Source organism: Marmota monax, unplaced genomic scaffold, assembly GCF_021218885.2.
Source record: "Marmota monax isolate L192 unplaced genomic scaffold, Marmota_monax_Labrador192_F-V1.1 WCK01_AAM20220418_F8-fsc00115, whole genome shotgun sequence".
Lineage (NCBI taxonomy): Eukaryota > Metazoa > Chordata > Mammalia > Rodentia > Sciuridae > Marmota > Marmota monax.
The window spans coordinates 3800452-3944630 of record NW_026694419.1 but is presented as its reverse complement, the minus strand read 5'-3'; positions in this window follow the sequence as shown (position 1 = coordinate 3944630).

The following is a 144179-nucleotide window of genomic DNA, read 5'->3' as shown; positions in this document are numbered from 1 at the left end:
TAAGAAAGATGGTATAGAATACAGGCTATATTGAATGAATCAATAAGGAAATAGAAATTTTGAAAAAGAACCAAACAAATCTTGGAAATGAAAGACATAATAAATCAAATAAAACTGTTAAGTTGAAAGTCTGACCAATATAGTAGACCAGGCTGAAGGCAGAATCTGAGATCTGGAAGACAAAGTTCCCAGACTAGAATATTCAGACACTACAACAATAATGTAACCATCAACAGAATATACAAAAACTCTTGGAGAACATGAACAGACCAAAATGTAAGAATCACTGGAATTGTGGAGGACTGTGAGATGTAGGCTAATGGAAATAGATAAACTCTTCAGAGAAATAATAACAGAAAAATTTCAAAATTATCAAAATGAGATGAATATCCAGATACAGGATACATTCCGAACCCCAAATAGACAAGATGAAAAAAAGCCTCTCAGTGACATATTACAATTGAAATGTTTAGTGACTTGGGAGGCTGAGGCAGGAGGATCACAAGTTCAAAGCCAGCGTCAGTAAAAGCGAGGTGCTAAGCAACTCAGTGAGACCCTGTCTCTAAAATACAAAATAGGCCTGGGGATGTGGCTCAGTGGTTGAGTGCCCCTGAGCTCAATCCCAGGTACCCCCTACCAATAAATAAATAAATAAATAAAATGCTTAACATACAAACAAGGATAGAATTTTAAAAGCCTAAAGAGGAAAACTTCAGATCACATTTAGAGTCAAGTCAATCAGAATCAATTCTAATTTCACAGCACAAATTTTACAAGCCAAGATGGCTTAGAATGAGGTGTTCCAAGTCCTGACAGAAAATAACTCTCAACCAAGACTGCTATATCCAGCAGTCTGAATAAACAAGACTGCTATAGTCAATATCAAAAGTGAAATAAAAGCCTTCCAAGATAAGCAGAAACTAAAAGAATTCATGACCACTAAGCTGGCACTACAGAACTTTCTTGAAGAAATACTCCACTTAGAAGAAAAAACAGAGCTCATAAATGGATAAATCTCATTTCAAGTGCAGCCAAGAAAATGAGAAACAGGACTAAATTAATCATAATAAATAAATCAAAATGGCAAGAATTAATAAACATCTCTATAATAACATTGAATGTAAATGTTCTCAAATCTCTAATTAAAAGATATAGGCTGGAAAAATGAATTAAAAATCAAGATCCAATTATATGTTATTTTCAAAAGACATGCCTCACAGGTAAAGACAACCACAGGCTGAAAGTAGAAGGATGAAAATTGATATACCATGAAAATGGAGTCCCCAAACAAAAAGGAATAGCTACTGTCATACATGACAAAGCAGATTTCACACCAAAACTAATCAGAAGAGACAAAGAAGGTCACTTCACTTCATATTGATAAAGGGAAAAAATCCAACAACAAAATATAACAATAATAAATAATCTGTGCCCCAAATGTAGGTGCAACTAATTACATAAAAAGCACACTATTTAAATTGAAGCCTCAGAGAGACCCCAGTAAAATAACATTGGGCGATTTCAACATACATCTGTCACCATTAGATAGGTCATCCAGACATAAACTCAGTAAAGAATCTTTGGACATAAAAATATTATAAATCAAATAGGTATAACAGATATCTATAGAATTTTTCATTCAAAAGAGCTGAATACCCTTTCTTCTCAGTGGCTTATGGAACCTTCTTCAAAATAGGCCATATTTTATGACCCAAAGTAACTCTTGCCAAATACAAAATAAAATGATGTAATTTCTTGAATCTTATCAGATCATAATGGAATGAAATTGGATACCCACATGACAAAAACTTTACAGAAAATATATACAACCTGGAGATTAAACAATATGCATGGAAATTGAATGATGAATGGGTGATAGAAGAAATCAAGAGAGAAATTTGAAAGTTCTTAGACTCAAATGAGAGTAATGACACAACATAGAAGAACTTCTGGGACACTATGAAGGCAGTTTTAAGAGCAAAGTATATAGTATGAGTGCCTACATAATAAAATCAGAAAGATCCCCGCAAAGAAGCTAATCATGCATGTCAAGACACTTGAAAAAGAAGAACAAAGCCATTTCAAAACCAGTAAAAGGAAGGAAACAATTAAGATCAGAGCTAAAATTAATGAATTTATGGATAAAAAAGGTTGGTGAAACAAGAGTTGTGTCTTTAAAAGATAAACAAGATTGATAAGTCCTTAACCAAACGAAAAACAGGAAAAACCAAATTAATAAAATTAGGATAAAAAGCAGAAATTACTGTAGACATCACAGAAATCTAGCAAATCATGGGGGACTATTTTGAAAACTTATACTCCAATAAATTGGAAAACCTAGAAGAAATGGATACATTTCTAAACAAATACAATCTGCCGAAATCAAATCAAGAGAACATAGAGAACCTAACCAGACCAATAACTTATACTGAAATATGAGCAGTAATAAAAAGCCTTCCAACAAAGAAAAGCCCAGGACCATGTGGATTCTCAGCTGAATTCTACCAAATCTTTAAAGATGAACTAATGTTAATACTCCTCAAATTGTTCCATTAAATAGATAGGAATGGAACACTTCCAAATTTATTCTGTGAAGCCATTATTATATTCATACTCAAACTGGATTAGGGTGCAGCAAGAAAACTACAGACCAATATACTAACCCTGAATAACTCAGATGCAAAAATACTTAATAAAATATCATCAAATCATACTCAACAACATATTAAGAAGATTGTGCACCACACCAAATTGGTTTTATTCAGTTGCAAAATTAACATACAAAAATCAATTGCTATATAAAAACAAAAAAATCTGCTGAGAAAGGAAGAAAACAATTCTATTCACAATATCCTTAAATGATGCAAAGATGTTTTAATATATGCAAATCAATAAATATTTCATCACATAAATAGAATTAGGACAAAAATTACATAGTCATCTCAATAGATTCAGAGAAGGCCTTCAACAAAATTCAGTACCCATTCATGATAAAAACATGAAGAAACAGGAATAGAAGGAACACACCTCAACATTATAAAGGCTCTATATGAAAAACTCAAATTCAGTTTCAGAGTAAATGGGGAAAATTTAAAGCATTTCCTTTAAAATCTGGGACAATACAAAGATGTTTACTCTGACTATTCCTATTTAATAGAACACTAGAAAATTCTAGCCAGGGGCTGGGGATACAGTTCAGTTGGTCGAGTGCCCTGGGTTCAATCCCCAGCACCATCACCAAAAAAAAAAAAAAGAAAAGAAAAGAAAAAAATCTAACCAGAGCAATTAGGCAAGAGAAGGAAATAAAAGGACAAAAGAGAAAAGGAAGAAATCAAATCAAAAAAAATCCACCAAAAAACTGCTAGAGCTTAATAAACAAATTTGGCAAAGTACTAGGTTGAAAAATTAACATACAAAAATCAATTGCTATATAACAACAAAAAATCTTCTGAGAAAGAAAGGAAGAAAACAATTATATTCACAATATCCTCAAAAGAAAGAAAAGAAAGCTAGAAATGAATCTAACCAAGGAAGTGAAAGACCTCTATAATGACAGCTATGAAGCATAGAAGAAATAAATTGAAGACAACCTTAAAATATGGAAAGCCCTCACATGTTCATGGATAGGCAGAATAAATAGTATTAAAATGACCATAGTAGCAAAAGAAATGTATAGATTTAATGCCGACCCCACCAAAATGTCAATAACATTCTTCACATAACTAGAAAAAAAACAGTTCAAAAATTCATTTGGAAGGATAAAAACTCAGAATAGCCAAAGCAACTTTAATCATAAAAGCATTGCTGCCTGCATCAAAATATCTGACTTTAAATCATACTTCAGAGAAATAGTAACATAAACTACATGGAACTGGCATAAAAACAGACACAGAGACCAATGGCACAGACTAAAAGACACTGAGATAAACCCACATGTCTGCAACCACCTGATGCTTGACAAGATGTGAAAAACACACATTGGAGAAAAGAAAACTTTTTCAACAAATGGTTCTGCCTCAAAAGATGAGGGATGGAACCCAGCTATACCACTCCTTGGTTTCTATCCTGAGGAATTAACGTCATTTTACTACAAGAATACCCATATTTATAGCAGCACAATTCACAATAGACAAACTATGGAACCAACATATGTGTCCTCCAATGGTTCCATAAATAGAAGATTGAAACTAGACTCTCATCTCTCACTCTGTACAAAAATCAGCTCAAAATGGATAAAAGACCTAGGAAATAGAACAAATATGCAACTTCAACATTCCAAATATAGGCACAGGCAATGAGTCTTTCAACAGGTCCTCTAAAGTTCAGGAGATGATGCTAAGAATTAATAATTGGGAAAACATCAAATTAAAAAACTTCTGCACAATAAAGGAAACAATAAAAGATCTGAAGAGAGAACATATAGAATGGGAGAAAATTTTTGCTAGTTACTCTCCTTACAGAGGACTAATATGTAGAATAAATAATGACCTTAAAAATATTTATACCAAAAAATCAAATAACCAAATTACTAAATGGGCAATAAATTAAAGACATTTCTCCAAGAAATACAAATTTCCAACAAATACATAAAAAAGGTAAACATCTTTAGCTATTAGGGAAATGTAAATCAAAACTACATGGAGTCTGATGTGGTGGCGAATGCCTGTAATCCCATCAGCTCAGGAGACTGAGGCAGGAGGATTGCAAGTTCAAAGCTAGACTCAGCAAAAGCGAGGCACTAAGCAACTCAGTGAGACCCTGTCTCTAAATAAAATACAAAATAGGGCTGGGAATGTGGCTTAGTGGTCGAGTGCCCCTGAGTTCAATCCCTGGTACCAAACAAACAAACAAACAAACAAACAAAATGGAGATCACATCTCACACCAGTCAGAATGGCAGTCATCACGAATACAAATAATAATAAATGCTAGAGAGAATGTAGAGAAAAAGGAACACTTTTACCCTATTGGTGGGACTGTAAATAAGTACAACAACTATGAAAATCAGTGTGGAGATCCTCAAAAGAGGAGGCATGAAACCCAACTTTAACGCTCCTTGTAATGTCTATCCTGCTGAATTAAAAATAATCTTACTACAAGAATACCCATGTTTATAGCAGCACAATTCACAACAGACAAACTATGGGACCAGTATAGGTGTCCACCCATGCATGAATGGATAAAGAAAATATGGTACATACATACAATATAATTTTATTTAGCCATAAAGGAGAACAAAATTATGTCATTTGCAGGACAATTTGATGAAACTAGAGACCATCATGTTAAGTGAAATAAGTCAAATTCAGAATATCAGGAGTCAGATGTTTTCTGTCAAATACAGAAGCTAGAGATGAAAAAGGAAAAGAAAGGTCAGGTTGAATCTCCTAAAAATCAGAAGGAGATCAGTAGAGGAATGGCACCAAGGGGGAAGCAGGAAATAGAACAGGAGGAAACTCTGGGGAGTGCTGTTGACCAAATTATAGTGTTATATTGTGTGCATGTATGAACATGTAACAAATCCCATCAACATGTACAACTATAACGCACCAACAAAAAAATGTACAAAAAAGTTTGCATGGCATAACTAATTCTTCTTAAATTTTGTTATGCTTATAATTGTCACTGTACTTTTTAAAATGCAGATCTGATTTAGAAAGTCTGGGCTGGGTTCCGAGAGTTCATATTTCTCACAGCTTCCAGGTTGAGTTCATGACTGACTCTAGAACAGTTTGTGCAGCAAGGACTAAAATAATGGAAATTCATGTCGTTTCTACATTCCATCTCTCAACAAGTCAGAAAAAAAGAAACAGAAAAAAAGAATAAAAGGGATAAGAGAGATTAAAAAAGAATAGGATACAGGATTTTTGTGAGAGTGCTTCTGTCCAGAGTCATTTAAATAATGCCATGGAATCATTCATCCAAAACAGAATGTGGATCACCTACTTCTAATCTAATTTATATTCCACTTCTATATAAATATAATTCTTAATTGTCATTATTGAGTGAGCTATAAAGTACCTCCTTGGTACTCAGAAGTGTGGCTAATATGTAACCAACTGACACAATGATGTTGCAATGTAATGACCAAGACTTTATCTTTTATATAATGTATAACAGGTATCAGCAAACTCATTAAAGAATCATAGGAAATCTAGCTAGGCATGGTGGCACAAATCTGTAATCCCAGCAGTTTGGGAGGCTGAGGCAGGAGGATGGCAAGTTCAAAGCCAGCCTCAGCAAAAGCAAGGCACTAAGCAGCTCAGTGAGACTCTGTCTCTAAATAAAATACAGAATAGGGCTGAGGATGTGGCTCAGTGGTCAAGTGTCCTGGAGTTCAATCCCCAGCATCCCCCTACCCCCAAAATAAAATAATGTGTAAGAAATCTTAGATTCTGTTGCCAAAAAGCACAATCGAGGATATTGTATAGATACTGACATAAGTATTTAAAACATGATCATTAAAAAATGATCACAGTTTGTTTAAAATAGAAGAAAACAAACAACAACAACAAAACAGGTGATTTACTGACCACTGATATATCCTGTCCTATTTCGTACAGATAAAATCTAACATAACTTTATGTATCACCTTGACCTATCACAGTGGTTCATGTTAGTCATAAGAGAACATACAGTGGGTCCAAGACTGAAGTATCAATTGGAATTGGAACCCAGGCCTCCAAGTAAAAGGCAGAAGGCCCCATTTGGAGGTAATGGCACAAAAGGTGTTCCACTGGAGCTGAGATTGGAACAATCCAGGGCTGCAAGACTTGGAGGCAGCACACCATGGAGGTGGCTCTGCCAAAGCAGTAAGAAAAAACCTCCAGTTTAGCATGAGGCCTTTGCTTGTAAATCTCTCAGCACAGCACCTTGAACACAGTAAATGTTAAATAAATGTTAGTTAATACATTTTTATTACTAGTATCTTGTTTCAGGGAAGCAGCCTGAACTCTGGGTGGAAATAGGTATAACTTGTAGGAATTATGACTTTTTCACAATAGTAATAAAAAAGTAAACACAACCAGAAGGAAGGGCTTTCTTAGGGAACCAATTGCCCAGTCAAACTGGTTTTCAGTAATTCTATAGCCTTGTCTATGTAAGTCATTTCACTGTCTGCAATCAAATAGCTTTTATCCTCTGCCATGCTTCAATAAAGCCAGTTTGTTGCATTTAAAGTGTGCATAGATCAGAAAATGTTTTCCTGTGGGCAATTAACCACTAACTGAACCAAGAATAATTGAAGGTCATATTTCAAAGGCACTTTAAGTGCTCAAAAAAATGGTACCCATGTCCCCACTTGGTTACTCTGTTTATGAAAGGAAACATGAAAACCTTAGAGATTTTAGTAATTATTTCTGTTTAGACTTCTTGCTGTGTGCAGATATCACCGTCAGTCAGTCAGCATATGCAGGAGTTTGACTGCACCCAGGGTCGGGTATGGGTTTCACCCTTGCTGCCTGAAGCTAGGCTTGTACAGCACACTGCCCACACCCTCCATTCCAGCTCAATCCTTTCTGGTGACTGTTCATGGGACTCTGCTGGGGGAAGAAGGCAGAGAGGCAGCATTGGTTCCAACACTTTGTACATAAAAGATGAACAATATGCCAGGTGTAGTAACACATGTCTGTAATCCCAGCAGCTTGGGAGGCTGAAGCAGGAGGATCTTGAGTTGAAAGCCAGCCTCAGCAACTTACCAAGGCCCTAAGCAACTGGATGAGACCCTATCTCTAAATGAAATACAAAAGAGGTTGGGGATGTGACTCAGTGGTTGAATGCCTCTGAATTCAATCCCTGGTATCAAAAAATTAAATAAAAAAGAACAATATGCCTTTTGTGTATAAGATAAACCAAAAGATAATTGAAATGCAAAGTTGAAGAGATTCTCTACCCAGTGGCTCAATCAAGTCTAACTCCTTTCTTTGTTTTAGGAAGCTTTGGAAGAATGAATGGATGTGAGGAGCTGAAAATGGTGCACGCTCCACAAGCTGGATTTTATTTTAAATGCACATTGGTAAGAGGTTAATATTATCCTATAATGAAAAATAATACTATCTTCTAATTATATGAATATCAATCTAAGTATAGAAAGAGACTCAAATTTCATCAATTATTGATTTAAATTTTAGCAACATTTAGGTGATTGTCGACACAAAGTGTAGGTAACTGAACAAAAAAATTGGGTAGAGGAGAAGACACTGAATAGAGGCAGAAAAAAAGAATAAAGCATCATTTTGCAGAAAACAAAAGGAATAATAAAGCATCATTTTACAATTGTTTAAAACCACCTGTTTTACTATTTTTTTTTTATACCGGGGATTGAACCCAGGGGCAGTTAACAACCGAGCCACAATCCCAGCCATTTTTTTTTTTTTAAGAGACAAGTTCTCACTGAGTTCCTTAGCACCTTACTAAATTGCTGAGGTTTGCTTTGAACTTATGATCCTCCTGCCTCAGCCTCTGCAGCCACTGGGTTTATAGGCATGTGCCACCACGCCCAGCCAACTATAATATTTAGAGGAGCAATCTGCTACATTAGATGTATATTCTTTATATTATCTGTATTATCTGACCTTAGTTTTTATGTTCCATAAAATAGTAAATTTATGTACTAAAAGGAGACTATAGCCTTATGATGTAGACACAGATTACCTTTGCTTGAATAATTTATATTTGCCTTTTTTTCTTCCCAGTGCAAGAATTCTTTCATTAATAATGTTGGAGATATGTATAATGCAAAATTAATGTTTTCATACTCTGATTTTGAGGTCTCTTCTGTTAGAAAAATTAATCTCTATACAATTTCTGTAGATATCACTGAATATCTGCTTTATTCTCAATGTGCTATGAACTATAGAAGAAAATTAGCATGCTGCCCCCAATTTTCTCCTGTTATGCTGTGGATTTGGTACCGAGACAGAGTCAAAGAGAAACGGTTTTGTAAAGTTCACCTAAATTTTTCCAGTTTCTTCTAGGAAGGTGAGGTCTATACAAGTACTTGTCTGTGTCCAGGGATAGAGATGGAGAAAAGGAAAAATTCAAAAGTGGGACAGTCAGGCTAGTAATGATAGCAAAACTTAAGCCCTATCACATTTCCATACTGTATTCTATTTACCTTTGTGTATTTTATTTAATTGGTTGAGACTAAAGATAGAACCACATATTTTTCTTTTTCCTTCATCACTTCTTACAGTTTTATAAATACAGACTAGTTAACTGCAGCCAAGTTGAGAGAAAAGAAACTGATTTAGACTTTAGGAAGAATATCAATTTTAAAATGTGCATTCCACTCTTCATATTTCATATTTCTCACTTTCCTTGTGTTTGGCATACATTTTAGGTGGACAAAGGTTCATGTACACCTCAAATATTTGCCTTAATTGTCAAATGTTTCTAGAAATAAGATGCATAATTGGTTTTGCATGATATTATGAATATTTTCACAGCAGCAATTTTTACAAAGTAGAGCAGTGAATTATTTTAGAGATTTTTCAATCAAATGTTTCCAGAATAAGTGGAGCCCCTGCTGCCAGAGCCACAGGATGACTGCCTCTAGCCCAGCAGCCTTGCCTGTGGCTTATGAAGGAAGCTTCTGGAATGTTTCCTAAGGGGCTGGCACAAATAAGCTCAGGCTCTTTCTACTCTGTTGTGATGGGCTGTGCCCAGCAAGAAGGTATTGCACATGTGTTCAACTGACTGTGGGCAAATTAAGGAAATGCATTTCCTCCAGGGAAAGAGCTGGAGGTGTGAGAGAAACAGGCAGGTGCAGACATTCAGGGGAGGGAAGGGTAGTAGGCTGAAATGGGAGAGGCTCATGGCAGGCACTGGATTCTCCATCTCCGGAATCTGATAGCTGTTTATGACTCAGGTGTCTTTTGAGTCGTGTCAATGCTATCTGCATTGACACGACTCAAAAACTGCATGTGCTTGATATAATTTATGGTTTCATCCTTGTTTTGAAATACTTAATATGAAAATTCAACTTGATTGGAAATTTATTCATAGTTTCACTGGAAATATAATTATATTTCTTTTTTTAAGTAAGTTACATTTCTTAAGGATAATTTTAACCATCATAAAATTTTAAAGGGTTATAAAAATGTCTTGAAATCTTTATTGCCTACTTGTGAAAATAGTGTTTGGCCTTAACAGTGAAAATCAAGCATTTAAATATCATCATTAAAAGTTATTCAAGAGGAATTGTTTGTGGGTGAAAATTCAGGTTTCTTATTAACATTTATGAAAATAGTTTTTGAAATCAGACATTTAGTATTTGATGTCTTCCCTTATTCTGTGATTTTATCTTGTAATTTTAAGACATAAAGAAATTGTAATAACTGCTTTCCCAAATCTCATACTTTTCCTTGTTCCCTTAGTGTTCTATACAAATCTTGCATTTATCTGTGGCAGCAGGCTGTCAAAAGGGTTTGAAAAAACTTCTTTAAAGGCTCAGTGAGTAAGCAATCAACAGTGAGCCAGAGGCCCTGAGCTACCAATAGTAACCTTCAAAATGCAGCTAATTACACTTCCCTGAAACATGATTGCCTATGGAGAAAGCCCATATCTAAACTCTGAGCCAATAAGTATGATTCTTACCTCATGAGTTCTCTGCTCTGGGTTTCTCACAATACAATGCAGTCGGATCCTAGGACTTTCAAAGCCTCAGTTTCTGTACTGCAATTTCTTTTTCTGTCCTGATCATCTAAAGACTTGACATTATGATATTTTCTATCTGCATCTGTATCCTTTCAATAAACAAAGTAGTAGAAAAACAAACCTAGATTTTAACCTTTCTTTTCTAAATTATTGATAAAACAGTGGCTTAAAAATCGGGGTACCACTTACACAAATATTACTTTATTTAAATCTAGATTGTCAGCCTTCTGCTATAGTTTGGATCTCAATGTCCCACAAAGAAGACATCAGCTTTCATGGAGACTTTTAGTCTGACTGGGCCACTGTCTAGGAGTAAGATACAATATATTCAGACACTGCTTTTTGTTTTTAAACATATATGAAGTTTTTAATTTAGTTTCTTTGATCTTGCTGTTACCCTGGACTTTCCAGTATTTATAAAGTAATTCTGTGATTTTCCTAGTATCTTTCATGAAGTATAATGTGTATCTCCTGTGCTGTTCCTAGTACTATGTAACTATCTCATTTTAAAAACTCATCTGATAGTATACTCTTTCTTATTTTATAATTCATATTATAAACTTAATCTTCTAAATTTTTATCAGTTCATTATTGCCAGTATGTTCCTACAGAGAGAATGGGCTCAAGACATCAGTAGTACAAAAATTAAACTCATTTATTTTTCTACTGTGAATTGGCTTGTTGGTTCTGTCAATCAGGGCTTGTCCACACATCTGGATGGAATGGCAGGTCAGCTGCAGACTTGCTTGTCTGAGATGGCCTCAGTTCTCTTGGCCATAGTAAATTGACCCCCTCTGTAGTTTCTGATCTGCTCAGCAACTGCTGGCTTATTGTCATGGAAGAAACAGAAGCTGAGAGAGAGGAAGCCCTCACTGTCTCTTGACATGTAGGCTCAGAATTGGCACTCACTTTTATTTGGCTCTCTTAGCTGAAGCAGTTCCAAACAAAGGCCCAAAAAGGGATGTGGAAAGAGATTCTGATTCTTAGTGGGAGAACCTGAAAAAACTCAATGCAAAAGGCATGTATATATTCTGTTACCTTTCCTATCCTCTACCATCCCCCCTCCCTCCCCTCCCATCTTCTCTCTCTACCCCATCCACTGTAATTCATTTCTCTCCTTGTTTACAACAGTTACTAATAGGGCATTATGTAAAAATGTGGATGTGTAACTGATGTGATTCTGCAATCTGTATTTGGGGTAAAATTGGGAGTTCATAACCAACTTGAATCTAATGTATGAAATATGATATGTCAAGAGCTTTATAATGTTTTGAACAACCAATAAAAAAAAAGGCATGTACATAAGGAAGAATGAAGAATCAAGATACTTTTAAAATTACTAAACTGTAATTTTAAATGCTAAACTGTTTTTGTTTTTTTATGTTCTTTATTTTGTGTTCTCTCTTCTCTGCAGAGGAAAGAAATTAAAAATTTCCTGGCTTTTGAAAATGAAAAGTTTTCCTTATTGTTTCTACCATCAAATCTTTTAGTTCTAAACGTAATTCTCTTATTTGCTGTTTTTAGATATACATGACAGTATAGAGTATTTTTAAAAATTTTTGATTTGTTATATATGACAACAGAATGCATTACAATTCATATTACGCATATAGAGCACAATTTTTCATATCTCTGGTTGTACACAAAATAGAGTCACATCCTTCCTGTCTTCATACATGTACTTAGGGTAATTATGACCACCATCTTTCCTACCACTATGCCCCCTCCTTTCCCCTCCCTCCCCTTTTCCCCTTTGCCCTATCTAGAGTTCATTTAACCCCCCTGCCCCCGACACACATAGCATATTATGGATCACCATCCTTAAATCAGAGAAATCATTCAGCATTTGTTTTTTGGGGTTGGCTAATTTCACTTAGCATTATCTTCTCCAGTTTCATCCATTTACCTGCAAATGCCATGATTTTATTCTCTTTTAAGGCTGAATAATATTCCTTTTGTGTATATATAACAAAAATCCTTTATCCATTCGTCTACTGAAGGGCATTTAGGTTGGTTCCACAGTTTAGCTATTGTGAATTATGCTGCTATAAACATTGATGTGGCTGTGTCCCTGTAGTATGCTGTTTTTAAGTCCTTTGGGTATAGACTGAGGAGTGGGATAGCTGTGTCAAATGGTGGTTCCATTCCCAGTTTTCTAAGGATTCTCCATACTGCTTTCCATTTTGGCTGTAACAATTTGAAGTCCCACCAGCAATGTATGTGTGTATCTTTTTTCCCACATCCTCACCAACACTTATTGTTGCTTGTATTCTTAATAGCTGCCATTCTGACTGGAATGAGATGAAATCTTAGAGTAGTTTTGATTTGCATTTCTCTAATTTCTAGTGATGTGAACATTTTTTCCTATATTTGTTGATTGATTGTGTATCCTTTTCTGACAAGTGTTTGTTCAGTTCCTTGGCCCTTTATTGATTGGGTTATTTGTTTTTCTGGTGTCAAGATTTTTGAGTTCTTTATATATTCTAGAGATTATTGCTCTATCTGATATGTGTATGGTAAGAATTTGTTCCCAGTTAGTAGGCTCTCTATTCACCTCACTGCTTTTTTATTTTGCAGAGAAGAAGATTTTGAGTTTGAATTCATCCCATTTATTGATTCTTGATATTAGTTCTTATGCTATCTATGCTAAGCCCCAGGCCAACAACATTCTAAATGAAGAAAAATTGAAAGAATTCCCTCTAAAAACTGGAACAAAACAGGGATGCCCTCTTTCACCACTTCTGCTTAACATAGTTCTTGAAACACTGGCCAGAGCAATTAGACGAAAGAAATTAAAGGGATACAGATAGGTAAAGAAGAATTCAATTTAGCATTATTTACCAGCAATATGATTCTATACCTAGAAGACCCAAAAAGTTCTACAAGAAAACTTCTAGAACTAGTAAATGCATTCAGCAAAGTAGCAGGATACAAAATCAACACCCATAAATCAAAGGCATTTCTGTATATCAGCGACAAATCCTCTGAAAAGGAAAACTACCCTATTTACAATACCATAAATAAAAGCCCTGGGAATCAACTTAACAAAAGAGGTGAAAGATCTCTACAACAAAATTATAGAATGTTAAAGAAAGAAATTAAGATCTTAGAAGATGAAAAGATCTACCTTGTTCTTGGATAGGCAGAATTAATATGTTATAATATGTAATAATTAGTATGGTCAAATGACCGTACTACCAAAGGCACTATACAGATTTAATGCAATTCCAATCAAAATCCCAATAACATTCCTCCTAGAAATAGAAAAAGTAGTCATGAAATTCATCTGGAAAAATAAGAGACCCAGAATACCTGAAACAACCCTTAGAAAAAGAGTGAAACAGGTGGCATCACTATACCAGAACTTATACTATTCTACCATCAATTTTTAAGGCAAATTTAGAATTAATGTGAACTCACTGCTACTTTCTGGCCTGATGTCCTTGGAGGTTAGTCTATATAAAAATTATTGATGTAGTGTGAATTATGGGAGTGGGAATTGGTAACAAGGAAGCTGTTACAGGAATCATGTTTTTAATGTTTCAAATGGTATATCATTATATAGGTGAGCAATATGGAAACTTTCAAAAATATAAATGGACAAAAGAAGAAAGTCAAAAACTACTCTTTCAGACACACCAATGTTTATAGTGGCATAACTCACAATAGCAAAGTTATAGAATCAGTCAGGTGCCCTTCGATAGATGAATGGATTAAGATATCATGGTATATATACACAATGGAGTTCTATTTAGCCATAAAGAAGAATAAAATTGTGGCATTTGCTGGTAAATGTATAGAAAGGGAGAACATCATGCTAAGTACAATAAGCCAGACTCAACAAATAAAAGGTTGAATCTTTTCTCTCACCTGCAGAAGCTACACCAAAGTAAGAGGAAAGAAGGTTTGGGGGAATATTATTGGATAGAGAGATGATCAGGGAGCAGAAGAAAATTGAGGGAGAAAAGGCACAGGAAATTTAGCATGATTTTGACATAATTAAGTATAAATTATGTTTAAGCATGTATAAATATATACCACATCAAATTACACCTTTATGTATATCTATACAGTACCAATTAAAATAAATAGATAAATAAGTGGAAGAAAGATTAGTAGAATAGAGGATGGGGAATAGAGGTAGGGAGGTACAGTAGGGAAAGAGGAGATGATAGGAACTGAAAAGGATAAAATTAAATTTCATGTGTATATGACTAAGTCAAAATGAACCCTACTATTATGTATAATTACAATGCACTAATAAAAGCATAAAAGCCCAGTGTTTATAATCACTCTTAATATATTATCACTATTAACATTTTAGAGTTAGTTTTATCAGGTTAATGTGCCTGTGTGTGGTATCTGTTTGTAGTTAATGAGGGAAAAAGATAGTTTTCATTACATGAAATTTAAATTTTATAATATAATGACAAGTAACTTTATTGTTTTATTAAATATCATAAATATCTTTGCATAATATCATATACTATTTTATTACACTCTTATTAACTATACATTAGATATATAATAATATATTTAACCAATCTCCACTTTCAGGATGCTTAAAATGCATCCAATACTTTAAGTACATTCGATAGTCAAACTTTGCAAATATCCCTAATTAAGTTTTTTAAGAAATCACTATATGTGAAAATTTTAGTACAAGAATTAACACAAAATATATCTAAGACTTAAATGTAAGACCTGGGATTGTAAAATTACTAGAAGGAGCACAGGAGAAAAGCTACATAAAATGAAATAAAACTAGACAAGTAAGACTGCATGAAATTACAGATCTTCTGCAAAGCAAAAGAAACAACAGTGAGAGATGAACCACAGATCTAGAGAAAATATTTGCAAGATATATTTCATAAAAGGCTTATATTCAGAATATGTAAGGAATTCAAAATACTCAATAGTAAGACAACCCTATTTTATTTTTTTAATATTTATTTATTTAGGTGTAGATGGACACAATACAATGCCTTTATTTTTATGTGGTGCTGAGGATCAAACCTGGGTCCCTCCAGTACTAGGGGAGAGCTCTACAGCTGAGACACAATCCCAGCCCCAATAACCCTATTTTTGAAAAAAATGGGTAAAAGACTTGAATAGACTTTTTCCAAAAGAAGACTTACAAATGACCAATGGATACATGAAAAAATTCTCAACATCACTAATCATCATAGAAATGCAAATTTAAGCCAAAATGAGGAATCATCTCATACCTGCTTCACTGATATTATCAAAAAGATGAAAGAACCAGGGGCAGGGGCTTTGCCTGTAATCTCAGAGTTTTGGAGATTGTGGCAGAAGGCTGTTCACATCAATGCATTTGTATTTGTGTGATTTATTAAATGATCAACTAATAAATTTATATATTTTTGTTGTTTCAATCTGGGATGTCCCTCAAAGGCTCATATGTTGAAGGTTTGTTCTTCAATGCAGAATGTCCAGAGGTGGAGTTTTTGAATCATGAGGGTTTTAACCTCATCAATGGATTAATCCATCTGGTGGATAAATAATTTGAATGGACTATCAGGAGGTGGTAGAAACTGCAGGAGGTGGGAACTAATTGTTATGGTTTGGATGTGAGGTGTCCTCCCAAAGCTCACATGTGAGACAATGCAAGAAGGTTCAGAGGAGAAATGACTGGGTTGTAAGAACCTTACCCCCAATGAATTAATACCCTGATAGGGATTAACTGAGTCGTAACTGAAGGTGGGAAGGGTGTGGCTGGAGGAGGGGCATTGTGGGCATGTCTTTGTATATATTTTGTACCAGGCAAGTACAGTCTCTCTCTCTCTCTCTGCTTTCTGATCATCATGTGAGCCTCTTCCCTCTGCCACACTCTTCCACCATTTTGTTCTGCCTCACTTGGAGCCCTGATGAACGGAGCTGGGATTCTATGAACTAAGACCTCTGAAACCATGAGCCCCCAAATAAATTTTTCTTCTCCTAAAATTGTTCTGGTCCGATCTTTTAGTCACAGCAGTGAAAAAGCTAATGAAAGCACTGATTAAAGGAGGTAGGTCAGTGGGAGTGTGCCCTGAAATTACCTTTTTTCCCCAGCTCCTTTCTTTCTTTCTTCCCCCTCTCCCTACCCCCACCCTTTCTCAACCATGAGCTGAGCATCTTCTTTACATTCTCCTTTTGCCATGATGTTCTGTATTGTATCAAGCCCAAATTAATGGAACCAGCCTGAATATGGGCTGAAACCTCTGGAACCATGAACCAAAAGAAATTTTTCCCCCTTTAAATTATTCTTGTCAGGGATTTTTTTCACAGTGATGAAAAGGATGATTAATACATATATCTGTCAAAATAAAGATCTTGGCTGATCTTAACACAGAAGAATAAGTAGCGAATTTACACACCTATATCTCATTGTTTATATTACTGTAAACTTTTTTATTCTAGGTATGATTAAAAAGTCATATATTGCTCATTTATAGTTGCAGAGGTCTTTAGACCATGAAAATAGGAATGAAGAATAGGGAATAAGGCAATAGGTAAACACAATGAAGAATAGGGAATAGAATTGGTAGTTTTGCCTGCATGTGGTAATAATATAAAATTTAACCCATATCCATGCAAAAGCAAGCAAATGTTTTAAATGAATTATTATAATCAGATATCATGGTGTGTCTAGGTCATTGAGAGGAAGCAAAAAGCAAGATGTTCTCTCATAATGCATGTTAAAACAGTAGTATTTACAATTTTTGAGGCTAATTTTCAAAGTTTTATTATATTATATAGCTAATAGCAAAGACCCATCTGTTGAAAGATGGAGTTTAATTTGAGAGAAAGAAACTCTGATAAGAAATTAAAATTAAAAGTTCTATTTGCTAGAAAATGACATTATTAAGTATTATATAAATCTGCTTCACCTTGTAAATACTTCTTTACATGATCTTTTATGATTGAAACCCCAAACTAATACCATATCTTTCCTTTGTCTTGTTGGAAAATAACTACAACTGATTTCCTTAACTTTTGAAAGGTAATATTATTTCAGAATCAAATAGTCAGATCCTCAAGTCTAAATCCTGCACTAGAAATTTCATAAAGATTCATAATATGAAAAATAAACTAAATTAGAAGAACAAATTATGTGCAGAAAAATTATATTATACCCAATTGCAATGCAAATTGCAATTTTAAAAGCTAATTCAGTAAAAAATTATTCTTTAAAAAAAGTACTAATGTTCTCACAGACATGATTTAAGCATCCATATAAGTTATTTTGGTCTAAATTTTCTAGTAATTAAAATATTAAAAACTACAACTTAATCTAATATTAATGTACTGAGAAACCTTTAGGTACAGTAAAAAAATGTGAAAACATAAGCTAAATACAGATATATAACATCTTGAAGAAAAAATATCTGCATAAGGATAAGAAGAGAGAAAAGAGTTTTTTTTTCAGGCAAAATATTGATTACTCAAGATTGCAGTAATATCTTATTGAGTTCCTACATTAGGGGCTTGTTTAGTCCAATATACTAACAAATATTGGACATAATGGGTCCCTGATAGTAGCCCATCTCAGGTGGCTTGCTTTGGCCCTAGAGTTCATAAGATGGGGTTACGAAGCATACAGTAGAATAAAAATGGGAAGTGATATTTTAACAGATCTGAAAATCTCAAATTATTTTTTTTTTGCTGCACTAAAATCCTTTACACTTCACTATTGAGAACTTAAATAATCTATGCCTTGGTTGAAAATATTACAAATATCCAATATACTCTGCATTCTTGAGCCAAGCAACATTAACTGGCTACGTCTTAATTCTGTAGAAATAAGAAGAATCAGTGTTCACATACTCCCGTTAATGTCTCTACATCAGCTGTCCTGGAAAATTATTTTTCTGCAGTAAGCCACAATAATCTAACTTAATACCTCTTTATCTGGGTGGTCCCAAGCATGAGTTTGTTAAGGACTGTGATCATAAATTAAGATTCCCTGCAGGCTGCTTGCTGACCCTTGATGGGTGGTCATGCATCTAGGCACTGAGTTTTACACATAGCTATTTTTTGGTCATAAGGTAAACAATTGGCTTATGTTAGTGTATATGACTTCTCCCTCACGTGTTTTATGTAATTTGTCCCTCTCAAGCATCATTAAATATTTATAGTCTTTTATAGGTCAAGCTTGTTTCACTCAATTGCCACCATATATGTTGTTGTTATTGTTGTTTAGAATGTAGATAATTTAATCCTCAAAATTGGTTTCTTTATCACTATGATCAGAATATCTGGCTTTCAATAAAATATTTCAGGCAAACCTTGATTTTTCATTTTACAAAGTTAGAATGAGTTTCCCTACAAAGAACAGATTTAGATACCGAAAATCTGTATGCCTAGAGTGAACATTATATGGTTTCACATAATCCCTGGCAAAAGTATGAAAACAGAGAATTCTATCCACTTTACTGAAAGAACAGAAAAACATTTTCTCTCTTTTTTAAAAAATAGGTCATGAATTCATTGAGGTTTTCAATTTAGCTTTATTTGAACATATTTATTTAATGTGGCTTTCATATAAATGTATATGAATACATTTCTCCATTCCCTGCTAATTTGGGGAAAATCATACTATATATTATACATGAAACCTTTCGATACATTGAAATATTTCCTTTAGATTTTAAGTCTTTCTTTTGTTTTCTTCTTGTAATGCTTGGATCAAGATTTTTGTATTAGTATGAAGGTCCAGATGATTCCCCTTGGTTGCATGACTGAATGGGGTGGGGGGACAGTCATCTGTTTGCATATTTCTAATTGAGACTTTCTGAAAGTAAAAGAGGACACAACCATGATCCAGGATGAAAGTCATGAACTAAGGCTATCTCAAGAAAATGTGAACTTACGGCAGTTCTTCTCAAGCACTACCTCTGTAAAGATGAGTAATTTTCCTCCAGATGAAACTGAAGTGTGACATATACAAGAATAGAGCATGTCTTTTCAGATGGAATCCTCATGCAGTTATAGGCAAGAAAATAGACCAATATAGGCTCAAGAACATTTGTCTAATATTCTTCTTTAACTCCATTTTCATGGGCACTAGAGTCATTAACATAAGTAGACTGAATATTGAAATCTAATTTCTTAAAGGTTTTAGATAAGTAAAGGTTAATATTTATTTTCTCAGTATTTTCTAGTCCAAACTTTCAAAGGCCAATTGTGAAGGTTAAGATTTACAACTAAGTTAATAATAAAAACTATTTTTAAAGTATGCCTAAAGTTATATTTGTAAAAACACTGGCAATTTACATAAAATAGGATCAATGTTTACATGTAATATTCAAGTTGTTAACTCAAAAGAAAACTCACATAATTAGATCATAGATTACCTCATTTGCAGTGACAAAAATCATACTAGATTTACCTATCTCTCAATACCAACTCAGTTAATGCTATAGTCTAGTGGTTGACTTTTAAGAATAAACACTAAATTTTGTACAGTTTTGCTTTTAAAACTTTAGGACAACCATGCATGGTGATACATGCCTGCAGCCTTCTAGATTCTTTGGAGGCTGAGTCAGGAGAATCACAAGTTCAAGGCCAGCTTGGGCAACTTAGAAAGACTTTGCATCATTATTAAAAAAATATAAAGGGCAAGGTATATAGCTCATTGGTGGAGTTCGATGGATTCAATTCCCAGTACCATAAAACAATAATAATCAATCAATCAATCATGAAATTAAAACTTCATTAAAAAACTGGACATCTTTTTTATGAATTATATCATTTCTATATTCTGACTCTTTTTTTCTTAAATTTAAGATTATGGTTGCCAACTATGGTTGTTATATCCAGCAAAGCTATCTTTCAGAATTAAATATAAATTAAAAACCTACCAAGATAAACAGAAACTAAAAGAATTCATGACTAGTGTTTTACTCAGCTTTTGTTGCTACTGTGACAAAAAGATCTGACGTGAACAATTTTAGAGAAGGAAAAATGTATTCACAGAAGTCTCAAACCATAGAGGGCCAACTCCATTTCTCTGGCCTGAAGGGGGTGCAGAACATCATGGCAAACAGGGATGGAAGAAGAAAGCAGCTCAGGACATGGCAAACAGGAAAAAGAAAGAGAGCACCAATCACCAGGGATAAAATATATATTTCTAAAGCATACTTTTCTGTGATCTATCTCCTCTAGCCACACCCTGCCTATGGATAGTTACCCCCCAGATAATCTATACATGTGGATTAATGCACTGATTAGGTTTAGGCTTTCAAGATTTACAACTAAATTAATACCAAGAACTATTTTTAAAGTATGCCTAAATTTATATTTGTAAAAACACTGACAATTTACATAAAATAGCATCAATGTGTCCATGTAATATTCAAGTTGTTAATTCAAAAGAAAACTCACATAATTAGATCATAGATTACCCAATGATTTCAAAACTAAACTTTCTTGAATTATCTTACATTTAAGTATTCAGGGGACACTTCATATCTAAATCAAAACTAGTACTAAATTAGCACTACAAAAATACTTAATAAATACTACATGCAGAAGAACTGAAAAACAAACATCAGCACCAGCTAATGGTTGGATCTCAATAGGTGACTACAACATAACTTTGTCACCAATAAATTGGTCATCCAGACATAAACTAAGTAAACATTTTTCAAACCCCAAAATACTGTTAATCAAATGGACCTAGCAAACATCTACAAAATACTTCATTCCTCAACAACTGAATTCACATTTCAACAGCTACATGAAGAATCTTCTTCAAAATAGACCATATTTTATAACAAAAAGTAAGTCTTAGCAAATAGAAAAAAAATAAAATAAACAGATAATTCCTTATATCCTATCAGATCATAAAGGAATGAAATTAGAAATCAGCAGCAAGGTAAAAACCAGAAACTCTTTTCACACCTGAAAACTAAATAATACATTTTTAAATAAGGAATGGATCAGAAAAGAAATGAGAAAAAATTTTAAATTCTTAAAAACAAATGAGAAAATAAATACAGCATATTAAAATCTCTAGGACAATATGAAGGCAATTCTAAGAAGAATGTTTAGCACATTGAATGCTTGCATTAAAAAAATCTCAAATAATTGTCTAATGTTATATAGCCCTAGGAAAGAAAGAACTAATTCCAGAATTATAAGATGCCAGGGGATAATAAAGATTAAAACCAAAATTGATGAAATTAAAACTAAAAAAATACAAAGCATCAAAGTAACAAAGAGATGATTATATAAAAAGTAAACAAGGTTTATGAATCTAATACAAAGAGAAAACCCAAATCAACAAAATGAATGATGAAACAGGAGATACACAACAAACAGTTCTGAAATCCAGAGGAGCATTATGAAATTGTTTGAAAATTTATATTTCAAAAAACAAAAAATCTAGAAGATATTGACAAATATATAGACATATGACTTAGCCAAATCAAACCGAAAAGATATAGAAAACATAAACAGACTGATAAAAATCAATAAAATTGAATCAATAATTAAGCCTTTTAATAAAGAAAAGCCCAGAAACAAAGAGATTTTCAGTTAAGCTCTGCCAAACTTCTAAAGAAGAACAAATGTCAAACATTCTCAAATTAGCATATAAAGTACAAAGGAAGGTAATTCTCCTAAATCCAATCTATGAAGTCAATATTACCTGAATCCCCAAACCAGATAAAGACAAAATGAAGAAAGAAAAGAATATATCAATATCCCTGATGATCACAGATACAAAAATACTTAATAAAGTGTTACAAATTCATTTCAAAACACATTAAAGGAGATTGTCTACCATGATCAAATTGGTTTTATTAAAGGGATGTAAGGTTGGTTCAACTTACACAAATCAATAAATGTAATTCACCACATAAACAGAATTAAGGACAAAAATCATATGATCATTTCAATACATTCAGAAAGGACCTTCAACAAAATTTAGCATTCATTCATGATTAAAACATTGAAGAAACTAGGGATATAGGGAACTTACTTCAACATTATAAAGGTTACATAGAACAAACCCCAAACCAACATCATTTAGAATGGAGAAGAACTAACAAACATTTCCTCCCAAATCAGAACAAAACAATAATACCTACTCATGGCTCCTATTCAGTATAGTTCTTGAAGCTATAGCCAAAACAATCAGGCAAAGAAGGAAATTAAAAGATACAAATAGGAAAAGAAGAAGTCAAATTATCTATATTCTCTGATGACATAATATTATACTTGTAAATTCAAAAATAACCAAAACACTTCTAGAGCTGATAACTAAATTCAGCAAAGCATCAGGGTACAAGATCAACATACAAAAATTAACGATTCTCTTGTACTCCAGTAATGAATTTGCTAAGAAAGAAATCAGAAAATCATCTCTGTTCACAATAGTTTTGAGAAAACAACAACAACAACAACAACATTGAAATGAACTTACAAGGAGGCAAAAGTCCTCTAAAATGAAAATTATATAATACTGAAGAAAAAAAGAATTGAAGAAGACCTCAGAAATTGAAAGACCTCCCATGTTTATGGATAGGCAGAATTAATATTGTCAAAATGGACATGTTACCAAAAGTGATATGCAGTTTCAATGCAATTCCCATCAAAATACCAGTGATGTTTTTCATAGAACTAGAAAAAAAGGCCTACAATTTATATGTAAGAATTAAAAAAAAAAAAAAAAACAGAATGGCCTAAGCAAAGAGTAATGCTAGTTGCATCACAATACCTGATCTCAAATTGTACTACAGAGTAACTAAAACAATATAGTATTGGCATAAAACAGACATAAAGACCAATGAAATAGAATAGAAGACACATAGACACAAACACACATAAATACAGTCATCTGATCCTTGATAAAGCTACCTAAATCCTACATTGGAGAAAGATAGCCTTTTAACAATTGGTGCTGAAAACTGGATATCTATATGTAAAAAAAATGAAACCAGATACCTATTTCTCATCCTGCATAAAAATATATTCAAAATATACCAAAGACCTAAGAATTAGAGTAGAGATACTGCCACTACTAGAAGAAAACACAGGGTCAGCATTCCAGCATATTGGCAGAGGCACCAACTTGCTTAATAAGACTCCTAGAGCTCAAAAAATAATGCCCAGAATCAATCAATGGGATGACTTCAAATTTAAAAGCTTCTGGACAGCAGAGGAAACAGCACAGTGAAGATAATACATATAGAATGGGAGAAAATCTTTGCCAATTACTTTACTTATGGGAAATTAATATCCATAATATATAAAGAACTCAGTTTTGCAAGTTCAAAGCCAGCCTCAGCAACTTAGTGAGACCCTGTTTCAACGTTATATATATATATATATATATATATATATATATATATATATATAAAGGGCTGGAGATGTGGCTCAGGATTGAGCACCCCTGGGTTCAATTCTTGGTACCAAAAAAAAAAAAATGCAGGGGGTTCTGGGGGAGGGAGAAGGGGAGAAGGAATGGAAAAGAGGAGAAGGGACTGGAAATGAAATTGACCAAACTATGCTGTATGCATGTGAACATATTACAATGAATTCCACTTTTATTATAAATATAGTGTACCAATTAAAAAATAAATTAATAGAAGGAAAACCAATAGAGTAGAGGGAGGTGGGGAACAATGTGGTAGTGCTAGGGATTGAAGTGAAACAAATTATGTTATATGCATTTATATGTATGTCACAGTGAATCCCATAAGTACATATAACTATGATGCATCAATAAAAATATTTTTTAAAAATTGAAAATATATTGTTTTAATTTTTAAACATTTTAATTTTATTAATGCATATTAATTATATAGAATAATAGGTTTCTTTGTGGTATATATGTACATGCATACAGCATACTTTGATCATAACCTCCCATTTATTGATGTCTTCTTTCCCTTTCCCTGAACTACTTTCTCTTTTCCACAAAACCACCATAATCACCAAAGATATGAGAATTCATCTATTCTTCACTTTGTGGCCATGCTTTTAATCAATGGTGTGACTTAAACAGTTTTCCTGAAATTCACATAGCTATTAAACTTCTGACATGACAACCACAAGAATGCTAAGTTATACTCCATTTATGTGTAATATGTCAAGATACATCTACTGCCATGTATAACTAAAAAAAAAAAAACTGATATGGCTGAGGTCCTTAGACATCTATTATATCAGAGGTAACTATCCCAGGTATTAAGTTAGGGCTTTCATTTAGATGTTTAGTTCCATTGTGCCTCCCTCAACCCTTTTATATTAAAATTTTATCTTAGTTCAGGAAGAATTTATGCAGGGAAGGAAGTAGAATTCCTCACTGCCTGGGTATCAGTGAATAGTATCTCTTTCTCCAGCTTTTCAGTGCCCATTTCCTAATGAATTGACTTGGTAAAAGATCAGGTGAAGAATTTATGTGATTCTTCCCAGAAATTATTTTAAAAGCATTTCAAGTATAAGATCTAGTAGTGTCATAGAATATATATGTCAACCATATTCATGAACTTCACTTGGAAAACTGGTTTCAGTGAAAGTAGAGTACCTGAGGCATTATTATTCCTGTCTTAACTGACATACTTTTATTCACTGAGGAGCAGAGGAAACAAAAAGGGATTTACTTTTGGGATTTAATTCTAAATTATAAGAAAGAATTGAATGATGATGTGGATTTGACAGAAACCTAAGGGAAAAGTAACAGATTTTATTAGTTTCTAAGTAATCTAGAATGAAAATAGTCATGGGCGTACAGTTAAAGTTTAAGAGGAAAAATTAAAGCTATAAACTATAACAAATGAGTCAAAAGCCACTATTTTTCAAAAGAATAATATGCTCTAAAATGAAATCACAAAAAATTATGAGAGGGGATAAATAAATAAGCCAATATATCTACACAGAGAGTTGGTTTATGACCTTTTGTTTTAAAAGACTATGTAGCTATGGTCATATCACCATGGATAAAAGTGAAATAAAAGTATATTACAAACCCTAAAAAACAGGTCAAGAAGGCTAAGGCGTAGCCTTATGAGAAACAATAAAGAGAATGAAAAATTCTACTTTAGGTGTGTTACAGCAAGAAAATGTGCAAGTAAGAGACAAAATACCATTTGGATTAATTGCAGATGAGAGAGGAAACAATATTGAAGGAATGTTTCTTATATAGCTAATACTCACCTGAGAAAACATGTAATCTTGATAGAAAAAAACATCCTACAAATATGTTATTACAGTCTCATTTTACATGGAGGGCCTGATATTAAGAGATGACAGACAATTTGCTGAAGTTATATGACTAGTAAATTAGTTATTGGAATCATATCTTCCTAACTCCAAAAGTAACAGAAACTTGTAATATCAACACCTAATATACTTTCATGTTCATTACCAGGGAGAAAGATCTTGAAACCAAATTAAAATTTTTTTACTAAAAATAACACTAAATTTTATATATTTACATATAAAAGACAATAAACTAATATTTTGAATAACTGGTAGCTCAAATGAAATTGCACCCAAAGCTATTGAAAGAAATTAGTGTTCTGTAGATATATATATATATATATATATATATATATATATATATATATATATATATCTGTTGTAAATTTATCACATTTGATTCTGTTAGCTGCTAGGAAGAAACTTTTAGGGGTAAGTTTCTATACTTATAGAGGAAAAAAACTGCTCCTTTAAATTACTGTTAGTATTCCTTAAAGTTTTTGTTTGTTTGTTTTAGATAAGGCTCCCCAGAGAAAACAAAAAGGAACCAGCCAAAATTGCTGAATCACTCTAAGTTACTCTTCCAGGTGACTTAAACTTAGTTCATTATGATCTTGTTATTAACAATTCCAAATTCTCCACCAAATAAGGTGTTCATGTCCACCATTTTTGAACATGCTATGCATACAACAGCAAGAACTCCAACTGAGCATACCCAGGAATGTGCTTTTCTCTACATGTGTCTACATGTGGTGACAAGTCTTTCTAATATGAATGGGGCATGAGTTTCTTTCATAAAAATTTCTCATTTCTTTGTTGGGGAGATTGTGCTTTGGTAATTTATTCAGATTGCTCTTCTTACTTGCTGCAGGTAATAAACCTTGCTTTACTCTTATCTCTTAGTTGTGTTTTTTTGGCTTTGTACTCACTAAGGGGTGAACCCAATGTGTGTAGTTATAATTCCTTTTGCAGAGTTTATTATCTGCAAAGGGAGTTCACCATACAGCCAGTGAAAAACACAGTGCTGGTTCATTTAAGTGGTTCTCAAGTAATATGTATGTGTATTTATTCTACATTAGAGCCTGTTTTAGTCAGCTTTTTCACTATTGCTACTGAAAGACCTACCAGAACAACTGTAGAGGAGAAAACGTTTATGTGGGGGATTATAGTTTCAGAGGTCTCAGTCCATAAGTGGCTGGTTCCATTCCTTAGAGCTCAAGATGAGCAAGGATATCATGGTGCAAGAGTAAGGCAAAGATAAGCAGCCCACATGATGATCAGGCAGTAGAGAGAGAGGTCTCCACTGGCCCGATACAAATATATGCTTCAAAGCCATGACCCTAATTTCTACCTCCTCCAGCCACACCCTACCACTTCATTTACCACTCAGTTCTTCCCTGGGAAGTAAGACAGATATGGGCTCACCCGCTTCTTAAACTTTCAACACATTGAAGTACAGCAAGGAGCCAAATAAAGTGCTAAAGTTCCTACTGTTTAGCAGATACATACACACCTACAGTTCAACTGCATTTTAAAAGGGAAGTAATATAGATGGGATTGTGGTGTACATAAGCAGAACCTAAAGCAGACATCAGGTGTTAGCTGGACAGAGATCTTTCCTGTAATTAAAAAAGATGTTCTTGTCAATCTTATTCTGCAGAGATATTACCACTTCCCATGTGCAACTTTCTGCAGTGCTTACTCTGCTACGCCAAGTTCCACTAATTGCAAGGCCATCTCCCAAGCACAACTGCAGGCCAAGAGATAGAACATACTCTATCGAACCTCAAGAGTGGCAATTTTTTGGAATTCGAGTAATGGTAGAAAAAAAATTCTAATGAATTTCTGCCTTTTATATCCCTTTATGCTTTTGCTGAATAGGCTCAGGGACTCCCAATCAAGATGAGTCTGTTTTCTTTCAAAAAGAAAACAGATTTTTGTTATATTTGGATAGTGTAAAATAACCAAATGCAGATAATTTAAAATGCACTTGCCTGAAAAGTGTGTCTCCAAGGGTCTTTGAGTTCACAGCTTGGAGAATGTCAGCAGCAAAATAAATCAATGAAAGCCTCAGGCCACTGGAAAGTTTTCTCAAAAACTATAAATAACAAATTACATACAGAAAAATGCAAAACTCTTAAGCTCTATGAAATTTTAGTCATTGGTATAAACACCACTCATATCCAGAAGTAAAATGTTACTATAGCCCCAATTACTCTCTGTTTCTCCTTCCAGTCAATACCAGCATCTCTAAAAGGGAACCAATATTTCAATTTCTATCATAATAGATTGGTTTCATATGTTCTTGTTCTTCATATACATGAGATTGTGCAGGATGTGGTATTTTCTTTGGAGGTTTTTAATCTTTTTTGGCTAAGCACCATATTTTTTTTTTACTTAACTTCTGTTTTGCATATACCAGTAACTAATTATTATCTTTTATTCAGGTATTATTTCATTGCATAAATATAGAACAATTTTTTTAAAAAATCTATTTTCTAGTTCATGGACATTTGAGTTGCTTTCAACGTGTAACTATTCATGAATAAAGCTGCTATGAATATTATAGTATTGTACAACTTTTTGTTTGTTCTATAATAAAGGGACATACTTAAAAGTAAAATTGCTGGGGTGTAAGTAAGGAATGTGTATAATATTATTGGAAATTTTGAGCAGAGGAGTGACATAATCTGTCATTTTAAAAAGGCTATCAAATTGGAAATAGAACATATGGGGGTAAGAATGGAAACACAGAGATTGACTAGGGGGTTCTATGGAGATCCAGCAGATGATTATGATGTCCTTTATGGGACTGGATCAGATTCTAAACATATTTTGAAGGCAGAGAAAATAGGACTGCTGAATTCATTGAATGTGGGTAACAAGAGAAAAGAGAATTTACAGATAACCCTGAGGATTTGGCCTAGGTATGTAGTTACTATCAACTAAAACCATGATGGAGAGAGCAGGGTGTTTGGGGAAGAAGCACGCAGTAGGCCTTAGTAAAAGTTGAATTTTATGTATTAATTAGACATCCAAGTGGTGGTGTTGGGTAGACAGTTGGAAATAAAAATCTGGATTTCAGTAAAAAAGTCTGAGCCAGAAAAAAAATGTGGAAATTGTTAGCAAAAAGTTGGTAGATGAAGTCAAAGGACTAAATGAGATTTCCAAGGGTGTGAGTGTAGATAGAGAACAGATCACAACTAAGGACCGAGCATTAGACACTCCAAAATTAAGAGGATGAGCAGAAAAGAAAGAAGCAGCAAGAAAACTGAAGGAGAGATTCGAACCAAGGAAGGATTCAAATCAAGACAACTGAAAAGGCTTCAGTAAGATTAAGTGGGGGACTGGGTGAAGTGCTTTTGATAATTAAAATTAGTTGAGCGCTGAGGATCCTCTGTGGAGTTAAGTCACATTGGTAAGTCATTTGTGATCATCGCTAAAACAGTAGGGTTTATTTTCTAAAAAGGGGTACAATTTCATTTCTAAAGTAGAATTTCCTTCAGATAATTTTATTATGAAACGTAAGGGATTTCAATGAACATCATTCAACCAGTGGAGATATTAAGTCAAACCTTTTGTGATTCACACCTAATGTTGTCAGTTATTACAATATTGATTATATTTGAACATGATAAAATTAAGGCATAGGGATGACAAGTTATTATCTCAAGTTACAACATCTGGGAAATGCTGGCCAAAGATTTTCCACCATCTGGCTCCAGGGTTCATGCTCTAAAGCACTGTACTCTGATTTTACAGAAGGTCAAATTTGAATATTTGACTGGGCCTCAAAGATTCAAAAGATAAGAAATTTCAAAATGCAATTCTTGGCAGAATTTCATAGGACATATTAGATTGCTGACATCAGGCTCCTAAAGTGAGATTATTATCAGGAGTATGTAAAAGAGTCAAAAGAAAGAGGAGTTTTCAAAGGTAGATTTCTTTGGAGACAGTCCAGAACCTAAAGCTTGCACACTTACCACTTAGCTCCAAACCCTGTGAATAGAGCATACAAGGTGGACATATTTCACATTTCCAAAGGACCCAGTGCCTGATGTGCACAAAGAAAGCAAAGCCAACTGCAAGCAACCATGAGGACGATCTTCAATGCTTCTGCCAGCCAGGCAGTGGGGAGGAACCCCAGTGAGACTGTTAGACTCACACATTTCTTAAAAGTGATGCTTCTTAGGAGACCGGTCAGCTAGAGCAAGGGGGAGGGGGGCTGAGCTTAGCTTTTCTGAAGAGTACTCCAAGTGCCCAGCAAAGTTTCTGATGCTGCCCAAAGAGCCAGACCACACAGATGGTAAGTATGAGGGATTAAATAGTACACAGGGCAAACTATGCCCCGAAAAAAAAAAAAAAAGAGGAGTGAAGAAGTTATTAGCATGTAAATTCCATTTTCTTCCTGGTTCCAGACCACTGTTCTGTCAGGGGTTGAGAGACATCTGTCAGGAAGATGTCCAGCACGTTTTCCAGGTAGGAAACACAAAGCTTGGACCAGGCTGGTAAAGCTCCCACCACCTTTACTTGCTTTTCTTCCTTCCTCAAAATCACTTCTCTTTTATTCCTTGCTTTTGCTGTCTTGGGAATGAATCTACCTACAAAATCTTAGTTAGAAGTTTTGCCTTGGCCTGTTTTCTATGGAAAGTATGTCATGGCAGCATTGCTTTAAAACTTTCAAAGACTTTACCAGACCTTTCCTGGGAGAAGGGGGTACCAGTGTGGAATATTCAAAACTTCATTTACCTGTACCTCCAAAGCAACATGGAATGATCAGCAGTAAAGCTGACAATTTGATCCCTACTTGTCCATCTTCTGTGTTTCTCTCTCAACTGATCTCAAACGCAACAGGAAAAAGCCTACCTAGAAATAGACATTCTCAAACACCAACAACATAGGAAATTTCTCTCCCTGCTCTTAACCTTTAAATGACTGTCTGCAACTGTTACTCTATGTAAAATTGTTACATGAATTAAGGTCTAGCTGATCCCCCATGATTGGCCAATCAAATCGAGAGGCAAAGTGTTGAGGCAAGGAGGAAAACTTAATTTGGAATGAATGAGATCATACTTCCTCTATTAATCACCTACTAGGAACTCCTGGCAATTAATGCAAAACATCCTTCCTCAGTAGCTACAAACTTTGGCAATGAATGAAAATAATCCTAATGCTTGCTTTCAAAATCTATTCTATGTTGCACCCCAATGTTTTAGCATACACACACACATACATACACACACATGCATGTGTGTATAACACTGTACTCACTACATTAAAAAGTTATGTGTGTATATACAGGACATATATATGTCATTTCTTATTACATCATTTGTAAGCTACCTAAAATAAAATCAGCAGCCCTTAGACTTGCATGATTTCCTCACAATGTATTGTATAGTATATTGAATTTAGTGTGTAGTTACTAAACTAAATCAAAATGCTTGTCTTCCTTCAGAAAACCAAGTTACTTTTTAAAAATGAAATGACCTTTAATATGTTAAGAGTCATTTATGAAGAAATGAAACAATTGAGACAAAAAAGAAAGATGAAGACAATGGATAATAGATATTCTCTATCAAAAAGAAAAAAATCTCTTTTAACTAAAAAACAAAAACAAAAACTTTTTAACTGAAATTTGTAAGTGAACTGGAACTAAAACCTTTGAGGAATGATGCTTAAGTAAAAGGTAGGGCTTGTTAAAATAACTACAACTCTGCATGGTTCCAGTCACTGAATTTTATCTTTGCAATTACAGTTAGTTTTCTTTAGGTCATAGAGGAGGGTCCAGATTTAAAGGATACAGAGGAGCAACAGAGCTTACAACCTGTGGTCCTATAATTGCTCTTGGTATTAGGTGTTCTTAGTAAATGAAGTTTTAAGAAATGCAATGCATGCTATTAGAAGGGCGTGCAATTGTGTGGAATGGATCAAGCAATCAAATTTCCCTGGTGTGTTATGTGTGTGTATTGTTTTACTATATAGAGATGAAATGACATTTTTCTACATTTTCTTGTTTTTCCTATAGAATGACTGTATGAACAACAGTGCAACAGAGTAATAGAAAGTGCCAATTCATCATAGTGTGGTATTTGTTTCTAGTATACAATCAAATAATTCTCTTAGAAACAAAAAGAACTCCTATTTAGAGCCATAACTCTCTACCAAGCATTGACCAAAGGGTACGTACACAGAGTCCACCCGCACACAGTCATGAAATCCTCAAAACAAATATATGTCCATTTTATAGACAGGAGACTGACACAAGTTAAGAGATTCACACTCATGTATACAGCTGCCATGTATCAGAGCCAGGGTTCATATCAGGTGCTCCGTCTGTAATGTTCCTGCTATTTATTCATATTTAGCTTAAAATATTTTTAACATATTTTTTTTAGATGTCAATAGACCTTTATTTTATTTACTTATATGCAGTGCTGAGAACTGAACCCAGGGCCTCACATGTACAGCCAAGCACTCTGCCACTGAGTCACAACCCCAGTCCCTAAAATCATTCTTTAATCTTGTATCCTTACAGTCATGTCTCTAAATATTCTGAAGGCAAAGGTGATATTAGGTTTGCCATGAAATATAAAATAATTTAAGCTCATTGATGCTTAGAGACATTTAAACCTTTCAAATAGCAGATTCAGATTCTACCATTACAACACAATCTAATCCTGAAATTGCCAACGTATATGCACCTTGTTGCTCAGCAAACTTGGAATATATCCTGAGAAAAATTATCTATATCTTTCCATTATGCTAGTCAAAACATTGTTTATGTTAGCAAATAGTTATAAAGGTCTCGGTATCCAATAATAAGAAAAATGACTAAATAAATTTAATCAATAGTTATATCATGGAATACTAGAAAGCCATTATAAATATCTTGCAAAGAGTACTTATTTAAATGTGGAAATTTGCATGATACATTGCACAGCGTAAAAATAACAATAGCTGCAATAGACTAGATGCTTATGTCTCCCCAAATTCGTATGTTGAAATTCTAACTCTAAATATCCTGGTATTAGAAAATGGGACTTTCAGGAAGAGATTAGGTCATAAGGATGTAGCATCATGAAAGGCATTTGTTCCCTTATAGAGAAATACAGAGAGCTTTCTTATACTTTTTCTTCTCTGTGTAACAAGGAGAGAAGGGCCATCTGCAACCTGGATAGGCACACCTACCATAAGCCTGTTATGCTAGCTCTTCCATCTTGTCGTTTGAGTGTTCCCATCTATAAGAATACATTTCTGTTGTTCATGAGTCACCCAGTCTACTACTTTGTAACAGCTAATAAAATAGCTGCTGTAGTAATAAATAGCATTACAGTATTTTCCTTCTTTTGTTATGTATGAAAGAGTATGATGTGTGTGCCTGTACAAAACACACAAACACACATGAAGAGAGAATCCTGAAATACATCCTCTAAAATATTCCAAATTATTTATCTCCTAATGGATGCATGTGGGTTATTTCAATTTCCTTCTCAAAAATATCAAATGTTCTAATTTTTATAATTTTTATAAGGTGTATTTATTATTGTTGAAATCAGAAAAACAAGAATTAAGAAGTAAAAGAAAAATTTGTATCTTTATATAAATATGTATTTCCTAAGGAAGGATTAATTAGCAATGCTATATGCAAGTCTGTATAACCCCAAAGTAATTCATCATAGTAAAAGATTCTGAAAGTGCATGTCAGAAGACCTGTGGGTACTTCCTGTTCTGGTACTTACTCATTCTCTTCATTTAACCACAATTGAGGCAACTTTCAGAGGAGGCTGATGTTCTTATTAAATATGAATGCTTTACTTGTGGTACAGCAAATCTTTATAAAACTACACTTGACAATTAATAGTCCAAAGGGTCAATAGGAGCTTGCTTTCATGTGGTTGCTATGATTTCTACAGCAAAGGACTGACTCCATCATACTTCTTCCATGACATGGATTAGCATCTGTTTTTAATTTTTCCTTAAACCAGACTTTTATCTCCCAATCTGTTCATCACTCATTTCAAATGTTTTGACTGTGTCCTTAAATATGTTACCATTTTAAAACATGGGATCTATTGTGTATAGCTGTGGTCTTAAATTTATATAGAGTATACTGTGGGTTATGTTCTGGCTTATTAATTTTTAAGTGTTTCTAAGACATATCCATATTCTACAATTGCTGCATCATGTCCTATTTACTCCTTTTGCCTTCCATTCTCCTCCCCATAGAAACACCGAGAAAAACATCTGACATATTAACAAAGAGTGCTGAGGCAGTTTCTCTGAGATTTTAATCCAGGAGTGGGATTTCTGGATCTGAGGATACACACATATTTATTTCACAGAATCCTGTCAAATTTTTTTTTCTAGAATAACTGTGCCAGTTTATGCTCTAAACAAGAATTGCTAATTTTAAGAAGTTGCAACTGTTTTTCATTCATGTAGAGCAGAGGAGATTATTTTTCACAAAATCTTTGGAAAAACATTGTAATGTGTCCTTTCAGCTAATTTAATGGGCATATAACTAGTATGTAAGGGAAAAATGGAGATAAAGAAGAACTAAATTGCTGTGCCTGGTAATGGTAAAGTTTGTCATTTTATCAAGGGAACTTTTAGTGCATGATGAAATTTTTAGAAAAAATTACTAGACATTATTTAATATAGACAAAGACTATTCTACTTCAGAGAATTATAATGTATATGTTCTTGGTGTTTGTGTGTGAATTATTCTCTCAGGTGGAAAAAAATATAGACTAGAGACAGAATGTTTTTATTCTCCAATAATACAGATAAAAACATTGCTGAACTAAAAATGCCAAAAACCATAAGAGAAATTCTGCCAAGCTTCTCATTTTACTGTCAGTCTATGTAGATTTACACTAACTATGGACATGTACCTCTATCACTCCTGTGTGATTCTTTTGCTCAAGGATTGTTCTGTTGGGGACAGAAGATTTCATTTTTGGATAGAACAATGAAAGGATGTGTGGCCTTTATGCATTGCCCATTTTTTAAAATAGCAAAGTTGCAAGTAATAGAAATCTCAACCCAAGTGTTCCTAAAAAACACAGTTATATGGATGTTAGCACATGCACCAGAGAAACCAGGATGTGGGTTTTGCTAACTTAATTAAAAATCCAAACAAATGTTTTTATCTTTATTTTCCATAAGGAATATTGTTCTACAAGTGGTAAAAGTTGACAATTGCATCCTTAGCATTTATATTCTCTGAGATTCCAGGTTCAAATAAAGAAGAATGAGATTCTTTATCAAAACTCATTTTATGAGGCTAGTATTATCCTGATACCAAAATCAGGCAGAAACAAATCAAAGAAAAAAAATTTCGGACCAATATCCCTGGTGAACATAGATGCAAAAATTCTCAATAAAGTTCTGGCAAATCTCATACAAAAACATGTTAAAAATATAGTGAACCATTATTCCAGGGATGTGAGGTTGGTTCAACATCCAGAAATCAATAAACATAATTCATTACATCAATAGACTTAAAGACAAAAATCATATGATTGTATCATTTGATGCAGAGAAAGCATTTGACAAAATATAACATCCTTTCATGTTCAAAACACTAGAAAAACTAGGGATAGTAGGAACATACCTCAACATCATAAAAACTATCTATGCTAAACTCAAGACCAACATCATTCTAAACAGAGAAAACTTGGAAGCATTCCCTTTAAAAACTGGAACAAGACAGGGATACTCTCTTTTACCACTTTTATTTAACATAGTCCTTGAAACTCTAACCAGACCAATTAGACAGACAAAAGAAATTAAAGAGATACAAATAGGAAAAGAAAAACTCAAATCATTATTTGCTGATGACATGATTCTATACTTAGAGGATCCAAAAACTCCACCAGCAAACTTCTAAAATTAATTAATGAATTCAGCAAAGTAGTGGGATATAAAATCAATACCCATAAATCAAATGCATTTGTATATGTCAGTGATGAATTCTCTGAAAGAGAAATTACAAAAACTACCCCATTCACATAGCCTCAAAAAATACTTTGGAGTCAAATTAACAATAGAGGTGAAAGATCTCTACAATGAAAACTACAGAAAACTAAAAAAGGAATTGAAGAAGATCTTAGAAGATGGAAAGATATCCAATGCTCTTGGACAGGCAGAGTCAATATTGTCAAAATGGCCATACTACCAAAAACAATATACAGATTCAATGCAATTCCAATTGAAATCTCAATGTCATTCCTTATAGAAATAGAAAAAGCAATCATGAAATTCATTTGGATAAATAAGAGACCCCAAATAACGGAAGCAATCCTTACCAAGAAGAGTGAAGCAGGAGGCCTCACAATACCAGACTATACTAAACTATACTACAAATCTATATTTTTAAAAATGGCATGGTATTGGCACCAAAACAGACTGGCAGACCAATGGTACAGAATAGAGGACACAGAGATTAACCTACAAAATTACAATTATCTCATACTAGAAAAAGGTGCCAAAAACATACATTGGAGAAATGATAGTCTCTTCAACAAATGGTGCTGGGAAAACTGGAAAGCCATATGCAGCAGAATGAAAATAAACCCCTATCTCTCACCATGCACAAAATTCAACTCAAAGTGGATCAAGGACCTAGGAATTAGACCAGAGACTGTGCATCTAATAGGGGAAAAAGTAGGCCCAAATCTTCATCACGTTGGATTAGGCCTTTACTTCCTTAACAAGAAAGTGCAAGAAATAAAATCAAGAATCAATAAATGGTATGGATTCAAACTAAAAAGCTTCTCCTCATCAAAAGAAACTGTCAATGAGGTGAACAGAGAGCCTATATTTTGGGAGCAAATTTTTGCCACAGGCACATCAGATAGAGCAATAATCTCCAGGATATATAAAGAACTCAAAAAATTTAACCCAAGAAAAACAACTCAATCAATAAATGGGCTAAGGAGCTGAAAAGACACTTCTCAAAAGAAGATATAAAATTAATCAACAAATATATAAAAAAATGTTGAACATTTCTAGCAATTAGAGAAATGCAAATCAAAACTACTCTAAGATTTCATCTCACTTTAGTTAGAATGGCGTTATCAAGAATACAAACAACAATAGTGCTGATGAGGATGTGTGGGAAAAGGCACACTTACATTGCTGGTGGGACTGCAAATTGGTGAAGCCAATCTGGAAAGGAATATGGAAATTCCTTAGAAAACTTGGAATGGAACCGTTTGACCCAGCTATCCCTCTCCTCTGTCTACACCCAAAAGACTTAAAAATAGCATACTATAGTGATGCAGCCACATCAATGTTTATAGCAGTACAATTCACAATAGCCAAGTTGTGGAATCAACCTAGATGCCCTTCAATAGATGAATGCATAAAGAAACTGTGGTATATATACACAATGGAATTTTACTCAGCAATAAAAGAATAAAATCAAAACATCTGCAGGTAAATGGATGAAGTTAGGAATATCATGCTAATCAAAGTAAGCCAATCCCAAAAAAACAAAGGCCAAATGTTCTCTCTGATAAGTGAATGCTGATCCATAATGGGAAAAATGGAGGAACTGTGATTGGGCAAAGGGGTGGGAGGGAAGGGGGTATGGAGGCAGAAAAGATGGTGAAATGAGATGGATATCATTACTCTAGGTACTTGTATGACTACACACATGGTGCGATACTATATTGTGTACAACCAGAGAAATGAAAAGTTGTGGTGCAAGTGTGGACAATAAATCAAAATGCATTCTGCTGTCATATATACCTAATTAGAATAAATAAATAAAATTTTAAAAAATTTTAGCAAGTGTCTCATTTTATCTTATGGGATCTACTTGGGCCACAGATTCATTCTTAACTCAGTTATATATCCCTGGTACTGTAACATTTTTGTTTGCAAGACTAATCAGAGATTATGCCAGTTTCTGATGCAAAGCATCAAAATCATCTGACATATTTTAGCTAAAAATGGGAAGGGTCATTACCTGACACCAAAATATAATCTGTGTATTATATGCACAAATACCAAATAATAAACACAATAAAATTCTAACACATCTTCATTCTCTCAATAACATTTTTCCAGTCCTTTTTCTGCTTCTTCACATATGAAGACATCAAATGGATGTTCTAGGGAGTGCCATGTACATTCTTGAAGACAAAGGTTCACAGCTTATACCCTGGACTCACATTTAGAGATATTACATTTGAAGAACTTGTCAATGAAAGATTTTCTGCCAGAGAATGTTTATGTCTCAATACTCTGGCCTCTTTTACTCTTTATCTTGGACATTATCTTAGAGCTAAAAGATCCTCAGTATACAATATTGATTAACCAAATTATGAAGTAAAATCACAAGTCTTTTCTATATGTTTTCCCAAAGAAGCTACTGTATTCACAGAAGCAAAAAGGATAATGTTCTGATTATCCCATTTAAATGGTGAATCACTAGAAGGAAAATTGCTTATTTTCCACACAAATACACAGCCAGAAAGTATCAACTGGCCATCAAAAACACTTCACATGTATCACATTATACTTTCTGCTTTGAGAAAAGAAATTCTTTGCTTAAGGCCAAAAGAAAAACATACAATCTCTCTCTGTCTTTCCACACAGTTGGCCCATAAAATACATTGCTTTTATAGTATTTGGTACTAAAACAATCTAAACTGGGAAGGAAATCAAACTACTATATTTTCACCTTACAAATAGAAAGCATTTTTAGACAACATAATCCAGAATACTCAAATTACAGATCCTGGTTAATAAGCAACTGTTAAGTTGATTATTTTTCTATGTTTCTTAGAGGAACATTTGAATTGAATAGGAGTTTATGCCCTTTGAAAATTGTTACTGCCATAGAATAATGAAAAACTACTTATTGTTTTTTCTAAATACTGATTTAATTAATTCCTACTTGTAAATACCTCTCTAAGACATGGCTCCTTATTAGGCAATAGAATTAGCACATGGGGTCATCTCTAACATTGAGCCTGGGAGCAAGTTTTAAAGGAGGAAAGTGAATAAATCATTGCTTGAAAGCTTAAGAAGTCCTAGGCATGGTGGAAGACATTTGCATATAGTGTCTCATATTAGGTATGATTAATCCATATTTTGCAAGTGAGGAAACTGAATTTCAGACAGTGACACCAAAGCAGAGTAGAATGATTTGTATTATGCATAAATTGATTAAATGTGTGAATTAATCAGTCAATGATAAAAGCTGTCCAAGTATATGATGGGTAATAGGGAAAAGAGGCAGAAAATTAAAATGTATTTAGCACATAATGATGTGGCAGATATGGTACAAGTGATTTACATATAGATTCTTTTTAAATATTAAATTGTGTGGGTAGATCTTAAGATAATGGAGATAATAAATCAGCAAAATAACTGGCACATAATGACTTCAATAAGAGATTATCATTTTTGTTATTCTTATTTCCATCTTACAGAAGAGGAAACAGGTTCACACAGCTATATAAATTCCTTGGGGTCACAAGGAGCCATTAAGTGGTAGAATTTGCCCATTTAATTCTAAAGCCCACATAATTTCAAGTGTACTGAGTGAAACAGAAATGTTAAATTTAAAACATTTGATGCAATGGACTGAAAAATACCTATTATTCTAGCATAGTTTACAGCCAGCCTATATGAAAATTTAATATATGGCAGTTCCCATAATTTACTTTATGCTAGGAATTACTTTATGTCATGTACTACCATGTTCTTCAAAAATTCTATACCATTTGAGCATCATTAAAATCATGTTTACAAATGAAGAAACCAAGGGTAGAGGAGAGGCTTGTGCAAGGTCACAAAATGAGGCTTGACCTGGAAGAGAGTCTCATTACAGTGGCCAATGTTTTTAATTCCACATTACCTTATACTAAAATGCATCATCTTCCAGCTCAGGAATTACATCCAAAGTATAACCAGTTGTATCATCTTTAATCCTGTCACTGTGCCTTGATGTTCCTTTATTAGATTAGCTTAGTGTCTTGATGCCTGGAATAATTTGGCTGAGTAGTCATTTCACAAACACTTATTTACTATTCATTTCAAAAATAAGTGAAGCAGGCATTGATCTCATGGAACCCACTTCAGGAGAGCATTTTACCCAGTTGCAAAGATGGAAGCAGAAGGAAAAATGCCATGCTCTATGTCAACTGAGACAAAAAAAAAAAAAATAGATGTCATGACTCCTTATCTCTTCCCCACTTGCTCATGTGATCTTCTGGAATATGAATGTTTGGCAGCTTCTATGTTTTGTTTTTGTGTGTGTGTTTATAAAAGCTATAGCACAATGATGCATAGAAAGTACTATATGAACAAGTAGAAAGTTGGGCTCTAGTCCTGTCTTTTGCTCCTATAGGTCAAGCTCTGTGATCTTGACCTCTCAGAGTACCAAAGTTTTTATTTGCAAATTTGAGTCCCCGATATCTGTCCACCTCACAGATTTATTTTTAAAATAAATTGCATCAAGTATGTTAAGGCATACACATGTAAGGAATTATTTTAAGGTGCAGAAGAAAAGATAAAATGAAAATTCAGAGTGACTAGAGCAAGACATGGAAGACCACAGAAAGTAGGTCTGGGCATAAATTGAAGCTCTACTTATCTGTGAGAAATAAATATTGACATATTATTCCAGGCAAAATAGTCTCATTTGTAAGTCTCTGCATTTCACCACAGAAAATACATTTATTTGCCCCAAATAATTTCTATGAGTTTTAGAAACTAAAGCTTGTGAAAGATTATTTAATGAATTAATAATCCAGACCCAAGTATCTTGGAAGTCTCTCTTTTTTTATTAGTTGCTCAAGACCATACAATGATCTTGACATATCATACATTTGATTCAAATAGGGTATAAATTCTCATTTTTCCACGTGTACAGATTGCAGGATTACGTTGGTTATATATCCATGTGTATACACACAGCAATCCTAGTGTCAGTTGTATTCTGCTGCCCTCCCTATCCTCCCTCCCCTCCCCTCCCCTCCCATCACTATAGAGGTAAAATTTTCTGAAATTAACTAGATATTGGATAATTTTTCCCATTCTTTTTTCTTTTTTAATTTATTTTTTATTTATATATGACAGCAGAATGCATTATGTTTCTTATTACACATATAGAGCACATTTTTTCTTATCTCTAGTTGTACACATAGTATATTCAAACCAATTCATGTCTTCATACCTGTACTTTGAATAATAAAGATCATCACATTCCACCATCATTAATAACCCCATGTCCCCTCCCTTCCCCTCCCTTCCTCCCCAATCCCTCTGCCTTATCTAGAGTTCACCTATTCCTCCCATGCTCCCTCTCCCCATTCCAAGGATGCAAAGTTGGGTCAACATACGGAAATCAATAAATGTAATTCATCACATCAATAGATTCAAAGATAAGAATCATATGATCATTTCAATAGATGCAGAAAAAGCATGTGACAAAATACAGCACCCCTTCATGTTCAAAACACTAGAAAAACTAGAGATAACAAGAACATATCTGAACATTGTAGAGGCTATTTATGCTAAGCCGCAGGCCAACATACTTCTAAATGGAGAAAAAATGAAGGCATTTATTCCCTCTAAAAACTGGAACAAGACAGGGATGCCCTCTTTCACTATTTCTATTTAATATAATACTGACCAGAGCAATTAGACAGACAAAAGAAATTAAAGGGATACACATAGGAAAAGAGGAACTCAAACTGGTACTATTTGCTTATGATATGATTCCATACCTGGAAGACCCTAAAAGTTCCACCAGAAAACTTCTAGAATTAGTTAATGAATTCAGCAAAGTAGCAGAATATAAAATCAACACCCATAAACTGAAGGAATTTCTGTATATCAGTGGCAAATCCTCATAAAGGGAAACGAGGAAAACTACCCCATTCTCAATAGCCTCAAAAAAAAAAAAAAAAAGACTTTGGAATCAACTTAACAAAAGAGGTGAAAGATCTATATAAAGAAAATTACAAAACCCTAAAGAAAGAAATTGAAGACCTTAGAAGATAGAAAGGTCTACCTTCCTATTATTTAAAAAAAATTTATATATATATATATATATATATATATATATATATATATATAGAGAGAGAGAGAGAGAGAGAGAGGGGAGAGAGAGGGGGGGAGAGAGAGAGAGAGAGAGGGGAAACATGAAACATGTGGGTATTGGCCATGTTAATGGCCAAAAATTTAAGAAGAAACATAAAATTTGCAAACCTCAAGTAATCCATCAAAATATCTATTATTACTGTGGGGATTTTAACATATACTCACAAATTTTGTGATACTTTGCCTTCTAGGAGGTTGAGTTTAATTTCTCTATCCTTGTGTTTAGACTGGACTTTGTAAGTCACTTCTTGGGAATTGCACACAAAAAGGGAAAGGCAATAACTTTATAGCAGAGAAGCCTGACAAACCCATTTTGATTATATGACCAAAGTTGGTGACATATATTTATAACATATACTTCTGATTGAAGGTAAAAGGAACATTGCTAATGTGGTTGTATTCCTCAAGATCCATAGTTTTGCCTAATCATGAAAACCCATTATATAAACCCAAATTGATAGACAGTCTGCGAAATATCTGACCATTGCTCTTTAATGGTGAAAGAGAAAGAAACTGTCTCATAGATTGGAAGGAATAAAGAGATATGAAAATGTGGAATTTTAAGTTGAAAGAGAAAAAAAAATGGAAAAACTGGAGAAATTTAAATTAAGTCTGTTGTTTAGTTAGTATCCTTACGCAAGCATTAATGTCTTAGTTTTATCATTGTGCCATGCTTATATAAGATGTTGAGATTAGGGAAAGCTGATGTAATTACATAAAGGGATTCCTTGTTGCAACTTTGTAGCCAAAAATCATGTGAAGTACAAAGTTAAAAAAAAAATGAACCAGAATAATTCAGAATTAAACATTTGTTGCTGTTGATAATATAGAATGCTGCTTATAATCTCTAGGCATGTGGGCTTCCCAACTTTAAACCTCTGCAAAGGTTAAACTAGCCATTTCCTCTGTGCTTCCTATGAACTTCTCAATTCTAGAACAAATGAAAATAAGAAGCTTGGTTTGCATGATCAATGTTTCATTTCAAACTCAAACATTGTATTAAATCATGGCTCTTCCCAAAATGAGAAATGAAGAGCACCATGCCTGCAGAGTTCTCATCACAAGAGAAACTTTAGAAATAGAAAAGTTGTCTTCCTCTGACGGCAGATATAAAACCTTCCTACTTTTAAGTTCACCAAAAAGATGACACCAGAAGAAGAAATGGATAGTTTTTGCTAATGAATTATACATGAAAATTTGGGTTCTAAATTTGGAACTCTAAATCATACTGAATTAAAAATTATTCATCAAATGGAACTAAAGACACAAGATATCATTTGAAGTATGTGGCAAGCAACTCTAAAGAGCAATGAGATCCAAGTTGATATTAAAGTATTTCTGACTAAGTTATATTTTAAGTGACATTATTTTGAGAAAAATTGCTTAAAAAAAGAGAAAAGTAAGTTTAAGTTACACTGTGACTGTGTAATCCTATTATAGTTCATCCTTCCCAATGATAGCAACTAAATTACTGGGAGACAAAACAAAAATACAGAGAATTCTATAAAATATATAAAAGTGGATAGATAATAAAGCACTCATAAGTTGGTGGAGTAATATGCCTGGTGGTGCCTGTTGGAGTTTTATTTTGCTTTTATGGATTTTCCTTGAGGGTAGACTTCAGTTGCTCCAATGACTAAAATAGAATACCCATGTTTCTAGACAAAAGACTGGGAAAGAATGGCAGAGAAACCATTGAGGTATCCTTAAAAAAGAGAGGAATCCTGTATGTTAATCTGTACAAATATAAGCTTGACTTTATGATACAGATTGAAGTAGAAACAAGAAATATAGAAAAGGCTGGAATAAGAAGTTTGAATCACCACTTACAGAAGGTGATATAGGATTTACACTGTGTATGTATTTTTTGTTTGATTGACAGCAAAATCAAAAACATCTCCAGTACATTGTAATAGAACTCAGGGGCTGCACAAACAATTACAATATCCGCATCTAGTCCAAAACTACTTGGTAAACAAAGAACCAGGAAAACGTAACCACCTACCAAAAGAAAAGGCAATCAACAAACTGACTTTATACAACAGAGGTAACCTACATGTTGGACACTATAAAGCAGCTATTAAATTTTTCATCATAAGGTAATAGAAAATAAACTGCAAATAAATGGAAGTGTAGGAATTCTTAGCAGAGAGATACAAACTATGAAAAGTAACAAATGGAAATTTTAAACTTGAAGACTATATTATTTTAAATAAAAAACTCATTGAATTGCCTCCATAAAACAGAAGGTGGATAACAAGAACTGTAGATTAAGACAGCATAAAATATTCAACTTGAGAAACATTGAGAAGAAATTCTACAATATAATTAGCACTGTCTCGAGAATCTGTGGGGGGAAAATATGTGTGTGTGTGTGTGTGTGTAGTCTAACACACATCTTTGAAGCCCCTGAAAGAGAACACTCTTTGAAGATACAATAGATAAAATTTTCCCAAGTTTGGTGAAACAAATAAATTTAAAAACCATACAGTGTAAATTCAAAGAAGACCCTGACTAGATTACACAACTAAACTGCTAAAAAAATAAATAAAATTAAAAAAAGATAAAGATAACTATCTTGAAAGTTCATTGTATTTAGGGGAGCCAGAACTTGAGTAAAAGTTTATTTCTTATCAAAATCCATAGAGCTCAGAAAAATAAAGACATTCTCTGAGGAAAGGAAACCAAATGAAAGCATTTATTAATAGGTATGTTATGAAACAAAGTCTAAGCGCAGTTCTTCAAGCTGAAAATAACAAATACCAGAGGGAAATTTGGAGCGTTAGGAATAAAGCAAACTTAAGAGAAATGCTGAACAGCTAGATAAATACAAAATACATGTTTAAAATGCAGGTTTTATTATTATTAAAATATGGTATGTCCAAAATATCAGGAATTGACTGCCACTGAAAATACAGTTTCCTACTCCCAGGTTCCAAGAGGAGCAGACACTCCTGCCCACAAAAGGACACTTGGAGAAGGTGGAAGTGTCAGGACTATTCAGGAAACAGGAGGGAAAGAAAAATATTGTCAAGAGACTATTGCAGTTTTCTTGGGAAGCAATAGGCTTGGCACAACAAGCAGGCTAAGCAGGTGCCGATGAACCAGTCTGAATAACATCCATGAGCTGGGGGTTTTAGAGTCTGTCCCAATATTCTGAGACCAGGTCCTAGGATGATTAAGGTTAGGAGGGCAGTGGCTCTGTGACAGCCTAATAAAGGTGATGGTGGATGCAAGAGCTTTTTTGGATTGATTGGTTGGTTTTATGAAGGGTGCAACTTGCAGGCAAGTTATTTACTATCTTGAGGAAGTGGCTGGCCCTGGGAGGGGTAGTTTCCTTAGGGTTAGTAAGGCTCCAGACACCAAAACATCAGAATAAAAAGATAGGATTGATGTTATAATCCATATTGTGTTGAGAACCAAAATTATAATGTTGTGGGGTAGAACTTCATTCTGTTATGTGTTATGTAATACACATAACAATCACAGCATATAGGTCACTAATGGAGGGATACTGAAAAGATGTATATGACTGCAAGGTTCCTACATTTTATAGGAGATGGTACAACTCTTATATAAATTTTGAAAATTCAAATACGTTATGTAATCTGAAGGGCAATCATTAAAAATATAATATAAATAGATATTTTAGAAAATCAAATAATAAAACTAATTTTTTTTAAAAAAATCTGTCAATCAGAAAGAAAAAGAGAAAGGAAGATAGATAATAAAAAACACAGTGGAAGTCTAGGAATGTAGTTCAGTGATAGAGCACTTGCCTATCATACACAAGATCCTGGATTTCATCCCAAACACTGCGAAAACAAAACAAAAGAAATAAACAAAAACAGATGGAATCAGAAGGAAGCAAATAGAAGATGGCAGATCTAAATCAAACCATGTTAATAACAATCTTAAAAGCTAATGGTTTGGATCATGGGCCAAATTCAGCCTACTGCCTATTTTTGTAAATCAATTTGGAACACAAACATTCTTATTCATTTTTGTATTATCTATAGTAAATATTGTTTACACGATTACTTCTACCCTGAAGCTACAAACATTGTTGATCAAAACTAAGGAAGACTCAAATGAACAGATAAATACCACGTCTGTAGACTGGAAAACAGTATTGTTAAAATTGTAATTCTCTTCAAATTTATACATCTAATAAATGCAATTCCAATTTTGCACCAATTTGACATTTGGAAATGCAAAAGAGCTAGAATAACTAAAGCAAATTATTTAAAAAAACAGTGAATTATCATAAAGATACAGCAGTCAAGAGAGCTTGATGTTCATAAAAAGTTTGACATATAAATAAATGGAACAGAATAGATAGTCTAGAAGTAGACTCACACATATATATTCAATGAATTTTCAATGATGGTTCTAAGACAATCCAATGGAAAAAGGAAATTTTTTTTACATATTGTGCTATACTGGTAGAATAACTATATGAGAAAATAAATTACATATCCTTACTTCATGCCATAAACATATATATAGTAAAAGGGAATCATAGGTCTAAGGGTAAAGTATGAAACTAGAAAGATAGAGGAAAACAGAAATAACTTTTGCAGTTTGGAAATAAGCAAATATGTCTTGTTTAGAAAACAAAAAATTATGTAGCATAAAAGAAATAAAAATTGATGAATTGGGCTTCATCAATTCACATACTTTGCTCCAGGAAAAATACTACAAACTAGAAGAAAAATCTGTGACACATACATCAGACAGTAACATTTTATCACAAACACAATGAACACTTACAACTTAATAAGATGATAATCCAAATTTTTTAAATATTTGATGATATATTTCATGAAAGAATATATGCACATTTTAATAAACATATGAAAAGCTTCTCAATATTATAAGTCATCAGGGATTTGTAAATCTAAAACCAGAATGAGCTGCTACTGCAAAACTAGTAGAATTCTTAAAATTCTAATTAAAAAATAAAATCTGATAACACCAAGGGTCAATCAGAATGCAAAACAATCATCATTTTCATAGACTGCAGAAAGAATGCAAAATGCTAAGGGACTCTAGATAATGATTCAGTGATTTCTTATAAATTGAAACATAATTTTACCATATGACCCATCACCTACTTTTATAAATTAACCTAAGAGCACTGAAAGTATTGGCATTAACAAAGATTTGTACATAAATATCCACAGCAGCTTTATTTGTAATTATCAAGAATCAGAATCAAACTATACATCCATTAACAAGTGAATTAGGAAATAAGTTGTGTCATATTTATACAATGGGGTGCTACTCAGCAATAAAATGGGGAGAGAATAATTGATATGCACAACAATGTGGATGACTTTCCAAATAATTATAAGTTAAAAAAAGCATGCAAAAAAGGATATCTACTATGTGAAGCCATTTTTGAAAAAATGTTTTGAAAATAAAAATAACCCAACAGTAATGAAAAGTAGATTGATGATTGAGTGAAGATGGCAATGGACAGAAGAGTGGATTGCAATAGGAGGTAGGAAACTTTTGGGGACAAAGGAAATGTTCATTACCCTGATTAGGGTGATGGTTTCAAAGCCTGAAACATGTCAAAACTGATCAAATTGCATACTGAATGGTCAAAACTGGTCAAATTGTGTACTGAATGGGTATTAAATATTAAATGTATTAAATGTTAATTATTTCTCAATAAAGTTACCAAAAGAAAATAGAAGTGCAAAAGGAAAATTACTTTTCAGTATGAAATTGTCCCAGAGTGATACTTCTTCTGTTGCCTTCCAGAAATCTGCCAAGCTCAATGTGGTTTAACAACTTTCAACTCCAGACAATTGCTGATGGTGGAAAGCACTTTCTTTTGGTAGCCAGGAATAGCCGGAAGGATATAAAACACCTTTCTTCTTTGCTTCAATTGTCACTGCTTCATACAATTCTATACCCAGACCATCAGTTTCTTCCTCAAAACCTACAAACAAACACATGCTACGCCTATGATGAAGAAAAATACTCAACACCAACATAGTAACAACCTCCACCAAAATGATTTGGATTTTTGCTTTCAGATTATATTTGTTTTTCATCTACTGTTCTTGAAATTTCTAACATAATAAATCCATTTTGTTTAAAAAGTAAACGGTTCAGGATAATCATCCTGCATCACCAGATTTTCTTCCTCCTGCTGAAGTTATATTAACCTTGAAAAACTAGTGCTGAAAGGCAGTGAGTTATTATATGAACAATTTAGTGTCAGCTCAGTTCCCTGTACTTGGGGCTTCACTTAATTAGATCAGATTTGGGTTGATGGAAACATTTATCTTGAACCACTAATCCAAACTGTACCAAAACAAAATGAATCATTTGTCTATAAAATCATCACTTTCAAGAGACAAATTTTGTTAATTAGGTAGAAAATTACTTGGTGTGAAGGATAAAAGTCACTTCTGCTTTTATTGTATTTACTCTGATAATAAACAGAAAGTTTCTGTACTTAATGTTTATTCACTCCCTGGCAACTTTTCTAAGTACCAAAAAATGATTGTATTTAAAGTGCCAAAGGTTTCCTGGCAGTAGAAGTCAAATACTTCCAGTAAAGATGTTATATAACTTAGTATTTAGAGTAATTACACATCACTGGGGATAACTTTCCTAATTTTGGAGCAGCAATGACTCAAAGATTATTGTGTCCAGCCACCTTATTTCCTAGGTGAATTAACTGCAGCCCAGGTAGCTAGCAACATGACCAAGTTGATAAACTAAGCCATTTGTTTTATTCTTGTCTTTATTCAATTTTATAATCTCTTACTCCAGCACTTGATTTAATGCATTATTAAATAAATGAATTCTATCATGCCATAAAAAGGCAAAATGACATATTTTTAAGATGTGATGTTTGTGTTTTGACTGTCCCAAGGAATAGATATATAATAGAGGTATATAATAGGTAACTGAGAATCAGTGTCCTGCATGTAGGCTACACTTGCTGTGACCTTTGACTAATGGTATGCAACAGAGTGTGGAGACGTGTGAAACTGGGAGGAAAGAAGTATGAGCATATATCTTTCTTTTAGGCAGCCTACAGAGATATTTTCATCACGAAAATAATAGATAACACATCAGAATAATGCATAGCAAAACCACAATGAGATGCCACTTCATACCCACTAAGACGGCTGTCATCAAAAAGAGATGAGGATGTGGAAGACTTGAAATCCTCTTAAGTTGCTTTTAAGCATGTAATATGGCACTTACACTTTTGAAGACAGAGTTTCCCAAAAGGTTAAACACACACAGTTACTATATGATCCAACAATACCATATCTCAATATATACTCAAGAGAAATTAAAACATATGTCCTTGAACACTTGTAAATAAGTGTACATAGGAGTGTTGTTCATAATAGCCCCAAACTGAAAATCAACTGAGGAGTGGATTAATAAATACAGTATATACCTATACAATAAAATATTCTTTGTCAGTAGAAGGAAATGAACTGTTGTCACATGATGCAGTAAGGGTAAACCTTGAAAATATTGTGCTACATGAAACAAGTTGATCACAAATCACCATTAATTGTATTACTCCATTTGTTTGAAATATCCAGGATAGGAAAGAACAAAATCAGTAAGAAGATTAGTAAGCAATTACCTAACTAATAGGGGCACAGGCAGTGCATAGAGAATGGGAAATGACTAGGTGTACAGTTTCTTTTTGAAGTTGTGAAACTACTTCAAAATTTATATGATGATTTTTTGAAACTCCATGAAACTATTCAAAACTATTGAATTGTGTACTGTGAATGGGTAAATTGTATATGAGTTACATGTTAATAAGTTAATATTTTTTTAAAAAAAACATAGCCAGTGTTTCATGGAGATTGTTTATACTATAATGGAGAATGACAAGTTTCTAGTTGTTTTTGGCAAAAAGAGGACTAGTTATGATTTGAAAATAGTTGGAAATGAATGTCCACCTGAAGTGAATGGAAAGTGTGAGTTCAGCCACAGACAATTCTTTGGGATAATTTTCTATGGAAGGTTTATTAACTTTCCACAACTGTGACAAAATACCTCAGATAAATAACTAATAAGGAGGAAAGGTATAGTTTGTCTCATGATTGCAAAAGTTTCAGTTCATGGTTGGTTGGGCCATGATGAGGCAAAACATCATGGTGTAAGCATCTGGCATAGGAAATTGCTCATTTCATGGCAGACAGGAAGCAAAAAGAGACAGGAAGGGGCTGAAGTCCTGGTGTCCCCTACAAGAACATGCTCACAGTGACCTAACTTCCTCTAATTGGACCCCACCTCCTAAAGGTCTCACCATCTCCCAATAGCACCACAGTGTGCAGCCAAGCCATTAAGATATTGGTCTTCCAGGAACACTTTCAAGGATTCAGGATAATGGAGATTTAGATAACAAAAGAAATTGAGAGAAATCAAGTTATAGCTAAAAGTCAGGGTATAGGTTTTGTTTACTTTAAGATAAGAAAATTAAATCATGTCTCTATACCCTTATGAATAATCCCAGAAAAATAAATAAATTCAGAATCTGAGAGGGAGTTATAATTTCATACATACCAGAATGAACAAATCAGCATAACATTGAATAAAGTGAAGAGAGAGAGTGGGAGGGGGGATTAACCTCTGATAGGAGAAAAACTTTTTCCATTTTAAACGTAATTTGAGGGACTGCAAAAAAAATGTGGATTCATGTTCAGATAGATTAATAGATTCGCTGATATGAAGGATTTTCATTAAAAAGTAGGCTAGCCAGGCGCAGTGGTGCAGTGGCACATGCCTGTAATAGCAGCAGGAGACTGAGATAGGAGGACCATGAGTTTAAAGCCAGCCTCAGCAAAAGCGAGGTGCTAAGCAACTCACTGAGACCTTGTCTCTTATAAAATATAAAATAGGACCAGAGATGTGGCTCAGTGATTGAGTGCCCTTGAGTTCAATCCCTGGTACTCCCCCATCCAAAATATATATAGGCTAGGGGTATTTACATAAGGATGGAAAAGTGAAAAGCATTTCAGAGGGAAGGCATGTAAAATACCCATTTTGAAAAATTAGAACACTCAGGAAATATGTTCTGCCTTATTGAGTTAAAATTGCAATCATCAGCACAGTTGTGAAAATTTTTTCAATGATGGATGTTTCACCACTACAATGTGCGTTGGTGGTAAGTAAATATTTGGGTTCAAACACATTTGGGGACCTTTGCAAATGCTTTCACATTGGAGGAATCAAAGATCAAACAAATATGATATTTTGTAATGACAGTTTTGGACCATGGAAGGTAGGAAGGAAAATAAGACAGTTACATTATCAACACTGGAACAGTTATAGAGTCAATAGAAGTCTCAAAGAGAAAAAAAATTGTTTTGGGTTGATGTAGAGTCATTTAAGAAAATTAGATGAAAATACTTTAGGTGGTATGTTCAAAGAGTAGTATGTTTTTTTAAAAAGATTTTTGGGAACCTGAGATATTATAGGTTGTAAGTTGAGGGTATCACCATGAAAAAAATGTGGCTGCAGTGAAGTGGATAAGAAAGGTCAGAGGTAGAAGTCAAGAATGTGAAAGAATAAGGTGTTCAGTGATCATCCACATAGAAATTTAAGTCACAAAAGCTGATGAACAAATGGTGGGGCAGATGGGTGGGGAGTAAGTCAGCTTTTAAAATCTCCAGGGAATAAAGGGAGAATAACATGTGAAATTACCCGATGTCACATGCTGCAGTGAATCTCCATCTTTTGAAGATGGAAGAAGGAGAAATCATCTTAGAGTGGCCACAGAAAACTAAAGGAATTCTTGCTTGTCTCTGAGGTCTGCCTAGAACCATCTTCATTTCCAGAAAGAATAGACAAAAAGTTTGAGGAAAGTATGCAATGAGCCATTAAGTAATTTGGATTTAAGATTTTGAGTGATGAGCAATGATCTGGACTCAGACTTTTGGACTCAATAAATGAGAGAAGCATGATGCTCTTGTTCTTAGCTCACAGCAGGAAAAATTTCAGAATTTTCTTGAAAGTCATGGGCATGCTCTTCCTTCTTTACTCCTGCAGTTTACAGTGTTAATGCTGAGAAAAATTAAATCTAAAGTCTAAATAATATTAGACGATGTTATAAGCAAAGTTTAAATAAAATTTTCCAAATTATTTGTAAGTCTTTTGGTCAGATTCAGCAGTTTAATCCGGTTGCATCATGAGTATTAAGAATTTTCATTTAAATTACATGATGCTTCAAACTTAAGTTTCGATATCAGATATCCTTTGCTCTATGAATAAGAATTTTACTTCTTATTTTTAAAATTGCATTATGGGATATCTGCATAAAAATAAATTGTACTGTTATGAGTTAGTGTCCTCTCCTTCTCAGTCTTCTCTTTCCCTTTTATTTTGTCCTCATGCACCCCCCACTTCCTCTTCTTCTTGGAACATTAATCTAGTAATCATCTATCAGCAACTTGAAAGATTGGTATTTTTTTTCTTTAAAACTCTGATATTTCTTTTTTAAAAAATATTTATTTTTTTTAGCTGTAGTTGGATGCAATACCTTTATTTTATTTATTTATTTTTATGTGGTGCTGAGGATCGAACCCAGGGCCTCACATGTGCTAGACGAGCACTCTACTGCTGAGCCACAACTGCAGCCCGAAAAATCTAATATTTCTCTCTGACAGTTTTCCTAAAGCCACATACTTAAACTGGCAAATGTATTTATATCAAAGGATCACATTAAATTATTTTTCTGTTAATAATTAAGAATATTGTTAAGTAACAATCTTCACTAGCAACTACATTCTGGAAAGTTTTTCATAGGCTTTTGATGACTTAAGGTTACGTATAGCCAATTTGACTTGAAAAATGTGAATTTTATATAGAGAACAATAGTGGGAGTCAAGATAACATGTATGAGTTAAATACAGAAATAAGGTATCTTTGGGGCTGAATGGTATAGCTGAGTGATAGAATATTCTTGCTTAGCATCCACAAGGCTCTGGTTTCAATGTCCAGCACCATAAAAAGAGATCTAAAAATAACTTATCTTTTTGGATTAATTACCTAAAACTATGCTAGCATTGGGGGCAGACAGCAGAAGACTTATCATGAAGCTGAACCTTTGAAACAGTGTTCTGGTCAATGAGCAGAGAGCTTCCTGAAAGCCATCACTTACATCTGTCTCCTGATCCTAATTATAGCTGGCATAGCTTGGCATCTGAAATATTGAGAGCGAAGTTACTTACAATAGAAGAAAAAGTATTGGGATTGGTTTTCTCTGAGGGGAGGAAAAAAATAAAATTTTATAAACTCATATTGATTATCTGGAAGATAGATGAACAGAATTTACCACTTAATTGAAAACATATTTTTAAAAGATTTCCAAAGTTTTGGCCAGAGAATTAATTATATTATTCTTTATGGTAGGGGAATATTATTCACCTAAATCCAAAGAAGTTTGAATAAACTGCTTATTTTTTCTCTTTTATTGTGAATACCTCTACTTGTTTGCTCTAGACTATTCTGTTTTTCTGTACTTTATGTACAAGCTGTGATGGAATTATTAGATATGAATATTGATACTGGGTTTTATATTTCTCTTTTAGCTTTCTAAATTATCAGTCTACATTTTTATATGGTTGATGCTTAGTAAATATGATTTACTCCTAAAGCAATTTGAATTTGGAATTTTTTAACATATCTTAGAGCTAGTTGTTATATACGATCAATTCAATACTTATATATATTTACCAGAATCTTTCTACTGGTTACAACAGGGATCAAGTTACATGAGGTCTTATTTTTAGGACCCTTTCATTCTTTTCAGGAATAAAAACACGTATTAGACAAACAAAAACTATTATTTCTGATCATGATACATATGAGAAAAGAAACAGGGTGATGGGAGTAATCACTGTACATTATGAATAAGTCAAGAGGGGCCTCTTGTAAGGAGTCATAATTGAGTAGCTGTTTGGATGAAGTAGAATAAGTCATGAAACTTTGTTGGATAAGAGTAGTCTAGGCATGTGAACAGCACATGCCAGTTCAAAATCAGGAATGAGCTGGACATGTTCAAGGAATGGAAGGTGGCTTCTTGGCCAAATTATTATGAACAAGAAATATAATGATAGAAAATGAGGTCACAGATCTGGGTAAATACATGGTCACATAGAGTACTGGGGATTTGAGATTTTGTTCAGTTTGTGATATGAAACCCTTGCACCACTGTTTGTGTTCTGAGCAGGAGAATGGCATAATCTATTTGTATTTTAAATATGTCACTCTAATTTTTGCTTGGAAAACAGATTGTGGACAGAGTGGGAAACATGGGGGGCCAAAGAGTAATCTATTGCACTATATACTAGGCAAGATGTGATAACTTGGGTTGGAATCATAACTGAGGCAGGAGGCAGTGGGTAGCAGACCTGAAGTAAACATGGGGAAATTAATACTGGTAGGATTTTCACATTGATTGAAAGGCAGTATAAATAGAAAGAGAGGAATCAAGCTTGACTCTGGGTGTTAAGCCTAATGAAATAGATTAAAAAAGAAGTTTTTGCTAAAAAATAAGAGAATGGTAATCCAAAAAGGATCAATTTACCATTGAAAGCAATTTGGTCAACATTAGCCAGTAGTCACATTGTTTGGGACATATTTAGTCAGTACATTTTGGGGATCACCTAAAGTTTTAGATCAAGTATTATGTTGGCCAGTTGACAGAGAAATAAAGCATTGTTAAGCTCAATTCACCCATAATTCATATGTTAGTCTTAGACTGTTATATCTTTCTAAAGATTGAGATCCCTAGCTCTGGTTTACATAAAAGATAGAAATGAAAACAGTGTAACTTTAATCTTCTAACATAACTTCCTTAAAATGTCTTAGCTGACCACTTATTCTCTGGATTTTTTTCCTGATAGGGCACAGAGAGTTATTTGACTTGGAATAGAAATTCACCCTAAATATATTTATGAATTTTTTATACTTTATTGATAAAAGTTATTGATTTGTATACCCTAGTGCCTCACCCCCAACTGAGGAGAAAATTAAAAAATAATAAAAAAGAAAGTTGCCTCTCATCTGTTTCATCTCTGTCTATGCTATTTGTGGTAGGGAGACAACCCTGTATACAATACTCCATGTTGATTGACAGGCAGGTGATACAGAATACAGAGAACAACGGTAATCTGAAACTATGTACACCCAATAGCAACATAAAATTGTATCACTGAAAAAAAATTTCCACAAAATGTATTTCTATCTCCTCTTGAAGAAAAGTGAAGCATGAATGAAGGAAATATACTGCTAGAAACGTATGTTCAGCAGAGAAGATGCAAACTTGTGACCCCTTCGTTAAATCCAATATACGGATATATTCTTTTAGCCTCCAGATGTTTCCTAACATGATTTTCTGAATTGGTTTCCAAGATTTGAATATTTAAAGAACTCAAATCTTTCTCTTGAAATTAAAAAATCTGGCTACACTGAAGATTAAATCTGTATTCCTGTAAGACAACTGGATGGATCTGATTAAATGCCATGCCTATAAACTTAGCAATTTGCCACATTCCCAGATACTCACTATCTTCTCCTTGATTGTTTAGATCAAGTGTCAATTGTAAATTATCCAAATCAGGGCTTATCCAGTCATCTGTTTTCTCTTGGCTACTACTCTTCAGTCCCAAAACCTGACCTCCGCAAATCAATATCAATTAGAGCTAATTTCTAAAGTATAAATGAGATTATAACAGCTCTCCTGCTTAAATGTCCCAAAAGACTTCACATTGTCCTTAGAATAAAATCCATACTAACTTAAAGCTCTGTTTGAATTTGAGAGCCAGGAATGTTAAATCAACAAATGTAGTTCATATAAAAGTTTTATTCATTTTCAGCAAATTTTTAGTAACCTAGAATAGCCACTGTGTAATTTACTACTTGATATAAAAATTTTAGAAACTCCCATGCAATGGCAATGTAATGTTATTCTTTTCTTTGGTATATTTTAAACAAATTCAGTGATCTTCTTTTATTGGTACAGGAAGGGGAATTTTCATTTTATTTTAAATAATATAATCTAGAATATAACAATATAGTATTTGAAAATTTTGGGGTGTTATTAAAAAAGCTATTTAGTTTTAATAAAAAATGTTCTTCATATGGGAGGTAGAGAATTCTTGGGATGGAAATTAATCATCTCCCCATACTTGTTTTTAAAATAGTATGAAAGCAGTGCATGGCATTTCAAATGTTGGCTGAAATTTTAACCATGTGACTTTCACTAAGGACAATTAAATTGAGTGGAGAGTTCCCAAAATAATTCCCTGGAAAATTTCTAGACTGACCTTGTAAGGGCGCCAGAAAAGGCCAAAAGTTGAGGGCCTGATAAGATTTTTCTTTTCTTCATCTTTTTGTCAAAGTAAGAGCTCTCTGGTAAAAAGGGAAGCTTTGACTTTCAAGGGTAGGAGGTAATTACTTGGTAGCCTCATTATTAGATATTTTCTCCCCATCCATGTACTTTCCATATACCTATACAAATCTAAAAAAATAAAGTCCCCTTGAGTAGGTACATTGAAGAAAGGATTAAAAAAAAACAGTAACCAAAGCAACAGAGTCTGTTATTTAATGCATCTCAGTGACTCTGCCCTTTTTGTGTAAAACACTTCATACTTATGTCCTGCTTTTAGAATCTCTTATCCCGACATTTTGCTTACTAGTCTCAACATTATAACAATAGTCATTACAGATTTTATGTTTTTCTGATACATAATCACTCAGTGGCAACAAATTTTATCTTTGAAGTGAAAACAAGTAATTGCCACTAAAATAGAATTATGATCAAGTGAAAAGTTGCATTTTGTGAACTACTCAGTTAAGATATAGTACTACTCAATCTTTATCAAATGATGATTTTCAAAGATGCTTTAGAATAATAATCAAGCAGCCAAAATAAAGCGGATTTTCTGAGAATTATTTTATCCATACGATAAAAGCCAGTTGAATGCATTTATCTGAAATTTATCTGAAAAGAAATATACATACACACACACGTATGTATATATGTGTGTGTATATACTTTGAATACTATGTGTGTGTGTGTATACTTTGAATACTATGTGTGTGTGTGTATACTTTGAATACTATGCTCCAAAGCAAAGTACTTCTAATTGTATAGTCACATAATAAATGTTTTTCCAATAATAAATGTCCTTGGCTGCTATGTATCTACAATCAAGGGCAGAATGCCTAAAATTCTTCTTCACATAACATTTATTGATGGAAATCTCTGTCTTGTACTCCTCATTTTTATGCATTCCAATGAGATTCTGTTATATCATTTTGCAATATCAAGGGTAAATTTAAGTGTAAGACTCATGGATTTTTTTGTAACCTTGTGTGTGTATGCTTGTGTGTGTGTGTGTGTGTGTGTGTGTGTGTGTGTATATATATATATATATATATATACACATACAATCTTTATGACATATATTGGATATATATTTTAGATCTTCGTAATATTTATCTAGAATTTAAGTAGCATATATATGTCTCATAAATAATGTATATTTGTACATATTAAATGGCATATGTATGAAACTTTTATATGCATACAAATAATATGAATTTTTATTTATGCCTCCTGAATAATTAGGGCAAAATTCTAGAGAAATTACCAGGTAAGGTTCCTGTGAGGCCAGGTCCTCTGTAGATGATACTGCACTTGTGCCAGGAATTCTACTTCGTAGTTCGACTTCAAAACTCTGCAACACGAAGGGAGCCTCTTGCAATAGTAAAGCAAACTATGGATGTTAAAGAATCTAGAACCTTCTCACTGCTCTGTGATTAATATGCTGTGTGCCTGGCAATAAATCCCTTAACACCTTTAGTCCTCTCTGCTTATGTCAGGTTGAGAATGGGAGGTTTGGGCGTGAAGATGATCTCTACATTAAAATGTTATTATCTCTGATCAGATTATAGCAAAATTCTCCCTAGTTCTCAATTTGAAGCACTTGTAATCCTAAATTCCAAGATACTTGATAATAGTTTACCTATTGTGCAATTTCTCTCTCAATTAGCATGTAGTTTTAGGACATCTTAAAGTCCATAGCCTTTTTCAGTAATCCATGGATGGGCAATAAGGTATCTGTAAATTACCTGACATTGCCTTTCAAATATCTTGTATATGTGCTTCATTTTCTTGGAAAAGGATTCAGAGATTTCCTCAGATCTTCACTGATGCATGCAGGCACACAGATTTATAGTTTAGGTATTTAAATAGCCTGAACAGTATTTTGATGCTAGTGGTTCTGATGATAATCAACATCATGGTAACATACACAGAACACTTTAAAATATTAAACCTACTGTTCATTGTCCATGGTTCCAAATCACTTTGCTAATAAGAGGACATATTACTTTAAGACTTTTATTGAAATTCTGCACAGTAATGCTTATTATTTCAACCAGTAGTTAGTAAACATCTTATATGTATTAAACATTCTTCTAAACTACAGGGAATCAGCTTGAGGAAAAGACCAGTGTAAAAGCTGGCAAATGGTGAATGAGGGCTCTGTTCGTAAACTTTGAGATGTAAACTCCCCCCCCCCCACACACACACACACACACACACACGCACAAACACACACACAGATCTAATCATGTAGCATATTGTGATTTGCTTGGATTTATTTATTATTCCATTGATGGGGAAAAGCCATGGGAAGGGTTTCAGAAAGGCAGTTACTAGAACTGACTATTGCTTTTAAAGAGATCACTCTGCCTATTATGGAGAAAAGATTTTATATGTATAAGTGAGAAGCAAAGAAAATATTTAGGAAGCAAACATAATTGATAAATACTGTGGCTTACTCTACATGGCTAGGATAAGATGGCATGATAGTATATGGATGTATCATACCTATTTTTGAAGTAAACAGAAATTGCTGATTGCTTAAAGACTTGAGCTTAACTGGAATTAAATAGATTTAACAGCATTTTTAATTAGTTTATGTGAAAATCCGTGCAGATCACATATGTTAGTCATGAAATTAGAAAAGGAGACTTTCAGCAATTTCTGCTAAGGTAGTGTAAACTGAAAGTAGATTTGTTTTGTTTAACTTGCCAGTTTAATGAGCTGCTTTTACCATAAATGCATAACAGACAAACTTGTATTATGTAGGCTTGAGTTTTTGTACCTCAGGAAATACAATGAGTTTTTCACTTTAAGTAAAACAACAGACAGTGTTTTCTGTCAAAGATAAAATTGAAGCTTTCAAACTAAATTGGAAATTTGGAAAATTTATATCTACTATCATCATCTTGACAGCTTCCCAATATCTGAAGGCTTTTTGTTGAGATAATTGGTGAAATTAACAAATGTGTTTTTAAAACTATTTGATAAAATACATCAACATTTAGAAGATCTACATTACTAAGTGAATGGAAAGACACAAAATTATTATTGCATGATGCTACAAAATCATATATGAATAAAAGATTTTTCCCAAAATCATTATAGAAGAATGGTTTTAGTGTAACAAAGTACAAAGTACTGATGTTGACTTAAATACCATATTGCAATAAACCATTAGGAAACTACTATTGAGTTTTAATAGAATATAAAAGAATAGACTCATGTTTCAACAAAATTTATGAACATATTGCTCCTTTTTCCACTCTCATTATCTTTGTGAAGCTGGATATTCTTAATGCTTTTCAACGCATACAACTTACCTATAAAGATTGAATGCAGAGGCAGATATGAAAATGAAGATTCTTATATCTATTTTGTGTATGTTGTATGTTAAAGAGGGTCACAAAATGAAAACAATGACCCTTTTCTAATTTTGTTTTGTTTTTGACAAATATTTTTCATAATAATATGGTATCAGCTTATGGTAACATGTGGGAATCTATTGTTTTTACTTTAAATTACTAATAGATATGTAAATATCTATTAAATTTGCACATTTAATAGATATTTACATATTTATAATATGTAAATTTTTATAATATATAAATATATATAAATATATATAAATATATTTTATAATTATAATATGTAAATTTTATAATATTTATAATATGTAAATTTTTAATAGATATTTACATATTTAATAGATATTTACATAGGACTTGTCTATAACTGTAACCCTAAAAAAATGTTTAGGAATATTCAGTATTTTTAAGAGAATAATGGAATACTGAGAACAAAATGTTTGAAGACTGATACATTAATTAACATATGTTAAATACCTTCTATTTATCAGTCTGAATATTAGAATTATGGAGATAAATATATTATGACATATGTCTCCATTTTTTCCTAATTAAGCAGAATGGAGAGATGTAATCACAGGAATTCAGCTCAATGTGTTAAAAGAAGCTTCTCAATCTTAGTTTTCATTCAACAAATAATTTATAGAACATCTGCTAAGCATCAGAAATATCTAAAACTATAGCAAAACAGTACCAATTCTAGTTACTGTTTTTATTATTACTCACCAGTGATGCCTATATTTTTTGCCACAGATTTTTATGTAACCATAATAATTGAAAATCCAAAATAGAAAATAATCAGAAATATTAAATAATTTGATATTATAGCAATTTGACTTCTGATATATATATTTATTTATGTTTTTACCCCATTATTGTGATATTATTATTATTTTTTGTTGGTGTACAACAATTTTATTTCTCAATATTAAAATTAGTCCATCCTTTAAGAAAATTTACATATGTTCAGGGTTTTTTTAATAGAAGCTCATTACAATCACCATAATCCTTACTAATTGCAAAAATTTTTAAGAGAGATTTCTCCAGGAATATTTAGAAATCATTTCATGTAATCAACAAATAATGTTTTTACCTCTGTCATTTTAAGTTCCATTTTCCAGATGAGGAAACTGTTAAGAGTTTAGAGATATCAAGTGTCTTCCCCAAGGTTGCAAATCACGTAAATTGGCTGTGGCTGATTCTAAAGTGTGATATTGTTTTTAACAAGCATTTCCAGTAAAGTCTCATTTAATGGGAAGACTAAATTTTTTTCTATTTTACTTATTTTTATTAGTACATATTGATTATATAGAATAGCATGTTCAAAGAGGCATATTTGAACATGCATATAACATTTTGAACAGTTTTATCCCCTATTACTTACCTTTACCCTCCTCTCACCCTCTCTTTTATTCCCTCCATCGTTACTGATAATTTTCTTTCTTTTGGTCTGGGTTCCACATATGAGAGAAAACACGAAAACATGTGATACTTGTCTTTCTGAGTCTGGTCTATTTCATTTAACATGATGATCTCTAGTTTTATCCCATTTTCCCACAAATTATATGTGTTTTTTCTTAATTATGATTAAGTAATATTCTATAATATTATATGATATATATATATATATATAATATATACATACACATTTTTTATTAATTCATCTATGGATGGACACCTAAAATAATTCCATAACTTGGCTATTGTGAACTGTGCTATGATAAACATGAGTATGCTGGCATCTCTGTAGCATGCTGACTTTATTCTGTTCCATATATATTAAGAAGTAATATATATAATATTATATATTATATATATATATATATATAATATATATATAATATAGAATAATATATATAAGGTAGTTCTACTTTTGATTTTTTAAGGAGTTGTTACATTTATTTCCATAGTCTCTGTTCTGATTTATACTAACAGTGTTTAAAAGTTTCTTCACCCCCCACATCCTTAACAGTGTTCATTGTTTGTTGTATTCTAGATAATTGCCAGTCTGACTGTGGAGAGATGGAATCTCAAAGTTAAGTTTTGAGTTGATTTCCCTGATGGCTAAAAATGTTAAACATTTTTCATATAATTATTGGCTGTTTCAACTTCTTTTTAGAAGTTTGTTCAGTTTTTTTGCCCATTTTTGCATTGTGTTATTTGTTTGGGGGTTTTGTTTGTTTGTTTGATTTTGAGTTCTTTTTATGTGCTTGTTAATTAATAATCCTTTGTTGGAAGAGTAGCTGGCAAAGATTTTCTTCTATTATGTCACAATTTCTTCACTTCGTCATTTCCTTTGCAATGCAGAAGCTTTTTAATTTGGTGTCATCCCATTTGATTCTTCCTAAGCTATAGGAGTCCTACTGAGGTATTCATTCTCTGTGCCTATATCTTAAGTGCCTCCCCTAATTTTTCTTCAAGCAATTTCAAAGTTTCAGATCTCATATTTAGGTCTTTGATCAATTTTTAATTGAATTTTTTACAGAATAAAAGTTAGGTATTCAGTTTCAATCTGTACATATGTAGATATCCAGTCTTTTACAAGAAAAATCTGTTAAAGATCTTGTTTTGTCTCCACCTTTTGGCACCTTTTTCAATTTGAAATTGTTTATTATGATATCTCCAACAGTGATCTTTTGCTCAGAATTTCCTTGACTATTCTGGGTCTGTTGTTTATCCATATGAATTTTAGGATTATTATTTTTTTCATTCTGTGAAAAATATCATTGGTATTTTGAGGTGGTTACATTTAATCTGTGGTGGGCTTTCTGAAATATGGATATTTTAACAATATTAATTCTGTTTCTCCATTAGCAAGGGAGGTTTTTCCAACCTCTGGTGTCTTCTTTAATTTATTTCTTTAGTGTTCTACTGAAGATTGTAGAGGTCTTTCATCTCCTTGGTTAGGGCTATTCCTTGTATGCTATTTGCCTATCCTAATTTGAATATACTAACCGGGTGAATGGAATTGTTGTGCTGTTTTCTTTGTTAGTAAATTCGTTATTGGTGTATAGAAAAACTATTGATTTTTGTATGTTGATTTTGCATCTTGCTACTTTGCTGAATTTAAGAGATCTAAAACTATTCTGGTAGAGTTTTTTATCTTCCAAGTATAGGATCATATCATTTATAAACTGATAATTTTATTTATTCCTTTCCTACTTGGATGCCTTTTATTTTCCTCTTGTATAATTGCTCTGAGTAAAACTCCAAGTGTAATATTGAATAGGAGAGATGATAGTGAACATCCTAATCTTGTTCCTGATGTTAAAAGAAATGCTCTGACTTTTCCCATTTACTATGGTGCTGGTTTGGGGTTTGTCAAATATAACCTTTACTAGGTTGAGGGAAGACCCTTATATAACTAGTTTCTTCAAGGCTTTTATCACAAAGTGGTATTGAATATTTTTGGAGGCTTTTTATGCATCTACCGAGATGACGCATAAAAAATCATTATCTTATATTCTATTTTGTTGTATATTATATTTAATGACTGTGAATGTTAAACCATTCTTGCATTCCTGGAATAAAACCAGGTTTATTTTTTTTAAGTTTTGTTAAATTCAATTTGAAAATATTTTACTAAAAATATTTTTAGTATTTTAGTAAAGATTTTTGCATTTATGTTACAAAGGATGTTAGTGTATGATTTTCTTTTTTTGTTATGTCCTATGTAATTTCATTATCAGGGTGATACTGACTTCATAGAATGAGTTTAAAAGTATTCCTTTTCTTTCTATTGTATGCAATAGTTTTAGGAATGTAAGTGTTCTTCTTTAAAGGTTTATGTTCTAGTTTGGATATGAAGTGTCCCCTCAAAATCTCTCATGTTAATTTGGGAGGTAAAATGATTAGATAATGAGTGTTAAGTGGCCTATCCTAATTTGAATATATTAACTGGGTGATAACTATAGGAAGGTGGGGTAGGGCTAGAGGAATTTAGGTAACTGGGGAGTACCCTTGGAGATGGTATCTTGTCCCCCTGGATTCTCCCTTTCTCTGCTTCCCACATGTATTGAACTTACCACCTATCCTAACTCATGATGGTATTTTGGCTAAGTCCAGAGCAATGTAGCCAGCCGACCATGAACTGAGACCTTTGAAACTGAGCCTAAAATAAAAATTGTCTCCTCTAAGTTGTTCTTGTTAGATATTTTGAACATAACAACAGAGACCTAACACAGAAATGGGTACCAATATGGGGTCATCACTGTGCTAACATGACCATGAGGTGTGGAAGCCTTGGGGATTGATTTGTGGGAGGAGTTTTGTAAAAGTTTAGAGAGGTAGGATAGAGAAGACTTAGAATGTTATAAACAACTTAATGGAGAAGTCTATGGGGAATTTGGAAGATCAGAATTCTAATAAGAATGTGGACACTAAATACTATACTAATGAGTTTTCAGAGGGGAATGAAAACTTCATTGGGAATGGGAGTAGAAGCCATTTCTGTTAAATTCTGGTAGAAAAACTTGTTTACATTTTCCTCATGTCCTGAGACTTTGTGTAAGGTTATGAACTAATTAATCTGACAGAAAAAAAGAATTTCAAGACAGCACATTATTTAAGCAGTGGCATGGATATTGCTAGAAGTTTTTAGTGAGGTTTACTCTGAGAATCAGGAGCAGATAGCAAAGCAGAAGGATTTTTAAAATTTGCAATTGTCCAGAAAAGTGCATGTAAAACTTATGTCAAAGAGGGTATGGGTGTTGAAGAGATTACTGCCACTAAAGAGAAGTTAATTACTTTTCAGAGGAACAATAGGAAAGATTCATCAGGAAGTTCAGGATTCCTCAAGAGTACACCCATATAGGCTTAGGATTATACAAACAAAACTCCTTGGAGAAGAAACAATGAAAGCAGGATGCTTGTATAAGTGTACCTAAGAAATTGTTTCCCCAGGGTTTGGATCACCTTGCTCATCTGTCCAGGCAATCAGAAGCCACTGTGGTTACTGTTCAAGGAGAATGACCACTACTTGAGTTGGTGGCAGATATTGGCATCATCCAATGCTGTTTCTGCAGGAATGCAGGATGCTGGAGTTAAAGAGTCAGGCTAAAAGAGAGGCTGTGAGCTCTGCAATCAGCACAGCCACAGAGGTGGGGTTGCTTAAGCCCTTTTGAGCTCACATTTTGCCAAGATGTACCCTGAGTACTGAATGTAGAGTTACAGGACCTACTATTTTCCAGGCTGCGGTAGGTCTTATTTTGATCTCATTCCTTCCTTTTGGAATGGGAATGTTTACTCTGTGTCATTTTATATTGGATATATGTAACTTGCTTTGGAACATTACAGGGACTTACAGCCACGAGTTTACTGTAGTTTCAGATAACACTTTGGTCTTGGGCTTTGGAGCATTGCTAGAACTGTATATTCATTTTGAGATAGCCATGAGCTTTGCAGGGATAGGGCAGAATGTTGTAATTTGAATGAAGTATTCCCCAAAAGCTCCTGTTTTAATGTAGGATGAAAAATAGGTCATGAGAACATAACCAAACTGGTCCACCTAATTTGAATGGATTAGCTGGGTGGTAACTATAGGCAGGTAGGACATGGCTGGAAGAAATTAAGACACTGAGAGTATACCTTTGGTAATTGAATTTTGTCCCTCTGACTCCTTTACCTCCTTCTTTCTCTGTGTCCTCCATGTAGTGAACTGACCAGTTATCCTCCATCATGATTTTTTGCATTACCTTGGCCCCAGAGCAGTGGAACCAGCTGATCAGAGAGTGAGTACCTCTGAAGCTCTTAAGTCCAAAATAAACTTTTCCTACTCTAAATTGTTCTTGTCAGATATTTTGGTCACAGCAACAAACAAGAACAAGAACAAACACAGTGTGGTAAAAGTCAGCCATAAATCTGTCCAGTTCCAGTCCTGGAATTTTTAGTTTTGTGGGAGACTTTTTATTACTGCTTTGATCTTATTGCTTGTTATTGGTCTATTTAGGCTTCTATGTCCTCTAGGTGTGATTCTGAGAGGTTGTATTTGTCTTAAAATTTATGAATCTCTTTGATTCATTGATCTTTGTATTTTATTTTAGTCTCCATTTTATTATCTTAGCTCTAATATGTATTTTTTCTTCTTCTTTTGAATTTTGTTTGTTCTTGTTTTTCTCAGACCTTGTATGTGTCATTAGGGTATTTATTTTATATTTTTTCTAATTTTTTATTGTAGACATTCGTAGTAGCAAATTTACCTCTTAGAACCACTTTCTCTTGTTGAGAGCCACCCATGGGCTGTGTGAGGACTGTATTGTGCATCGCAGCCTAGTGAATAGGATAATTTGGTGTCTGGGAACTTTCAGTGGACATTTCCTCTGGTTGACAGCCCAAACACATTGTGAGCCCTAGTCAAGCTCTGCCAAAGGTTCCACACTGTACCAAAGATGGGGTGACCTGCTATAGCCGCACAGCCCCTCTGAGATGGGTATGACCTGTCAAGATGCCAATCAACCTGCTGACTGCAAGACATCAGGAAGCAAGACTCCACTTATGGGGAGGGCAATGACCAGTGTCTCACTGGGAGGTTCTACTTCTGCCCAGAGAAGTCTAAGCCAACCTAAATCTTCATATCTCAAATAATTAATAAATAATGAAACACAGACACTCAGACATATATTTATAGACAGCGAAGTGCCTGATAGATCTTGTCCACATGGGTTCTTGAACTACTCAAAGAGAAAATGGCTCCAGTGGTTTATTTAAGGGGTTACATCAAAGGCAAGATAAGGTTTCAAAGGCAGAGTCTTGCATCCTGATGTCTTGCAGTCAGCAGGTTGATCGACATCTCAGCAAGTCATATCCATCTCAGGTGCTGTGTGGGCCATGGCAGAGTGGGAAAGAGATTTGCACTGTCCTGGGGCAATTGACCAGAGGAAATGTCCACTGGCCATTCCCAGACACCAGTAGTCTCTATCCATGAGGCTTCCATGTGCAGTGACCCACATGCAACCCATGAACAGCTATGACATCCACCTTTGAAACCTTACCCCTGCCTTTGATGAATCCCCTCACATAAACCACGGGAGCCATTTTCTAGTTGTCTAGCTCCAGCTCCTATGTGGGCTGGACCTCTTAGGGCTCCAACTTTTTTTTTTTCCAAGTCTAGTTTGGCACCTAGTTACCTATCCAATCTTTATTTTCTTTCTTTTTTTATTTAATTTTTCTTTTTTTTTAAATTTGTTTTAATTAGTTACACAGGATAGTACAATGATCTTGACATATTATACATTTGAATCAGATGGGGTATAATTTCTCATTTTTCTGAGTGTATAGGTTTTTTTTTACATATATATGTAAAATATATATAATATGTTGTGGATGGACGCAATACCTTTATTTACTTTTTTTTAATGTGGTGCTGAGGATCGAACCCAGTGTCTCACATGTGCTAGGCAAGCCCCGTACCACTGGGGCTCCAAATTTTTGAAACTATCTTCCTGACTTTGTCTTTTGTTCTTCACTAATTATTCTAGATTTTAATTTCTCTGGAGGCTTATCTTTCCATGCAGGCAAGATTTCCCTGGCTAGGTGCTAGTCACCCTGCGATATACTCTTTATCACACAGATTCTGGTATATTGTATTTACATTTTTTCTTTGATTCTAGAAATTCTTAAAACTTCCCTCTATGTCTCCATAATTCATTGTTCATTCAAAAGTGTATATAGTTCAATCTCTGTGTTTTTAATAGTCGGTTACTAATTTTAGTACATTATAATCTGATAAAATGTGAAAAATTATTTCAATTTTTTGTATTTGCTAAAACTTGCTTTAAGGCTTAAAATCTGATGTATTTTGGAGAAAGTTCCATGAGTTGCTGGAAAAAAAGATGCACAGTCTACTGCTGTTAGATGGAATATTCTATAGATTTCTGTAAGTCCATTTGATCTGTTCTGTGGTTTAATACTATTGTTTCATTTTTTGCGGGGGGCAGGGTGTCTGGCTTACCTTACCTACCTATTAGTGAGAGTGGGGTATTGAGGTCACCCGCTATTGTTGTATTGGGCCCATCTGTCCCTTTATGTCAAGTAGTGTATATGAAACAAGGTGCACCAATGATCAGGGAATATGTATTTATAATCATTGTATATTTTGGTGCATTGTTTTGCTTACTAATATGTAGTGACCTGCTTTGTCTATTCTAATTTTAATTAGAAATCTTCTTTGTTGATATGAGTTTAGATACTTCTGCCAGCTTTTGAATTACATTTGTATGGAATACCATTTTCTATCCTTTTACTTTGAGTTTGTGTATATCTTTGCTTGTGAGATATATTTCTTGCAGGCATTAAAGAGGTGAGTCAACACAATCTATCTGTGTCTTTTAATTGAAAAATTTAGGCCTTTATATTTGGGGTTATTTTTGAAAAGTATGTACTAATTCCTGTCACTTTGTCTTTTTTTCAATGTTTGAGTCATTCTTGATTCTCATTTGTGAATCTACCCTTTGTTCAATCTTTCTCATGGTTTCCTGTTGTATTTAACTTTTCTCCCTTTATTTTCTAGCATTCTTTTAAGTATCTTCTGCATCTGCAATACTGGCTTAATTAATACTTAAATTCCTTTATGTTTTTCTGGAAGCGCTTTATTTTAACAATATCACCCTAGAAGGATTGTTAAGAGACTACTATGAGAAAGAACGGATATTGCATGTAGAACAATGTCTGGTATATAAAACATATTCAACTTGAGTTACTAGATGTGTGTGTATGTGTGTGTGTGGTCAAGCATACATATCACACACACACATAAATATCATAAACATCTGTCATAGTATATAACAATAATATGAACATCTACAAAGATGATAACTTTGTGGCTAAAATATTTATTTCATATTTTTTTCTAAAATCAAATTAATCTGCAAAATTTGTCTATTCTAATTTTTCACTTTGTACAGATTTGATGGTCTTACTTTTATCTTCTTTAAGACATAGGGAAACAACAAAAAGGAAATATTCCTTTAAAAATAGACTGTGGGGTTACTTAGCTTTCATAGGGCGCCAAGGAAGTCGTTTCACAGTGTTCAGCCACGCAGACACTGAGAGGTGGCTACAGCCATGGTGTTTGGAGACATGGCAACTGCTTAATATGGTGGCAGATCTTGGCATTAACCACATGGTGTGGTGCTGGGTCTGCAGGAATTAAGATGCTGTAGTTAGGGAATCATAGAGGTTTCTATAGAGGTTTCAAAGGAAGACCTTGGAGGTCAGGCAAAATGTAGTAGGGTCAGAGTTCCTGCATGCTGCCCCTAAGAAAGTTATGTGTGAAGTGAAAAGGAAGCTCAAGCTGCAGTGGAGACCCCCAAGAATAACAGATGCCAGTACCGTGGGACATCTACCAAGGAAGACTGAAGGAACCAAGCAGAAACAAGCCAAGAGAGAGGCCACATGGTTGCAACCAGAAAAGCCACAGGGGTGAGCTAAAAAAGAAAAGAAGCTCAGTGCCTGGCCACAAGGAAGCAGTGTCAGACAATGAATATTGTCTCAGACAAGAGAATATCACAATTCCATGTGCCCCTGATGCTCGGAATGGAGTTATGGGACTTGTTTCCTGAGATGGATTTCAGTCTTGCTTTGGTCTCATCCCTTTTTTTAATGCTCCTATTTCCCCCTTGTGGAATGGAAATGTTTACCATGGGCCTTTATAATTGAGATATATATAATTTGTGTTTTTGATTTCTATGGGAACTCATACTTAGAGTTTGCTTGGTGTCTCAGTGGAGATGTTGAATTTGCACTTTTGGCAGTGATAGCACTATCAAGACTATAGGGACTCTTAGAAATTAACTAAATATATTTTTATTATATAGGATGGACATGATCTTTTGGAGACCAGAGGCAGAATTGTTTAGATAGGTGTCCCCCGGAGCTCTTGTCTGAAGCAATACTACACTCTTCAGAAGTAAAATAATTGGGTTATGAGAGCCTTAACCTAATCCACTAATAGGAATTAACTGGGTGGTAACTTACACAGGTAGAGTGTGGCTGAAGGAGATGTATGAATGTAGGTGTGCCTTTGGGGTATGTATTTTGTCCCTGGTGAGGAACAAGCTGTCTCTGCTCCCTCGTGGCCAGGTACTGAGCTACTTTCCTCTACAATACTCTTCTGCCATTATGTTCTGCCTTATCTTGGTCCCAAACCAATGGAGCCAGTTGTCTATGAACTGAGACCTCTGAAACAATGAGCACCAAGTAGCCTTTTCATCCTCTTAAAAAAAAAAAAAGATGGAAAAAAATTAAACTCACAATCCTTGCAATAGCAAATTTAGTAGCAGAATTTTAAGATTGATACTTTAATTTTTTCATGCTGTGGCAGAAATTATGATATAGAATTTAATTGGGATTTATTGAGAGGACCTAGACAGTCACGCCTAATGGCATGGGTATAGAGGGACAAAGAAAAAAGGCTTACTTAGGAAATATTGAGTGATCTTAAGTTCCAGAGAGAAAGAATTGCTAGGGGAAGGAAGGAATGGTGTAGAGAATAGCATTCCAGGCCCTGGAAAAAAGAATGTTAAAAATTTGGAAGTGTGAGTGAGGCAGGCAGGGACCAGGACCATTTATCAGCATGCTAGTAACTAAACTGTGGTTAAGAAACCAAAGCTGAGAAATTAATACAAAAATTAAAAAATATTTTTACGTGAGCCCAATATCATGGATTATGATTCTGTTTAGCATGTTGGGGTATGTGTGTTTAAATTCTACATCAGTTACCTCACAGTGCTAGTGGAGGAGTTACTTGAGGATGAATTTTTGGCAGCTGAGAGCTGCATATGAGTTTGGGGAGACAGAAAATAAGACACTGTCTCCTCCTCAGTCATGTAATGAATCTTAGAACTTCATCCTTTAGGTAACAGGGGACCACTGAAATCTTTTAAGCAAGATGATGACATTTTCTGATGAATTTTCATTTCAAACTTATGTTTGATATAAAAAATAAGGTGAAATTAATGAGCTAGATTGGGGTCAAAGGATTTTCAATTTTATTAGAGTAGGAGAAAATGATTGGAACTCAATCTTGAGCAGTAAAGATGGGCATGAAGAGGAGAGGGAGGCAAAATTGACAGGAATTGATGATTAGATATGAAGTAGATATGAAGTATGTAAAAGCACAATAAATTTTAAAAGTTAATTGGATGTTACAGTTTACTGGTAGTGAATTAATGTGGCAATCTATCGTGTTGGGTTTCTATTTAAGACGTATAAAGTAATGGAATAAACAATGTCTGAAACCATTTTGAAAGAGATAATACATATTGCTCAAATAAAATTTGTAATATTAGCATACTATGGAAACAATGAGGGAGATATGATAACATGGTCAAGGTATTCATTTTCTAAAGATCTAGTTTAGAAAAATGGATACAAGACATATTCATTAGATTTTAAAACTTGGTGCTTTCAGAGACATTTTGGCAATTACCTTATTGCAATCAATCCCTAGCCTAGAGAGAAGATAACCTTATTTGTTGATTAAAAAAAAGATTGATGTGTTTTGCAAATGCTAAAATTGATTTTCTGTTGTATAAATTAAGGATCTTGACATATAAAGGTAATGTTACTGCACCTACTATGGAATGGGGAGATTCTGAAAGTACTGGCCACATTTTTTTCTAGAATCCTAAGATATATTTATAATCTCTATGATTGCCCACATTTTTCTTATCTCTAAGACTGAAATCAAGTGTCAGTTTTCACAGGGCTCTTCCTTAATCAGAACTTGCTCCAAGCTGGATTAGGCAATCTTCTGCTTCTCTAGGAGAGCATTTATGTCACAGGAAATTATAGTGGTTTGTTTATTTAGGTACTGCCATATTTAGACTGTTGAGGGTGAGAAATATCTGAGCCAAAAGCATCTAACAAATGACTAGTACATGGATTATATTTCACTCATATCCTGCCCATTTTCCTCATTGATCCTATTTTTCCAATAACATTTCTGACTTTCAAATGTATTGTATTATTTGTTTAGATTTTATGTTGTTTTGCATATTTTATGTTTATTTTTACTTTTCCCCATATCAGAATGTAAATACCTCCGAGATAGAAATTCTTATCAATTTTTTTTATCACTGTGACAAAGTACCTGGGAAAATCAATCTAAAGAATGAAAGATATAGTTTGGCTCATGGTTGCAGAGGTTTCAGTTCATTTTCAACTGGCTCCATTGGTGAGACAGTACATCATGGTGGAAGGGGATAGTGGAGCAAAGCTGCTTACCTCATGTTGGCCAAGATGCAAAGGGACAGCCAGAGGGGGTTGGGGACAAAATAAAGCCTACAAAAAGCACATCATCCATGGCCTACTTCCTCCTACAAGGCTCTACCCATAATGTTTCCATCACTTCCCAACAACACTCTCAGCTGGGGTTCAAGGCTTCAAACTATGGGTTTTGGGGACCATTTCAGGTTCAAAATATAATAAAATTTGAATTAGTTCAGTCATTTTGAAAGTAGAATTACCATATAATACAGCAACCCAATTTCTGGGTATGCATCTGAAGGAACTGAAGTCAGTATGTCAAATAGATGTATTCACTCCCACATTTAATCCAACATTATTCACAATAGCAAGATATGAGAATAATCTAAGTGACAATCATCATATGTACATCAGTAGGTAGAGAAAATGTGGCATATATACTCAATGATATACTATATAACCTTAAAAACAAAGAAAATTCTATCATTTATGAAAACATCAATGGAACTTAGAACATTATGCTAAGTGAAATAATCCAGGCATGCTAACATGAATATAATTATCTTTTGGTATCCATGGGGATTTGTTTCATGACACCCCCAAATTCACAGATATCAAAATTTATTCTATAAAATGTCATGGTATTTGTGGAATCCACTGATGAGGAATCCAAGGATATGGAGGAACAACTGTATCATATAATCTCACTTATATGTGGAATCTAAAAAATCTCAAAGAAATAGAGTAAGAAAGTAATTACAAAGGGTATTGATCATTTTGTTGCTCAAAAGGTACAAAGTTTCAGTTATCCTGGAGAAGAAATAAGTTTCAGTGATATATTGGACTTCATGATGACCACAGTTAATATCATACTATATATTTTAAAGTTTCTCAAAAGAAAGGTTTAATGTTTTCACCACAGAAAAACAAGTTATCAAGGTGATGTATACATTAATCAGCTTGTGCAAATCTTTTGACAATGCAAACATAAATTAAAACATCACATTGTACCCACAAAATAATACCATTATTAATTGTCTAATGAATAAATCAATTAAAGATTATTTTTCTGATAACTTCATCAGTTTCAAATCTACTACTTTCTATCTCATTCTTTATAATCCAGACTTACTGAACTTCTTTAAAGTATCAATGTTTCATATTCAATCTTCTCTCCAGGCCTTCAAACCTATTGGTAGAATTCTTGCTTTTCATCTGAGATGATATGAAGGTATGGAATTCTCATAATGTGTAATAAATAATTTACTTGAAGAGAAAGTCTAAACATGTAGTGAAATGTTAATCCTGTTGAAACAATCCACCTCCCATCTTGTCCTATACAACTATTCTTTGTATATCAAGTTAGAGATTTTCATCTCATAATCTCATGAGACAATCCCATGATATATTTCTGTAGCACTTCATGCTTTATGTGCATCATTCTCACATTCATTTAAAATGTCAGACTTCCCTGATAGAAAGCTCAATGAGGATAAGAATCATTACCTTTTACTTTATTACTGTATTCCTAGAATGTTTAGTATCTTGCAGATATTAGAAGCTCAAGGTACTCAGTTGTTCTCATTGCTGTAAGATTGAGTTTTAAATTAGAAGAGGTAATTTTTCTATTTCTTTTCTACCTTTCTTATGGAAAAAAAAATCAAAAGCAGCCACTGATTGTTTATCTCTAATCAACCCCAGCAGCTTTATATTTTGAATTGGGAATTATTTCAAATGTGGCAACATGTTGTATTATAATTAATTTTTGGTATTTTTGTGTGTGTGTGTGTGTTCTTTTTTGATTCATGGACAGTTTTAAAGGAATCTGAAAGAGTTTCAATCAGAGATGGCTTACCAGATGTTAATTTAGTTTGAAATTCATCTATTAATTGATGTGTAGGCTTGTGTTTTGGCAATTAATAAATTCCACTCATGCCTTGAGATGAAATGTACTAACACTTTTGAACCAAAACGTAGCAGTCTCTTTACCTACTGACTTGAGAAGTTCTACAGAATTGATACCACCTGCACAGGAAAATTATGTTTGTCACTGTAAGGATAGATAGAATCAGTCTCCTTAAAAGTCAGAGTCATTAGTTGGGAAGATTACAGCAGGAATTATAGAAGAAAATAAAATGGGATGGTTAAAGGGTTATCACTTGATAAAAGGTAAAGCTCAATAAAGTATTTGTCTTATCAGTCTTATTATTCATTGATATAACTATTCTTGAATAAGATTTAAAAATATACAAAACTATCAAATTAATTTCCATTTAAAAAAACTGGACAGATGTTCAGATACATAATTAAGAAAGATTTAATTTGGGAAAATAATCAGATACAGTTTAATTGATCCCAATACATGTTAAAATCTAGGTGTACAATTATCATTTATTTTCACATAAAAAGTCCAGTATAATTAAGGATATAAGCAAATGTCTCTTGAGCTAAATCTAGGACTAAGAATTTTTTTATTAAAAAAATGTGGACTACTGTCATGCATATCTAAAATGAACAAATGAAATTAAAAGAAAAAGTAGAGCCAAGCATGGTGGTACACATATATACTCCCAGTGGCTCAGAAGACTGATGTATAAGGGTCAAAATTTCAAATTCAGCCTCAGCAACTTAGCAAGGGCCTAAGCAACTTAGCAAGACCCTGTCTCAAAATTTAAAAAAAAAAAAAAAAGAGCTGGGGATGTGGCTCTGTAGTTAAGTGCCCCTGGGTTCGATCCCTGGTAGTAAAAACATCAAAAACAACCAAAAAAATGCTATATTGGGTATGACAATCTCCTGTTTTAAATAGCTCCAGAAATATAAATCAATTTAGATTTCCAGGGAGTTTTCATGCAAAAAGTAGATAAGAGAAGAATAACATCCTCTGTATTAATGATTCTTCAAGTCAACTTTTCTCATTTTTCTTATTTACTGATAAAATAGTTTCAAAAATACACAAAGCCATCAATTTAATGCTCATTAAAAGAATATTTGAAAAGAGATGACTCTGGCATTTTAATAAGAGTTGTCTTAGAAGTAGGAAGAAAGTGTTATAAATAATCAAATGAATACATTCTAATTTATTTCTTTCAATAAAGCCTTAAAGGATACCTGAGAATCACCTGATTATTTTTTAAATTAAGGAATTACATTGATGGCAAGCTAGGATCAACCAAGACTATTTTATTGAATTTGTCCTATCCCTTCTTCCAGCTCAATTTATCATACTATAATTAATGTTTAACACTTCACTCTATTTTATATTATTTCTCACTCATGTTTCTCTTTTGTTTAGAGACTTTATGGATATCATTAATAGTAACTTTTATACCGTATGTTGATATAAGGTGGGCTCTGAATGCTACTGGTGGTTAATCTCTGCTTGTAGAGTAGTACTTGTAGTTGAAATTAAAACATTGAGTACAATGATAAGGTGTGTAAAACCTAAAATGTATCCCAAGCTCAGAACTCATTATAAGGACAGAACTACTCACTAAAGAACCCCCACTATAAAAAGTGGAAGATGAATCAATCTCAACAGATATGGAAATATAGGACCTTGGAAAATATGAGGAAAAAGGCTAACAAGAGGCCTCAAAAAATTTATATTCCAACAATCACTGAATTTACAGGTATTGTTATAAATAAAATTCCAGAAAGTTAGTTATTTAAAAGATCAATAAACGAAAAGAAAATCTAAAGAATAAATTAAGATAGAATACACAAGATGTGAAAGAGCATTTCAATAAAGAGAGTTTCTGAAAGAAACCTAACAGAAAGCCTGAAAATTACCCAATAAATCAAATAAATATTTTAGTTGAAAGTTTCACCAATAGATTGCATCACATAGAAGAATTTCAATCATAAAAGACAAGATACATGAATTTAAATACTCAGTAAGTAATAAAGGAATATAAAAAAAGAAGCTATGATAAGAATATACAAGAACTCTGGAACAACATTGAGAGACCAAACTTAGATAATGCTAAGTGAAGTTAGCCAATCTCAAAAAAACAAATGCCAAATCTTTTCTCTGATATAAGGAGGCTGACTCATAGTGGGGCAGGGAGGGGGAGTATGGGAAGAATGAATTCTAGATAGGACAGAGGGGTGGGAGGGAATGGAAGGGGACAGAGGATTAGCAAGGATAGTGGAATGTGATGGACATCATTATCCAAACTACATATATGAAGACACAAATTGGTGGCAACATACTTTATATACAACCAGAGATATGGAAAATTGTGCTGATACGTGTAATAAGAATTGTAATGCATTCTGCTGTCATTATTTAATCAATTTTTGAAAAGAGAGAAGAAAAACTAAAGAAACCAACCTAGATGCCCTTCAATAGATGAATGGATAAAAAAATGTGGCATTTATGCACAATGGAGAATTACTCTGCACTAAAAAAAAATGACAAAATCATGGCATTTGCAGGGAAAAAAATAGTAACTGCCAACCAAGATTGCTATAATACAGCAAAGCTATCCTTCAGAATCAAAAGAGAAATAAAACTTTCCAGGATACAGAATTTATGACTACCCTACCAGCATTAGAGAAAATGCTTAAAGAAATTCTGCACACAGAAGTTAAAACCAAATTACAGAGCTCACAACAGGATGAATCTCGTTAGCAGCTAAGCAAATATAAATTAAGACCAAATTAAACATTAAAAATAAATAAAAATGGCAGGAAAAAATAAAGATGTCTGTATAATAGTGTTAAATATAAGTGGTCTCAACTCTCTGATTAAAAGACATAGACTGGCATTGTGACTTAAAAAGTAAGACTCCACTATATGTCATCTGCAAGAAATGCACCTCAAAGGCTAAGATATTCACATGCTAAAAGTTAAAGAATAGAAAATGACACTCCATGAAAATAGAGCCCCAAAGCAGGCAAGAGTAGCAAATCTCATAAATGAATAAGCAGATTTCATGCCAAAAGCAATAAGAAGAGCAAAGAAGTTTACTTCATACTGGCGAAGCAGTGATTTCCAAACTCCTCATTCACCAACAGATATATCATCCAGATGAAATCACTAAAGACTCTTCAGACCTAAAAAACAGGGCAATCCAAATGTACCTAACAGACCCTACAGAAGATTTTATCTGACAATAGTTAAATTACTTTTTTCTCAGCTGCTTGAACCATCTCCAAAATAGACCATATTTTAGGTTTCAAAGCTAGTCTTGCCAAATTAAAAAAAATGATATAATTCCTTGTATCTTATCACATCATAATAGAATGAAATTAGAAATCAACACCAGGAGAAACTATAGAAATTAAATAAACACATGGAGATTGAAAAATACATTTTTCTAAGTAACACAGGAGAAATCAGAGAAGAAATTCAAAAATTCTCATAAACAAATGATAACAGAGATAGAACATAATAGAATCTCTGAGACACTATGAAACAGTTCTAAGAGGAAATTTGGTAGCCATGAGTGTTACATTAAAAAACAAAAAGAGCAATCAGAACAATCCCAAGTAAATAGCCTAATGATGTATTTGAAGAACCTGGAACACTAAATCAATGCAAAAAGGAGAAGTCAGGAAATAATTAATATTAAAGCCAATATTACTTAAAGAAAGAATTTTAAAAACCCACAAAAAAATTATGCAACCAAGAATTAGTTCTTTGAAAAAATAAACAAGAATGGGGCTGGGTGTAGTGGTGCAAACCTGTAATTCCAGCAATTTGGGAGACTGAGGCAGGAAGATTGCAGATTTGAGACCAACCTTAGCATTTTAGCAAGACCCTAAGCAACTTAGTGAGAACCTGACCCAACATAAAAAATAGAAATGGCTGGGGATGTGAGAACCCCTGGATCTAATCCCTGATTTGGAAAAAAAAAAAAAAAAAAACAAACAACAAAAAGAACCCAGCAAATTCTTAGCCAAACTAACCAAAAGAGAAAAGGCCCAAATTAATAAAATTAAAAGATGAAAATGGAAACCTCATCAGAAACATCTCCAAAACCCAGAGGATCATTAGGGACTCATTTGAAAATATTTTTTTAAATAAATTGGAACATTTAGGAGAAATGGACAAATTTATAGACACGACACTTATGATATACCAAAATTGATCTAAAACAATAAAGAAAACTCAAATAGACCAATGACAAACACTCAGATTTATGTAGTAGTTAAAAGCCTTCCATTGAATTGAAAACCAGGACTATGTGGATTCTCAGCTGAATCCTCTTGTACCTTTAAAGAAGAAATAATATGGATCCTCCTCAAATTATTCCATGAAATAGAAAGAGGAGGACACTCCCAAATTAATTCTATGAAGACTGATCACCTTGGTACCAAAACCAGATAAGGACATATCAAGGAAAGAAAACTATAGACCAATATCCTTGAATAATACAGATCCAAAAATCCTTAGTAAAATATTGAAACTGGAGTTTTGAGATGAAACTCAATTCCCTGCTTCTGTTGGCAGGTGAGACTGGAGTTTCTCTATTTCTGCTGGTTAAGTAAGTTCTATATAATTTTACAGACCTCTGCAGCCAAAAAGTGTTGCTAGTCTTAATGGTGAGCTCTACCCTCCAGTGTTGCAGCAGACCCCAACACCTCACCATCAATTTCTTATTCTTTCCAGGTTCTTATCTTATGAATTTGAAGAATTACATCCATAGACCAAAATGAGTAAGTGTAAAATAAGTTTTATTAAAGAATAGAAACAGGAACAGAACTTTTTCACTACAGGAGGAAACCCAAGAGAGGTTTCCTCCATCAGAGTGTGCTAGTCTAGGAGTATATATGGCCCTTGGATCACTGCTATTGGTCCAAATTTATGCTAGTTGGGAAAGTCCTAAAGCTATTGGCCACTCTGTCACTCCACCACTTCACTGCCACATCTCGGCAGAAACCGGTAGGCCTCATGCCTACTTTCTCACATGCTCGGTTTAGTAGCGAACAGCCACATCAGTATTAGCAATCTATATTCAAAAATACATTAAGAAGAATGGATATTATGATCAAACTGGGTTCATTCCATTGATTCAACAATGCTTTAATACAAATCAATGTAATTCATCACATAAATAGAATTAAGGACAAAAATCAAATGAGAATCTCCATAGATGTAAAATATGCCTTTGACAAAAATCGGCAAGATTCATATTACAAACATTAAGAAAACAAGGGATATAAGGAACTTACCTCAGTATTGTAAAAACTATATACCCAAAGCCAACATCACATTGAACATGAAAAATCTGAAAGCATTTCCTCTTAAATCAGAAACAAAACAAGGATGTCTGCTCTCACCATTCCTATTTAATATACTATTTGAAATTTGAACTAGAGCAATTGTGCAAGAGAAGAAAATTAAAGGGTTTAAAATAGAAAAGGATGAAGTAAAATTATCACTATTTATAGATCATATGCTCCTATACTATGAAGACCCCAAAACTCTACCGAAGACTTCTAGAGCTTATTTAAAAAAAAAAAAAAAAAAACTCATCCAAACAGTGAGATATGGAATCAACACATAAAAATCAAGAAATTTTTATATGCTAATAAAAGACCCACTGAAAATGAAATCAGGATTAAAAAACCACAATTATTCCATTCAAATAGCCTCAAACAAACAAATAAACAAAACCTAGGAATAGATCTAACCAAAAAAGAAAGACATCAACAATGAAATTACATAGCACTTAAGAAATTAAAGAAGTCTTTAGAATATGGAAAGATCTCCCATGTTCTTGGACAGCCAGAATTAATATTGTTTTAAATGTATTATCAAAACCAACTTACAGATTCAATGCAAGCCCCATCAAAATGCCAATGACATTCTTCACAAAACTAGACAAAACAGTCCTAAAATTCATATGAAACAATAAATGATACAGAATAGCCAAACCAATTATGAGTAAATAGAGAAATGCAGGAGGCATCACAATACTTGCTCTCAAATTATACCACAGAGCTATAGAAACAAAGACAGCATGGTTCTGGCACAAAAATTAACATGTAGATCACTGTCATGCAACAGAAGACACAGAGACAATCCCACACAAATACAGTCATCTTATCCTTAACAAAGGCACTAACAGCTTATATAAGTGAAAAGGCAGCCTTTATAAAATGGTGCTGGGAAAGCTGAATATCTATATGTAGAAGAATGAAACTATAGCATTATCTCTTATCATGAACTAAAGCCAACTCAAAATGGATCAAAGATCTGGAATTAAGCCGGAAACTTTGCAACTGTTAGAAGAAAACATAGGGTCAACACTCTAGAAGCTAGACACATGCAATGACTTCCTGAATATAACTTCCTAAAGCTCAGGAAATAATACCAATAATTAATCAATTGGATGGCATCAAATTAAAAAAGCTTCTGCACAACAAAAGAAACAAAAACCTAGAGAACAGAAAGAAATGTTTGCTAGCTCCTCTTCTGACAAAGCATTAATATAAAAAATTATAGAGAGCTTAAAAATCTTAACACCAATAGACAAATAATCCAATCAATAAAAAGACAAATGAACTAAATAGACATTTCTCAAAAGAAGAAATATAAATGCCAACAAATATTTGAAAAAGTGTTTACCATCTTCAACCATCAGGGAAATGCTAACCGAAAGTGCACTGAGATTTTATAGCACACCAGTTAGAATGGCAATCATCAATACAAATAAATCATCGATACAAATAAAAATAAATGTTGGCTGGGATGTGTGGAAAAAAGAACAGTCATGTGCTTTTTGTGTGATTGTGAATTAGTGCAACCACAGTGGAAATCAGTTTGAAGTTTCCTGGAAGATTTGATATAGAACCACCAAATGACCTAGCTATTCTGTTCCTTGGTATTTATCCAAAAGAACAAACGATAGCATGCTCTAGGGATGCATGCATACTACTGTTCATAGCAATGCAATTCACAGGTGCCAACTTGTGGAAGTAGCCTTGATGTCTCACAACAGATGAATGGGTAAAGAAAATGTGGTATATATTCACAATGGGTTTTTACTCAACCATAAAGAAGAATGAAATTATGTCATTTGTAGGAAATTTGGATGGACTGGAAAATATCATTTTAAGTGAAATAAACCAATCTCAGAAAGTCAAGGGTTGTATGTTTTCTCTCATATATGAAAGACAGAAAAACAAAAAGAAAAAGAAAGTGATCTCATAAAAATGGAAGTGAGACCAGAAAAGCAAAGCAAGGGGATCAGAAGGAGGTAAGAGGGGAGAGAAGGGAGGCAATGGGAATGAAATTGACCAAATTATATTATGTTCAGGTATGAATATACCACAAAGAACCTCTCAATTATGTATAATTATAATGCTTCCATTAAAATTTTTAAAATAAACACTTATTTAAATTATCTCTGTTAGGAAGTATATTGCTAAGTACTGAGTGCACAAAACTGGAGGCCTGACTTAGTCTAGTTAGGATTAGAGAGGCAACTAGACATTCCAGACATAGAAAAAGCTTTAAATTGGCAGTGACCATTGTTCATTCAAGAAAGTGATAAAAGGTCACTGTGGCTGGGGTACAGAGTCATGTAGAAAAAGTTAAAAGATGAAGCGATGGAGGTTGGAAAGAGCCATATCTTGCAGGACTTTTGGTTATACTATGTGTTAAGGTCCCTTATTAATGGGAAGCCTTGAAAAGCTTAATAATAAACCAACATAAGGAAATAAATTACTGAAAGAGAAGCTGGAATATATAAAATCATTCTAAAAATACTAAAAAGCAAATTCCATTTTAGCACTTTCCATTCATGAATGGAATTTTTATTTTTATTCAGTGTTTTAATCTGAGGTAACCCTAGAGGAGCTAAGCAAAGCACATGGGAAAAAGGTTCTTGATGTCAACATTTATTGAATGAATATGTCAACAAATATACATTTAGCACTTTCCAATGTCTGGGCTCATAAAAAGTACAGGCACTCTAGATAATAGGGTGAGAAAAACATATAGAAGTGCTTTCTTCCCAAAGCTCACAGTCAAAAAGAAAAAAAAAATTCTTTGAATTTGTGAGTTGTTAATGTTACATATGCCTGATAAATTAGCCAGTCTTTCCCCCCACCCCAGGGTCTCTGACTTTCTTCCTTTTTTATTTATTTTTATTTTATTTTTATTTTAGGACAGCAGAATGCATTGCAATTCTTATTACACATATACAGCACAATTTTTCATATCTCTGGTTGTCTACAAAGTATATTCACACCGATTCATATCTTCATACATGTACTTTGGATAATAATGGTCATCACATTCCACCATCATTTCTAACCCCTTGCCCCCTGCCTTCCCCTCCCACCCCTCTGCCCTATCTAGAGTTCATCTATTCCTCCCATGCTCCCTCTCCCTATCCCACTATGAATCAGCCTCCTACAAATTAGCCAGTTTTATCTGGAGAGAGCAAGTAAACTGGATACAGGGTCTTGTTTTCAAAACAGATTGGTTGGACCAATTGTGCTCTGAGGCAGATATTTCAGCCTCTTTATTGTAGGTTATCAATTATCAGGTCATTTTATATTAGCACATTGAGAAATAATGTAAACAGTTCACCTCACCTTTATTTTAAAGTTGATATAAATATTGCCAGATATTGTTCCAATCTAAGTATCGTTGTCCTACCTTGCAGAGGGGAAGCAAAGCTGAGTTACCTTAGTTGCTCCAGCTAAAAGTTAGCCGACCCCATTATGTGAGTGAGCCCTGCCAAGAACAGCAAAGCTGCCTGGTTGAACACCAAGAAACCTAAGATATACGATCAATACTCAGTGTTGTGTGTCACTGAGGCTTGGTGGTTATTTTTTTGCAGCATTATTTTAGCAATCATTAATTAAAACAAACTCAGATCAATCTGTGTAGGAGGAGATATATACCCTTAGAAATAAATCATAAACATCATTCCAGCTTCAGCTATTCCTGCAGATGGCATCTTTCTAAATGTGTATTCCAGAATCATGGCTTATTATCCCTTGGTCCAATCTCTGTCAGTTCTAAACTTGGACATCAAACCACATGGGCAAAATATGCTTTCGAATATGTAACTGGATGGCTCTAACAATAAAGACAATAAAACTGAATGAAAACTCATGTTTTCCCCCATCAAAACCTTTTCCCCCTCAATCTTCTACATTTCAGTGAAGGTCACCATCATTAATCTAGTTACTCAGAATAATTCTTTAGTACTTACTTTGACTCCTTTCGTTCACAATCTGTGTTCAAATTACTGGTCCTATTGTCTTTATCTTTTAGTTATATGCCAAATCCAATCCTTGTTTATGCTTTTTTCTCTCCTTGACCCTAAATGACAATAATAGCATTTTTACTGGCCTAACCTCCATACTTGCTTAAGTGTGATCACCATGAATAGAGAAATCTATAATTAAACTGTGCATTAGATCACATTATACTTCTGCTCAAAGCTTGTCAATCTCAAAACAAAGTTCAGTGTCCTTACTGTGGCTCAGAAGACACTACAAACTTCCCCAAATTCTGATCTTTCATCTTATATGTATTTTCCTGTCACTTACTGGACCCCACTCCTTGGTTATTATGCCCTAGGATGCTGGAACTCTTTCTTTATGTCAAGTGGATGTATATCAAACTTGTTTCTACCTCAGGGCATTTGTGTTTTCAGTTTCCTCTTCATAGAAAGAACTTCACTCATGTTTTGCATGACCTATTAACTTACTTCAATCAAATCTCTGGTCAAATGTACCTACTACAATGACATGTCCATTGGTGACCTTTATTAAAATCACAACACCCTACCATGTGTACAACTGCCTCTATTACTTTGCATCCCATTGCTTGGTATGGTTATTTGTATATAAGTTTATTTTGAGGGGTCTCCATATTCCACTAGAATGTAAGGATTGTGAGATATTATCTTATTCATTACTATAATTCTCTGGCCTAGAATAGAGCCCCTCTTGTTCCAGTTAACACAAAAACTAATAGCTGAATGAGTAAGCAAATGAATGAACATGTAAGAATTATAGAAATTGCTCCAGTAGCTGCTATTCTCCTCTCCATAACCTATGCTTATGTTCATGAAGGTCCTGCCTTTTGGTTAATTTTGATGTGCTAATCTAATTCTTCTCTACCATAGTGGTTAAAACTGATTCAAGGTATTTAACAAATGAAAATAAAATAAGCAATTAACTCTAATGGCATCCAGGTTAACTACATCTTCATGTCCGGAGCACTGGAGATTAGAGTATGCACTTGCAGGGCATGAACCCTCATACAATATAAGTTGCAGCCTCAGAGCTGTGGTTGTTCGATGTTTGAAGGTTTCCATGGGAACAACACAATTGTGTGTTCTGTTTATAAGCTTAAAATATGTAGTGGCAAGAAAGTGCGGGTGTAACAAACCACATGAGGATGATTCAAAGGATGAAAGCCTATAAAAATTAATGATCAGAGAAGAATGTGGACTAGTAAATCAACAACTACATTATTAAAAACAGAGGAAATATAATTGGCCACATATGGTCACACCATAACGAGGCAAGAGTCATTGCGCTCTTTAAGCCAGTTATACATTTACACTCGCACCATGTTGACTCACCCAGGGAGCAACTGATAAGCCAGCAGCCTAGTGGAAATGAAATCTTTCCTTTATTATTACTTTCCATGACATCTAATTAGCAATTAAGAAAATGGCTTACCAGTGAGAATAGGTACCTGAAATAAAACCATCCTAATGAATTACCAATCACATTTGCTTGTTAGTAGAGCGGGCTTTGGAAATAATAGACTTCAGGATATAGAGGTTTAGGGGCCAGGTAATAATGCAAATGAAATGATATCACTGAACATTTAACATCATTTCATTTGCCTTAGCCTCGAAGAACTTAAAAGCAGAAACAAGACGATAGTCACTCTTTACAATCCACAAAGGTTTTGAAAAAGAAAACAACATACACCTATGAGAACTCCTTATAAAAATTTATGTTCTCTGCAAGTTACCACAATTTTGAAGACTTCTGGTAGGGTTCAAAGAAGATTCAGAGAACTATAAATATTCTGTTTTAAAACTTCTTTTCCATCCAAATATTTATTGGCCCTCAAAATTTCACAACCTTTCTCAAGAATTATTGATATTTTAGAAATAGGTATAACTAATAGTAAAAGAAAAGATCTTTCTAAATTTTTTTCTAAAAATGTACTTTTTGCAGATTGATTTTTCTCTTTCTGTTTGTGATTAATGTTAATTTGCATGGCTCCTTCAAATAAAAATAGCTGATATTCAATAAATACTCCCAGTAAGTATTCCACTATGATTTTCTATGCATCAGCTTCACTTTTATTTTTTACTATAATTTTTTTCTTTATTCTAGGCAATATGGCAGGCAATGACAACTACCAGTTCCTGAGTTTTACAGGATGTAGGTTAGTTCCTCAGGGAGATTAAACTGAGCTTATTTCATATGCAATTCCAAATGCTCAAAGAAGAAACTCAATGGACATGAAGTTTTGCTGTCAAATTCTGAAAATGCTATTCATCTAAAGAATGGAGAAGATAGGTTTAAGGGAAAATGTTGAGTCTACCTTTGGATTTTATCTATATTATATTGACAAGTCCTTTCCGTCTCCACTATGATTTCTAGTAAGGTTACAGCTCCAGTCTTCTAACTCGGTCTCCATACTTTCATGAGTGTTGTTCAATGCTTGTCTTGTTCTCAGCCAGTGATAACCTTAAATAAAATTTATTTAAAATTTCTTTTCTACTTAAAACCCTCTCTCGACTTCTGACCTCATTCTGCATACAAGTCAAATGCCTGCAATTGCATACAAAGTTTTAGAGAATCTTCCCCAACTATGGTCACCATCTCTCCCCACTCCCACTCTGTTGTTGATAGCTATCTGGCCACCTGATGCCATCTTTTTCTTTTACTCTCTTTTTCTCACTTACCCTGTTACAGCCACATTTACCTCCTTGCTATTTCTTAAACTTGCCAAACACTTTCATATCAACTTGTTTGCACTTTTCCTGAGACATTACTCCCAAAAGCTGCCTCACAGTTGCCTCTCATATTTCCTTCAAAGATTTGGTGTGATATTACCTTCTCAATGAAGGTATTACTAACCACTCTATTTTTTAAAATAATCCATCCATCGGTGGCAGACAAACTTCCCAGGTGATTCTCATGGCCCCTATCTCCCGTTGTTCAAAGCTTTGTATAGTCTCTTCCTCTGAGTATGAGAATTGCTTTGCTTCTAGCAAATAGAATATGGGAAGGATGATAGGTTATCACTCTATTATCTTTGTGTGAAGTTCTCTTTTGCTCACAGATCCAGTTCTGGAAGTTCTCTTTTCATGACTGACTATAGAGCTAGCTGTTGTAAATGATACGACAGGCAATATAATGGCCAGTAACATGCTGAGGGAGTTGGAAGAACACTTCCCCATTTGAACCTCCAGAGGAGAATGCAGCTTTGATGGATACCCAGATCACAGCCTTGTAAGACCCTGAAGTGGAGAAAGGAGGCAAGCCCTACCTGACCCAACAAATTGTGAGGTAATAAATGTTTTTTCAAGCTTTGAAATTTATAGGTGTATGTTACTCTGCACAGAAAACAAACACTGCCTCTCTGTCATTTTAGGAATTCTATGTTCCCATGTCCTGTGATAAATTTTTCCTCTGTTTTCTCAGTACCTTTTTGCATAATAGACATCTATTTGTTTGTACATTTGTTGGGTCTACCCACACACAGAGATTCATACAGATACTACACTAATGCAATTTCCATGAGAGCAGGATTAGAGGAGTAGCTGGTATACAAGAGGTACTCAATAGACACTTCGAATGATGATATTCACTATACTTTATAAGATAAATGAATGCTAACTTTGAATTCACAGTTGGTTCCTACACACACACGAACACACAAACACACACGAGACTCTACACAGGCTCCTTATTGAACTTGATTGAAAGACTTACTTTTATTTCATAACAAATGCATGGTTTCTGTCAATAGTTTTGCCATAATGTGGATGCAGATTCAATCTCTTCTTTAAATTAAATTCATATAAGCTATAGCAGGAATCCAAGGAAGGGACTAATGGTGAGAATTGTTATAAAGAGACTGCTTTATGGACTAAGTATGTGAAATTGCCATCCCTAGAGAATGTTCAAATTATGGCTAAGAAGACCATCATCTTGCTAGGAGAATATAATTGTTGCCCTGCTGGAAGATAAGGCTACTAAGATGTTGCAAACTTTACTTTGTCTGGATGATTTTATAATTGGTGGTAGAATAAAAGAAGTGTGATTTCTTTTTTAATGACAAGAACACTTCTCCTTTTGTCCAGAAAAGATTGATAATATGTTCTTTCTTAAATGATTTAATAAATATCACTATCCTAGTCATTGCTTGTCATGTTTATTATTAATCACTAATGGAAAACATAAATGTTACAGAAAAGTGATTAGAAAAGAGATTAATAAATATTAAAGTTCCCATGTCAAGAAATGTCCCTAGTTGTATTTTCTCCCAAAGGATATTTATTTTTTTTTATTTTTTATTTTTTTTATTGGTTGTTCAAAACATTACAAAGCTCTTGACATATCATATTTCATGCATTAGATTCAAGTTGGTTATGAACTCCCAATTTTACCCCAAATACAGATTGCAGAATCACATCGGTTACACATCCACATTTTTTTTTTTTAAACAAGAAAGAAGACTTTATTCAAGACCATAACAATAGATAAGGAGACCAGATTCAACTGCTATGAAATAATAGACAGGAAAGTTGTTAAATGCTGTGGTAAGCTAGTGAAACAAGTAGTAGACTATGTCATGGGGAGGCTGGCCAATGCCATCAGGTCATCTAAGTTTGCTGTCACCTACTAAAGTTAAGCCCCTACCCTCCTTCAGAGACTGCAAGATAGAGGTGCCACCTTTGTGATGATCACATTTAAAAGATTTAAAAGGCATGGCTCCCAGTTTCTTTCCTTTTTTTTTTTTTTGGTACTAAGGATTGAACTGAGGGAAACTCAACTACTGAGCCACATCCGAGTCCTATTTTGTATTTTATTTAGAGATGATCTCACTGAGTTGCTTAGTGCCTCACTTTTGCTGAAGCTGGCTTTAAATTCATGATCTTCCTGCCTAAATATCCCCAGCTACTGGGATTATAGACATGCACCACCATGTCTGGCCCAGGTTCTTGAAAAAGAAATTCCTGGGTTATGAAACTGGCCGGAGCTGGGAGAAGATTTACAACTCAAAGGGTAGAGAAAGAATTTATAATTGAAAATTTTCACATTTTTACATAATGCCCTATTAGTAACTGTTGTATTCTGCTACCTTTCCTATCCTCAACTATCCCCTCTCCCCTCCCCTCCCATCTTCTCTCTCTACCCCATCTACTGTAATTCATTTCTCTCCTTGTTTATTTTCCCATTCCCCTCACAACCTCTTATATGTAATTTTGTATAACAATGAGGGTCTCCCTCCATTACCATGCAATTTCCCTTTTCTCTCCCTTTCCCTCCCACCTCATGTCTCTGTTTAATGTTAATCTTTGCTTCCTGCTCTTCCTCCCTGCTCTGTTCTTAGTTGCTCTCATTATATCAAAGAAGACATTTGGTATTTGTTTTTTAGGGATTGGTAGCTTCACTAAGCATAATCTGCTCTAGTGCCATCCATTTCCCTGCAAATTCCATGATTTTGTCATTTTTTAGTGCTTTGTAATGCTCCATGGTGTATAAATGCCACATTTTTTTATCCATTCATATATTGAAGGGCATCTGGGTTGGTTCCACAGTCTAGCAATTGTGAATTGTGCTGCTATGAACATCGATGTGGCAGTATCCCTATAGTATGCTCTTTTAAGGTCTTCAGGGAATAGTCTGAGAAGGGCAATAGCTGGGTCAAATGGTGGTTCCATTCCCAGCTTTCCCAGAAATCTCCATACTGCTTTCCAAATTGGCCTTAAAAAATTAATTAGACTGAATAACCCTCAGAGGGCAGATTGCTCTCCCCCATGTGTGTGGGTATCATCCACTCCATTGAGGACCTGAATAAAACAAAAAGGAGGAGGAAGGGAAAACTTGATCAATCTTTCCTTCTCTTTCTCTCTCTTTCTACCTGACTGAATGAACTAGGGCATTGATTTTCTGGCCTCAACACTCTTGGTTCTCAAGCCTTCAGACTAGAACTAATCACTGGCTTTTCTTGGTCTCCAGTGTATAGACAATAGATTGTGGGACTTCTCAGACACCTGTTGGAGCCCATTTCTCTCTCTCTCTCTCTCTCTCTCTCTCTCTCTATATATATATATATATATATATATATATATATATATACATATATATATATATACACACACACACACACACACAAATATTAACAACCACTATTGGTTATGTTTCTCTGTAGAATCCTAACTAATAAATAATAGTAAGTCCTAGTTCTTTAATCCTGATTAGGTATAATAGTTCTTCTTTCAGTTGAAATATATTCTTCCTCCACAATAGAAATAAACTTTCTAACATCTATAATTATATTGTGTCTTTTCCTAAAAGCAAATAATATATCATTTAGATATAATCTTAAATAATTTCATAAATTCTCCATAGATGTTAATTATAAATTGAAATGCATTAATGAATTTTCCTATAAGAGCCAATACTTAGAATCTATTACATATAATATTATCTCTCTCTCTCTCTCTACACACACACACACACACACACACACACACATATATATATATATATATATATATATATTTTTTTTTTTTTCTCCCAATATTTCTCTTTCCAAATTTGGAAAAGGTTCTATGGATTCAAGTATTTAACAGGTTGTTTACATACCAGAGTAGCTGTAAAATTTAATTTCCAAATGCTCAATGAAGTTCCAACCTGAAAGTATTCATTAAAAGGAATTTATTTTTTAAATAGTAGATACCTACTAGATATAAAAAATATACAAAACTTTATTTTTGACTACAGACCTGGTGACTGATGTGATGTGGCAGAATATGTGCATACCTGTAATCCCAGTGGCTCGGGAGGCTGAGGTAGAAGGATCCTGAATTCAAAGTCAGCCTCAGCAACTGTGAGGTGCTAAGCAAATCAGTGAAACCCTGTCTCTAGATAAAATACAAAAAGGGCTGAGGATGTATTTCAGTGCTTAAGTGCCCCTGAGTTCAATCCCGGTTAAAAAATTTTCTGGAGACAAGGATGAACAAAACAGACTTGCCTCTGAATGAAGAAACGTAGAAGGCAGACAAATGTCTTTATGGGATGCAATAAACATTATATCTAGTTCAGGGTATTTTAGGCACATGCAGCTACTTTTGATTAAACATATATCTTAGTTACCTGGTTAAAAAAAAAACAATCAAAGAATTTTCTTTCCCAAAATAACTATGATTGGCTCTTTCTTCACTCTAAGTTGTGCCCCAGTTTAGACAATCAATCACCTCATCACACTACCTAAAGCACTCTGGAGCTAAGCTGATGGAACTGGTTGGGGAGGTGGGAGAGGATGGAGGTTGAAGGCAGGAAGGCTGCCTTGGAGCATTCCACAGGTGAGAATTACAAATATTTTAGTACAATAGAGTGTTGGGATACAGTGTGGGACACAAGTTCCTCTGGGACAAGAAACAATAGATTTGTGCAGAAACCAGCTCATGAAGTTCCTGGCTAAGAAGTTTGGACTTAAAAAAAGAAAAAGTGAATGTAATGAAAGCCCTTGAAAGCAAAAGCTTCAAAGCCCAGATGTACATTTTAGAAAAAGCACTGTAGCAACCATGTGACACTTAAATCAAGGATTAAAGAAAGACACCCATTCAGTAATAGTTTCAGTAGTTCAATCAAGAAATAAGACTTTCATCTAAGGAGATGGTAATGGGAATAGAGACGGAGGTTTGGGTAATACGAAAAATACGAGAAAATATTGTCTACAGACCCAGTGACTGATTCGATGTGACAGAATATGTGATTAGGAAAACCAAAATCTGTCTCCTAGGATTCCTGAAGAACAAACATTTACTGTAGTAGAAAAAGACAATTCTACCCATTTGTGCTACACTGTATCCCCAGTGCCCATCAAAGGACTTGACAAATAATGTTTAATAAATTTGTATTAAATGAGTTAATGACTAATGTGTTATAGGGACTTGGTTATAAATCTCAATTCAGCCACATGCTAGATGGGTAAATATGAGAAAATTATTCCTACAGGTTTCTATTTCTTCATTGAAAATCAGGGTACAATAAAATATGAATTTTTAGAAGAGCAAGTCATGTATTCTTAACAATACAGTGATTCAGAAATGTCATAAACCACTATCATCACTGTTTTAGGCAAAGTTTTCTATAGAGATAGAACCAATAGGGTAGATAGGCAGGTAAGTAGGTAAATAGGTAGGTGGGTGGTGGATGGATAAATGGATAAATAGATGAATGGATTAAAGTGGATCTTTTTTAGAAAAATTATCTCACAGGATTAGAAAAAGTGAGAAATATCATGATAGACCATTTGCCATTTGCAAATTGGAGACCCTAGGGAAGCTAGTAGCATGGCTCAGTCTAAGGCTGAAAGCCTGAGAACCTGGGAAGCCAATCATGTTATTTCTCAATCTGAGGGTCTCTGGGTGCTGGAGTGTGTGTGTGTGTGTGTGTGTGTGTGTGTGTGTGTGTGTGTGACTCTGTTGCAAATCTAGAGTCTGAAGGCCAGAGAATATGCAGAAAATTCTTTGCTTGTTTTTTTTTTTTTTTTTTTTTTTACCAGGTAACTAAAGATATATGATGTCCAAGGCCAGGAGAATGATCCAGCTCCACAAGACAGACAATGTGAATTTGCCTTTCTTCTGCCTTTTTGTTCTGTGATGTTAGTCCATTGGCTATTACCACCCACATCTGGTGAGGGCAGATCTTACTCAGTCCACTGGTACAAATGCTAATCTTAGCAGGCATAGTGGCACACACCTGTAAACACAGAGACTCCGGAGACTGAGGCAAGAGAATCTCAAGTTCGAGGCCAGACCCATCTCGAACTATGAAATGATAAGCTATGGTCTTTCTGTGTATGTATACATACTAGAGCATAAGTATAATCCTATCCTTCTATTTTCAACCCTCCGTGAAATTATGCATTTCTATTTGGGGACCATTCCTTAATTCTAGAGTTGTAGTTGGATACCTTATAAATTATAGCTCTTTATCTTATATCTCCAGACTTACCCTGTATTTCTTGTCTATTCTGCCTGTCAAGGATATAAGAGTGTGTAGTAGAGGTCATCATAAGCTCTTTGCTTTAAATCATATCCATACTCGGTGAGTTGGGAAAGCTATGACCCTAAAAATTAAGTGCCCACTGCCAATATTCATGCTGTTTAAAGCATGTAAGAATCTTCCAATCTAAGGTGAGGCTGGCTTTCTGCTGAATGCTGTCTCTTACTCAGATGCTCAAAACTAGAACTATGTCTGAGGAATTAAAGTGCTATTGAATCTCCACAAAAGATATGATAGAGGGGGCATGATTTTGGAATTTATCTACTCTCAAAGCATGGTCTCTACAACCCATGATGTACTTCCTTGGAAAGGTTCTATGATAAAGCCTGAATCTCATTTTAAAAGATACCATCATGAATGAGCATGAAAGGAAATTCATGGGTCCTTGCTTTTTTATTTTGGGGATTAAACCCAGGGCATCACACATGCTATGTGCTGTATCAACAAGCTACATCCCTAAACCCAATATTTTTGAATTAATAAAAAACAAAATTTATTCATGCTATTCATGAAAGGAAAAGGTGGATAACTCATATTTTGACATATGTTTTAGTGATTAAAACATCTTACTTTAAATATTGGCAACTAAAGGGAAAAAATTGAGCATTTACCTTCACTTTTGGAGGAAATATGGGGTCAACAAATGCCTCAGTCAATAGGAAAAGCTCTTCTTTACAAAGAAAAAAAAAGTCAGTCTATCTAATAATATAAAGACAATGGTAGAGCGAGAAGATTATCATTCTGCAACCCGAAACAAAAATGGACACATACAAGAGTTAATAATTGGTGTTTAAAAATAAAAATCAGAGCATCTTTGAACAAGGACCAGACATTTGTTTAGTTCCACTTCACAAATTACTCTCCAGACTCAAAGAGGGAAACTGTGACTCTGCACAGGACATGTGAGAATATCATCATTCTCATTGTGGGCTCAATCTTAGCATCATGAATGATGAGACAACCAGACAGTAAGTGTGCCTGAGAGAGCCCACTCTGAAATACACAGTATCTCTAGCAAATGTTCTAGTCGGTCTTGTTCAGTTTGAATGCATCATGCATTTAGACTACTCCTAAATTTTCTAGTTCACAGAAAATACAGGAATAAAACTATAAGCTAAAAATAAGCATGAGGAAAGCATCTAGGCTTACACTGTTCTATATAGTAGCTATTCACCACATGTGGTGACTATTTAAATTGAGATTTAACTTAAATTTGGGTTTAAATGAATTGAAGGTAAATTAAGAGTTAAATTGTTCTAGTACTTAAGAACACATTCATTTGTTACATGGGTCATGTAGATTCTTAATGTTTAGCAGAGATATGGAACATTTCTATAATTGTAGAAAATTTTATTGGACAACACTGAAAGAAAAATTTAGCAGTTAAGATTTTATGCTGGCTAGAATCTATTCAACAAATCAATGTCCTGGGGCAAAGGAAAAAAAAATTGTACTAGGTTATAACATTTCAAGTGGCATAACAAATTGTAGCTGGTTTACTTTCACAAATAATTTAGTGAAAAAAAACATTTAGGAATACCTTTACAAATTTCAATATAAGCTGTGTATAAATAAAATGAAAATTTATTAATATGGAAAGGTAAAGTATAGCGGTCATCTCAGGTTGGTTGGAGTATAGTATGGCTTTTCTTTTTCTTTTTGTTGTTTATATATATTTTCCAAATTTCATTTTACAGACTTTTCTTTGTCATTCTGATCACAGGCTTTTGCAGCAGTTCACAGAGAAATTCAGCAGAAGATATTAAGATTTCTCACGTACCAACTGATAGAGTTTGAATCTTTAATATCCCCCTGCAAAAGCTCATATGTTTGGCGATGCAGCAATGGTCAGAGGAGATAAGATTGGATTATGAGGACCATAACCTCATTAGTGGCTTAATCCATTTGATGGATTAACAATCTACTACTGGCAATTGTTGGTGGGTGGGGCATATGCCTAGGAGGAAAGAGGTCCTCAGAGATATGGCCTTGAACTATCTGTCCCTGGTCCCTTCCTCTCCATCCCCAATCCCCCAGTTTTTATCTCTCTCTTTCCCAGCTCCTTATAAGCCTAGCAGCTTTCCTCACTACGACCTTCTGCTATGATGTTTCTGCCTTGAAGCCTGCCCATGGACCAAACCTCTAAATTTATCCACCAAAATAAAGCCTTTCTTCCTATAAGTTGTTCTGGCCAGGTATTTTGATCACAGAGATGAAAACTAACACAAACCCTGATCCTACACATATGTAGCTTCCCCATTATCTGAAGCAGTGGTAAATCTGTTTCAATTGATGAACCTATGCAGACATACCATTATCACCCTAAGTTCATAGTTTACAATAGGGGTCACTCTTGGTGGTAAGCATTCCATGGGTTTGGACAAATATATAGTGACGTGTATTCACTATCATGCTACCATACAGAATAATACTAAAAGTACTCTGTGCTCTGCCTAGCCATCCTTCCCTCCCAACTTTTGGAAACTCTTGATCTTTTTCCTAATTCATAGTCTTTTTGCTATTTCTAGAATAACTTATAATATGAATTGCCTTTTAAAATGGCTTCTTTGATGTAATGATGTGCATAAAGTTATCACTATATCTTTTCATTATTTATTTATTTATTCATTTATTGAGGTACTGGAGATTGAGGCCAGGGGCATTTTACCACTGAGCTACATCCCCAGTTCTTTATATTTTTATATTATTGAGATTGGGTCTTACTAAGTTGCTGAGGGTCTCATTAATTTGCTGAGACTGGCCTTAAACTTGTGATCTCCCTGCCTTATTATCCCCAGTTACTGGGATTACAGGCCTGTGCCATCACACCTGACTCTTTTTATATCTTGATAGCTTATTTCTTTTTGTTTCTGAATAATATTCCACTGTCTGCATATACCAGTTTATTTATTCATTCACCTACTGAAGGGCATCTTGGTTGCTTGAAAGTTTGGCACTTATGAATAAAGCTGCTGCAAACATTACGTGCAGCTCTTTGTGTGGACATAAGCTTTCAAATCCCTGGGGTAAATATCAAGGAGTATAATTATTGGATTAGACAATACATCTATGTTTAGATTTATCAGAAACTTGCAAACTTTCTTCCAAGGTCTCTGCACCATTTTGCAGCATTCCCACCAGCATTGAATGGTAATTCTTGGTGCTCAACATCTTGGACAGGCTTTGGTATTGCAGCATTTGGGATTTGGACCACTCTAATCAATATGTAATGGTATCTCCCTATTGTACTCATTTACATTACTCTGATATTATGTGAAGCATCTTTGCATATGCTTACTTGCTATCTTCTTTGGTGAGGAGAAGTGTTTTTAGAGGTTGCATTGCTCACCTGCCAAAAATAGATTTCAATGGCTGCTTTTGACCTAGTTAACCTTTGCCATATTATTTGTGATAAAAGAGAGGAGGACTTTAGAAAAATTCCAGTCAGTCAGAACCGAAATCCATGACAGGAAAGAAATGCAAAAACTTGAAATAAAATGACCCAGTGAACAGAGTTGAAAGTGGATGTTGAAAATCATAAAAGGACAATGATAAAGCATTCAATGATTGACAGCAAAGAGTCAAACACATACAAATGACAGTCATTAAAGATGGTTAATGATTAGTTCTGGGGAAACACTAAGGACAGATTCACTTTCCTTCAGGTATTCCTCTTGCTAGGATATCATTAACTATACAGAGACACGCCCAATTTGGTGTTCTAACCTTGGAGACCTCTCTCTCTCTCTCTCTCTCTCTCTCTCTCTTGGCCTTAAACTCTGAATTATATGAAATCAGATTGCTTTTTCTAGTGAGAAATTTGTTTCTGAGTGAGCTTCTACTCCCATCCTCATTCTGTATATCCTATTCAGGACACCAGCCAATTTGTCTAAGTATCTACCCCATTTTGGTGCTGATACAGCCCCTGTTTCCTCAGTCACTCCACCTGTCACAGATACACAGTCTTCATCAGTTCTCATCAAGGTCACTTTAGGAAACCCAGACTCATCAAATATTACTCTATGAATTCTATGCTTGCAACCAATTGCTGTGTAGGACATACCCTGAGCTGCCTACTCAAAATCCATTATATCCTTCTTCTTCTCTATGATAGGTTTGATTTTACTTGGAGTAAAAGTATATTCATATAAAAGGACGTTAGTTTCATTTCAAAGAATCCACCTTTCATTTTGTGACTTCTATGAGATCCAGTATGGTTTGAAGCAAGATCAATAGCAGTGGCTAGATTGGACCTCTGGGAAAGCCTTTCCCAAGGCTCAGCCCTTCAGTTTTCCTCCCTTTATCTTCCTTTGAACTTGGATAGCAGATACAGGTACCATCTTTGCAAACAGGAAGATGAAAGGCAGAAACTATGGGTGGTGGAAGGGAAGACAATAGGACCCAGGCTGAAAGGGTGTATTGTTAAAGGCTCTGCACTGCTTTTAGACTCTTTGTTATATTTTTCCTGTTGAGGAAGGTAATTTTGTCTAGCACACAGGAAATATAAGAAACATCTTATAAGATGTTTTCAAATCTATTGTTATTAGGTAAATGTGACCAGTGGCTGGAATCTACTACTTAAAAGCTCATTTGAGTCTAGTATAATTTTAAAGATTGTCTGTTTAGGGAGCATAAATCCATGCTTCTAATATTATGCTTCTTAGCTAGAATACCCCTGAAATATAAAACCTAGTGTGACTGTATTCTTCAAATAGGAAGATAAAATGTGTTAGTGTTCTAAGTTAAAATAAAGATTGAAGTACAACCATAAAAAAATAAGAACACTAATATGACATTTTACTTTTCTCTAATTACCAAGTCCTAGTAATATCATAAACCTGATAAAATGAAATTCAGTTCTTAATCTAGGAAGTTTGTCTGAGCCTTTAAACTCTAAGATTGAATTAATATTATCTTATCCCAGCTTGCTAATGCTCACTTAGCAATTGATAATGAAACAAAATAGCAGTTATCCCTGTATATAAATACGTATTATATTACATTTTAAAGAAGATTGTCTTCTACTTTTACTGAATTATTTTAGAATTCTTAATACTGGAAAAGCCAATAACCCTCCCGAAAATATGCCTCTGTAATCTCTTTCATATATAAATACATATCAATATGAAACAGATGGTTTCGGCATTCTTTGTGTCCATAAAGAAAATTATTTTAAAAAGCTTTTAAGTGTATAAGCTTTTACATTCTGTATGAACAACTACATATATGTATATGTAAAATGTGTATATATGCAAATACATATTTAAATATATAAATATATGCATTTTTACATATATATGTGTATGTGCATATGTATAAAACTACAGTAATATGTGTTTACCTATTTAATTTAATTTTCATTAATAGATTGATTAATTTGATCTTTTAATCAATAGCAAATTACATCTAATTTATAAGCCACCTGTGCCTTATTGAAGAGTCTTATCAATATCTGTTCATTACCTACGTGTTATGCATGCTTGTCTTTTTTTTTTTTTTTTTTTTTTTTTTTTTTTTAATTTTTTATTGTGGGTTGTTCAAAACATTACAAATTTCTTGACATATCATATTCCACACTTTGATTCTAGTGGGTTATGAACTCCCACCTTCACCCCATACACAGATTGCAGATTCACATCAGTTACACATCCATTGATTTACAAATTGCCATACTAGTGTCTGTTGTGCTCCGCTGCCTTTCCCATCATCCACCCTCCCCCCTCCCCACCTCTCCCCTCCCCTCCCCTCCTCTCTCTCTACCCCCTCCACTGTATAACCCTGAGGGTCTCCTTCCATTACCGTGCAATTTACCTTCTCTCTCCCTTTCCCTCCCACCTCTCATCCCTGTTAAATGTTAATCTTCTTCTCCTGTTCTTCGTCCCTACTCTGTTCTTAGTTACTTTCCTTATATCAAAGATGACATTTGGCATTTGTTTTTTAGGGATTGGCTAGCTTCACTTAGCATAATCTGCTCTAATGCCATCCATTTCCCTGTAAATTCTATGATTTTGTCATTTTTTAATGCAGAGTAATACTCCATTGTGTATAAATGCCACATTTTTTTTATCCATTCGTCTATTGAAGGGCATCTAGGTTGGTTCCACAGTCTTGCTATTGTGAACTGTGCTGCTATGAACATCGATGTAGCAGTGTCCCTGTAGCATGCTCTTTTTAGGTCTTTAGGGAATAGACCAAGAAGGGGAATAGCTGGGTCAAATGGTGGCTCCATTCCCAGCTTTCCAAGAAATCTCCATACTGCTTTCCAAATTGGCTGCACCAATCTGCAGTCCCACCAGCAATGTACAAGTGTACCCTTTTCCCCACATCCTCGCCAGCACTTGTTGTTGTTTGACTTCATAATGGCTGCCAATCTTACTGGAGTGAGATGGTATCTTAGGGTGGTTTTGATTTGCATTTCTCTGACAGCTAGAGATGTTGAGCATTTTTTCATGTACTTGTTGATTGACTGTATGTCCTCCTCTGTGAAGTGTCTGTTCAGGTCCTTGGCCCATTTGTTGATTGGGTTGTTTGTTTTCTTATTGTCTAATTTTTTGAGTTCTTTGTATACTCTGGTAGGGCTCTATCTGAAGTGTGAGGAGTAAAGATTTGTTCCCAGGATGTAGGCTCTCTATTTACCTCTCTTATTGTTTCTTTTGCTGAGAAAAAACTTTTTAGTTTGAGTAAGTCCCATTTGTTGATTCTAGTTATTAACTTTTGTGCTATGGGTGTCCTATTGAGGAATTTGGAGCCCGACCCCACCGACTGTAGATCGTAGCCAACTTTTTCTTCTATCAGACGGCGCGTCTCTGATTTGATATCAAGTTCCTTGATCCATTTTGAATTCACTTTTGTGCATGGCGAGAGAAAGGGATTCAGTTTCATTTTGTTGCATATGGATTTCCAGTTTTCCCAGCACCATTTGTTGAAGATGCTATCCTTCCTCCATTGCATGCTTTTAGCCCCTTTATCAAATATAAGATAGTTGTAGTTTTGTGGATTGGTTTCTGTGTCCTCTATTCTGTACCATTGGTCCACACGCCTGTTTTGGTACCAGTACCATGCTGTTTTTGTTACTATTGCTCTGTAGTATAGTTTGAAGTCTGGTATCGCTATACCGCCTGATTCACACTTCTTGCTTAGCATTGTTTTTGCTATTCTGGGTCTTTTATTTTTCCATATGAATTTCATGATTGCTTTCTCTATTTCTACAAGAAATGCCATTGGGATTTTGATTGGCATTGCATTAAACCTATAGAGAACTTTTGGTAATATCGCCATTTTGATGATGTTAGTTCTGCCTATCCATGAACAGGGTATATTTTTCCATCTTCTAAGATCTTCTTCTATTTCTCTCTTTAGGGTTCTGTAGTTTTCATTGTATAAGTCTTTCACCTCTTTTGTTAGGTTGATTCCCAAGTATTTTATTTTTTTTGAAGATATTTTGAATGGAGTGGTTGTCCTCATTTCCATTTCAGAGGATTTGTCGCTGATATACAGGAATGCCTTTGATTTATGCGTGTTGATTTTAAATCCTGCCACTTTGCTGAATTCATTCATTAGCTCTAATAGTTTCTTTGTAGAGCCTCTTGGGTCTGCTAGATATAGAATCATATCATCTGCAAATAGTGATAATTTAATTTCTTCTTTTCCTATTTTTATGCCTTCAATTTCTTCCGTCTGTCCAATTGCTCTGGCCAGTGTTTCGAGAACTATGTTGAAGAGAAGTGGAGAGAGAGGGCATCCCTGTCTTGTTCCAGATTTTAGAGGGAATGCCTTCAGTTTTTCTCCATTCAGAATAATGCTAGCCTGAGGCTTAGCATAGATTGCTTTTACAATATTGAGGTATGTTCCTGTTATCCCTAGTTTTTCTAGAGCTTTGAACATAAAGGGATGCTGTACTCTGTCAAATGCTTTTTCCGCATCTATCGAGATGATCATATGGCTCTTATTTTTAAGTCTATTGATGTGGTGAATAACATTCATTGATTTCCGTATATTGAACCAGCCTTGCATCCCAAGGATGAATCCCACTTGATCATGGTGTACAATTTTTTTTATATGTTTTTGTATCCGATTCGCCAGAATTTTATTGAGGATTTTTGCATCTAGGTTCATCAGAGATATTGGTCTGTAGTTTTCCTTCTTTGAAGTGTCTTTGTCTGGTTTAGGCATCAGGGTGATGTTGGCCTCACAGAATGAACTTGGAAGTTCTCCCTCCTTTTCTATTTCCTGAAGTAGCTTGAAAAGTATTGGTATTAGTTCTTCTTTAAAGGTTTTGTAAAATTCTGCTGTATACCCATCGGGACCTGGGCCCTTCTTAGTTGGCAGTCTTTTTATGGTTTCTTCTATCTCCTCAATTGATATTGGTCTGTTTAGGTTTTCTATATCCTCCTGACTCAATCTGGGCAGATCACACGACCCAAGAAATTCATCTATGCCTTCACTATCTTCTAACCTATTGGAGTATAAGGATTCAAAATAGTTTTTGATTATCTTCTGTACTTCTGAAGTGTCTGTTGTGATATTGCCTTTTTCATCCCGTATGCCAGTAATTTGAGTTCTCTCTCCTCTTCTCTTCACCAGCATCGCCAAGGGTCTGTCGATTTTGTTTATTTTTTCAAAGAACCAACTTTTAGTTTTGTCAATTTTTTCAATTGTTTCTTTTGTTTCGATTTCATTAATTTCAGCTCTGATTTTAATTATTTCTTGCCTTCTACTTCTTTTGCTGTTGTTTTGCTCTTCCCCTTCAAGGATCTTGAGATGAAGTATGAGATCATTTATTTGTTGGTTTTTTCTTTTTTTAAGGAATGAACTCCAAGCAATGAATTTTCCTCTTAGAACTGCCCTCAATGTGTCCCATAGATTCCGACATGCTGTGTCTGTGTTTTCATTTATCTCCAAGAATTTTTTAATTTCCTCCTTGATGTCTTCTATAACCCATTGATCATTCAGTAACCTATTGTTCATTCTCCAATTGATGTATGCTTTTTCCTTCCTTCTTTTATCGTTGATTTTCAGTTTCATTCCATTATGATCAGATAAGATGCATGGCAACATCTCTACTCCTTTATATTGTCTAAGAGTTGCCCTGTGACATAATATATGATCTATTTTTGAGAAGGATCCATGTGCTGCTGAGAAAAAAGTGTAACTGCTTGATGTTGGGTGGTATACTCTATATATGTCAATTAGGTCCAGGTTATTAATAGTGTCACTGAGTTCCATAGTTTCCCTATTCAACTTTTGTTTGGAAGATCTGTCCAGTGGCGAGAGAGGTGTGTTGAAGTCTCCCATGATTATGGTGTGGTGGTCTATTAGACTCTTGAACTTGAGAAGAGTTTGTTTGACGAACATAGCTGCACCATTGTTTGGGGCATAAATATTTATGATTGTTATGTCTTGTTGGTGTATGGTTCCCTTAAGCAGTATGTAGTGTCCCTCTTTATCTCTTTTGATTAACTTTGGCTTGAAATCTATTTTATTTGATATGAGTATGGACACTCCTGCTTGTTTCCGAAGTCCATATGAGTGATATGATTTTTCCCAACCTTTCACCTTCAGCCTATGTATGTCTTTTCCTATCAAATGCGTCTCCTGTAGGCAGCATATTGTTGGGTCTTGTTTTGTGATCCATTCTACTAGCCTGTGTCTCTTAATTGGTGAGTTTAAGCCATTAACATTTAGGGTTATTATTGAGATATGGGTTGTTCTTCCAGCCATATTTGTTTATTTCTGTTACTAAACATTGTTTGTTTTCCTCTTTGATTGTTTCCCCCCCCCTTTACTGTCCTACCTCCCACTGTTGGTTTTCATTGTTATTTTCCATTTCCTCTTCCTGTAATACTTTGGCTAGGATGTTTTGAAGAGATGGTTTTCTAGCTGCGAATTCTTTAAACTTTTGTTTATCGTGGAAGGTTTTAATTTCATTCTCCATCCTGAAGCTTAATTTCGCTGGATACACAATTCTTGGTTGGAACCCATTATCTTTCAGTGTTTGAAATATGTTATTCCAGGATCTTCTAGCTTTCAGAGTCTGTGTTGAAAGATCAGCTGTTATCCTGATTGGCTTGCCCCTAAATGTAATCTGCTTCCTTTCTCTTGTAGCTTTTAAAATTCTCTCCTTATTCTGTATGTTGGGCATCTTCATTATAATGTGTCTAGGTGTGGATCTCTTATGATTTTGCACATTCGGCGTCCTGTAGGCTTCTAGGATTTGGGATTCTGTCTCATTCTTCAAGTCTGGGAAGTTTTCTTGTATTATTTCATGGAATAGACTGCTCATTCCTTTGGTTTGGAGCTCTGTACCTTCCTGTATCCCAATGACTCTTAAGTTTGGTCTCTTAATGTTATCCCATATTTCTTGGATGTTCTGCTCATGGTTTCTTAACAGTCTTGCTGAGCTGTCTATGTTCTTTTCCAGTTGAAATACTTTGTCTTCATTGTCTGATGTTCTATCTTCTAAGTGTTCTACTCTGTTGGTAGTATTCTCCATTGAGTTTTTAAGTTGGTTTATTGCTTCCTGCATTTCTAGGATTTCTGATTGCTTGTTTTTTATAACCTCTATCTCCCTGTATAGTTGATCCTTTGCTTCCTGGATTTGTTTGCGTAATTCGTTGTCGAAGTGATCTTTCATTGTCTGATTTTGCTGTTTAATGTCTTCCTTGATACTCCAGATCATCTGAAGCATGTATATCCTGAATTCTTTATCTGACATTCCATCTGCTGCAGCTGTTACCTCTTCTAAAGTTGCGTTGACCTGCATTGCTTGTGGTCCTTTCTTTCCTTGTCTTTTCATACTGCTTGCGTATCTTTCCTGCAGGTGCGGGCGGCGGCTCTGCTCTCTCCTTATTCCAATTGGGGTGTCGTGGCTACCACGCCGGCAGGTCACTGGGCCTGTTCTGGGAGCTGGTGGCGGCTCTGTTCTGCCCCTACTCCAATTGGGGTGACGTGTCTGTCGTACCAGCAGGCCACTGGGCCTGTCCTGCTGGTCGGTCGCAGATCTGCCCACCTTTCGGGCACGAGTGGAGGCTCTGCTTTGCCCCTACTCCAATTGGGGTGTCGTGACTACCCCGCCTGCAGGATGCTGGGTCTGTTCCTGGCAAGGGAGGCGACTCTGCTCTGTCACTACTCCAATTAGGGTGGTGTTTGTACCCCGCCGGCAGGCTCCTGGGCCTGATCCGCTGGTCTGTTGTAGGTCTGCCTACCTTGAAGGCGCGGGCGGCGGATCTGCCCTGCCCCTCCTACCATGCCTGCGGACCCCTGGGCCTGATCTGCAGGTTGATCACTGGTCTGCTCACCCTGCGGGCACGGGTGGCGGTTCCGCTCCACCCCCACTCCAATTGGGGTCACGTGACCACCACACCGGCAGGGCCTGATCCGGGCGTGGGATAAGGATCTGCTCTGCCCCTACTCGAGTTGGGGTGACGTGTGTACCACACTGGCAGGCCACTGGGCCTGACCCGCCAGGCTGTCACAGGTCTGTTTACCTTGCAAGCGCGAAGGGCGGCTCTGCCCTGCCCCTCCTACCACGCCCATGTACTACTGGGTCGTGGGTCTGCCCACCTGGCGGGTGTGGGTGGCGGCTCCGCTCCGCCCCCTCTCCAATTGGGGTCACGCGGTCACCACGCTGGCGAGCCGCTGGGCCTGCTCCGGGGGCTGGCGGCGGCCCGGCTCCTTCCCTCCGGCTCGAGGACAAATTGAGGAGACTCGGGTGACTGAGCCTCACCCCCCTTACCAGAAGACCAACTGCTTATGTCACCGCTGGTATTGATGAAGATCTCTCCTCCACCGCTTTCTGCTGACATCAGATCTCTGCCATGTTGGTATCCTATGCGAATGGCAGCATTTCGTTCCCCTTGCCAGGCAACCCAAGCAATGGGTGAGTCCTGACCTGCCCTCAGCAGGACCCGGACCGAGACGCAGTTTCCGCGGGCTCCTAGCCCCGGTCCAGGGAAGTTCCGGGAGCCGGAACTCGGCCGCTCCGTGCTCGGTGTAAGCTCCTATAAGTGTAGGCTCCAAGAAGCAGCCCCCGCGGGCTCAGTTCCGGGAGCCGGAATTCGGCCGCTTAGTGTTTGGTGTATGCTCTGATAGTAGCAGGGTCCAAGAAGCAGCCTCCGCGGGCTCCGCAGCCCTGAGCCAGGGCGGTTCCGGGACGGTTCTGGGAGCCGGAACTCGGCCGCTCTGTGCTCGGTGTAAGCTCCTATAAGTGTAAGCTCCAAGAAGCAGTCCCCGCGGGCTCAGTTCCGGGAGCTGGAACTCGGCCTCTTGGTGTTTCGTGTTTGCTCTGATATTAGCAGGGTCCAAGAAGCAGCCTCCGCAGGCTCCGCAGCCCGGAGCCAGGGCGGTTCCGGGACGGTTCCGGGAGCCGGGACTCGGCCGCCCCGCGCTCCGTGTTCACTCCGATAAGATCAGATTTTAAGAAGCCCCCAGGCGCTGAACCCTAGCAATCTGTCTGCAAGCCGCAGGCGAATTGCAGCCTGAAATTACCTGTTCTATGGCTGAATGAGCTGCGGTCAGTCAAAAACAGGTGTGGTGACGTCAGTTTACCAACATGGTGGCTGCTGGCCTCCTCTGTGGTCTGACCGGTGTGGAGAACCGAGATGGACCGCTTCCTTCCCCGTCTCGAACCCAGAATTCAGCCCTGAGTGCGGTGCTTGCGCGTCTGGCAGAAACTGCAGCGCTGTAACCCTGCGTCTCTATCCCAGCGCGCCTTGCAGACTCTAGCCGCGGGGCGATTTGCTGAATAAGCAGTGTTACCCTCCGTGCGACAAACCTCTCGCGTTTGAGTCCCCGTAGCCGATCCTCATGCGATGGAAATCCTTCCTCCAGGTTCCGGCGCACCCCACTATTGCTGGAAATTCCTAACAAGATATCCTTTAGCCGTCCTGACTTGTCATACGCCCACACAGTGAAGCAGCACACGGGGGTAATGCACTCCCCTCGCCGCCATCTTCCCTCCTCCGCATGCTTGTCTTTGTAGCAAATTTCCTATGGATGTGATCTGATTATCTTACAAATTTCTCTTTCTGGGTTTTCCACTCCAGCAATTAAATTATTAAACATATATTGGGCAATTAACTGTACATACATCTCCCATCCAGCTCTTTATAATGTTTAACCTCCTTACAACAAAGGATAAAAATAGTCTTTCTGCTAAAAAAGAGGTCAATCTGAGCAAGTAAACAATTAAATTAAGAATTTTATTTCTTACAATTACCTTCTCTAATCACACACTAATTTCCACAAAAGCAGTTCAGCTTATAGGGAATAACTTCAGCTTATAGGGAAGTCTGGGGCAGTCTTCATAATTTTGCTTTAAATTCAATGGCATGATTCGACTTCAAACTTTGGTGGAGTCCTATCAGGATTGCACATGAGCATAATTATTGTAAAACAATGTGGTGAAAATAATGAAATATTAATATAAGGAAAAGAATTAGCTACTTACTAACCACCACCACAACAAAACATTAAGTTGCCTCTAGGGAGACACTTCCTTCTGAATGGATGGGGTAGGAATGATGTGGAGGACAGGGTGTGGCAGCCTTGGACAAAAAGAGGACACAATGGAGGTAGGGCCAAATAAATGAGACAAAATCTCTTTTAACTCTGTCCTCTTTCCCCTGTAGCTGCCTTGGGGTTACTCATGTCTGCCCTTAACCAAGGAAATCTGTACTAAACACCCCATGGTGCAATGGTGCAGACTCTCTTGACAATAATTGGCCTTAAGCATTCAATTCTCAATCTTTCCCCTTTTACCCCTCTTCTTGGTGAATTCCCATCCCAGACTATAGCTACCAAAAGGAAGGAACTTCTGTCTAAGAGCCAAATGAAAAAAGAAAATTGAACTGCTTTTGTGGAAATAATTACTGTAATAAATAATTAATGTGGTTTGATACTTACTTTCTCCAATATCTTGCTTTTGATCAAAATAGTCAGTGGATTTAACAGAATTTCTTTTGGCATTGTAGAATTGATATTGTTAATAAGTTTTTATTTGGATGTTCATATTCTCCATTGTTATAGTATTTATAATGCTGTTGCGATCCACTTTTGAGGCTTTGGCTAGAGTCAGTTAATTCCCTTTCTTGAGCAGTCAGTTAAGTCTACCCCCGCACCACCACCTCTGTAATGGGGCTGTCACACTCCTCAGCCCAGGACTGGATATCAAATTACCAGGATAGCCCTTGTGCCCAGAGCTCACTGAAATCATTCACATTAAGCAATTCTGAATCTGCTTGCTCTGCTTTGGTCTATCCTCCCCATAGAAACCACACTCAAGGCCCAGACCACTATCCTCCCCCCTCCCCCTGCCTCATGCATGGCCCTGGTGCTTACCAAGTGGCCCTGCATGGTAAATGCTGTGAATATAATAAACTATATAATTGTGCAGTTTCTCTCTCTAGCTATGCTCTGGTGTCACCATACTTTACCCAAGGTAACATGGTTTTAACAACTGATAACTAACATTGGCAAAAATAAATACACTCTCAAATTACAAGAGTACTTGAAAATGTGCTCAATAATTGCTTTTCCTGGAAGTAAAATGTCTTATTATAAAGGAAGCATGTTTGCATTTATTTATTACCAAAGATTGAACCCAGGGTCACTTAACCACTGAGACACATCCCCAGCCCTTTTTGATATTTTATTTAGAGACAGGGTTTCACTGAGTCATTTAGGACCTCACTAAGCTGCTGATGCTGACTTTGAATTCAGGATCCTCCAGCCTCAGCCTGCTGAGTCACTGGGATTATAGGTGTGCCCCAGGGTACCTGGTGCATGTTTACTTCTAGAAAAAAAAAAAAAAAAAAAAACGTCTAATTTCCACATTCATTGATACCTCATCAATCAATCTCCTGCTCTTACTAAATGCATCAGTCAGTATGAATCAGGAATGCTGTATTATGCAGCAAATCTAATTCAAATAATTGTGACGAACATCAAGAATGCTAAAAGGCCTGGATGTTCATTTAGTATATAGACTTTGATCATTATACTATATTTATATATTGAATGTGGAAAAATGATAGATTTTAAAACTTATTTCTGGATCATAGGGAAGCTTATCATGAAATTTCACATAAATTCAATACAGTTTATCATTATTTTCTTATATTTGTACACTCTATTCTTTCACCATTTGTTTGCAGGTTTTCCAAATTAAACTTTCATGTGAACAATTAGCATTATTATTGGTGTAAATTTCAGTTTGTTTATATATACTGGACATATTTGATGTGCCGCTAGTTTAGTATTAATTCTCATTTTTCAGTTGCTTTTTAAACCTTCCTGAAGTTTGCAATATGCACAAAATACAGAATAGTTTGTAGTTCAATAAAACAACCTGAATATAGTGATTAATTTTACTATATCTCATATTGACAGAGTTTCAAAAATCATTCAAATCTGTAATTTCTTTGAGAAGCTTAAATTTGTGCTTGGGGTGGTTAAATTTTCAGTAAGATGACAATATTGAATAATATTCAAATATAAAACCAAATAATTGGAGCAACAGAAAAGTACTTCCAAAGTACATTCAATTTACTAAATTCTTCTTTTTTCTCTTATTCCAGTTTTGTTTTGTTTTCCTTTTCAGTGCTGGTCATTGAACCCAGGCATACTTTATCACTGAGCCCCATTCACGATTTTTTTTTTTAATTTTATTTTGAGACAGGGTCTCACTAAGTTGCCTGGATTGGCCTTGAATTTGCGATCCTCCTGTCTCAGCCTCCCAAATTGCTGGGATTACAGTTGTACACCACTCTGTGGCTGGCTTAGTATTTTTAAAGTTGAAATTTTTTGTCATTTTTTGTCAAGGAAGTAAACTAAATTTGCATCCTATTCTAATGGTAACCAATTTTGGTTGTATTCTATTATGATTTGTAGTTTACTTACCTTTTTCTGGCATTTTGTCAATTTTCTCCAAAAATTCGTTGATTTCATATTCTTGCAGTTTCTGTGGCCCATCTTCTGGTTTTACATTTGTATTTCTTTCTGATATTTAAGGGGGAAAGCAATAGTTAAACATAATACTCATGAGTAAAATGTGATGCATACAACTGACCAAAAAAATTGCAATAAATTGTAAACAATCCATGTAATTTTTAATAAACTTTATTTTTTAGACAAGTTCTAGATTCACAGGAAAATAAAGTATAAAGTACAGAGCTTCTTTCCATGTACCTGCTTCCATGGCCCATGCACAACCTCCCCCATTGCCAGCCTATGAACAAGAGTGGTACATCTGTCACAATTGATGAATCTAAACAGCAACATATCATTATCACCTAAGTCCATATCTTACATCAGAGTTATTTTTTTTGTGGGGAAGGGAGATACCGGGGATTAAACTCAGGGGCACTCGACCACTTAGCCACATCCCCAGCCTTATATAGAGATAGGGTCTCCCCGCGTTGTTCAGCTCCTTGCTTTTGCTGAGACTGGTTTAGAACTCGCGATCCTCCTGCCTCAGTGTCCTGAGCCTCTGGGATTACAGGTGTTGCCACTGCACCAACAGGGTTCACTCTTGATGTATTACTTTCTGTGGGTTCTGACAATGTATCCACCATTTTTGTATTATACAGATACAAATGACATGTATCCACCATTTTTGTATCATACAGAATAGTTTTACTACCCTTAAAATCCTGTGTCTTGCTAAAAATCCTGTGTCTTGCTTATTCATCCATCCATCCCTTCCTCCCTCCCAACCTCTGGCAACTATTGAACTTTATACCAACTCTATGTTTTTTTTCCTTTTATAGAATGTCATATAGTTACAATCATATAAATGTGGCCTTCTCAAATTAGCTTTTTTTTTCACTTAATAATGTGCACTTAAGTTTCTACCATGTCTTTTAATGGATTGATAACACTGATAACATTGCTTTTTAACTCATATTCCAGTGTCTGAATATGCTACAACCTATCCATTTATTTATTAAAGATGTTCTGTTTCCTTGCAAGTTTTGGAAATTGTGAATAAAGCTGCTACAAAAATCTATATGCAATTTTTGGTATGGATATGTTTTCAACTCCTTTGGTAAATACCCAGGATTGTGATTGAAGGATCTCATGATAAAAATATGTTTAGTCTTGTAAGAAACTTCTAAACTGTCCTCCAAAATAGCTGTACAATTATTCATCAATTCTCCCAGCAACAAATGAGAATTTCTGTGGCTCCACAACTGGCCAGTCTATGGTGGTGTTAGGGTTGAATGCAGGCTATTCCAATAGCTGTGTTTTAATATATTCCAATAGCTGTGTTTGTTGTTTTAATTCTCAACTCCCTAGTAACATATGACATTGAGCATCTTCTATAGTTATTGCTCTCTGTAATATGGAAAACTTCTCAACTTCACCAATCAGAAAAATAAAAAATGAAGACCAAAACAACAATGAGCTATCACCTGTTAGGATGGCTGTTATCATAAAGATGAAAGATTTTTCTATAGTAGGATATGGTTTAAGTGTGTCCTCCAAGGTTTTATGCGCTGATAGCTTGGTCCTCATTGTGGCAATGCTAAGAGGTGGTACATCCTCTAAGAGGTAGAGCCTAGTGGTAAGTCCTTAACTCACGGGGGCCGGGTCATTGGAAGTCATTAATGTAGTTTTCCTGGGATCCCGGCCTCTCTCCAGAGCCGTGTCAGTGCCATACCCTGGAACCTCCAGAACTGTGAACTAAATATATGTTTTAATAACTTTTTCTAAGTTACTTGATCTCAGGCTTTTCATTATAGCAATATAAAAAATAATAATAATAATACCAATTATTTGTGAGGTTGTGGTAAAAGGAAACACTTTTACACTCCTGGTAAGAATGTAAAGAATAGCACCATTTGGGAAAACAGTAAGGAGTTACTCAGAAAACTAGAAATAGAATTACCACGTGACCCAGGAATTCCACCTCTGGATATGTATCCAAAGGAACTGAAATATCAAAGAGATATCTAGATTCCCATTTTCATTTCAACATCATTCACAACAGCCAAGATATGGAAACAACTTAAGCTCCATTAATGAAGGAACAGATTATGAGAATGTGGTGTATGTACAATGTAATACCATGTGACCTTTAAAAGCAGAACATCCTGCCATTCATCACAACACAAATTAATCTAGGGGACATTATGCTAAGTGAAATAAACCAGTCACAGAAATACAAAAATTTCACTATCTTACCTAAGTTTGAAATCTAAAACAGGTAAATGGGAGTAAAAGTATGGTGATGAGATGCTGGGGAGGGCAGAAGAAGGGGAAAGGACAGAAACTAACCGAACGGTACACAGCTTCACTCACTCAGAAGGAATAAGTTCTGCAGATCTATTGCACCTCACAGTGACGAACTTGGGGATTTTAAACATTGTAACCACAAGGAAATAATAAATGAGGTGATAGATATATAATATAGCCTTAGTTGTTCATTCCATAATACATACATGCATTGAACACATTACATTGGGCCTTATAAATATACATGGTTTTATCAAAATTTTTCTTTATTTTTATAAATAAACAAAAAGTTTATAAAGTAAAACTAGTATTTGTATTTTCATGGATCTACAATGATATTTTCCTAAGAATTTGAAAATTATTTCAGTTTTACTATATATATATATATAGTAAAACTGAAATAATTTATATATATATATATATATATATATATATATGCATTACATGTGTGTGTGTGTGTGTGTGAACACAAAACTCAATCAGACAGTGATTTTTCAACGTTTGCTGCAACTTAGAACCACAGGAGCTCTTATAATTGCTGAGGCCCAGTTTGTACCCTAGATCAAATATATCAAAATATCAAAAATCACTGAATGTGAATCTAGGCATCATGATTTTCAAAAACTCCCCTTGTGATCCTGTGGTATGGTTGCAAGAATAAAATGTTACTCATTATCTCTTTGTTAAGTCCTGTTTAGACCTCCATTGGCTTATTTTAGTGTTGTAAGTTGTGATTCAAATTAAAATAGACACATGAACCTCTCCAGTCTTGTGAATAATGAGTACCAAACCTACACAATTTTCAAAATTATCTGAAAGAACTTCTTAAACAATAGGTCTCTAGGTGGGTCACATTCATGTCTACTAAAACAAAATCACTAGGTAGAAACAAAGGCCTCCAAAATTTTTAAAAATTTGCCAGTAATTCTACTCATCTAAGTTTAGGAACCCCATTTTAGGATTTCAGTTATGAAATATTAAAATATCATGAGGTTTTGTTCAATATATTGAGTATGAGGTAGATGCTCATCCTCTTTGGTTCTTATAGATCTAAATAGTCACATATGAAAAATTTAACTGTGATTACTTGAGAAATAAAACTTGGAGGAGGGAAATTGGAAGCCTATTGATAATACCTTGTTAGATTAATGGTAAAAGTTTGGCCACTCAGGAGAATATTATAGCCAATTACATAGTTATTTTTTTATGTTATCCCAATCTGTGATCATATCCTATTTCTCTTCTCACCAATAAATGTATGATGAAAATACTGTTCTATTATTCTCTAAGTGCAACTAATTATCTATTGCACGTGTTGCAGATTTACTATTATTGTCATATAGCAATTGCAACTATAATTTATTGTAAGAAGATTGAGGCATTTCTCAAGAAGGGCCTTAAAAGTTCTTTAAAGGGGAGAATATATTCTCATTTTTATTTTTATTTTTTCTTGGTCTTATTCCTTTTCTGTCAACATCATTATTGTGGGCATCTTCACCTTGCTCTGTGGTGCAAAACCACACTCTGGCGCAAAGCTAATCACAGATTTGCAGGAGTCTGACATGTGAGTTTGGATCCCAACCCTGCTACTTATTACCAGATAATTTTAAATTCTCTGAATAATTTTTCACCCCAAAATGGTATGTAAGAATTAAGCTAACTTATTCAACATAGTCAGTATGTAGTCAGCCAATGTAAAACATTATGGCTTCATTACTATATCTGATCTTATTTACAACTCTTTTGTTTCTCTCTCTCTCTCTCTCTCTCTCTCTCTCTCTCTCTCTCTCTCTCTCTCTCTTTCTTTCTTTCTTTCTTTTCCCTCTATGCTATTAAAGAAAAGAACCCTCAGTGAAATCAAATTTGCTCAAGATCACACAGCAAATACATGGAAAAGCAGAACTTCAACCCTTACTGGCTTATTTAGAATCCCTCACTTTCCTTGAAAGGGCAGGGTAAAGGCTTTCCTTGTACCATTATATTGTTGTGAATATATATGGAATGGCTACTTGTGCTTTATTATAGTTTGGGTATCAGGTGTCCCCTCAAAGTTCATGTGTGAGCAATTATAGAATATTCAGGGGTGAAATTATTAGATTATGAGAGCTGTGACCTAATTAGTGGATTAATTCACTGATGGATTAAATGGGTGGTACCTCCAGACAGGTAAGCTTTGACTGGAGGAAGTATATCACTTGGGGCATCCCTTTGGGGTTTATATTTTATCTCTGGTGAGAAGAGCTCTCTCTGCTTCCTAATTTCCATGTCCTGACCTGTTTTTCTCTGCCATGCCTTGCCACCATGATGTTCTGTCCCATCTCAGGCCTAGAGCTCTGGAGTTGACCAACCATGGACTGAACTTCTGAAACCATGACCAAAATCAGCTTTTCTAACTCTAAGTTGTTCTTATCAGGTCTTTTAGTCACAGTGACACAAAGCTTAGTAAAATATGTTTCTATACCCCATGAATATTTTGTTTTGTTTTGTTTTTTAATAAAGGATTGACCATGCCTACAATACTTTTGGGTACCATGAGCCTACATATTAATACACAGTCACCTTAATGTAAAAATTAGTATTAACTAAATAATGTATTCAATTCAAATCCATTTCATTTGTAATGCTTTGCAAAGAAGCAGAAACTAAATTTTTTGTCAGTGTTAATCTCAAATATTAGTTAATAGCAAGATTCAGTACAGATGGATTCATTCTATTTTCTCAGTTGAACAGTGTATTCTGATTTTTATGAAAATTAAGTTGAATGGTTATAGCTGGAAAAAGGAAGGACTTTACCATATAGATTCTATAGATCAATAACACATTAGCCAGCAGTGGTATGGAAGAGAATACATCCAAGTATTTATTATTGTGAGGATATTATTATGTAAATTAAGAAGAAAATTTTAATGAATAATTAAATTTGAGATTACACTCTGAAAGGCATTATGCCATGCTAACTAAAAATAAATACTTTGTTTAGTGTACTTTAACATCTATATGTGAATAAATGCAAATTAAGCATACACACACACACACACACACACACATACATACACACATATGCACACATTTCAAGAGAGAAAGATCTGGTAAGTTAATGTCTCCCAACTGCCTATATAAACTTAGGCCTTACCTAAATATTTTTCTGAATCAACTGAAATGCATTTTGTGAAAGAAAGGATTTGGGACATCCCTCTATGGAACTCTTCCAATTTATACAGATGATATTTTTAAATTTTGGAATGCTATGGAAATATTATTTTTTAAATATGAAAAGAATAAAGGTGGGAGACACACAGGAGCAAAACATTAAGAATATCTTTTTATTATGGTTTAGATATGAGATGTCCCCCAAAAGTTCATTCATGAGAAAATGCAAGAAAGTTTAAAGGTGAAATGTTTAAACTATGAGAATTTTAATCTAGTCAGTGCATTAATGCTCTATCTGTGAATAAATGAAAATTAAGCATACACACACACACATATACACACACATACGCACACATTCCAAGAGAGAAAGATCTGGTAAGTTCACGTCTCCCAACTGCCTATAGAAATTATAGTTGTAGGTGATAACTACAAAGTAATTTCAAAGTAGGGTATAGCTGGAGGAGGTGGGTTATTGGGGCATACCTGGGGATATATATTTTGTCTGTGGTGAAAGAATCTTTTTGCTTCTTTGTGGCATCACCCTGAGCTGCTTTCCTTTTCCACATGAAGTTCTGCCTCATTTTGGGCCCAGAGCAATGGAATCAGCCATCTGTGGACTGAGACCTCTGAAACTATGAGCCCCAAATAAACTTTCATTCCTCTAAAATTGTTCTTGTCACATCTTTTGGTCTTTTTCAATGAAGAAAAAGCTGACTAAAACACTTCTCAAGAACCTAAAAAGACAATAGAGAAGTATATAAACTCAAAAATGTTTAACACAAGTTGAAATCTTAAATAGTATCAAAAGAAAGATGTGTTTGTTTTATTCAGTAAGAACCAAGGTTAAGGTTGGAATCTGCATTATGAGGTAGGTAAAAGATGAAATCACATAATCAGAAAGAAAAATAATGAGTAAAGTATCCTTTCTTTGGGACCAACATTTCAGGCATGACTAGGACCTTAATTTAATTTTCCAAGCCACAGTCTATACAGATATTATACTATTAGTAGTATTAGTATTTATAAATGAGGAAACTCAGAAAGAGATTAAATAACTTGAGAGACTGTGTATGTAATGGTTAAACAGTAACATTTGGTGCCACGGTGCCTAGATTAAAAGTCTAGCTCAATCCATAGCTGCCTATGTGTTACCCCACTAAGCTCTGTGTCTTCATTTCCTCTTCAGGTAAGTATGGACAGTAATAATATCTTAGAGCTTTTTTGAGGTCACATATTTTTCTTGTTCAAGCAACACTAGGACTGGAATTTGGATTCGTTTCTGTTGGATCCAAAACTTGTGTCCTTAACTGACTCTCTCATCTATGGAACAGCACACTAGAAAATATCAACATGGTTCCCATCATCTAAATACCACAAGCAATACCATAAAATAATTGTTGAAATGTCTAAGTATGGGTTAATTATTTTGACCTCATGAAACACCAGAGGATCAATCATGGCTAACTTTCCTATCCTGTGAATAATAACACATTTTTTAAGACAGAGAGAGATAATTTTTTAATATTTATTTTTTAGTTTTCGGTGAACACAACATCTTTATTTTTATTTTTATGTGGTGCTGAGGATCAAACCCAGTGCCCCGCGCATTCTAGGCGAGCACGTTACCACTTAAGCCACATCCCCAGCCCCATAATAACACATTTTTAATGGAAGTTCAGCACATCTAAGTCCTATGCAGAGTGCAGGTACCCTATTGAAGAGTATGCTCAATCCTATATTACAGCCATTGTTACATTTCTATCATTCATTTTGCTTGTCCGTATGTTATAATTATCCAATACATTATTACTATTTTTCTTTCAAGCAAAAAGTTTTCCTTTGGATCAATTAGTACAAGAAAATTATATTTTGCTTACCTTCATTCTTTCCTTCTCTGATGCTCTTCCATTCTTAAGGTAAACACACATTATAATTTATATCATTTTTTTCTGCCTGAGAAACTTGGTTAAATAACACTTCCAGTAGCAACTTGCTGCTACTGAATTTGCTCACTTTTTGTTTCTCTGAGAAAGTCTTTTTTCCTTCATTTCTGAGAAACCATTTTACTCAGTGTATGATTCTAGGGTGGTGGGTTTTCTTTCTTTTTTCTTTCACTGTTGTTAATTTTTACTCCACTCTTCTCACTGGTTTTATTTGTTCATTTGCTTGGTTTTGTTAGGAGAAATATGCTGTAATTATTATCCTCATTCTTCCTAAGGTAAGGTATTTGTTTCATCTCCCTTCTTTTCTATTTTATCTTTGTTTTTTGTTTTTGCAGTTTGAACGTGGTATGCTTGGGTTTTGTTGTTGCTATTGTTATCTAAACAGCTTAGTGTTCTTTGAGCTTTCCTTGATGTGTGATTTGTCATTACTTGTGGAAAGTGATTCCAAAAGTCATCATTCTTTCAAATGTTTTTTGCACCCTCTCGACTACTTCTCCATTTGATATTTTAATCACATGTATGTTGCACCTTTAACGTTATCCCAAAGTCTTCTATGTTTTGTTCTGATTTGTTACATATAAAATTTTTAATCCTAAAAATTATACCTATATATGTTGTATTTTATACAAATTTCCATTTTTTAAGATGTAAAAACTGAATCTTAGAGAGATGAAATAAATCCCCTAATATCCTATGCCTATCTAATTTGTATCATTACCAGTTTTCCAATCAAGTTTTCTAATTTCAACTTCAGGATTCTTTCCATTATACCTTATTTGTTCTTGCTTTCCTTATTTCAAAATCCAAGAGAATAGACAGTAAAGACTTCCTATATCCTTATTTGTATTCTCAGTTTTGTTTTTGGTTTGAAATTCTCCTGCAAGATCAGAAACAGGCACATGTTGTCCTGGCCCAATTGAAGGGAGCAATTTCTTTTTTTCATGATATTACAGATTGTTATAATTAAAAGTGGAATCAACCTGAACTTGAAATCTTCACTGTAGCAAAATCATCAAAAGTTCATTAAATACAAGAGTCATTCTGACTGGATGGGTTTGGGCTCCATATGGTCTTGGAGAAGACCCTGTTTTGTCCAAGGCTCCTTGCCCTCCCTTTTGTGCTTCTTTCCTGGGTTGCATCTCTGTGTGTTCTTGCACCATTGCTTTTAGAAAAGCTGTCCAGTCTAAAACATTTATCTGTAAAGACTTCAAGAATGGTATTGTTATTTTTGTCTAATGAGTAGCCATCCCATCTTTAACCAGCAATAGCATCTAGTTTTCCGTTGGGTAAATAGTATTTCTCACCCATAATGCGTTTTGTTCTATTAGGGAGGATCCTTCCTCCTAGTTTCAGGAGTGACAGAAGATCCACTCAGATCTGGTCACCCAAAACTTCACACACACACACACACCCCTATGGTGACTGAGCATGTGTCATAGCTAGGCCAATTAACATACAGTATGGAGATTCTTTTTTGAATTATGAGTCAGAAAAATCCGTCTTTCTGGTAGACTTATTAAAACTGTTAAGGTATACACCTAGAGATGTGTCTGGGTAGAGGAAGCCTTTCTGGGAATAAAGGCAATACAGAAAAAGAAAAAAGTGCAACTAAAAGACTAAAGTTTTTCTCTTTCCTTGTTTGTATTGTCTGCTTTGTTTTGGGCTTAAAATTCTCTTGCAAGATCAGAGGCATGCAAATATCATCCTGGCCAAACTGAAGAAAACAAATAGTTCTTCCTTCGTAATTTTTATTTTTTCGGGACATTACAGATTGCTGTAATTAATTAAAAATGGAATCAAGTAATTAATTAAAAACTGAATTTATCGGAACCTGAAATCTTTTCCTCCTTTACTATGTAAGCCAGTTTGCCCTAACTTTCTCAAGTGCTGCTCTACCTCTGGAACACTTCTCTAGTTCTTTCTACCATATAAAATTCAAGTAGGCAAATGTACTGTAATAGTCTTCTGTATCCCACAAGTGCTTAATAAAGTTTATACCTCAAAAATCATGTTCAATAAGTGTGGGAAAAAGAAAAGGAAAATGAGGTCAGGAGATGAGGGAAGGAAACAAAGGACTTCTATGGCATACAATTAAAAAAAAAACAGAGTCATTTCTTCCCTCTTATTCTCCTTTCCCATCATAGAGACCGACTAAGGAAATCAAGACTTGTCTTTTTTATTTCTAACTGCCCACACTGCCCCCACACGGAGGCTGATAATGCACCATAAATTTTATTGACAGAACTGATATTATATATTCCATCTTATTGTCAGAACATATGCCAGATGATGCATCCTCTTTTTTTTTTATTCAGAAAATGTGGCCATTGTACTTACTCACCGCTAAAAGAATTACACTCACCAAGTAATAAATCTTGGCTGTCAGCAGAGCCCACAGGCCAATCCATTTCAGGATGTGATGAAATCCCTCCTGTATTGACCCCAAAGTACAGGATTCCTGTGAGTAGTGACAGGAGAGCAAAAATCACTTGAGCTTGTAGAAGAAGTCAGAAGGAATGATTAAAAGCGTGGTACTGAAGCTGGAGTAAAATGTAGCTAATGGAAAAAATAATACTTGTTTTCAAATACTGTTACTGAAAGAGGCTAAATTAAAATGTCAGATGCAATAGCAGAGGTACCCTTCTCCTTGTTTAAAAAAATGATGCACAGTAACCATTATAGTTATCAGCCAAGATATTTTCTTCTTCATTGATCTTCATATTGATCTGTTAGAACAGACCCCAAAGGCAGTCCAATCTTATTTTATATGTGTCTGCATGTCTCTGCAATACAGGAATTTCTATGTAGAAGAATAGCTGTTCTTTTGCAATAAGCTTTATTATTGTGTTAGTAAAAATTTACAAACATGGTCACAGTGAATATTAAAGCTCATGATTGTAAGAAAAGATGAGTAACAGGTTGGAGAAACTGAACTGCAGGAATCTTATAGGTTTTGCTTATGCTTCCTGAACAATCATTACTTTGAAATATTATAGGAGGGCTGGGGATATAGCTCGGTTTGTAGAGTGCTTGCCTCGCATGCACAAGGTTCTGGTTTGAATCCTCAGCACCACAAAAAGAAAAAAAAATGTTATAGGAAAACAGAAATTGCAGTGGTTAGATGATTGGGTTATGGAGCTAGACTCTCATGTTTGAAGACCAATTCCACTACTTTGGAACCCCAGGCATTTCACAAAACTACTCTGAACCTCAGTTTTCCCATGTTTAAGATGGGAAGAGAGTAAAGAATCAATAGCAAGTAATTAGTAGGAGTATATGAAGGTTCTGGAATATTGCCTGCTATTGAGAAGTGCTAAAAAAAGATAAGTTGTTTTCCTATACCCTCTGATTATATCTCTAGCTGCTTATCACTATGTATATTTACATACATCTGTATATTTCTCCACCTATATGTCTCCATATATATATCTGAGGTAAATCCTATGGAAAGATTGGTTAAGAATCTTTTATAACTCCCCTTAGAGGAATAGGACCAGCTATAGAATACATACTTGAAGGAAGGGGCAAATCTAATTTATATAGCCTGATGAAGCCTTCTGCATTATTCAAGCCTTTAAAGAAGCCTTAAAAGACAAGAATATAGTGACCTTTTGTGGCCTAATTAGAGATTGCTAACAGCCAATGATCAGTTATTGAAGAATATAGGTTCTGAATCCAGGGTCTGAGTTCAATAATTATCTTGGTGATTAGGTTTCAACAAACAGAATATTTTTTTTTGCGGGGGACAAACATTCGTGATAGCACCAGACAGTACTTCAGTCTTCTCATCTATGAAATGAAGATTATTAACAATTCCCCCTCACATGATTGTTTCTAGAATTTGATGCCTCAACGCAAGAATTGCGTGGAACATAATAAAACCCAATTAAGCCATTATTTCAAATGAGCACATGTTAACTCATCACAATAAGCAGCTCTTTCCTTTTTAAACTTTGGATAACTAATACTACCACATGTCAATAAATGCAAATATTAACAAGCTCTCATCCATCTTATGCAGCCTCCCAGATGCATTAAAAAAAAGGTTACTTTTAAGCAAATTTCCATTCTCAGTGCATGCTAAGAAAAAAATAGTAACCATGCACCAAGCCCTAACTGGCCTTTAATTCCATTTACACAGTTAATGGCTTTTAAATAAGCCGCTAAATGCCATTTGTTGCTGCTGTCCTCCATCAGCAGTGAAGCTACACCTATACACTTCACTGGCAAATTGAAATCCTCTTTATCAGAAACATACCATTTACAGATAGCAGAGAGGTAAACAAGAACAGTTACCAGTGGTTAAAACAAAATCTGTACCAGGATTAATGGAGCCCCAAAAGCCAATAGTATGGCCTTTTTTTTTTTCCTCTCCAATGCAGCTCCTTCTCCAATATCCCAGCACAAGGTTTTTCCTAGTCCAAGAGCAGCACAAGCGATTAACATTTTGCTATAGCCTCCAGTTTCCATGGATTTTTTTTTCCTTGAGGATACAACAAAGCATGAGAAATGTATTGATTTGTCTCACTAGCAGAATAGCAAGAATTTTGCTGAAGCTGCAGCCAACCTTACTTTATGAGAAAAAGGAAATTGCATCAGCTCCATAATTTAGGTCAGTAAAAAATAAACCATCAAGCACGATAGAGGAGCTTGGGGTGTGTTGGCAGCTTTGCATATGTGATTGGAGGGCCATGCATTAAGATCGAAATCCAGTATTCACATTAGTACTTTAGGCTCTGTCTTTTAATTCGTTTATCTCTAAATGGCTTCACAAAGATTGAGGAAGATATGGATGTTGAAAATGTTAACAAAGCCACTTGGTTATTATATGTATCATAAATTAGTGGGACATAGTGGAAAACTTTTTGAACGTGTGTCATTTTATATATTTGGAACACTGAACAGAAGGTTTTATTGTTAGCTTGTCAGAAAAGCATGTTCAATCCTAAAAGGAAGCCTCAATCAGTCCATGGTGTCGGATCACTCATGTGTATTTTAAATAACTCACTTTGTGAACAAATTTAAGAAGTCTGTGTTAAGTAGCAATTAACAAAGATAATAAAATTATCCCCAACCAATTTGTGCTTATTTTTTATACTTTTGCTTCCATCTCCTTGCCCCCATTTTTTTTTCATGATATTGGAAAAAAAAAAAACAGACAAAAAGAAGGAGAGTCTGGTGTAACTGAACATTTTATTTAACTTCAATGTTAACGCTTTATTTTAATTTTAGTTTCTGAGAAATTTCAGTGTGTTTCTTGTGAGAAAGTGCTTTTAGAATGAGCTTCATTCCATTGACTGATAGTACACCTAATATAATTTTCTATACAAGTACATACTTTACCAGAACACACATTGTTAAAATTCATCTATTTTAACAACAACAAATACTTGAGCCAGAAGAGAAAATTTCTGGAGGTTGGTCTGACCACACATTTCAGAAAAATGGGGGAAAGCCAAGATTACCAGGGACAGCATCTTCTTCTGGCCCTCAGCTCCGTTTGGTTGCAGTCTGGTGAAGGGTTTGAAGCTGTGACAATAGTGATCCTCACTGAAAAAACCTGTTTGATGAGAAGTGATCATGGCAGAGAAGTCTAACCATGGCAAAGAGCTTAGATAGCTATGAGTTATAGTTTCAGTAGATTGGAATTCATACATGGTGATTTCAGCTTAGCTGTTGCTGTTTTTGGAAGGACTGATATTTCAGGGACTCAAAGCTCAGTTGTCTGAAACTTACAGTGAGAAATTCCCTTCTTCAGAGCCAAAAAGTACCATAAGCAACACTGGCTTTTCCAAAGGGTAGGAAAGGAACCATTTGTTACCTTAAATGCAATTTTGCATTGTACTTTCATTTCTGAAAACAATTGCCCCCAATTCTTCTTTATTCTTAGCATCATTTGGTGGCAGGAAAAAATCTGAAATAGCTATGAAGGTACTACGTTTTACTATCCGGCCCAAATACATCTCTCTTATACATAGGAAAAAATAAGAATGAAAAAGATAGACTGGTGCCCTTCAATCACCCTATCCACAAACAGGGCAGCCCTGGATCTGGTTAAAAGAAACAAAGAAAGAAAGAAAGAAAGAAAAGAAACATTAAATCAACATGGGAGACTTTCCCACCTCCATGAGTAACTCTCTACCACAATGACCTGTCCTTCTCAGAAGTCCCATCCTTCCTCCTACAGGAGATTGCCTCCCCATCAGCTACCAGCCAATTCTCCACCAAACAACTAAAACTTAAAAAATAAAAAAAATCTCTAAATCCCGCTGGCTTTTCAAAAAAATTATTTTTCTCAATTCTGTAATTCAGAGTGCTTTACTTCTCGTGGGTTTACTGTCTTTGCCATATTTTATCCGTTAGTGAGAGATTTACTGCTCCAAAAACTTGTACACTCCTGCTATGGTTGCACATTAAATAAACCCTACCTGCTGATTTTGGGCAAGGATGGTTATGCAATCCCACACACCAGTTTCATTTATTTATTCAGCAAGCTATTTTCTGATCACCTACTTTGAGGTTGGCACAGACCCTGGCAGAAGATAAGCAACTTGTTTTTATAATGGTAATTTCAGTTTCACTCTGAGACATTTTCGTCTGCTTAACCTGGTTGGATCTCACTATGGAATGGGTGTTTCTAGTTCCATGGAATACTCTAGAGGCACAAAGCATGAAAGCAGCTCGCATAAAATATGCCAATAGTCTGCTTTAATCCTGGTGCTACTGGGAGTACAACCTTCTCTCCCAGCAGGCAGAATACACATTTCTTTTGCCTTTCAGTTGTCAAACTGTTGTTACACACTTCTAAACTAGCAGGGGCCACACGCATTAGCATCAAGAGAGGACAGTTTCTGAGAGTATATTTTCATGATAAACACCTTAAATTCCTGTAGTCTTATGACCATTTATGCAATTTACTTATTGAGGGAGGAGGATTCTTTATGCATCATGTTTTATTGTTTTATTTTTTTTCTTTTTGACATTTGCCTTGATAAAGAACCCTATCTAACAGAAGAAGGGCAGGATTGGCCCCAGGCAGCTGCACCCCTTCACAAATCTAGCAGCATCAACGTATTCAGTGTAATTATAAATTAAGTTAAAAAAATGTGCTGGTATCCTATTCATATGTAAATAACCTCCTATAAATTTGTTCTCAGCCTCAGTCTTCTAGTGAAGTTTCTTTCTTCTTACTTAATTTGGCATCATCTTCTTAGTGATCATCCAGATAATTTGAAATCCTAACATTAATTAAGAATTTTCATGCATTAATTTTAGACTTTTATGGTTCCAGTCATGGCAAAGAATATAGTGGCTTATCTGACTCAGAAAATCTTAGAAGTTTTATCATCTCACAGTATCTACAGGAACCATGTCACACCTGATTCAAACACATATCTTCACACAGATTCAGGCTTCATATTGCAATGTCTTCTCTGGCCTTTCTGCTCTCTTGTCCTTCAACTGACATAACAACTGGTGTCCTATAATGCAGAATAACAAGGGAAGTTGGGGTCTTTGCTTTCCATATTTGCCAAATCCCTCTGATATTCAGAGACAACCAAGTCATAGTCTCTATTATACCAATCTTCCAGCATCTCCAACAGTGTGCTTTGGGACTTAAAATTACTTAATAATTTAATAATTACTTAGAAACTTGAATAAAATTGTTTCTCTATTCTTGTTCTATCTCTACGTCAAGTTAATAGAAATATAATGTTTAAATCTTCAAAATATCTTACACACTTTCCTTCTCTTCTCCACTCCTAATTGAAGGGTGTTCAGCTCCCCACAGCTGATTCCCAAAACTCCCTTTTGAACTTCTGGTCTTAAGGTATTTTCTGTATCCATTCAACCTGACTCTACACCAATGCCAGACCAATCCTTCAAGAATACCACTTTCAAGATTATACTTTTTTATTAAAATACAAAATTACTTTCTTCTCCATCAGGACTAAATCCCTTATTTTGTCTTGGTAGCCCACTATAATATGCCCCTCTGCCTGACCAAATACACCACAAAGGCGTGCACACACACGGACACCACACACACACACACACACACACACACACAAAACTTTCTTTCCCAATAGTGCCCTACTATATGCTATATTTCATCTTAGATCTCTTCTTTACCTCAAATACACAAGGTATATTTTTTGTATCTTTTCTTACTTGTTTTCCTCTATCCCCTTCATTAAACTCTCTGCTTAATCATTCTGTGATTCTTCTTTGTTCTTCTGGGAACATTTTCTAACTCCTTCAGCCCACATTTTTGTTCCCTTTCTCCTCCATAGCAAGTGTCAATAGCAAGTATGTCACCATATAATTGTTTTCTAATTGTTTTTGGTAGCTTTAACATAATGTGTGTTTTTGAGATGTCCTAGATGTCTTCATATATTCACTTAGCTCTTCATTCAAAGCACTTGTCCGGTATTGCACAAAGGATGGAAACAGTGGATCCTACAAGAACAAGAGATAACATATGCAAGGCATGCCACTCTATGCTGTTGCATCTGTAACAGACAAAAATGATCTCGGTGCTCTTTCCTAATGAGCTTGAAGATGTCCTTGCAATCTTTGAGTCAGTCAATACAATCAATTGGCTTAAGAAGCATGTTGAAGTCTATTTTATATGCTTGATCTGTACTCTAAATGGAACTCTCTGTGTGTATATGTGTGTGCATAAAACCAATCTTAATTCAGCTTTCTAAAAAAGTGATAATAAAGCCTTATTTTTTAGTTGTATATCCAGTAAAATATCTGGAGAGTTTCAGTGGAGATATGGGAATAATTTATCTAAATAGAAAACAAATTTTATATTAATATTCATGCCTCACAAACATTGTCTACAGCAAAATATGATTTACTACAATAGAGAGCACAATAAAGACCAATAGTCCTACATTGATTTATTTCTCCAACCACACTCAGAGATACAGAGCAACATAATTAGCAGCAGTATCTTCAGACACAAAGAAAATCAATTCCTATCCATGCATATGTTAGACTATGAATCTCTTAGAATTTTTCACAATGCCTGATTCAATAGACTGTAGTGACAGCTGAGAAATCTAAAGTACCCTTTCACAAGACATCTGGACTAAAACTTGAAAAATGCTGGATCCAGAAACAGAACCATAACAAACAAATAATTATATTGCAGTACAATTAATGTGTACAAAAGGTTGCTAATCCAATTTCCAATTGGCAACCTTTTGAAAGTGGTTTGTACATATGTGAGTTTGTATCAGAAATGAAACTAAAGAACATATAAAGGAGAAAAAAGGAACAGGGAGGGCAGCAATGACTAGTTATATGTTAAGAGAAAAGAATAATTGGAACAGTATTTTGTAGGCTTTCTAGGACACAAATTCAAGATTACATAGTTTTAGCAATCAGTATGTGCTTGTGAGAGAAAAGTGAATTAAAAGAGCTGCTACACAGACATGTCTTTCTACACAAATATCTTGAATTATTTAAATGAGAGTTTCTTCTATAAAAGATTAATAAAGATGAAGCATATGTTTAACTAGATTTAGTTCTACAAGCTCTTCTTGAGACTTCAAAGGAAAAACAGTTCTGATTGTTCTCAGCTTTCTATCAGCTGAGACAGTGAACCTCTTACTCTTCGTTGAGGTACCAGCGACCATTTAGAGTGTATCCTGCAAGTGCCAAAGAAAATATTTAGCCTTCTTTATCTTTTCTTTTAATTCAGAGGGAGTATCTTGCCTCCCAGATATTTTGCACTATTCTTAATTTTTACAGCTTGCAGTGGCTTAGACACATGGTACCAAAGAAGTCCCTCTCAGAATAAAAACTCTGCTGTTTTAAATCTTGATATGTGATTAACTTCAGTGAACCCAGGGATTCACATAACTTCTAACAGATACAGGTGTATCCATATGGATCCAAGAAAATTCACAGTGTCCAGTAGGTATGTAACATAAATCTATGGAAATTGATGGTAGATAGTCACTTATGTTTTATTGTTGTGCTTTGAAAGCAAGATATAAAAATATAGCACTGAATGTTACTTTTAAAATAAATAAATTATAACGTTACTTATCCATAATATTCTGGCTTCCTTCTACAACTACACAAATGGAAAATTACTTATACATTTTTTTTCTGCATAACTGTGGGTTGTGCATACATAGACTCAATCCAACATGGATACAAAATATCCAGAAAGAAAATTACATCTGTACTGAACATATACAGAATTTTTCTTATAATTCTTCCCTAAATAATACAACTATTACCATAGGATTTACATATTTTTAAGCATTATAAGCAATCTTGGAATGATTCAAAATATGTTGGAGAGCATGCATAGATTATATGCAAATACTATGCTATTTTATATAAGCGACTTGAACATCCTCAGATTTTGAGATCTCCAGGGTGGGGGTCCTGAATATCTTGTAGTACTTACAATAACTATTCATCACAAGTATAGAGTTAAGAAAATTTAAATTTTTACTTCATTTTATTCTTCATCCTCACATTTTAGTAATTTTGTTGTATTTATTTTTTGTCCCCTTAGTGTCATACAAACTGACCCACTTTGAAACATTTGGAACATCAAACTGCTATGGCAATGTTAAAACCAAGAGGCTGTACAAAATGAAGTGATAGTGATGTTGCATAATTGAAGTGTTTCAAATGGATCTAGTGCTGTCCTAGTTTCAGCTCTTAGATCCCCTGTCATTTTTTTTTCTCTGAGCATCTTCCAGGATTCAAAGAAAGAAGAGTCTATAAGTGAAGAGGGGGAAGGGTTACAAACTGATGGGAAAGTGACGGGAAATAATAATTTTCATTACCTTGTTTTTTGTCCTCTTGACATTTCAGTATTTGGAAACTAAAGAAGTTAGTGGGGATTTTTATTTCCAGTGTGATATGCTTAGGAAACTTAGATCAAGACTGATGAAAATAACTCATGCTCACCCATCACATCCCAGGAAATCAAAGCTTATGAGCAAGGGTAGTGTACCTCTGAATCCATAAATCTGAAATGAATTCAATTCATTAGAGGAAAGTACATTTTTAAAGTACAAATATGGCAATTTAAGGGAAATATACTTTTGAAAGATGAAATCATTCAATATTCACTTACTGTTATAGAAAAGGCATTAAATTTAAAGTCACTGGTTTATTTTCTGGTTCTGTTGTTTTTCTAACTATATGACTTTGGTTATATACTTCTGTTGCTGTTTTTTAATTGTATAACTTTGGGCAAACCTCTCAATTTCCAGATAGTATTTTTTTTTACCCTGAAGTAGTGGTGATCATATCCTCTGTGTTGACCTTATAGGACCACATAAAGATAGGACAAGATGTGCATGAGAACACTTTGAAAACACAAAATACCATATTGAAGAATAAGGCTTGATTGATATTATATTGATCATTTCAATGTTAACCAAGTGGCAAATATATTACTAGGAATTTAACTACAGTGCTATAATCTTTCATTTTGAAGATAACCTCCAAGATGGGGACATGAAATAGAAAAATATCCACCAATCTGCAACAATATCTAACCAGTAATAGTTTAGACCAGTGTGTTGACATTTTCAAAATGATACTAATGCTGGTCTCAGGGTAGTCCAAATAGGATGAATATTCCATAATGTCAAGTAATGTATAAGAATATCATGTTTGAGATCCTCTTCTATTTGAAAAAGCATGGAATATGCCATGTCAGCTTTTATTTTTAAACAATATTACATTCTCAGCAATTCACTTTTGTACACATACACTCATTGGCTTGACCTTACACACATTTAAAAACAGGGAGAAATCTAGCTAAGTTGAGAAAGTCAATTGTGAGAATAATAACATCTGTTTTAAATAGTGTGCTCCCAGTACCTTGGCTTCCTTTGAACACAAGTACAGAAAGAGAAATGAAAATAATGATTTGCATGCAAACTGGGGAAAAGACAAAACTTTATCTATTCCAAAGAATATTAGTCTAATCTTTCTGATTGGTTGTATAGTTGGAAGCTTTTAAAACATTATTGTACTGCTTTTCACCAGTCTTATTGCATGTTTGGATTTGCCCAAAATCTTTAGAAACTTTGCTGGACTATAGTCTACAGATGCAAGCTGGGACTCACAGTCACCAGCTCCTTACTTTAGAGAGACTTGCTTTCTTACATATCTAATTTCTCCTTGGTTCCCAGGAAGCTCACTTATGGTAATGGCACTGCAGATTCTTCCTCAAATCTGAAGGGTTTTTTTGTTTATATGGTAATACCTTATTTTATTTTTCTAAAGGTTAATCTATATTTTTTAAATATAGTCAAAAGAGGTCAGTGAAAAAATATTTAATAGTGAAACTTCAGATATTCCTCAGATAAGGGTATGCATTTGAGTAGGGAATTGATTTTTTTAAAAACTATACAACCAATCAAATACAGATAAAAGTAATGTCTACTCATGCACATGATTTAGTCAACAATAATGTGGTAAAATTAAAGTCCAATATTGGTGTCCAGAGGATCTAAATGACCATGATGGATAGGCCAAATATAAAATGTGGAAAGCCAAAAAAAAAAAAAATGACATGCCATGATAATAAACTTGCAGCACAAACTCAATTATGCATGCAACCATATTCTCTCATTTTTAATAAATAAAATTAAATCTGCCTCTAAGGAAGAAAAGCCAATATCAGGCATTTTTATTCTACAGCCCTCCTTGCCTCTTTCATCTTATGCAGAACAAAACATTATATACAGCAAGGAATCTTCTCTGGCTAGTTTGCTGATTATCATTTAGATTTTATTGTTCCTGCCTACTGAATACTTGAAACTTAATGGCTTTCAGTGTCTGTGCTGTATTTGGGAAGAGATTGTGGATCCAGTCTCATGGCAAAGTCCATAGAGGCACCAGAAAGCCATCCTTTCTGTGGTCTTGATGTCAGCCATGTACCCATCACAAAACCTTCCAACCTCTATCTTCCTATCAGGCTACAGGAAATCTTTACCATTTTACTGTACTCAAAAAACACTTTTCCCCTTTCCCTTTTCTCCTCCCTTTCAGGAGCCTAGCAAATGCTAATCAGCACTTGTGAGCTTCGATCTTTGCAAAAGTTCTAAAACACAGAAAAACAACAGAACTGCAAGATGCTTAGTCATGCTTGGTCATGACCATGACGCAAAACACTGGAAGTACAGCTACAAATTAAAACCTCAACACATTGACATTTACTGACATAACTAAGTGATATTTTTCTCCCCTACAAAATTGAAGTTCTATCATCTTTGAATAGGTTGCTTTTTTCTTTTTTCATGAATTAGAACTGCACCTCTATCCCTTGTAACTGACTAGATATAGATGCTATTTTTCTTAACTTTTTGTAGCCCTCTTAGACACAAGCAAGAGAGAACTCTACTCCAGACCCCAAACTTTAGAGGACTCTGAATATCATTCATATATATATACACAACATTAAGTTGTTTTATCAAATAAAAAGTTATATTACTGGTTAAGAACAGTAAGGGACTTGATTCCTCTACTAAATTTTTCTGCCAAAGGCACATTGATTTCCAAAAATTCTTTCTACCGGTGACCAGGTTCAGGAGTTGCTGACTCCTTTCCAAGACTTCAAGAAACTTCTATGTGCAATCATCCTGACCTTGACTGACGTATGACCTTCCTGGAGTGGAGGTAGTAAGCACCTCTTTCATCTTTAGCAAACTGAGCATCAGGCAAACCCACTGGATATGGACAGATCACCATGCCAAATGCAAACCCCAGTTCTGAAAGCAAATAACTGACATGTACAGAAACCTTGATCTCATGTGCAACAGCTGGCTGTGGACTTGCCCAAGGCACCCTTTTTTGTGGTGAGCCGCTTCTGCCGTTTCTGCAGACTATGGTCGCCATTACAAGATGGCGCTGGCTCCTCTGTGGTCTGTGACAAACAACTCCTTATTTGGGAGAGTTGGCACATGGTTTTTCACCACCCTATGAGAAAGCTCCACGTGGCAGCTTCGCATTGGGGCTTGAGATGCTTTATTAAGGCTGGGAGGGGCATCCGAGAGAAAGGAAGAAGAAATATCAAAGGCCTGAATAAACTGCTGAAAGAAGATTCCTGAGTTGTGTCTTCCTTGCGGGCAAGGGGTTGCGACTAGTGGTGCCGAAACCCGGGAACCAGAACTTTCAGCAGTCAGGGGTGGTGCACCGGTTAGTCCCAATAAGTGGGATCCGCGACCAAAGCGGGGTTAGTCCCAGGTAAGTGGGATCCGCGACCAAAGCGGGGCAGCTCCTCTGTAAAGAAAGAGAGAGCATTACATTTTATTGCAGCTGCACTGTGTACTTTCGCTTCTACTTTCGCTTTTGTTTTCTGTGTTTCTTTTGTTGTGTCATTTCGCTTTTGTTTTTTGTGCTTCTTTTGTTGTTGTGTCATGGGTGCCGCATCTTCAAGTCCGCTTCTCCTGGCCCTAGATGGCCTGCTACGTTCCAAGGGCCTGGAAGTGAAACATAGTACTTTACAGAGATTTTTACAGAAGATAGATATCGCTGCACCGTGGTTTGCATTTTCGGGCAGCCTTACTGTACCTAGTTGGGATAAATTAGGCAAAGATCTTGACTTTGCTTCTGAGCAGGGCATATTAGAGGGTGGGGTGATACCCCTTTGGAAAATGGTCCGTAGTTGCCTTACAGATGGCAGATGTCAGGAAGCACTTACTAAAGGACAGGAAGTTCTAGAGCAATTACATGAGGAGAAATCGGAGACGGCAGGAAGTGAGGTGCCTCAGAAGGATGGGAGTGTGCGGAGCGTGAAACAGGGGAGGAGACGATTGTATCCAGATCTCAGTACGCTGCACACACCCCCATGTGAAAGTGGGTCAGAGGAAGAGGAGGATGAGGAGGAAGAGCTCGGGAGGCTGTCTCGTCAGCTAGAGAGTTTAGCTATAGGAGAAGGGAACAGAAATAAACAGGGGCTCAAGAAAAGCGATCCCCCGGATCCACTGCCATATGGTGGGGGTGTTTCGGGGAGAGCTTTCCATGCCCAAACATGGAGGGCTGTTAACGCTGAGATGGGTCTTGCTTATCCAGTTTTTCAGGATGACAATAGGGGAAGATTCCATGAACCCTTAGATTTTAAAATTGTGAAGACCCTGGCGGAGTCTGTGCGCACTTATGGGGTGGATGCCGCCTTCACACTAACTCAGGTGGAGAGTCTGTCTAGATACTGCATGACTCCCTCTGATTGGGCTAGTCTAGTCCGCGCTTGTGTTTCCCCAGGGAAATATTAGGAGTCCAAAGTTGGCTGTTTAATGTTTCTGGCAGTACCCAAGACTCGGAGCGAGGTAGGAGGCTTAAAATTTCTGCAAATAATTCACAATTATCTAATGCTACATTACCCTCCGCAGCAGTCTGTCTCCAATCTCCGTTCCTGTTTCTTTTGGCTAATGATACATCACAGGGGATGCTTAATTGCTCTAATATTACCTGTTATTTGTCTGAGTGTTGGAATGGCTCCTGGACTATGGCAATGGTTATGAAATTTCCAACCTTTGTCCCGATCCCGGTTACTGCAGATCCAGAGTCTTTTCCTATTGTTGAACTGATTAGAGCCCATAGAGATTTTGGAATTACGGCAGCTATAGTGACAGCTGTGGCAGTGTCTGCTGCTGCAGCGGTTACGGCCAGAGTGGCCATGGCCAGTCAAGTACAAACTGCTGCCACCATTAATCAAGTTGTTCAACAAACTTCCACCATACTTGAATCCCAAAATACAATTAATCAACATATTTTGTCAGGGATTTTAGCTGCCAACCAAAGAATAGATTTACTCCAAGCTCAGGTAGAAGAATTGGCTGATTTGGTGCTTTTGGGTTGTGTTGACCAACGTGCACATTTATGCATAACCTCTGTCAGATTTAATGATTCCAGAAATGCCTCCCGCATCATCGGAGAGTATCTATCCGGAACCTGGTCCATGGCAGCAGAAGACTTGATCCAGTCTCAACTAACTCAGATTGCTGTTCTGAATAGCACCCGTGTCGAACCAGTGACTTTGGGTCAATTCACCAGTTGGCTATCCTCTGCCTTTTCCTTCTTCAAAGAGTGGGTGGGGGTAGGCATTTTTGGTGCAATGTGTTGCTTCGGTATGTTCCTCTGTTTGTAGTTTCTCTGTCGCCTTAAGGCCCGCAGTGCTCACGATAAGGCTATGATCATACAAGCTCTTGCAGCTTTAGAAAATGGCAACTCACCTCAAGTCTGGCTTGCGCATCTTAAACAGTAAACCTTTGACATGGTCGTTACACCCCAAGTTATTATAACATTGCACTGGGATTGACATGACTTTCCTTGTTATTCTCTTAGTGATGGAAAGCCCTTGCACTCTGCCGGTCTTACTGCCATTGCACGCAGATGGGTTTCCACACTAGTGCTTTTCTATCGCCTTAAAGTCCGTGCCTTTCTTTCAGGGTGCTGTCAACTTGTTTGTTGTTATAAACAGCCACAGTTCAGCCTCAGCTATCCCCCTTCGTCCACCATCGTCACGATACAGGATGCGAGGCAAGGCACTGCACTTGAGTGATGCTTGACGTGGACCTCAAGGAGAGCATGTCCTATTGCATGCGGGTTAGACGCGTCCACGCCCCGCCCCACGAAAAAAGGCGTTGGCTGATATGGCCTCAGATCTGGGGAAGGGCCCTCCTTAGGACTGAGCCATACTATGCAGCCACTTCTGCACAGTGGGATAGGACCTCTACTCTCGCCTGTATTGTTTTAAGAAAACAGAAAGGGGGAACTGTGGTGAGCCGCTTCTGCCATTTCTGCAGACTATGGTCGCCATTACAAGATGGCGCTGGCTCCGCTGTGGTCTGTGACAAACAACTCCTTATTTGGGAGAGTTGGCGCATGTTTTTTCACCACCCTATGAGAAAGCTCCACGTGGCAGCTTCGCATTGGGGCTTGAGATGCTTTATTAAGGCTGGGAGGGGCATCCGAGAGAAAGGAAGAAGAAATATCAAAGGCCTGAATAAACTGCTGAAAGAAGATTCCTGAGTTGCGTCTTCCTTGCGGGCAAGGGGTCGCGACACTTTTTGTCATATAAGGTTTGCTCTTTGGGGCCCAGACAGCAGTCCAGAAAACCTAACCTAGGCAATATTTCCCTTATACTTGAAAGTACAGATAAAAACCTTCTTGGAATTGTATTCTTGCCTTTTCATGATTTCTATTTCGAATTGAGTAAAAGAACACTCAGATGAGTTGGTAACACCAAAGCAGTTAACATCAGAATGAGCCGGAAAAAATTGTAAAGGGTTGTCCTTTGCCTTTTTTTGTGATTTCTATCCCTGATTGAGCAAAAGAAGCCCAGGCTGATTGGTAACACTAAGATCTGATGTTTGGGACTGGTGCAGTATGACCCAGAGTCCTTAAACTGCTCCCTTGACTAATACCATTATAGGGCCCAGAAAAGTTTTTCTCCATCTCTTTCCATATAGTCTTAAATAAAATGTGCCTTTAATATCTGAGTGCTATCTGTCACACTTTCCATGCAGGAAACAGACAAAGAAAGGATTTGAATGTTAGAAGGCCTTGAGCTAGATGAAAATACTTTTCAAATTTTGTTTTCATTAGGCATGAATTTAACAGTTTTTTTTCCTAGGAAACATGATTTCCCAGGATGTTGAGCATCCATTTTCTTCCTTTTCTTTGTATTCCAATTCACAAGTTCAAAGATACCTACAGTTTAATAGAATATATGCAATAGCTATACAAGATGACCTGTAAACATTTTTTATATTAATGCATGTTATGCTTAAATCCATACATACATAAGTGTAGCCAAAAATATCAGTTTTTTACATCATCAATAATATCAGTTATTGAAAATTAGAATTGTAAAAACTCTCATTTTGATATAGATATTCTATATGAATTCAAAAACTTTTTGAAAATGTCTTAATTTATACTTATTTAAATAAATTTTATAACTGACATGCATTCATTATAAATTATTTGACTCTCATATTTACTAGACATATTTAAATGATTTCAGATAAAATTAACAAAAATACAAGAAATTCATTACTTTTTTTTTACTTTCACTCCAATTTGTATTTTGTTATATTATTTTCAAAGTTTAAACACTTTAAACAAACTTACATTTTATTATTGATCATATCACCACTCTCAAAAAATATAAAAAGTATCTAAAAGTATCTATTGTAAACCATAGTAAAGCAAGAAAAATAAATTATATAAATTCATAACAACTTGTAAATCACATGTCTTTACTCATTTAAACATTGCAGTTCCATTAATAAGGTATTCAGTTATGCATAATAAAGTTTAATTCAATCAGAATTTATATCTTGTCTAGTTTTCTTCTCATCAAACCACATCTTTAAATATATCTTTCCCATTTTTTGTTATAAAGGCATATTGTTCAATTAGCAGATAGAGCATACTTAACAGTCTAATATTCTTTAATATTTTGATATATAGTTTTAAATATTTAGATATCTTGTATGTGGGCCCTTATTTGCACTGTTATTGGTCCCTCAAATATTCAAAGCAGCCCAGAAGCAGGAATAACAAAAATATATGAACAGGTTCATTTTGCCTGAATCTGACCTTCACAAATAACCAACAGGCCTATGTATGACTGATTTCCTGACCCCTAAGAGTGAAGTGCTGGCTTTGCAGGTAAATGTCCAGGGCTTGTTCTCACCTCTTGCTTCTTTTAAATTCCATTCTATTCTGTCGTTAACTCTGAGTCCTCTGACTCCAGCCTAATTCCCTACCTCTACCATATTAATTACCTGTTTTTAATTCTCTATGGTGATTAGTCTTTAGCTTTTGATCCTAGAATATTTTGATTAGACCCTTTAGCTGCCAAGCTCCCTGATGGCTTGGGCAGTGAGGATCTGTTTGGACCACTTAGGAACCTACCCTGATCATTGGAGACTCAGTGGGAACCTGGCAGAATTAGCCTAGATTTCCATTGTCACAGGGGTGTCGGATGATTAAAACCAATCCTTTATTACCATGGAAACAAGATAAAAGAAATTCTTTTAAATGTAGAAAGAAAGTTTATTCTTTGTATATCATTAACCCACATATGCAAAACTCTATAAAAAAATTCTACATATGTCATCTACACTTACAGAAGTGTTGACTTCCCTTGGAATCTCATCTCTTTACTCAGATTAAAGGAAGTTTCCATCTCTAAAATAGATATGCTTAATACTATCTGTCACATGTATTTCTATGCCTTGTCTTATTAAATTTTAATGTTTGGTTGCTCAGTGAAATAATATTGAATAAATTAGTGCACATAAATATTAGCATTTAAATTCCATGTCTTGCATATTTATTTGTCATCTCAGCATTACATTTTGTACTTCAGAGAAATAACAGATAATTCAATTACCAAAATACACATGAAAAACCTATTTAGGAACAAAATAACACATTTTTGTGAATGCTTTTCATGTTGGCTGTTCAAAATTTATCCTTGCACTATTAGCTCCTCAGTTTCCTTTTATATATTGTGTTGGTTGAAAGATTATTATTTCTCTTACTAGAGGAGGTCCTGGTTTACACTCTTCCTGAGCTCCTTCTCATCATGGATCCAAGTGACTCAAGTTCTTCTAATTACATAGTATTAGATGGATCCTTGAGCCAAAGATAGAAATGCAGGACCATGAGGAATAAAGCAGAGAATATCTGATATCTAGCAAGTATGCACAGTATGAACCTATGGGGTTTTTAGCTAGAGACATTCAGACTGTTGAGTGTCTGTTTTATACAAGGAGTTACATATTTTGAAAATCATCCTCTTCTGGTTAGTGGTAATTTGTTGCAGAAACACTGATAAGAGCTGGCAATCTACTGCAGATTCTTTCCTGCTTCCCTTGATCTGTTTAGTCCTTAAACTTTGTCATCTAGGTTTCACTAGTCCTGTGAACAATCAGTGCTATTTGGTCTGAGAGATAAGATTGGTTTTCTTTACTTGAAAAAATACCTCATATCTATATTACAATGCAATGTTTCTGAGAAACAATACTTCTAGGAAATTTTATGTTGAAAAATTTAAGTTGACTCACATTCAAATCTATCAGAATCACCACAAAACTTTTGAAACAATGATCCCAAGAATAATCCTAATGTATAATAATGTAATTCAGTCATTTCATGATCGTCACAGTGCTCTTGCATCTATTACCTAAATTGAAAATGGCAATAAGCAGGTCAGAGTATAAGGACAGAAAAATGTTATCCAAGTTTTATGCATACACATAACAGGATTGAGAACCAAAGACTGAAAAGCTTCTGCCACAGATTAGTCAGGTATGAGTCTGAACCTACAATCTATCCTTGGGACTGTTGGTTCAGAATTACTGAAAAGGAAATGCAGTGGGTTCAATTTTCTACAATCAGTGTAAAAAGGCACAAGACTTTACATAATGTCCACCATCATTTAGGATGTGAATGGAAGGCAAGCAAACTTCCTATGTCCTATAATAATTTCCTGATAGATTCATTTGCTGCCCTGGAGTGGCTAACATCTTAGCAGCCACCCCAACATAGTGTCCCTTTTACTCAGAGTTATGGACTATTTGTTAGAGAAATTGAAACATATATCATTTGTGATTTTTTTCTATATAACAAGACACTTATATTCAAATGAAACTATGCAGATTGCCCAATATGTAAACTGAGAAGTCCTGATGCTCTTGTTGATACAGTGATTCCCACACTTGAGTTTCCCATGTAACTCCAGCTCAGAAAATGATCAGAATCCTATTCATCTAGCCATGCTCCCAGAAAAAGCTAAATAGCTGTCCCTTCTAAGGTAATCAGCTAGGTAGCTTGCTTGTCATCTCTACAAATGATGTCATATCTATGTCTTGGTGTTAGTCTCTGTTCCTGGCAGTGTGGGTCAGGAGATGCAAAAATTGATTCACCTTATTGAAAAGGAGTTCTTATACCTAAATGCATTTGTAGAGTACATGCACACTTTAATGGCTACCCTGGTCTGGTCATGAGCCAACTGGGAAAATGTTGATGTGGCTAGAGACAATCTCTGCCCTAGTCGATGCTCTTTCCCAGGAATTACTGGAAAAGACACTGATTCATGTAATTTGTTCTCCTCCAGTAGGTCCATTCACACATCTTTTACCAGACCAATCTATCATTTCCATCCAGGTCTGTGACCCACCAGCTAAGCAATTGCTACTGCCCCAGTTCCAATGTCCTTTCATACCTCAGGCCAAATGTCTCACTATGCAAAGGGACTGACCAACCACCATGCTTACAGCTCTGACTACAGAAAATATTTCACTTCCTGAGTGAGGCTGTAATGCAATAACAGCAATCTCTTCCTAACACAAACATAGCAGCAACTCATTTCTAAAGACAGTTCAAGTCCTTTTCTCCTCACATGTGGACATAGGGAATTCCAAGTGAGGTCATGAGTGTGAATTGTGAGGATGGCATGCAGCAGTTAGAGAGAGGGAACCTGGACTAGACTCTCTGTTCCTGCAATTTATTCTTGCCCTCCAGACATTCTTTGATTAAATGTGGAATGTAACACTTTCATTATAAAACAAATTGTTGATCTTCTCACCCAGTTTTTCTGACAATATGTACTTTATGATGGGCATCTTAGTTCATTTGAAGATTCTGTGGTCAGGCACTTATATGTTTGATAGGTTCTAAAAGAAACCAAGAGATGTGTTTTCCAGTGATGAGAAGAACATGGCCTAACTCCAGAATTCTAGGTGTTTGTGCTTGGCACACATCTTGAATCTTGCCAGAGACTCTGAAGAGGATCATTATAGATTAAAAAAAAATACCATACATATACTAGATTATAGGATGCAAGTAGCATGGGTGATTATACTGAAATCAAATCTAATATAAAAGCCTTTTATTATTCAATAGTCAGCTTTTCTTGTCAACAATAAATGGGCCCTATCAATATTCCCAAGTACAGTATATGCTACTTCTAATACCAGAAGCTTTTTTTACACTTTTATAGTAATATCAATTATGGCAGAAATTGTAGGTGCATCAACTTGCCCTTGACCTCAGGGGGTGTCCTGATTTGCTTCAGAACACTGGATCTCTATGCACATCAGCAAAGCAACAGGACCTTGAATATTCAGGAGGTTTACCACACACCCCCTGGTATACTTTGTGTTACTTGACCACGTGGGTGCTTGCCATTTCCTTTTCAGCTGGGCCAAGTAGCAATATGTGTTAGGTGAAATGTTAGAATGAGCAAGATCTTCACGATAAAGAGCAGGAGAGTTAACATAGCATTGGAGCAAAGATGTGAGTGTGCATGGTTATCTTCCACCTTACGAATGTCAACTGCCTGTGACCAGGATGATGAGAGGCCAGTGATGTGATGGTCATTGTTTAACAACTAGATCTCAGAGATAGAGACATAAAGAGAGGAAGGAAGGAAGGAAAGAAGTCAGGCAGGCTGAGTTTTAGTGTTTGCCAAGATCAATGGTGTAAATACTCATGCTCTGGCTGATAAGTTTCGAGAGTGATATCACTAAACACAGATATTGATCTATCACTAGCATATTGACAGTGGAAGGGAAAAACACCCCTTATCATATGCCTCCATAAGACTCCAGTGCTTCCTCCTCCTGATCTTTCTCCCTCCTCTTCTTCTTTCTTTTCTCCTTCTCCTAGTCCTCTTCCTCCTCCTTCTTCTACAATGTCATTTAGATGTAATTCAGGTACCATACATTTTCCCCTCTCATGAGTACAGTTTGGTGGTCTTAATTCACAAAGTCACAATCTAATTTTAGAATGTCTTAACTCACCATAAAATAAAGCCCAGAGGCATTAGTAGTTATTATCCATCTCCATCTCTCTCCAGACAACATTTAATATACTGACTCTGTAAACTTGCCTGTTTGGGTAATACCCTATAAATGGACTCATGCAACACATATGAACTTTTGTGACTAGCTTTCTTCACTGCAGCATGTTTCCAAGGTTTGTTTATGTAGAAGCATATCGTTTAGCCCTTGGTTGTTATTATTGCCAAGTAATATTCCATTGTATAGATATACCACTTTTGTTTATCCTTTCATCTGTAGGTGGATGTTTGGGTTGTTTCCAATTTCTGGCTATTATGAATGATGTTACACCATCAGTTACATCACACAAATGAATAACTGTATCTACTCAGGTAAGTCACTGCTTCTCTGTTTCAAGGGCTTTCTGCCAACAACTGTTTCTTTAAAGGTAATTTTATTTTTACCTGAAGATATTTTGTTGACCATATTTCCCAAATTTGGCCTAAATCTATTCAAGTCATTTTCACATAATGAAAAAATAAGCAGTTAGATCATAGTAATGCTTTATACCTGCACTTGTGCTGAATATTGGATCATGAGTATCTTTTCAGTCACTATAGACCTCTTTTATTCTCGATAACACCTTGGAATATTACCCTATAGAGAGGGCTATCATAATGTATAACTGGCCAACTACTTGGCCATTTTATTCTTACCAATATTCATGCTATTGTGAATAACATAATTCATCTTTTTGAATCTGTGGCAAAATTTTGTATGATAAATTCATAGAGAAGAAATTCCTAGACAGAAATTATAAACACATAAAATTAATAGATAATAACAATTATAGTTTAAAACAATTGAAAAGCTTGGCTCTTGCACTAGCATCCTGTGGGAGGGGCTGCATCTACATACTTTCACCAACATTGGATCATATTAATAGATTTTATCATAATCAGCATAATAGATATAGGCATAATTCAATCCAATCTAATTCCATTTTTGTTTTTACATATTTTTTTCAGATTGAGGAAGTGAAGCAAAGCAACTTAGGCAATTTTTTTCTTTATTGAACATGCAAAGGGGATAGCAATGTTGTTAAAATGGTACTTAATTTTCATTAATTTCCTATGATCAACTTCTTGACAGATGTTTTCACCTTCCAGAAGAAATGGCAGATTTTGAAGATGCCATAGGGTGAGGAGACATCACTGCTTGACTCAGGACACTTACCATTACAAAGCTTTATCATGTAATCAAGGAATGCAATACAGATGTAATTGCTTTCCCATTGATTTGGAAAGGGTTTCAAAAATGCTCATCAAAATACCTTTGTTGAGATAATCAGAATTTTTAAAATTACAGATAGGCTTTCTCCTAAACTGAAATATCCCTGCTATTTGTAATAATGAGGTTTACATAAACCTTAAGATTTCCAGAATATATGCATATCTGAAATAAATGAAAATATTAGCAGTTGGAGAAGAGTCCCTTTGTAGAACAATCAATGTAGCTGTCACAAAACATAAAACACAGGAAATTCTCTCACTTTTAGTGTATGGCAGTCCACATCATCCATTTGAAATACTAAAATAAAAACGAGTTTTCAAAAAGGGATATTTTTAATCACTCATAGCAGATGGAGTTTCTGGTTGCAAGAAACAAACTAATCATGACCTATCCAAGCACAAAAACATTTTATTAAAAGGATATCGAAAAGTTCACCCATCATAATGTGGAAGTATGGGGACATGTCAAAGCAAAAAGCAAAAAGAGATGTCACAATCTGGGCTGAGGAACCCAAACCAAGAAAAATTTCCCTGAACACTACTGCATCTTGAAACAGATCCTGAAGCTCGTATTGCCAATTCAGTCAATGCAGGACAAAGAATGGAAGTTGCCATGGGAACTGCTTCCATTATTCTGTCTCCAACCTGATCTAACCTCTACTGCCCATCCACAGAATGCGTACTGCATGCCCCCTTTCTTTGCATCCCTGCCTTCTCAAAGGCTAACCTGGAGAACAAATAGGAAAAACTCAAGAAGAAACTGAAGAGCATCTGGTATTTGTGCTGTACAGTGAAAGACAAATATGGAGAGAAAATTCAGAGACTGGAAGAACAGAAAACAGTAACAAATGTTAACTTTAATTTCAGAATATCAGTAGTATTTCTTTACTGAGGCTAAAGATAAAACCTTTGTTTTGTATTAAAAATCTTCTTTGATGGACTGAGGGTGCAGCTCAGCAGTATAGTGCCTATTTAGCTTGCATGTGGTCCTGGGTTCAATGTGCAGCACCAAAAAAAAAATTTAAGTGATGAGACTATGTACTATTAAATTTTCTCATCCTCAATACATATGCTTTCTTTTTTGTGAATCACATATTTGTTAATCAAATCCGAATTACTTTGGTTCATTTTTCCTCTTTAGAATTATTAAAATAACTATTATAATTAGACTGATCTCTGCATCTTAGGTCCTATTTTCTTTTGTCTTACTTACTTGGATTCTTTCTTTCTCTTTTTTTTTATCCCACTAGAGATTTTTACTCAGTGAATTTATATTTTATTCATTCTCTTTCATTTTGGGTCACTTATTAAGTTCTATATACATATTTCTATTCACTTTTCAGGTATTAAGCATATCAATACTTTTATGTCACATCCTGGGTTAAGACTAATATTCTTTTAGCACATTATCACCTCAATTTATTCTATTTATGATGCCCCCACTTCCCACTCCCATCTAACTCTTATGCTGTCCAAACCACTGCCACTAGCCACATGTAAATATTTAAGTTGTTTTAATTAATTAAATAAAAATTAAAAATTTAGTCTTCAGATCTCATTTCAAGTGATCAGTACCTCAAGTATTTCTCCAATGGATTCCACATTGGAGAGTACGGATATTAAATATTTCCATAATTGCAGAGAGATCAATTGCATAACTCTTTTAATTATGATGATACAGACACATAATATATTTTATTCTTAGCTATTTAGACAATCATAAGATTTACAGCTACTTTACCTTACCCAATTTGCCTTGCATCTCTCATAACTGTCCTGAATTTTCTTTTTTTTGCTGAGGGGAAGTTTGTATGTTTAATTTATCAACACTTTGTTCCTGATAACATCTTCAAATTATATTTTCACATTAATTGTGGTTTAACCACATATAAAATTCTAGGTTTAATATTCATTGCTTTTATCATTTAGAGCATAATTTTCCACTGTCTTCCAAAATCCTGTGATTTAGTTGAGTCAACTATCAGTCTCAGAAGCAAATTGAAACACTTGCTCCAATTCTTCACTTTTCTCTCCGACCATGTTTTTGCATATAACTGCAATTCCCCACACAAAAATCAGAGCATACTCCAGAGTCCCTTGAATCTGGTTTGGGCCATATGACTGATGCCAGTCAATGGAATGTGATTGAAATGAGAGAGTACAACTGAGACTAAGACTCACAAAGTCTCTTTCCCTTTTGCATTTTTGGCATCACTATGAAAAGTTTACTGTAGTTGCTTCTGCCAATTCACCTTAGATCACAAAGGAATAAATGCAAAGCAGATTTGAAACCAACCAACAATGCAAAGCAAATATAGCTGCTTAGAATCAGCCGGCTAAATGCAACCTAGATCAGCCAATCTCTAGTTAATCTGAAAATCTAAAGTAAGTCCTTACTGTTTCTTACTATGGAGATTCTTGTGGTAGTTTATTACCCATAATTATAGAATAATAGGTATTTATATAACCTGATTTTTCTCCATTGGGTAATTTATATTTTCTCCTGAAAAAAGTTTTAAAATTTTCTGTTTTTTTTTTATTATTATTTTCAAATTTCACTATGATGTGCTTAGGCTTTCCTTTTCCCTTATCCACTTGTTTAGCACTTTTTGAAAGCATTAATCACTGCTATTTCTTTAATTTTGGAAAACTACAATTGTTATTTCATCCAGTATTTCCCTATATCATTTTGTCTTTTCCTATGGAATTCTAATTGCACAAACGCTCGAATTTCTATTTCTACTTCCTCACGTTTTACTTTATTTTATTCTTTTTTGGTCTTGATCCCCTTTTGTTATCTTCTGGAAGAATTCTGGAATTCATTCTTAATCTTATGAGGGTATGTTTGGCTATAGTTATTCAGATACTTACCCATCCTTTGAAATCTTTATATTTTCACATCCCAATATTTCCAATTAACTGTTATTCATACAACTTTCATCTCTCGAAGGATTATGGGATCATCAAATGTCATTACTATTCACATGTCTCAGGTAGAACAAACAATCAAGGTTTTAGCTTGTATGGCTCTAGATAAATTTTGACAGGAAGTGGTCTCAAGGCAGGGGCCCTATAATGTTGCATTTCAAGTTACCTCCTGCTCATTCCCCACTTCAGGTGTCCTTTGACCCACCGAAGTACCAAGCACTCCCTACTAGTCACTGCTATTCCCTGGGAAGCCATCATGACTTTAGTTATTCTCTAGCTCAGAGTATGAAGGCCATGCTGATCAACTTGTGATCATTGTAACAATGAGCTTACTCAATTCCTGGACCTTACTGATTTTAAGCCCATATAATTTCTAGCCATGTCATTGGATCTCCTAATCTATAAGAGTAAGAAGCAGCAATAATCCACTCAGGTTACAATAATCCACTCAGGGAATAGAGAAAATGTTACCCCAACTTACAGGGATTCAACATAGGCTGCTGATCCATGCTTCCCTAACCCTCTCTTCCTCAACTCACACACTCTGGGATTCAAGACCTTCTACTACTTCTACTTCTACTTCCCAAAGGTTTCTCATCTTTTTACATTACTTGATGAGATTGAGTCTGCAATCTTCTTACCCATTTATTTCTTCTGAGTCATGCCTTAAAATCTGTTCTGGGGAAGAGCCCAGAAGCCTTTACAGTTTATCATCACATGTCTTAAATATTTTTATAAGCATTACAATTTCCAGAAGTACTAAGAGGAAGGTCATTCTCTGATATCACATGGGCAATTCCAAATGATGCATTCAGATCAATTCTTCATTGCATGAATTATAAGTAAAACTTACAACCATCCAGAGGAAAGTTCTTTAGACAGTGCTAAATATCAAACCTTCCATTTCCACATCTGTAGTTGGCCTTTCTCAGCAATCCTATCTGAACAGTTGACATCTCCTTAGTTATTTTTTGTAATATCATAATTTTGTTGTTTCATTGCTTTATCCAAATTGGAAATCATTCCAATTTTTAAATTAGTTAATTACCTGTCTTTCTCCATTAGATTGTAAGCTTTCTGAGGAACCAAGCATCTTCTCTGTATTGTTCTATGCTTTATACGTACTACCTAGAAAATACATACTCCATAAATGATACTTGATGAGCATTTGCTAAATGAATGAATGCCTTTCTCTGGGAACTCAATAATCTTCTATTTCCTGAATTTCACACAGAACATATATAAAAGTCCACAGTAAAGTTTTCTAGTTCCTTTCTTGGTGTTCTCACTAAAACTGTTAATAGTTCATTTGACCTGCTATAACAAAATGCTGTAAACTGGGTGACTTATAAACAACAGAAACTTATTTCTTACAGTTCTGACAGCTAAGGAGGTTCCTATCTGATAATGTTAACAACCACAGCTCAGCTGTGCTACAGCAGTGATATAGATTGCCAAGAGACCAAGAAAGATACCTGAAGATGTGAGTGAGACATATGTTTATTGGAAAATTTTTACAGAGACAGTCCACTGGTGACCAGCCAGTCAGGTGCACCTCTGTTGCTCACAGTGTCTAGAAACCTATAGTGCTTCAAGCCTGCTATCCCTCAAGATTCTTTGTCC